This window comes from Engystomops pustulosus, chromosome 2, assembly GCF_040894005.1.
Source record: "Engystomops pustulosus chromosome 2, aEngPut4.maternal, whole genome shotgun sequence".
NCBI classification, from domain to species: domain Eukaryota; kingdom Metazoa; phylum Chordata; class Amphibia; order Anura; family Leptodactylidae; genus Engystomops; species Engystomops pustulosus.
Genome location: NC_092412.1, coordinates 263,727,143 through 263,871,321, shown reverse-complemented (window position 1 = coordinate 263,871,321; position 144,179 = coordinate 263,727,143). Strand labels below are relative to the sequence as shown.

The following is a 144,179-nucleotide window of genomic DNA, read 5'->3' as shown; positions in this document are numbered from 1 at the left end:
GCGCACAATTAGCAAATATAGTAACACCCTGTAACGATAGAAACACTGTAACACCCTGTAACGATAGAAACACTGTAACACCCTGTAACGATAGAAACACTGTAACACCCTGTAACGATAGAAACACTGTAACACCCTGAACTGAGAATAATATGTATGTATGCATGAATTAGTATTATATATATATATATACACACACACACTCATATACTCTGCTCAAAAAAATAAAGGGAGCGCTTAAACAACACAAAATAAAGGAATTAGTATTATTACACAACTCCAAGTAAATTAACCCCTTAAGGACCAGGCCCTTTTTCGTTTTTGCGGTTTTATTTTTCACTCCCCACCTTCAAAATTCTATAACTTTTTTATTTTTCCGTGTACAGAGCTGTGTGACTGCTTATTTTCTGCGTAACACGTAATTGCACTTCATAGTGATGGTATTAAATATTCCATGCCGTGTACTGGGAAGCAGGAAAAAAATTCTAAATGCAGTGAAAATGATGAAAAAACACATTTGCGCCATTTCTTGTGGGCTTGGTTTTTACAGCTTTCACTGTGCGCCCCAAATGACAGGTCTGTTTCATTCATTGGGTCAATACGATCACGGGGATACCAAATTTGTATAGGTTTTATAATGTTTTCATACATTTACAAAAATTAAAACCTCCTGTACAGAAAAAAAATTCTTCATTTTGCCGTGTTCTTGCGCTAATAACTTTTTCGTACTTTGGTGTATGGAGCTGTGGGTGGTGTCATTTTTTGCGACTTCTGATGACGTTTTCAATGCTTCTATTTTTAGGACTGTGTGACATTTTGATCACTTTTTATAGAATTTTTTCTATTTTTCAAAATGGCAAATAAATGCCATTTGCGACTTCGGGCGCTATTTTCCGCTACGGGGTTAAACGCAGTGAAAAACGGTTATTATATTTTGATCGGGCATTTTCGGACGCGGCGATACCTGATGTGTTTATGATTTTTACGGTTTATTTATATTTATATCAGTTCTAGGGAAAGGGGGGGGATTTGAATTTTTATGTTTTTTTAATATAATTTTTTTTTTTTTACTTTTTTTTATTTATTTTTTTTTTACTATTTTTCTGACTCCCTAGGGCACTTTAACCCTAGGTTGTCTGATTGATCCTACCATATACTGCCATACTACAGTATGGCAGTATATGGGGATTTTGCATACCATCTATTATAATGTGCAGATCGCACATTATAATAGATAGCCTCGATCATGACAGCCTCGGATCTTTGTGTGATCCCAGGCTGTCATGGCAACGGATCGCCGCTCCCCGGTGACGTCACGGGGAGTGACGATCGGAGCCAAGATGGCGGCGCCCACGCGCCGCCGGCTCTTTAATGCCGCCTGCAGCTTTGCCGGCGGCGATCAAAGGGTTAACACCCGCGATCGGTGCAAGCACCGATCGCGGGTGTTAGCGACGGGCGTTTTCTTCATTATGAAGCAAATGCCCGGTGAGTATGAAGAGGGCTCAGCCCGTGAGCCCTCTTCATACTCCCCCATGCGCAGTAAGACGTAAGGGTACGTCTTATTGCGCTATGGGGTTAAACCGTCTCCTTAGGAAGACGCACAGCAGGACACTAATACATCTATAAGTCCAGAGCCTCAGTATTCCCTCAACATAGATAGGAGATAGATAGATAGATAGATAGGAGATAGATAGATAGATAGATAGATAGGAGATAGATAGGAGATAGATAGATAGATAGATAGATAGGAGATAGATAGATAGATAGATAGATAGATAGATAGATAGATAGATAGATAGGAGATAGATAGATAGATAGATAGGAGATAGATAGATAGATAGATAGATAGGAGATAGATAGGAGATAGATATGAGATAGATAGATAGATAGATAGATAGGAGATAGATAGATAGATAGATATGAGATAGATAGATAGATAGGAGATAGATAGATAGAGAGATAGATAGGGGATAGATAGATAGATAGATAGATAGATAGATAGATAGATAGATAGATATGAGATAGATAGATAGATAGATAGGAGATAGATAGATAGATGTTAGATAGATAGATAGATAGATAGATAGATAGATAGATAGATAGATAGATAGATAGATAGATAGGAGATAGATAGATAGATGTTAGATAGATAGATAGATAGATAGGAGATAGATAGATAGAGAGATAGATAGGGGATAGATAGATAGATAGATAGATAGATAGATAGATAGATAGATAGATAGATAGATAGATATGAGATAGATAGATAGATAGATGGGAGATAGATAGATGTTAGATAGATAGATAGATAGATAGATAGGAGATAGATAGATGGGAGATAGATAGATATGAGATAGATAGGAGATAGATAGATATGAGATGGATAGATATGAGATAGATAGATAGATAGGAGATAGATAGATATGAGATAGATAGGAGATAGATAGATAGATAGGAGATATATAGATAGATAGATAGATAGATAGATAGGGGATAGATAGATAGATAGATAGATATGAGATAGATAGATAGATAGATAGATAGATAGATAGATAGGAGATATATAGATAGATAGATAGATAGATAGGGGATAGATAGATAGATAGATAGATAGGAGATAGATAGGAGATAGATAGGAGATAGATAGATATGAGATAGATAGATAGATAGATAGGAGATAGATAGGAGATAGATAGGAGATAGATAGATATGAGATAGATAGATAGATAGATAGATAGATAGGAGATAGATAGATAGAGAGATAGATAGGGGATAGATAGATAGATAGATAGATAGATAGATAGATAGATAGGAGATAGATAGATAGATAGATAGATAGGAGATAGATAGGAGATAGATAGGAGATAGATAGATATGAGATAGATAGATAGATAGATAGGAGATAGATAGATAGAGAGATAGATAGGGGATAGATAGATAGATAGATAGATAGATATGAGATAGATAGATAGATAGATGGGAGATAGATAGATAGATGTTAGATAGATAGATAGATAGATAGATAGATAGATAGGAGATAGATAGGAGATAGATAGATAGGAGATAGATAGATAGATACATAGATAGATATGAGATAGAGAGATAGGAGATAGATAGATAGGAGATAGATAGATAGGAGATAGATAGATAGGAGATAGATAGGAGATAGATAGATAGGAGATAGATAGATAGGAGATAGATAGGAGATAGATAGATAGGAGATAGGAGATAGATAGGAGATAGATAGATAGGAGATAGATAGATAGATAGGAGATAGATAGGAGATAGATAGATAGGAGATAGATAGGTAGATAGGAGATAGGAGATAGAGAGATAGGAGATAGAGAGATAGAGAGATAGATAGATAGATAGATAGATAGATAGATAGATAGGAGATAGATAGATAGGAGATAGATAGATAGGAGATAGATAGATAGGAGATAGATAGATAGGAGATAGATAGATAGGAGATAGATAGATAGGAGATAGATAGATAGGGGATAGATAGATAGATAGATAGATAGATAGATAGATAGATAGATAGATAGATAGGGGATAGATAGGGGATAGATAGATAGATAGATAGATAGATAGGGGATAGATAGGAGATAGATAGATAGATAGATAGATAGATAGATAGGAGATAGATAGATAGGAGATAGATAGGAGATAGATAGATAGGTAGATAGGAGATAGATAGGAGATAGATAGGAGATAGATAGATAGGAGATAGATAGATAGGAGATAGATAGATAGATAGATAGATAGAGAGATAGGAGATAGATAGATAGGAGATAGATAGATAGGAGATAGATAGGAGATAGATAGATAGGTAGATAGGAGATAGATAGGAGATAGATAGGAGATAGATAGATAGGAGATAGATAGATAGGAGATAGATAGATAGATAGATAGAGAGATAGGAGATAGATAGATAGGAGATAGATAGATAGGAGATAGATAGGAGATAGATAGATAGGTAGATAGGAGATAGATAGGAGATAGATAGGAGATAGATAGATAGGAGATAGATAGATAGGAGATAGATAGATAGATAGATAGATAGAGAGATAGGAGATAGATAGATAGGAGATAGATAGATAGATAGATAGATAGAGATCCCTGTACACCCACTGTCATCTTATCATCCATCTGAAATCCCCATCACCTGTTGGATGAACACATTGGAGCATGGATCTTGCTTCTACCTGCAGCGCCGGCTCTAGTCTATGCTATTAACTATTAGCACTTTTCTTTACTTCATAGCAACAAGATTCTCATGCGGATATAACAATATCAGGAATATGGAGAGGAGAGGAGGGCACTACAAGAAGTATGGGGGTGACCGCATCCAAAAACTAAATGCCAAGAGATCAAGACGCTGCGTATACATAGACCAGCACATGTCATAACAATGAAATCCGTACAAGGGGCACAACAAATGGCCGTGCGGATCAAAGACCCCGCCTATAAAGTGCAAGCCAATGGAAACGATAGAAAGCCTAACATATGGCGCAAAATAAGCAAAAGGGTTTACCACATAAGAATATAAGCCCAATGTAAGAAGCAATACAGGAGAAGGCAGAAAATAGGAGGGGGAGACACGGACCCCCACACGTATCGCCCCCCCCCCCCCCCCCCGCCGGGTAATACCAATATTATGTATCGATCCAACTGTAAATTCCATGATTCTTGATGTTTTTATGATTATATGACTAATTATTAAATACTCTAAAATACTTGATGACCATAAAAATAGTATTGAGTATTGTTGCTCTGGACTGCACCCATTTCTGTTCCATTGTGGCTCAGGTGCAGCTCATCCAGGATGGCACATGAATGTCAGCTGTGGCCAGAAGGTTTTCTGTGTCTGTCAGCGTTGTGTCCAGAGGCTGGAGGCGCTACCAGGAGACAGGCCAGTACATCACGACACATGGAGGGGGCTGTAGGAGGGCAACAACCCAGCAGCAGGACCACTACCTCCATCTTTGTGCAGGGAAGAACAGGAGGAGAACTGCCAGAGAACTGGGAGGATATCACTCAGGAGACCATCTGCAACCTCATCAGGAGCATGCCCAGGTGTTGTAGGGAGGTCATACAGGCATGTGGAGGCCACACACACAATACTAAGCCTCATCAGGAACATGCCGAGGTGTTGTAGGGAGGACATACAGGCACATGGAGGCCACTCACAATACTGAGCCTCATCAGGAACATGCCGAGGTGTTGTAGGGAGGTCATACACAATACTGAGCCTCATCAGGAGCATGCCGAGGTGTTGTAGGGAGGTCATACAGGCACCTGGAGGCCACACACAATACTGAGCCTCATCAGGAGCATGCCGAGGTGTTGTAGGGAGGTCATACAGGCAGGTGGAGGCTACACACAATACTGAGCCTCATCAGGAGCATGCCGAGGTGTTGTAGGGAGGTCATACAGGCACGTGGAGGCTACACACAATACTGAGCCTCATCAGGAGTATGCCGAGGTGTTGTAGGGAGGTCATACAGGCATGTGGAGGCCACACACAATACTGAGCCTCATCAGGAGCATGCCCAGGTGTTGTAGGGAGGTCATACAGGTACGTGGAGGCTACACACAATACTGAGCCTCATCAGGAGTATGCCGAGGTGTTGTAGGGAGGTCATACAGGCACATAGAAGCCACACACAATACTGAGCCTCACCAGGAGCATGCCGAGGTGTTGTAGGGAGGTCATACAGGCACGTGGAGGCCACACACAATACTGAGCCTCACCAGGAGCATGCCGAGGTGTTGTAGGGAGGTCATACAGGCATGTGGAGGCCACACACAATACTGAGCCTCATCAGGAGCATGCCCAGGTGTTGTAGGGAGGTCATACAGGTACGTGGAGGCTACACACAATACTGAGCCTCATCAGGAGTATGCCGAGGTGTTGTAGGGAGGTCATACAGGCACATGGAGGCCACACACAATACTGAGCCTCATCAGGAGTATGCCGAGGTGTTGTAGGGAGGTCATACAGGCACATGGAGGCCACACACAATACGGAGCCTCATTAGGAGCATGCCCAGGTGTTGTAGGGAGGTCATACAGGTACGTGGAGGCTACACACAATACTGAGCCTCATCAGGAGTATGCCGAGGTGTTGTAGGGAGGTCATACAGGCACATAGAAGCCACACACAATACTGAGCCTCATCAGGAGCATGCCGGGGTGTTGTAGGGAGGTCATACAGGCACGTGGAGGCCACACACAATACTGAGCCTCACCAGGAGCATGCCGAGGTGTTGTAGGGAGGTCATACAGGCACGTGGAGGCCACACACACAATACTGAGCCTCATCAGGAGCATGCCGAGGTGTTGTAGGGAGGTCATACAGGCATGTGGAGGCCACACACAATACTGAGCCTCACCAGGAGCATGCCGAGGTGTTGTAGGGAGGTCATACAGGCATGTGGAGGCCACACACAATACTGAGCCTCACCAGGAGCATGCCGAGGTGTTGTAGGGAGGTCATACAGGCACGTGGAGGCCACACACAATACTGAGCCTCACCAGGAGCATGCTGAATATGTTATTCACTAATATGTAGGATGTGTTGAGAGTTCCCTTTATTTTATAATTCGCACATTCTGAACAGCCACTTATAAGATGTGGACCTGTGTGTGTGCGCGGCTGTGAGGTGATTATAGGGGGAGCGGGGTCCTCACTGATGGGGATTGTGGCATTTGTGCTTTATTCCTGGGTTGGTCCCGGCCCAGACATCTGCTCCGGTGCAAACACATCACTGTTATTCACACCGCTGCTGCAGGGGGCGCTGTACTCTGCTGCTGGTCGTTATATGGCAGTTTTCTGACCTAATGCTTATATAAGTGAAGTTCTGTTACAGTGTATCAGCGCTCTTCACACATAGCCCATACCTCCCACTACTTAATATCTAGCAATTAACAAAAACACGGATACAGCAAGATGAGGGTTAATAGCGCCCCCCACTGGAGCTGTACTGTATATTTCCCCGATCATTTGTAAAGCTACAGAATATGATGGCGCCATATAAAGATTATTATTATTACTGTGCGATCGCCAGGTCCAGAGTCCCCGTCAGGCCAGGACAGGGTTAAGGTCTCTCCGTCTGACACGTGACCACGTGAATTCCTTTGTCCCAGCTCCAGATCTGTGAGGAGGGGGAAGGGTCCGGAGTCTTTGTCTGTCCTTACAGCTGTTCCCCTGCCACAATGTGTGGGACCCCCAGACGTCACGTCCGATCCATCATCATCAGTCAGGAACCCAACAGAACCATCACTGTGGCAAAAAGCCCAACGCCAGCAGAACCAACCGGACCCGGACCAAGGGATCTAATTATACAGTCATCACTAATGTGAACAACGACTACACAGGGAGAAGCTAAACTCCCCCTTTATCCCTGCACATCCCCCCCCCCTATTATCTGCAGCGCCCCCTTATCCCTGCACATCTCCCCCTATTATCTGCAGCGCCCCCTTATCCCTGCACATCCCCCCCCCCTATTATCTGCAGCGCCCCCTTATCCCTGCACATCTCCCCCTATTATCTGCACATCCCCCCCCTATTATCTGCAGCGCCCCCTTATCCCCGCACATCCCCCCCTATTATCTGCAGCGCCCCCTTATCCCCGCACATCTCCCCCTATTATCTGCAGCGCCCCCTTATCCCTGCACATCCCCCCCCCTATTATCTGCAGCGCCCCCTTATCCCTGCACATCTCCCCCTATTATCTGCAGCGCCCCCTTATCCCTGCACATCCCCCCCCTATTATCTGCAGCGCCCCCTTATCCCTGCACATCTCCCCCTATTATCTGCAGCGCCCCCTTATCCCTGCACATCTCCCCCTATTATCTGCACATCTCCCCCCCATTATCTGCAGCGCCCCCTTATCCCTGCACATCTCCCCCTATTATCTGCAGCGCCCCCTTATCCCTGCACATCTCCCACTATTATCTGCAGCGCCCCCTTATCCCTGCACATCTCCCCCTATTATCTGCAGTGCCCCCTTATCCCTGCACATCTCCCCCTATTATCTGCAGCGCCCCCTTATCCCCGCACATCTCCCCCTATTATCTGCAGCACCCCCCCATCCCCGCACATCTCCCCCTATTATCTGCAGCACCCCCCCCTATTATCTGCAGCGCCCCCCTATCCCTGCACATCTCCCCCTATTATCTGCAGCGCCCCCTTATCCCTGCACATCTCCCCCTATTATCTGCAGCGCCCCCTTATCCCTGCACATCTCCCCCTATTATCTGCAGCGCCCCCTTATCCCTGCACATCTCCCCCTATTATCTGCAGCGCCCCCTTATCCCTGCACACCTCCCCCTATTATCTGCAGCGCCCCCTTATCCCTGCACACCTCCCCCTATTATCTGCAGCACCCCCTTATCCCCGCACATCTCCCCCTATTATCTGCAGCACCCCCTTATCCCTGCACACCTCCCCCTATTATCTGCAGCGCCCCCTTATCCCTGCACACCTCCCCCTATTATCTGCAGCACCCCCTTATCCCCGCACATCTCCCCCTATTATCTGCAGCACCCCCCCCTATTATCTGCAGCGCCCCCCTATCCCTGCACATCTCCCCCTATTATCTGCAGCGCCCCCTTATCCCTGCACATCTCCCCCTATTATCTGCAGCGCCCCCTTATCCCTGCACATCTCCCCCTATTATCTGCAGCGCCCCCTTATCCCTGCACATCTCCCCCTATTATCTGCAGCGCCCCCTTATCCCTGCACACCTCCCCCTATTATCTGCAGCGCCCCCTTATCCCTGCACACCTCCCCCTATTATCTGCAGCACCCCCTTATCCCCGCACATCTCCCCCTATTATCTGCAGCGCCCCCTTATCCCTGCACATCTCCCCCTATTATCTGCAGCGCCCCCTTATCCCTGCACATCTCCCCCCTATTATCTGCAGCGCCCCCTTATCCCTGCACATCCCCCCCCCCTATTACCTGCAGCGCCCCCTTATCCCTGCACATCTCCCCCCATTATCTGCAGCACCCCCTTATCCCTGCACATCTCCCCCTATTATCTGCAGCGCCCCCTTATCCCTGCACATCTCCCCCCATTATCTGCAGCGCCCCCTTATCCCTGCACATCTCCCCCCATTATCTGCAGCGCCCCCTTATCCCTGCACATCTCCCCCTATTATCTGCAGCGCCCCCTTATCCCTGCACATCTCCCCCTATTATCTGCAGCGCCCCCTTATCCCTGCACATCTCCCCCTATTATCTGCAGCGCCCCCTTATCCCTGCACATCCCCCCTATTATCTGCAGTGCCCCCTTATCCCTGCACATCTCCCCCCATTATCTGCAGTGCCCCCTTATCCCTGCACATCTCCCCCCATTATCTGCAGTGCCCCCTTATCCCTGCACATCCCCCCCTATTATCTGCAGTGCCCCCTTATCCCTGCACATCTCCCCCTATTATCTGCAGCGCCCCCTTATCCCTGCACATCTCCCCCTATTATCTGCAGTGCCCCCTTATCCCTGCACATCCCCCCTATTATCTGCAGCGCCCCCTTATCCCTGCACATCTCCCCCCCCTATTATCTGCAGCGCCCCCTTATCCCTGCACATCTCCCCCTATTATCTGCAGCGCCCCCTTATCCCTGCACACCTCCCCCTATTATCTTATCCCTGCACATCTCCCCCCATTATCTGCAGCGCCCCCTTATCCCTGCACATCTCCCCCTATTATCTGCAGCGCCCCCTTATCCCTGCACATCTCCCCCTATTATCTGCAGCGCCCCCTTATCCCTGCACATCTCCCCCTATTATCTGCAGCGCCCCCTTATCCCTGCACATCTCCCCCTATTATCTGCAGCGCCCCCTTATCCCTGCACATCTCCCCCTATTATCTGCAGCGCCCCCTTATCCCTGCACATCTCCCCCTATTATCTGCAGCGCCCCCTTATCCCTGCACATCTCCCCCTATTATCTGCAGCGCCCCCTTATCCCTGCACATCTCCCCCTATTATCTGCAGCACCCCCATATCCCTGCACATCTCCCCCCTCCCTATTATCTGCAGCACCCCCTTATCCCTGCACATCTCCCCCTATTATCTGCAGCGCCCCCTTATCCCTGCACATCTCCCCCTATTATCTGCAGCGCCCCCTTATCCCTGCACATCCCCCCCTATTATCTGCAGCGCCCCCTTATCCCTGCACATCCCCCCCCCCTATTATCTGCAGCGCCCCCTTATCCCCGCACATCTCCCCCTATTATCTGCAGCGCCCCCTTATCCCTGCACATCTCCCCCTATTATCTGCAGCGCCCCCTTATCCCTGCACATCTCCCCCCATTATCCCTGCACATCTCCCCCCTATTATCTGCAGCGCCCCCTTATCCCTGCACATCCCCCCCCCCCCATTATCTGCAGCGCCCCCTTATCCCTGCACATCTCCCCCCTATTATCTGCAGCGCCCCCTTATCCCTGCACATCTCCCCCCATTATCTGCAGCGCCCCCTTATCCCTGCACATCTCCCCCCTATTATCTGCAGCGCCCCCTTATCCCTGCACATCTCCCCCTATTATCTGCAGCGCCCCCTTATCCCTGCACATCTCCCCCTATTATCTGCAGCGCCCCCTTATCCCTGCACATCTCCCCCTATTATCTGCAGCGCCCCCTTATCCCTGCACATCTCCCCCCCTATTATCTGCAGCGCCCCCTTATCCCTGCACATCTCCCCCCCTATTATCTGCAGCGCCCCCTTATCCCTGCACATCTCCCCCCTATTATCTGCAGCGCCCCCTTATCCCTGCACATCTCCCCCTATTATCTGCAGCGCCCCCTTATCCCTGCACATCTCCCCCTATTATCTGCAGCGCCCCCTTATCCCTGCACATCTCCCCCCATTATCTGCAGCGCCCCCTTATCCCTGCACATCTCCCCCTATTATCTGCAGCGCCCCCTTATCCCTGCACATCTCCCCCTATTATCTGCAGCGCCCCCTTATCCCTGCACATCTCCCCCTATTATCTGCAGCGCCCCCTTATCCCTGCACATCTCCCCCTATTATCTGCAGCGCCCCCTTATCCCTGCACATCTCCCCCTATTATCTGCAGCACCCCCTTATCCCCGCACATCTCCCCCTATTATCTGCAGCGCCCCCTTATCCCTGCACATCCCCCCCCCTATTATCTGCAGCACCCCCTTATCCCTGCACATCTCCCCCTATTATCTGCAGCACCCCCTTATCCCTGCACATCCCCCCCCCTATTATCTGCAGCACCCCCTTATCCCTGCACATCTCCCCCCATTATCTGCAGCGCCCCCTTATCCCTGCACATCTCCCCCCATTATCTGCAGCGCCCCCTTATCCCTGCACATCTCCCCCTATTACCTGCAGCGCCCCCTTATCCCTGCACATCTCCCCCTATTACCTGCAGCGCCCCCCTACTGTAAAGCTGGCTCCATGATGAAGTGAGCCTGGCCGGCACCAGGGATGCGCCCAGAACCAGAATCACCTGACCCAAACCTACACAGAGTGTAACGCTCATTCAAGTGTCCTACCCCACCCCCAGTACGATGGGCACAATCACCCGATGTCACAGGTCATGAGTCCTGGCACAGAGAAGATACTGCCCCCTGGGACCTATGGATGACCTTGGGGGTCCGAGAAATTCACAAATGTCCCCCCAGCCGCAGGTGATGGGAAGGACCTTACACTGAGCCAGGACCTTCCCTCTGCAGCGCAGCCGGCAGGACCTGGGAAGGGAGGCAAAGCTGAGGAGAGTCTGGACCCATCACAAGAACCTCACAAAGCACACAACAGCGCCAAGCTGCCAGACCACGGGCGTCCCAGACCCACAGGAGCCATTGTCCTGTAACCACAGTGTTCAGCAGCACAGAGCACTTCAGGAGAACACAAGAGGTCCAAAGAACCAGACACTGATAGAAACCCATGGGGAGAACTGTGGACAATTATCTCAACGTCAACTTAAAGGGGATGGTGCAGAGTATAATGACATAAGGGCCGCACCTCGTATCCTCCCATCACAGCGAGTGTCGCCCATGTACATCGGGGGCACATAGGGGAGACCCTGGACCAGCCCCTCCAGCCCTGAACCCCCATCATCACTCGGACCTCACCTTGAACCTCTTGTCCTGCAGAACCTTCTTGATGGCCACCAGTTCTCCGGAGTCGCACAGCTTGGCCTGATAGACCACACCGAACGAGCCATTGCCGATGACCTTGGTGTCTGTGTAGCTGACCTCCTGCTGCCGGTCTGGACCCTGCCCCGGGGTCGCCACCACAGTGGTAACTTTGCTGCCATCTTTGTCTCCTGGGGAAAGAAAAAAAACATCAAAAAGGTCAGAGGCGCGAACACCCGAAAATAAGGACAACACAAACCTAAGGAACAACGCTAAACCAAATGTCATGGCACATACACCACACCCCCACCAGGTCATACTCCCCCCCACCAGGTCATACACAAGAGGCAACCCCCCCCCACCAGGTCATACACAAGAGGCAACCCCCCCCACCAGGTCATACTCCCCCCCACCAGGTCACAACCCTCCCAACACGAGGTCACAAACCCCCCACCAGGTCATACACAAGAGGCAACCCCCCCCCCCCACCAGGTCATACTCCCCCCCACCAGGTCACAACCCTCCCACCACGAGGTCACAAACCCCCCACCAGGTCATACACAAGAGGCACCCCCCCCCCCCCACCAGGTCATACACAAGAGGCACCCCCCCCCCCACCAGGTCATACTCCCCCCCACCAGGTCACAACCCTCCCACCACGAGGTCACAAACCCCCCACCAGGTCATACACAAGAGGCACCCCCCCCCCCCACCAGGTCATACACAAGAGGCACCCCCCCCCCCACCAGGTCATACACAAGAGGCACCCCCCCCCCCACCAGGTCATACACAAGAGGCACCCCCCCCCCACCAGGTCATACACAAGAGGCACCCCCCCCCCCACCAGGTCATACACAAGAGGCACCCCCCCCCCCACCAGGTCATACACAAGAGGCACCCCCCCCCCCACCAGGTCATACACAAGAGGCACCCCCCCCCCACCAGGTCATACACAAGAGGCACCCCCCCCCCCACCAGGTCATACACAAGAGGCACCCCCCCCCCCCCACCAGGTCATACACAAGAGGCACCCCCCCCCCACCAGGTCATACACAAGAGGCACCCCCCCCCCCACCAGGTCATACACAAGAGGCAACCCCCACCCCCCACCCGGTCATACACAAGAGGCAACCCCCACCCCCCACCAGGTCATACTCCCCCCCCACCAGGTCACAAACCCCCCACCAGGTCATACACAAGAGGCAACCCCCCCCCCCACCAGGTCATACTCCCCCCCACCAGGTCATACACAAGAGGCACCCCCCCCCACCAGGTCATACACCCCCCCCCCCACCAGGTCATACACAAGAGGCACCCCCCCCCCCACCAGGTCATACACAAGAGGCACCCCCCCCCCCCACCAGGTCATACACAAGAGGCACCCCCCCCCCCCACCAGGTCATACACAAGAGGCACCCCCCCCCCCACCAGGTCATACACAAGAGGCACCCCCCCCCCCACCAGGTCATACACAAGAGGCCCCCCCCCCCACCAGGTCATACACAAGAGGCACCCCCCCCCCCACCAGGTCATACTCCCCCCCACCAGGTCATACACAAGAGGCACCCCCCCCCCCACCAGGTCATACACAAGAGGCACCCCCACCAGGTCATACACCCCCCCCCACCAGGTCATACACCCCCCCCCCACCAGGTCATACACCCCCCCCCCACCAGGTCATACACCCCCCCCCCACCAGGTCATACACAAGAGGCACCCCCCCCCCACCAGGTCATACACCCCCCCCCCACCAGGTCATACACAAGAGGCACCCCCCCCCCACCAGGTCATACACAAGAGGCACCCCCCCCCACCAGGTCATACACAAGAGGCACCCCCCCCACCAGGTCATACACAAGAGGCACTCCCCCCCACCAGGTCATACTCCCCCCCCACCAGGTCATACACAAGAGGCACTCCCCCCCACCAGGTCATACACAAGAGGCACCCCCCCCACCAGGTCATACACAAGAGGCACCCCCCCCACCAGGTCATACACAAGAGGCACCCCCCCCACACCAGGTCATACTCCCCCCCGCCAGGTCATACACAAGAGGCACCCCCCCCCGCCAGGTCATACACAAGAGGCACCCCCCCCCGCCATGTCATACACCCCCCCCCGCCATGTCATACACCCCCCCACCCCGCCATGTCATACACCCCCCCACCTCGCCATGTCATACACCCCCCCCACCCCGCCATGTCATACACCCCCCCCACCCCGCCATGTCATACACTCCCCCCCCCCACCATGTCATACACTCCCCCCTCCACCATGTCATACACCCCCCCCCCCCGCCATGTCATACACTCCCCCCCCCGCCATGTCATACACTCCCCCCCCCCGCCATGTCATACACTCCCCCCCCCCGCCATGTCATACACCCCCCCCCGCCATGTCATACACCCCCCCACCCCGCCATGTCATACACTCCCCCCCCCCGCCATGTCATACACTCCCCCCCCCCCGCCATGTCATACACTCCCCCCCCCCGCCATGTCATACACTCCCCCCCCCCACCATGTCATACACTCCCCCCCCCCACCATGTCATACACTCCCCCCCCCCACCATGTCATACACTCCCCCCCCCCACCATGTCATACACTCCCCCCCCCCACCATGTCATACACTCCCCCCCCCACCATGTCATACACTCCCCCCCCCACCATGTCATACACTCCCCCCCACCATGTCATACACTCCCCCCCCCACCATGTCATACACTCCCCCCCCCACCATGTCATACACTCCCCCCCCCACCATGTCATACACCCCCTCACCCCGCCATGTCATACACCCCCCCCGCCACGTCATACACCCCCCCCCGCCATGTCATACACTCCCCCCCCCACCATGTCATACACTCCCCCCCCACCATGTCATACACTCCCCCCCCCACCATGTCATACACTCCCCCCCCCACCATGTCATACACTCCCCCCCCCACCATGTCATACACTCCCCCCCCCCACCATGTCATACACTCCCCCCCCCACCATGTCATACACTCCCCCCCCCCACCATGTCATACACCCCCCCCCCCCACCATGTCATACACCCCCCCCCCCGCCAGATCATACACAAGAGGCAACCCCCGTCCTGTCCTGTGCCCTAGAGAGACGCCAAAATCAGGAATATCCAATTGTATCAGAGCCGGATCAGCGCTCACAAGGCTGGACGGCTTCCTGGCAGCACCCAGCTTTCCCAGGATCAGATAATCAGTCCATGAGGATGCAGAGTGGTGGGCAGGGGTGGGCACAGCTCCCCAGCATGCTGCCAATTATCAGATTGTGTCTCCTGCCCGGCACAGCTGGAAAATAGCAGCGCACCGCCGGCCGCCAAGGACACCAGGCAGCTTTATGTAATAGGAGGCCAGCGGGCAGGAAAGGGTTAGTGGGGGGGGGGAGGGCAGGGGCCAGAAACTTCCCCTAATCCAAAGCCCATGTCCAGGAGGAGGGAAACAACCAAGATGGAGGCTGCCACGGCCTGAGCGGGCGCTACACAGATCCAGACAGACCCAAGATCACCTGCATCTAGTCTTACCCCTGAGAACATATAACCCCATATATACCATACAGCGTGACCGCCCCCCCGGCTATATACAGTACAGCCTCCTATATACCATACAGCGTGACCCCACCCCCCGGCTATATACAATACAGCCTCCTATATACCATACAGTGTGACCCCCCAGGTTATATACAGTACAGCCTCCTATATACCATACAGTGTGACCCCCCCCCCCCAGGTTATATACAGTACAGCCTCCTATATACCATACAGTGTGACCCCCCCCCCCAGGTTATATACAGTACAGCCTCCTATATACCATACAGTGTGACCCCCCCCAGGTTATATACAGTACAGCCTCCTATATACCATACAGTGTGACCCCCCAGGTTATATACAGTACAGCCTCCTATATACCATACAGCGTGACCCCCCAGGTTATATACAGTACAGCCTCCTATATACCATACAGTGTGACCCCCCCCCCGGCTATATACAGTACAGCCTCCTATATACCATACATCACATATCACATGTAGCATACTTCCCCTATGTAATATACAGTATGACACGTCTGTGACATGGAGAACACCCATAGCTCATCTGTGGACGCAGCGAGGGTGAAGGCGCTGCATGAAGACTCGGCCATAACTTACAAAACCTCTTCATGTGGCGGCAGGTTATTAATATTTCTGGAGTGTCCTGTACCTACCCACATTATCATGGGCCCAGGACAAGGCACGGGGCTCCCAGGAGCTTCATCCATATTGATGGCAGCCGGCTCTGCAGTGGAAACCATCAGCAGCAATGCTGACAGACTCCACTAGCAGCACATCGGACCTTCAGGAGGGGGCAGCCATGCAGACACTGAACAAGCAGGGGGGATCCTAACAGAGAGCCTGACATTACCCCTGCCCCGGGGCTCTGAGGATGTGACTCGTGGCGGTGAGGAATGCCGACATCATCCCGACATGTAGAGACATCACCTCCGCACAGCAGGAAGACCGCAGTCAGCCTGAGCACAAACCAGCCAATGAGAGCAGAGGTACAGGCTGCCCGTCACCTCCTGCCCCATGACCCCTGCCCTTCCATCCTGAGCCTGGACCCCCGGCAGCCTCCATCCTTGAACCCAGAGCCATCGCTGCAGATTACTGGATAATTTTTAACTGCATTAATGGACTGATTATCAGAAGGTGACCGGGGGGGCGGTACAATACCAGGTCACATGACCGGGCACAGGCTGCAGACATGACGCAGCAGAAACCGCAGTCCTGAGTGTGCAACAATGTATCACAGCAAGAGAAACCTTGTATCTACCCACATCCATGTGCACGACCTCCAGTCACTGACAGTCCTAACACTAGAAGCCCCTCCCTAGGGGGTCACACATCCTCCTGCTCTTCTATCCATGTGCAGGACCTCCAGTCACTGACAGTCCTAACACTAGAAGCCCCTCCCTAGGGGGTCACACATCCTCCTGCTCTTCTATCCATGTGCACGACCTCCAGTCACTGACAGTACTAACACTAGAAGCCCCTCCCTAGGGGTCACACATTCCCCTGCTCTTCTATCCATGTGCAGGACCTCCAGTCACTGACAGTCCTAACACTAGAAGCCCCTCCCTAGGGGGTCACACATCCTCCTGCTCTTCTATCCATGTGCACGACCTCCAGTCACTGACAGTCCTAACACTAGAAGCCCCTCCCTAGGGGTCACACATCCCCCTGCTCTTCTATCCATGTGCAGGACCTCCAGTCACTGACAGTCCTAACACTAGAAGCCCCTCCCTAGGGGTCACACATCCTCCTGCTCTTCTATCCATGTGCACGACCTCCAGTCACTGACAGTACTAACACTAGAAGCCCCTCCCTAGGGGTCACACATCCTCCTGCTCTTCTATCCATGTGCACGACCTCCAGTCACTGACAGTCCTAACACTAGAAGCCCCTCCCTAGGGGTCACACATCCTCCTGCTCTTCTATCCATGTGCACGACCTCCAGTCACTGACAGTCCTAACACTAGAAGCCCCTCCCTAGGGGTCACACATCCCCCTGCTCTTCTATCCATGTGCAGGACCTCCAGTCACTGACAGTCCTAACACTAGAAGCCCCTCCCTAGGGGGTCACACATTCCCCTGCTCTTCTATCCATGTGCAGGACCTCCAGTCACTGACAGTCCTAACACTAGAAGCCCCTCCCTAGGGGGTCACACATCCTCCTGCTCTTCTATCCATGTGCACGACCTCCAGTCACTGACAGTCCTAACACTAGAATCCCCTCCCTAGGGGTCACACATCCCCCTGCTCTTCTATCCATGTGCAGGACCTCCAGTCACTGACAGTACTAACACTAGAAGCCCCTCCCTAGGGGTCACACATCCTCCTGCTCTTCTATCCATGTGCACGACCTCCAGTCACTGACAGTCCTAACACTAGAAGCCCCTCCCTAGGGGTCACACATCCCCCTGCTCTTCTATCCATGTGCACGACCTCCAGTCACTGACAGTCCTAACACTAGAAGCCCCTCCCTAGGGGTCACACATCCCCCTGCTCTTCTATCCATGTGCAGGACCTCCAGTCACTGACAGTCCTAACACTAGAAGCCCCTCCCTAGGGGTCACACATCCCCCTGCTCTTCTATCCATGAGCACGACCTCCAGTCACTGACAGTCCTAACACTAGAAGCCCCTCCCTAGGGGTCACACATCCTCCTGCTCTTCTATCCATGTGCAGGACCTCCAGTCACTGACAGTCCTAACACTAGAAGCCCCTCCCTAGGGGTCACACATCCTCCTGCTCTTCTATCCATGTGCACGACCTCCAGTCACTGACAGTCCTAACACTAGAAGCCCCTCCCTAGGGGTCACACATCCCCCTGCTCTTCTATCCATGTGCAGGACCTCCAGTCACTGACAGTCCTAACACTAGAAGCCCCTCCCTAGGGGTCACACATCCCCCTGCTCTTCTATCCATGTGCACGACCTCCAGTCACTGACAGTACTAACACTAGAAGCCCCTCCCTAGGGGTCACACATCCTCCTGTTCTTCTATCCATGTGCACGACCTCCAGTCACTGACAGTACTAACACTAGAAGCCCCTCCCTAGGGGTCACACATCCTCCTGCTCTTCTATCCATGTGCAGGACCTCCAGTCACTGACAGTCCTAACACTAGAAGCCCCTCCCTAGGGGTCACACATCCCCCTGCTCTTCTATCCATGTGCACGACCTCCAGTCACTGACAGTCCTAACACTAGAAGCCCCTCCCTAGGGGTCACACATCTTCCTGCTCTTCTATCCATGTGCACGACCTCCAGTCACTGACAGTACTAACACTAGAAGCCCCTCCCTAGGGGTCACACATCCTCCTGCTCTTCTATCCATGTGCACGACCTCCAGTCACTGACAGTCCTAACACTAGAAGACCCTCCCTAGGGGTCACACATCCCCCTGCTCTTCTATCCATGTGCAGGACCTCCAGTCACTGACAGTCCTAACACTAGAAGCCCCTCCCTAGGGGGTCACACATCCTCCTGCTCTTCTATCCATGTGCACGACCTCCAGTCACTGACAGTCCTAACACTAGAAGCCCCTCCCTAGGGGTCACACATCCTCCTGCACTTCTATCCATGTGCATGACCTCCAGTCACTGACAGTCCTAACACTAGAAGCCCCTCCCTAGGGGTCACACATCCCCCTGCTCTTCTATCCATGTGCATGACCTCCAGTCACTGACAGTCCTAATACTAGAAGCCCCTCCCTAGGGGTCACACATCCTCCTGCTCTTCTATCCATGTGCACGACCTCCAGTCACTGACAGTCCTAACACTAGAAGCCCCTCCCTAGGGGTCACACATCCTCCTGCTCTTCTATCCATGTGCACGACCTCCAGTCACTGACAGTACTAACACTAGAAGCCCCTCCCTAGGGGTCACACATCCCCCTGCTCTTCTATCCATGTGCAGGACCTCCAGTCACTGACAGTCCTAACACTAGAAGCCCCTCCCTAGGGGTCACACATCCTCCTGCTCTTCTATCCATGTGCACGACCTCCAGTCACTGACAGTCCTAACACTAGAAGCCCCTCCCTAGGGGTCACACATCCTCCTGCTCTTCTATCCATGTGCACGACCTCCAGTCACTGACAGTCCTAACACTAGAAGCCCCTCCCTAGGGGTCACACATCCCCCTGCTCTTCTATCCATGTGCAGGACCTCCAGTCACTGACAGTCCTAACACTAGAAGCCCCTCCCTAGGGGTCACACATCCCCCTGCTCTTCTATCCATGTGCACGACCTCCAGTCACTGACAGTCCTAACACTAGAAGCCCCTCCCTAGGGGTCACACATCCTCCTGCACTTCTATCCATGTGCAGGACCTCCAGTCACTGACAGTCCTAACACTAGAAGCCCCTCCCTAGGGGGTCACACATCCCCCTGCTCTTCTATCCATGTGCACGACCTCCAGTCACTGACAGTCCTAACACTAGAATCCCCTCCCTAGGGGTCACACATCCCCCTGCTCTTCTATCCATGTGCAGGACCTCCAGTCACTGACAGTACTAACACTAGAAGACCCTCCCTAGGGGTCACACATCCCCCTGCTCTTCTATCCATGTGCACGACCTCCAGTCACTGACAGTACTAACACTAGAAGCCCCTCCCTAGGGGTCACACATCCTCCTGCTCTTCTATCCATGTGCACGACCTCCAGTCACTGACAGTCCTAACACTAGAAGCCCCTCCCTAGGGGTCACACATCCCCCTGCTCTTCTATCCATGTGCACGACCTCCAGTCACTGACAGTACTAACACTAGAAGCCCCTCCCTAGGGGTCACACATCCTCCTGCTCTTCTATCCATGTGCAGGACCTCCAGTCACTGACAGTACTAACACTAGAAGCCCCTCCCTAGGGGTCACACATCCCCCTGCTCTTCTATCCATGTGCACGACCTCCAGTCACTGACAGTCCTAACACTAGAAGCCCCTCCCTAGGGGTCACACATCCTCCTGCTCTTCTATCCATGTGCAGGACCTCCAGTCACTGACAGTCCTAACACTAGAAGCCCCTCCCTAGGGGTCACACATCCCCCTGCTCTTCTATCCATGTGCAGGACCTCCAGTCACTGACAGTCCTAACACTAGAAGCCCCTCCCTAGGGGTCACACATCCTCCTGCTCTTCTATCCATGTGCAGGACCTCCAGTCACTGACAGTACTAACACTGGAAGCCCCCTCCCTAGGGGTCACACATCCTCCTGTTCTTCTATCCATGTGCAGGACCTCCAGTCACTGACAGTCCTAACACTAGAAGCCCCTCCCTAGGGGTCACACATCCTCCTGCTCTTCTATCCATGTGCAGGACCTCCAGTCACTGACAGTCCTAACACTAGAAGCCCCTCCCTAGGGGTCACACATCCTCCTGCTCTTCTATCCATGTGCACGACCTCCAGTCACTGACAGTCCTAACACTAGAAGCCCCTCCCTAGGGGTCACACATCCTCCTGCTCTTCTATCCATGTGCAGGACCTCCAGTCACTGACAGTCCTAACACTAGAAGCCCCTCCCTAGGGGGTCACACATCCTCCTGCTCTTCTATCCATGTGCACGACCTCCAGTCACTGACAGTACCAACACTAGAAGCCCCTCCCTAGGGGTCACACATCCTCCTGCACTTCTATCCATGTGCACGACCTCCAGTCACTGACAGTCCTAACACTAGAAGCCCCTCCCTAGGGGTCACACATCCTCCTGCTCTTCTATCCATGTGCACGACCTCCAGTCACTGACAGTCCTAACACTAGAAGCCCCTCCCTAGGGGTCACACATCCTCCTGCTCTTCTATCCATGTGCACGACCTCCAGTCACTGACAGTCCTAACACTAGAAGCCCCTCCCTAGGGGTCACACATCCTCCTGCTCTTCTATCCATGTGCACGACCTCCAGTCACTGACAGTCCTAACACTAGAAGCCCCTCCCTAGGGGTCACACATCCTCCTGCTCTTCTATCCATGTGCACGACCTCCAGTCACCGACAGTCCTAACACTAGAAGCCCCTCCCTAGGGGTCACACATCCCCCTGCTCTTCTATCCATGTGCAGGACCTCCAGTCACTGACAGTCCTAACACTAGAAGCCCCTCCCTAGGGGTCACACATCCTCCTGCTCTTCTATCCATGTGCACGACCTCCAGTCACTGACAGTCCTAACACTAGAAGCCCCTCCCTAGGGGTCACACATCCCGCTGCTCTTCTATCCATGTGCACGACCTCCAGTCACTGACAGTACTAACACTAGAAGCCCCTCCCTAGGGGTCACACATCCTCCTGCTCTTCTATCCATGTGCAGGACCTCCAGTCACTGACAGTCCTAACACTAGAAGCCCCTCCCTAGGGGTCACACATCCTCCTGCTCTTCTATCCATGTGCACGACCTCCAGTCACTGACAGTACTAACACTAGAAGCCCCTCCCTAGGGGTCACACATCCCCCTGCTCTTCTATCCATGTGCACGACCTATAGTCACTGACAGTCCTAACACTAGAAGCCCCTCCCTAGGGGTCACACATCCTCCTGCTCTTCTATCCATGTGCACGACCTCCAGTCACTGACAGTCCTAACACTAGAAGCCCCTCCCTAGGGGTCACACATCCTCCTGCACTTCTATCCATGTGCAGGACCTCCAGTCACTGACAGTCCTAACACTAGAAGCCCCTCCCTAGGGGTCACACATCCTCCTGCTCTTCTATCCATGTGCACGACCTCCAGTCACTGACAGTCCTAACACTAGAAGCCCCTCCCTAGGGGGTCACACATCCTCCTGCTCTTCTATCCATGTGCATGACCTCCAGTCACTGACAGTACTAACACTAGAAGCCCCTCCCTAGGGGTCACACATCCTCCTGCTCTTCTATCCATGTGCATGACCTCCAGTCACTGACAGTACTAACACTAGAAGCCCCTCCCTAGGGGTCACACATCCTCCTGCTCTTCTATCCAGGTCACACAGAACTATGAGATTAGATAAAACTTTATTAATCCCCAAGGGGATATTCTTTGGCTTCAGTCATATACACAAGATAAAACATATAAAACCACCATAAAAGCTGATGGTGTTCACGGATGTTATAAGGTGCAATAGCGGACGGGATACAATATCGCTCACAGCTCATTGTCTTCTGAAGATATCTACACCTCAAGCTTTTCCCAGCGTCCAAGGTCTCAGACAGTGGATGATCCGGGTTATTAAAAATTGCCTTGAGTTTCACTCAAACCCTTCTCTCGGCTACACATGAAATATTTCCGGGCTCAGTCTCATCTACACCGCAGGTCCTTGTGATCACAGCGCACATTCCTGAACTATAAAACATCAGCTAACACTGCGTCATAGAACATCACAAGCACAGGCCGTCCCCTACGTAACAACACCCAACTTACAGACGACCCCTAGTTACAAACGGACCTCTGGCTATTGGTAATTTCCTGTACTTTAGTCCTAGGCATCACCGGCGTCTGTAATGAAGATTTAGTGTTACTCCTGGTCCTTATGACAACCCAACAGTTTTAAAATCCAATAATCACAGAGACCAAAACCATATTGTCTGTGATTACAATTATAAAATACACAGTACAGACTTACATAAAAATTCAACTTAAGATCAAACCTGCAGAACCGATCCTGTACATAACCCGGGGACTGCCTGCAGTGTCCTCAGCCTGCGTGAGAGAAGCGGACAGGACAGGTCCTTCTCATACGACTGATCACCCGTGAGAAATGTAATAATAATAATTCTTTTTGTATATAGCGCACACAGATTCCGCTGCGCTGCACAAAGCATGTCAAATTGGTCCCTGTCCCCATGGGGCTCACCATCTAAACAACCTACCAGTATGTTTTGTAGTGTGGGAGGAAACCGGAGGACCTGGAGGAAACCCACGCAAACACGGAGAGAACATACAAACTCTTTGCAGATGTTGACCTGGGTGGGATTCAAACCCAGGACCCCAGTGCTGTAAGGCTGTAGTGCTAACCACTGAGCCACTGTGCTGCCCCAATTTATCCCGTCCCATCTATTAGTGGGGGCTTTCCTGCCCAATGTCACCACAATCTCTTTAGTTTCATTAACACTTAAACATAAACCATTCTTATGGCTCATCAATAACTTCAGAATACTCAGCCCCACCACAATGTGTCGTCAGAGAAACCCTGCAAGTCACAATACACAGAAAATAAAAGGGCGCCCAATTTACAGACACCCGGCTGCCCATACGGACCATTGGTGGATGTACATCCAATAACTCATCCCATACAGCGGAGCTCTGCGCATTCAGTAATAGGAATGGAGAAATAGAACATCATAATGCACTAATCCACTCCAGGTTTTGGAGAAAGCTCTTACATGTCACACCATTATTTCTCTGTCTGAACACTCCCCAATATCAGTAATTAACCAGCCTGGTTTTGGTGATGCAGAACTACCCAGGTGCCCGAATCCAGACAATGGATCCTTCCTCCTGGCACTTCCCTTCCTCGCCGTCTCCCCACAGCCTGTACATAATGCCGAGAGAATTCCAGGAAAAGGTCCAATCTGTGCGGCTCATACACAACATCTGACAACACATGTGCTGGAGAGGAAGCTGCTGCCCAGGCTCTATCATACAATAGGGGTCCTGGTGCTGCCCAGGCTCTATCATACAATAGGGGTCCAGGTGCTTGTGCTGCCCAGGCTCTATCATACAATAGGGGTCCTGGTGCTGCCCAGGCTCTATCATACAATAGGGGTCCAGGTGCTTGTGCTGCCCAGGCTCTATCAGACAATAGGGGTCCAGGTGCTGGTGCTGCCCGGGCTCCATCATACAATAGGGGTCCTGGTGCTGGTGCTGCCCAGGCTCTATCATACAATAGGGGTCCAGGTGCTGGTGCTGCCCAGGCTCTATCATACAATAGGGGTCCAGGTGCTGGTCCTGCCCAGGCTCTATCATACAATAGGGGTCCAGGTGCTGGTCCTGCCCAGGCTCTATCATACAATAGGGGTCCAGGTGCTGGTCCTGCCCAGGCTCTATCATACAATAGGGGTCCAGGTGCTGGTCCTGCCCAGGCTCTATCATACAATAGGGGTCCAGGTGCTTGTGCTGCCCAGGCTCTATCATACAAGCAGAGGTCCAGGTGCTGGTGCTGCCCGTGCTCCATCATACAATAGGGGTCCTGGTGCTTGTGCTGCCCAGGCTCTATCATACAATAGGGGTCCAGGTGCTGGTGCTGCCTGGGGTCTATCATACAAGCAGAGGTCCAGGTGCTGGTGCTGCCAGGAGTATATCATACAAGCAGAGGTCCAGGTGCTTGTGCTGCCCAGGCTCTATCATACAAGCAGAGGTCCAGGTGCTGGTGCTGCCCGGGCTCCATCATACAATAGGGGTCCTGGTGCTTGTGCTGCCCAGGCTCTATCATACAAGCAGCGGTCCAGGTGCTGGTGCTGCCTGGGGTCTATCATACAAGCAGAGGTCCAGGTGCTGGTGCTGCCAGGAGTATATCATACAAGCAGAGGTCCAGGTGCTGGTGCTGCCTGGGGTCTATCATACAAGCAGAGGTCCTGGTGCTGCCTGGGGACTATCATACAAGCAGCGGTCCAGGTGCTGGTGCTGCCCAGGCTCTATCATACAAGCAGCGGTGCTGGTGCTGCCTGGGGTCTATCATACAAGCAGAGGTCCAGGTGCTGGTGCTGCCTGGGCTCTATCATGCAAGCAGAGGTCCAGGTGCTGGTGCTGCCCGGGCTCTATCATGCAAGCAGAGGTCCAGGTGCTGGTGCTGCCCGGGCTCTATCATGCAAGCAGAGGTCCAGGTGCTGGTGCTGCCCGGGCTCTATCATGCAAGCAGAGGTCCAGGTGCTGGTGCTGCCCGGGCTCTATCATACAAGCAGAGGTCCAGGTGCTGGTGCTGCCTGGGGTCTATCATACAAGCAGAGGTCCAGGTGCTGGTGCTGCCAGGAGTATACCATGCAAGCAGAGGTCCAGGTGCTGGTGCTGCCAGGAGTATATCATACAAGCAACGGTCCAGGTGCTGGTGCTGCCTGGGGTCTATCATACAAGCAGAGGTCCAGGTGCTGGTGCTGCCAGGAGTATATAATACAAGCAGAGGTCCAGGCGCTGGTGCTGCCCAGGCTCTATCATACAAGCAGAGGTCCAGGTGCTGGTGCTGCCTGGGCTCTATCATACAAGCAGAGGTCCAGGTGCTGGTGCTGCCTGGGGTCTATCATACAAGCAGAGGTCCAGGTGCTGGTGCTGCCCGGGGTCTATCATACAAGCAGAGGTCAAGGTGCTGGTGCTGCCAGGAGTATATAATACAAGCAGAGGTCCAGGCGCTGGTGCTGCCCAGGCTCTATCATACAAGCAGAGGTCCAGGTGCTGGTGCTGCCTGGGCTCTATCATACAAGCAGAGGTCCAGGTGCTGGTGCTGCCTGGGGTCTATCATACAAGCAGAGGTCCAGGTGCTGCCTGGGGTCTATCATACAAGCAGAGGTCCAGGTGCTGGTGCTGCCCAGGCTCTATCATACAAGCAGAGGTCCAGGTGCTGGTGCTGCCCAGGCTCTATCATACAAGCAGAGGTCCAGGTGCTGGTGCTGCCTGGGGTCTATCATACAAGTAGAGGTCCAGGTGCTGGTGCTGCCTGGGGTCTATCATACAAGCAGAGGTCCAGGTGCTGGCCATGGCCAGGATATATCCACCATCTCCTGTGAGACAGACTAGTTGCTAGACCCTGCCGGTAACCAGCCTGGTAATAACCGCTCCGGTCTTTATACAACAGGGGCCTATAGCCCTATACATACAGCACAGCCCAGGTATCTCCCCTACAGAGCATCCTTATACATACAGCACAGCCCAGGTATGTCCCCTATAGCACATCCTTATACATACAGCACAGCCCAGGTATCTCCCCTATAGCACATCCTTATACATACAGCACAGCCCAGGTATCTCCCCTATAGCACATCCTTATACATACAGCACAGCCCAGGTATCTCCCCTATAGAGCATCCTTATACATACAGCACAGCCCAGGTATCTCCCCTATAGAGCATCCTTATACATACAGCACAGCCCAGGTATCTCCCCTATAGCACATCCTTATACATACAGCCCGGAGCCCAGGTATCTCCCCTATAGCACGTCCTTATACATACAGCACAGCCCAGGTATCTCCCCTATAGAGCATCCTTATACATACAGCACAGCCCAGGTATCTCCCCTATAGCACATCCTTATACATAGAGCACAGCCGGGTATCTCCCCTATAGCACATCCTTATACATACAGCACAGCCCAGGTATCTCCCCTATAGCACATCCTTATACATACAGCACAGCCCAGGTATCTCCCCTATAGAGCATTCTTATACATACAGCCCGGAGCCCAGGTATCTCCCCTATAGCACGTCCTTATACATACAGCACAGCCCAGGTATCTCCCCTATAGAGCATCCTTATACATACAGCACAGCCCAGGTATCTCCCCTATAGAGCATCCTTATACATACAGCCCGGAGCCCAGGTATCTCCCCTATAGCACATCCTTATACATACAGCACAGCCCAGGTATCTCCCCTATAGAGCATCCTTATACATACAGCACAGCCCAGGTATCTCCCCTATAGAGCATCCTTATACATACAGCACAGCCCAGGTATCTCCCCTACAGCACATCCTTATACATACAGCCCGGAGCCCAGGTATCTCCCCTATAGCACGTCCTTATACATACAGCACAGCCCAGGTATCTCCCCTATAGAGCATTCTTATACATACAGCACAGCCCAGGTATCTCCCCTATAGCACATCCTTATACATATAGCACAGCCCAGGTATCTCCCCTATAGCACATCCTTATACATACAGCCCAGCCCAGGTATCTCCCCTATAGCACATCCTTATACATACAGCCCAGAGCCCGGGTATCTCCCCTATAGCACGTCCTTATACATACAGCCCAGGTATCTCCCCTATAGCACATCCTTATACATACAGCACAGCCCAGGTATCTCCCCTATAGAGCATTCTTATACATACAGCCCGGAGCCCAGGTATCTCCCCTATAGCACGTCCTTATACATACAGCACAGCCCAGGTATCTCCCCTATAGAGCATCCTTATACATACAGCACAGCCCAGGTATCTCCCCTATAGCACATCCTTATACATACAGCCCGGAGCCCAGGTATCTCCCCTATAGCACATCCTTATACACACAGCACAGCCCAGGTATCTCCCCTATAGAGCATCCTTATACATACAGCACAGCCCAGGTATCTCCACTATAGCACATCCTTATACATAGAGCACAGCCCAGGTATCTCCCCTATAGAGCATCCTTATACATACAGCACAGCCCAGGTATCTCCCCTATAGAGCATCCTTATACATACAGCACAGCCCAGGTATCTCCCCTACAGCACATCCTTATACATACAGCCCGGAGCCCAGGTATCTCCCCTATAGCACGTCCTTATACATACAGCACAGCCCAGGTATCTCCCCTATAGAGCATTCTTATACATACAGCACAGCACAGGTATCTCCCCTATAGCACATCCTTATACATATAGCACAGCCCAGGTATCTCCCCTATAGCACATCCTTATACATACAGCCCAGCCCAGGTATCTCCCCTATAGCACATCCTTATACATACAGCCCAGAGCCCGGGTATCTCCCCTATAGCACGTCCTTATACATACAGCCCAGGTATCTCCCCTATAGCACATCCTTATACATACAGCACAGCCCAGGTATCTCCCCTATAGCACATCCTTATACATACAGCACAGCCCAGGTATCTCCCCTATAGCACATCCTTATACATACAGCACAGCCCAGGTATCTCCCCTATAGAGCATCCTTATACATACAGCACAGCCCAGGTATCTCCCCTATAGAGCATCCTTATACATACAGCACAGCCCAGGTATCTCCCCTACAGCACATCCTTATACATACAGCCCGGAGCCCAGGTATCTCCCCTATAGCACGTCCTTATACATACAGCACAGCCCAGGTATCTCCCCTATAGAGCATTCTTATACATACAGCACAGCCCAGGTATCTCCCCTATAGAGCATCCTTATACATACAGCACAGCCCAGGTATCTCCCCTATAGCACATCCTTATACATAGAGCACAGCCCAGGCATCTCCCCTATAGCACATACTTATACATACAGCGCAGCCCAGGCATCTCCCCTATAGCATATCCTTATACATACAGCACAGCCCAGGTATCTCCCCTATAGCACATCCTTATACATACAGCACAGCCCAGGTATCTCCCCTATAGCACATCCTTATACATACAGCACAGCCCAGAGCCCAGGTATCTCCCCTATAGAGCATCCTTATACATACAGCCCAGGTATCTCCCCTATAGCATGTCCTTATACATACAGCACAGCCCAGGTATCTCCCCTATAGCATGTCCTTATACATACAGCACAGCCCAGGTATCTCCCCTATAGAGCATCCTTATACATACAGCCCAGAGCCCAGGTATCTCCCCTATAGCACATCCTTATACATACAGCACAGCCCAGGTATCTCCCCTATAGCACATCCTTATACATACAGCACAGCCCAGGTATCTCCCCTATAGAGCATCCTTATACATACAGCCCAGAGCCCAGGTATCTCCCCTATAGCACATCCTTATACATAGAGCACAGCCCAGGTATCTCCCCTATAGAGCATCCTTATACATACAGCACAGCCCAGGTATCTCCCCTATAGAGCATCCTTATACATACAGCACAGCCCAGGTATCTCCCCTATAGCACGTCCTTATACATACAGCACAGCCCAGGTATCTCCCCTATAGCACATCCTTATACATACAGCACAGCCCAGGCATCTCCCCTATAGCACATACTTATACATACAGCGCAGCCCAGGCATCTCCCCTATAGCATATCCTTATACATACAGCACAGCCCAGGTATCTCCCCTATAGCACATCCTTATACATACAGCACAGCCCAGGTATCTCCCCTATAGCACATCCTTATACATACAGCACAGCCCAGAGCCCAGGTATCTCCCCTATAGAGCATCCTTATACATACAGCCCAGGTATCTCCCCTATAGCATGTCCTTATACATACAGCACAGCCCAGGTATCTCCCCTATAGCATGTCCTTATACATACAGCACAGCCCAGGTATCTCCCCTATAGAGCATCCTTATACATACAGCACAGCCCAGGTATCTCCCCTATAGAGCATCCTTATACATACAGCACAGCCCAGGTATCTCCCCTATAGCACATCCTTATACATACAGCACAGAGCCCAGGTATCTCCCCTATAGCACATCCTTATACATACAGCACAGCCCAGGTATCTCCCCTATAGCACGTCCTTATACATACAGCACAGCCCAGGTATCTCCCCTATAGCACATCCTTATACATACAGCCCGGAGCCCAGGTATCTCCCCTATAGCACATCCTTATACATACAGCCCAGCCCAGGTATCTCCCCTATAGCACATCCTTATACATACAGCACAGCCCAGGTATCTCCCCTATAGCACATCCTTATACATACAGCACAGCCCAGGTATCTCCCCTATAGCACATCCTTATACATACAGCACAGCCCAGGTATCTCCCCTATAGCACATCCTTATACATACAGCACAGCCCAGGTATCTCCACTATAGCACATCCTTATACATGCAGCACAGCCCAGGTATCTCCTCTATAGAGCATCCTTATACATACAGCACAGCCCAGGTATCTCCCCTATAGCGCATCCTTATACATACAGCACAGCCCAGGTATCTCCCCTATAGCGCATCCTTATACATACAGCACAGCCCAGGTATCTCCTCTATAGAGCATCCTTATACATACAGCACAGCCCAGGTATCTCCCCTATAGCGCATCCTTATACATACAGCACAGCCCAGGTATCTCCCCTATAGCACGTCCTTATACATACAGCACAGCCGGGTATCTCCCCTATAGCACATCCTTATACATACAGCACAGCACAGGTATCTCCACTATAGCACATCCTTATACATACAGCACAGCACAGGTATCTCCCCTATAGCGCATCCTTATACATACAGCACAGCCCAGGTATCTCCCCTATAGCACATCCTTATACATACAGCACAGCCCAGGTATCTCCACTATAGCACATCCTTATACATGCAGCACAGCCCAGGTATCTCCTCTATAGAGCATCCTTATACATACAGCACAGCCCAGGTATCTCCCCTATAGCACATCCTTATACATACAGCACAGCCCAGGTATCTCCCCTATAGCACATCCTTATACATGCAGCACAGCCCAGGTATCTCCTCTATAGAGCATCCTTATACATACAGCACAGCCCAGGTATCTCCTCTATAGAGCATCCTTATACATACAGCACAGCCCAGGTATCTCCTCTATAGAGCATCCTTATACATACAGCACAGCCCAGGTATCTCCCCTATAGCGCATCCTTATACATACAGCACAGCCCAGGTATCTCCCCTATAGCACGTCCTTATACATACAGCACAGCCGGGTATCTCCCCTATAGCACATCCTTATACATACAGCACAGCACAGGTATCTCCACTATAGCACATCCTTATACATACAGCACAGCACAGGTATCTCCCCTATAGCGCATCCTTATACATACAGCACAGCCGGGTATCTCCCCTATAGCACATCCTTATACATACAGCACAGCCCAGGTATCTCCCCTATAGCACATCCTTATACATACAGCACAGCCGGGTATCTCCCCTATAGCACATCCTTATACATACAGCACAGCCGGGTATCTCCCCTATAGCACATCCTTATACATACAGCACAGCCCAGGTATCTCCCCTATAGCACGTCCTTATACATACAGCCCGGAGCCCAGGTATCTCCCCTATAGCACATCCTTATACATACAGCCCAGCCCAGGTATCTCCCCTATAGCACATCCTTATACATACAGCACAGCCCAGCTATCTCCACTATAGCACAGGTATCTCCACTATAGCACATCCTTATACATACAGCACAGCCCAGGTATCTCCCCTATAGAGCATCCTTATACATACAGCACAGCCCAGGTATCTCCCCTATAGAGCATCCTTATACATACAGCACAGAGCCCAGGTATCTCCCCTATAGCGCATCCTTATACATACAGCACAGCCGGGTATCTCCCCTATAGCACATCCTTATACATACAGCACAGCACAGGTATCTCCACTATAGCACATCCTTATACATGCAGCACAGCCGGGTATCTCCCCTATAGCACATCCTTATACATACAGCACAGCCGGGTATCTCCCCTATAGCACATCCTTATACATACAGCACAGCCCAGGTATCTCCACTATAGCACATCCTTATACATACAGCACAGCCGGGTATCTCCCCTATAGCACATCCTTATACATACAGCACAGCCCAGGTATCTCCCCTATAGCACATCCTTATACATACAGCCCGGAGCCCAGGTATCTCCCCTATAGCACGTCCTTATACATACAGCACAGCCCAGAGCCCAGGTATCTCCCCTATAGCACATCTTTATACATACAGCACAGCCGGGTATCTCCCCTATAGCACGTCCTTATACATACAGCACAGCACAGGTATCTCCCCTATAGCACATCCTTATACATACAGCACAGCCCAGAGCCCAGGTATCTCCCCTATAGCACATCCTTATACATACAGCACAGCCCAGGTATCTCCCCTATAGCACATCCTTATACATACAGCACAGCCCAGGTATCTCCCCTATAGCACATCCTTATACATACAGCCCGGAGCCCAGGTATCTCCCCTATAGCACGTCCTTATACATACAGCACAGCCCAGGTATCTCCCCTATAGAGCATCCTTATACATACAGCACAGCCCAGGTATCTCCCCTATAGCACATCCTTATACATAGAGCACAGCCCAGGTATCTCCCCTATAGCACATCCTTGTACATACAGCACAGCCCAGGTATCTCCCCTATAGCACATCCTTATACATACAGCCCAGAGCCCAGGTATCTCCCCTATAGCACGTCCTTATACATACAGCCCAGGTATCTCCCCTATAGCACATCCTTATACATACAGCACAGCCCAGGTATCTCCCCTATAGCATGTCCTTATACATACAGCACAGCCCAGGTATCTCCCCTATAGAGCATCCTTATACATACAGCACAGCCCAGGTATCTCCCCTATAGCACATCCTTATACATACAGCCCGGAGCCCAGGTATCTCCCCTATAGCACATCCTTATACACACAGCACAGCCCAGGTATCTCCCCTATAGAGCATCCTTATACATACAGCACAGCCCAGGTATCTCCCCTATAGCACATCCTTATACATAGAGCACAGCCCAGGTATCTCCCCTATAGAGCATCCTTATACATACAGCACAGCCCAGGTATCTCCCCTACAGCACATCCTTATACATACAGCACAGCCCAGGTATCTCCCCTATAGCACATCCTTATACATACAGCACAGCCCAGGTATCTCCCCTATAGAGCATCCTTATACATACAGCACAGCCCAGGTATCTCCCCTATAGAGCATCCTTATACATACAGCCCAGAGCCCAGGTATCTCCCCTATAGCACATCCTTATACATACAGCACAGCCCAGGTATCTCCCCTATAGCACATCCTTATACATACAGCACAGCCCAGGTATCTCCCCTATAGCACGTCCTTATACATACAGCACAGCCCAGGTATCTCCCCTATAGCACATCCTTATACATACAGCCCGGAGCCCAGGTATCTCCCCTATAGCACATCCTTATACATACAGCCCAGGTATCTCCCCTATAGAACATCCTTATACATACAGCCCAGAGCCCAGGTATCTCCCCTATAGCACATCCTTATACATACAGCACAGCCGGGTATCTCCCCTATAGCACATCCTTATACATACAGCACAGCCCAGGTATCTCCCCTATAGCACATCCTTATACATACAGCACAGCCGGGTATCTCCCCTATAGCACATCCTTATACATACAGCACAGCCCAGGTATCTCCACTATAGCACATCCTTATACATACAGCACAGCCGGGTATCTCCCCTATAGCACATCCTTATACATACAGCACAGCCCAGGTATCTCCCCTATAGCACATCCTTATACATACAGCACAGCCCAGAGCCCAGGTATCTCCCCTATAGCACATCCTTATACATACAGCCCGGAGCCCAGGTATCTCCCCTATAGCACGTCCTTATACATACAGCACAGCCCAGAGCCCAGGTATCTCCCCTATAGCACATCTTTATACATACAGCACAGCCGGGTATCTCCCCTATAGCACGTCCTTATACATACAGCACAGCACAGGTATCTCCCCTATAGCACGTCCTTATACATACAGCCTGGAGCCCAGGTATCTCCCCTATAGCACATCCTTATACATACAGCACAGCCCAGAGCCCAGGTATCTCCCCTATAGCACATCCTTATACATACAGCACAGCCCAGGTATCTCTCCTATAGCACATCCTTATACATACAGCACAGCCCAGGTATCTCCCCTATAGCACATCCTTATACATACAGCACAGCCCAGGTATCTCCCCTATAGCACATCCTTATACATACAGCACAGCCCAGGTATCTCCCCTACAGCACATCCTTATACATACAGAGCGGCCCAGGTATCTCCCCTATAGCACATCCTTATACATACAGCACAGCCCAGGTATCTCCCCTATAGAGCATCCTTATACATACAGCACAGCCCAGGTATCTCCCCTATAGCACATCCTTATACATAGAGCACAGCCGGGTATCTCCCCTATAGCACATCCTTATACATACAGCACAGCCCAGGTATCTCTCCTATAGCACATCCTTATACATACAGCACAGCCCAGGTATCTCCCCTATAGAGCATCCTTATACATACAGCACAGCCCAGGTATCTCCCCTATAGCACATCCTTATACATACAGAGCGGCCCAGGTATCTCCCCTATAGCACATCCTTATACATACAGCCCGGAGCCCAGGTATCTCCCCTATAGCACGTCCTTATACATACAGCACAGCCCAGGTATCTCCCCTATAGAGCATCCTTATACATACAGCATAGCCCAGGTATCTCCCCTATAGCACATCCTTATACATAGAGCACAGCCCAGGTATCTCCCCTATAGCACATCCTTGTACATACAGCACAGCCCAGGTATCTCCCCTATAGCACATCCTTATACATACAGCCCAGAGCCCAGGTATCTCCCCTATAGCACGTCCTTATACATACAGCCCAGGTATCTCCCCTATAGCACATCCTTATACATACAGCACAGCCCAGGTATCTCCCCTATAGCATGTCCTTATACATACAGCACAGCCCAGGTATCTCCCCTATAGAGCATCCTTATACATACAGCACAGCCCAGGTATCTCCCCTATAGCACATCCTTATACATACAGCCCGGAGCCCAGGTATCTCCCCTATAGCACGTCCTTATACATACAGCCCAGGTATCTCCCCTATAGCACATCCTTATACATACAGCACAGCCCAGGTATCTCCCCTATAGCATGTCCTTATACATACAGCACAGCCCAGGTATCTCCCCTATAGAGCATCCTTATACATACAGCACAGCCCAGGTATCTCCCCTATAGCACATCCTTATACATAGAGCACAGCCCAGGTATCTCCCCTATAGAGCATCCTTATACATACAGCACAGCCCAGGTATCTCCCCTACAGCACATCCTTATACATACAGCCCGGAGCCCAGGTATCTCCCCTACAGCACATCCTTATACATACAGCACAGCCCAGGTATCTCCCCTATAGCACATCCTTATACATACAGCACAGCCCAGGTATCTCCCCTATAGAGCATCCTTATACATACAGCACAGCCCAGGTATCTCCCCTATAGCACATCCTTATACATACAGCACAGCCCAGGTATCTCCCCTATAGCACATCCTTATACATGCAGAGCGGCCCAGGTATCTCCCCTATAGCACGTCCTTATACATACAGAGCGGCCCAGGTATCTCCCCTATAGCACATCCTTATACATACAGCACAGCCCAGGTATCTCCCCTATAGCACGTCCTTATACATACAGCACAGCACAGGTATCTCCCCTATAGCACATCCTTATACATGCAGAGCGGCCCCTGCTGTATCATTCATTAGCCTCATGTGATTGGAGTCCGGAGAGTCAGACAGGTTCTGGCAGAGGTTCTTGTGACAGGCAGTAAAGCGCTGCCTCATTGTGTAATAAAGAATTTGGCGCACATCACCCCGTCCTCTACCCAGATGCCAAGTGTCACGTATGCTGAGGGTACGAGCGGGTACACAGGATCAGGCTATGCTGCATTCTCCTGGCACGTGTCCTCTGCCCCTGGAGACTACAAAGCCACCAAAAATCCAGGACTGAGGCCTTTAACTAGACCCCCCCCCTCCGGGGAGTCACAGGAGGACTGCACTGCAGGGACCGGCTGGGGCACATGTCACCCTGATGTCTCCAGCCTGACTCATGCCAGTGACCAGGTGTAATGCATCGCACGGGATTCACATGGATCCTCTCCGGTCACACAGGTCACATTCCTCTGAGCCGCTCATGGTGTGCAGACACGTGTTGTATCCTGTAGTGCAGCGTACACACCCCTCAAACACCTCCACCTGGAGGAGGACGACAAGTAGACGCCGTAATATCACAGAAGGATCCTTGAGGCCAATCAATGAGGGAAGGGGGCGCCTCCAGCACTATACCCTATAGCCTACCCTATACATCCCGAGCGGCGGCCTCCTGCCCCCTACGCATCCCGAGCGGCGGCCTCCTGCCCCCTACGCATCCCGAGCGGCGGCCTCCTGCCCCCTACGCATCCCGAGCCGCGGCCTCCTCCCCCCTACGCATCCCGAGCCGCGGCCTCCTCCCCCCTATGCATCCCGAGCCGCGGCCTCCTCCCCCCTATGCATCCCGAGCCGCGGCCTCCTCCCCCCTATGCATCCCGAGCCGCGGCCTCCTCCCCCCTATGCATCCCGAGCCGCGGCCTCCTCCCCCCTACGCATCCCGAGCCGCGGCCTCCTCCCCCCTACGCATCCCGAGCCGCGGCCTCCTCCCCCCTACGCATCCCGAGCCGCGGCCTCCTCCCCCCTACGCATCCCGAGCCGCGGCCTCCTCCCCCCTACGCATCCCGAGCCGCGGCCTCCTCCCCCCTACGCATCCCGAGCCGCGGCCTCCTCCCCCCTACGCATCCCGAGCCGCGGCCTCCTCCCCCCTACGCATCCCGAGCCGCGGCCTCCTCCTGTAATATACAGTGGGAAGCCTCCTCTATACATTCTAAGCGGCGGACTCCGTTCCCTACAGCACAATTGCTCTGGGCAGCACCCTCTTCCGGCACCATGCCCATATACATATATACATACACACACATATATATAAATCCATTAACCCTTTCCTTGATAAGATGCTGGGACCAGGTAGATGAAGGCCCCTGATGGCGTCTAAGCCGTATACATGGAGAGCAGGTGTCAGTAGGCGGCAGACAAGACAATAGACCGGAGGCTTGGAATATGTGCAGATGCCAGTGGTCCAGGGGAAAGCCCAGACGGTTTGTATACCGGAAGAGTCAGAACCATCATCTAAGAAACTGCAAATATAAATGAGGAAAAACCACTTGAGCTGGCGACCCGGGAGCAGGAGAACCAAGCAGAACCCAGTCACCTTATTACATGGTGTGTGCATGGGGGGAGGGTGCAGGGGAACAATACAAGTCACAGCTACAGCCTGAAGTTTGGATGTAAGAACCTGAAGTCTCTGGTGGGGGCTGGGCTCCTTCCCATCTGTAATGTAGTCATGGTCATCTATACAGCAAATGAAAATGTAGAAAAACCTAGTACAGCCAGTGAGGGGGTCCTGTTATATGGGTACAGCCGGCAGCGATGGGGGGCCCCTACTATTTATAGTACAGCCAGTGAGGGGGTCCTGTTATATGGGTACAGCCGGTAGCGATGGGGGGCCCTACTATATATAGTACAGCCAGTGAGGGGTCCTGTTATATGGGTACAGCCGGCAGCGATGGGGGGCCCCTACTATTTATAGTACAGCCAGTGAGGGGGTCCTGTTATATGGGTACAGCCGGCATCGATGGGGGGCCCCTACTATTATAGTACAGCCAGTGAGGGGGTCCTGTTATATGGGTACAGCCGGCAGCGATGGGGGGCCCCTACTATTTATAGTACAGCCAGTGAGGGGGTCCTGTTATATGGGTACAGCCGGCAGCGATGGGGGGCCCCTACTATTTATAGTACAGCCAGTGAGGGGGTCCTGTTATATGGGTACAGCCGGCAGCGATGGGGGGCCCCTACTATTTATAGTACAGCCAGTGAGGGGGTCCTGTTATATGGGTACAGCCGGCAGCGATGGGGGGCCCTACTATTTATAGTACAGCCAGTGAGGGGGTCCCGTTATATGGGTACAGCCGGCAGCGATGGGGGGGCCCCTACTATTTATAGTACAGCCAGTGAGGGGGTCCTGTTATATGGGTACAGCCGGTAGCGATGGGGGGCCCCTACTATTTATAGTACAGCCAGTGAGGGGGTCCCGTTATATGGGTACAGCCGGTAGCGATGGGGGGCCCCTACTATTTATAGTACAGCCAGTGAGGGGGTCCCGTTATATGGGTACAGCCGGCAGCGATGGGGGGCCCCTACTATTTATAGTACAGCCAGTGAGGGGGTCCTGTTATATGGGTACAGCCGGCAGCGATGGGGGGCCCTACTATTTATAGTACAGCCAGTGAGGGGGTCCTGTTATATGGGTACAGCCGGCAGCGATGGGGGGCCCTACTATTTATAGTACAGCCAGTGAGGGGGTCCTGTTATATGGGTACAGCCGGCAGCGATGGGGGGCCCTACTATTTATAGTACAGCCAGTGAGGGGGTCCCGTTATATGGGTACAGCCGGCAGCGATGGGGGGCCCTACTATTTATAGTACAGCCAGTGAGGGGGTCCCGTTATATGGGTACAGCCGGCAGCGATGGGGGGCCCTACTATTTATAGTACAGCCAGTGAGGGGGTCCCGTTATATGGGTACAGCCGGCAGCGATGGGGGGCCCCTACTATTTATAGTACAGCCAGTGAGGGGGTCCCGTTATATGGGTACAGCCGGCAGCGATGGGGGGCCCCTACTATTTATAGTACAGCCAGTGAGGGGGTCCTGTTATATGGGTACAGCCAATGAGGGGGTCCTGTTATATGGGTACAGCCGGCAGCGATGAGGGGCCCCTACTATTTATAGTACAGCCAGTGAGGGGGTCCCGTTATATGGGTACAGCCGGCAGCGATGGGGGGCCTTACTAATTATAGTACAGCCAGTGAGGGGGTCCCGTTATATGGGTACAGCCAATGAGGGGGTCCTGTTATATTGGTACAGCCGGCAGCGATGGGGGGCCCCTACTATTTATAGTACAGCCAGTGAGGGGGTCCTGTTATATGGGTACAGCCGGCAGCGATGGGGGGCCCCTACTATTTATAGTACAGCCAGTGAGGGGGTCCTGTTATATGGGTACAGCCGGTAGCGATGGGGGGCCCTACTATATATAGTACAGCCAGTGAGGGGTCCTGTTATATGGGTACAGCCGGCAGCGATAGGGGGCCCTACTATTTATAGTACAGCCAGTGAGGGGGTCCCGTTATATGGGTACAGCCGGCAGCGATAGGGGGCCCTACTATTTATAGTACAGCCAGTGAGGGGGTCCCGTTATATGGGTACAGCCGGCAGCGATGGGGGGCCCCTACTATTTATAGTACAGCCAGTGAGGGGGTCCCGTTATATGGGTACAGCCGGCAGCGATAGGGGGCCCCTACTATTTATAGTACAGCCAGTGAGGGGGTCCTGTTATATGGGTACAGCCGGTAGCGATGGGGGGCCCTACTATATATAGTACAGCCAGTGAGGGGGTCCCGTTATATGGGTACAGCCGGCAGCGATGGGGGGCCCCTACTATTTATAGTACAGCCAGTGAGGGGGTCCCGTTATATGGGTACAGCCGGCAGCGATGGGGGGCCCCTACTATTTATAGTACAGCCAGTGAGGGGGTCCCGTTATATGGGTACAGCCGGCAGCGATGGGGGGCCCCTACTATTTATAGTACAGCCAGTGAGGGGGTCCCGTTATATGGGTACAGCCGGCAGCGATGGGGGGCCCCTACTATTTATAGTACAGCCAGTGAGGGGGTCCTGTTATATGGGTACAGCCGGCAGCGATGGGGGGGCCCCTACTATTTATAGTACAGCCAGTGAGGGGTCCTGTTATATGGGTACAGCCGGCAGCGATAGGGGGCCCTACTATTTATAGTACAGCCAGTGAGGGGGTCCCGTTATATGGGTACAGCCGGCAGCGATGGGGGGCCCCTACTATTTATAGTACAGCCAGTGAGGGGGTCCCGTTATATGGGTACAGCCGGCAGCGATAGGGGGCCCCTACTATTTATAGTACAGCCAGTGAGGGGGTCCTGTTATATGGGTACAGCCGGTAGCGATGGGGGGCCCTACTATATATAGTACAGCCAGTGAGGGGGTCCCGTTATATGGGTACAGCCGGCAGCGATGGGGGGCCCTACTATTTATAGTACAGCCAGTGAGGGGGTCCTGTTATATGGGTACAGCCAATGAGGGGGTCCTGTTATATGGGTACAGCCGGTAGCGAGGGGGTCCTGTTATATGGGTACAGCCGGCAGCGAGGGGGTCCCATTACATTCCTGAAGGCAAATGCATGCAGATCCCTGCCTCTTCTAGGTAATTTACCTCAAGCTATGGCGCCGCTTCAACACCAGCTCTTCACGGAGATGCCCCTCGTGCCCGGTCTCGTGGGTGCCCATCATGATATATTGCCCCGTCCCGGGGTTTGCATCACAATGTGGCCTTGATCCCTAACCCCAAGAAACCAAGAAGTGTTGCATTATCCCTACACATAAGGAATAACAGGAAATCCATTCAATGGGACTGCAGATTATCAGCCCAGATTACCATTAACCCCCGATGTGACTGGATGGGCTTCAGATGGAGGGCACCGCTTACACCATCTCCAAGGATCTACCAGACCCTGTCACCCCCTCATCCTCATAGACTGTAAGCTCTCGTGTCCCCCGCTCATCCTCATAGACTGTAAGCTCTCGTGTCCCCCGCTCATCCTCATAGACTGTAAGCTCTCGTGTCACCCCGCTCATCCTCATAGACTGTAAGCTCTCGTGTCACCCCCTCATCCTCATAGACTGTAAGCTCTCGTGTCACCCCCTCATCCTCATAGACTGTAAGCTCTCGTGTCACCCCCTCATCCTCATAGACTGTAAGCTCTCGTGTCACCCCCTCATCCTCATAGACTGTAAGCTCTCGTGTCACCCCCTCATCCTCATAGACTGTAAGCTCTCGTGTCACCCCCTCATCCTCATAGACTGTAAGCTCTCGTGTCACCCCCTCATCCTCATAGACTGTAAGCTCTCGTGTCACCCCCTCATCCTCATAGACTGTAAGCTCTCGTGTCACCCCCTCATCCTCATAGACTGTAAGCTCTCGTGTCACCCCCTCATCCTCATAGACTGTAAGCTCTCGTGTCACCCCCTCATCCTCATAGACTGTAAGCTCTCGTGTCACCCCCTCATCCTCATAGACTGTAAGCTCTCGTGTCCCCCCCTCATCCTCATAGACTGTAAGCTCGTGTCCCCCCCTCATCCTCATAGACTGTAAGCTCTCGTGTCACCCCCTCATCCTCATAGACTGTAAGCTCTCGTGTCCCCCCCTCATCCTCATAGACTGTAAGCTCTTGTGTCCCCCCTCATCCTCATAGACTGTAAGCTCTTGTGTCACCCCCTCATCCTCATAGACTGTAAGCTCTTGTGTCACCCCCTCATCCTCATAGACTGTAAGCTCTTGTGTCACCCCCTCATCCTCATAGACTGTAAGCTCTTGTGTCACCCCCTCATCCTCATAGACTGTAAGCTCTTGTGTCACCCCCTCATCCTCATAGACTGTAAGCTCTTGTGTCACCCCCTCATCCTCATAGACTGTAAGCTCTTGTGTCACCCCCTCATCCTCAGACTGTAAGCTCTTGTGTCACCCCCTCATCCTCATAGACTGTAAGCTCTTGTGTCACCCCCCTCATCCTCATAGACTGTAAGCTCCTGTGTCACCCCCCTCATCCTCATAGACTGTAAGCTCTTGTGTCACCTCCTCATCCTCATAGACTGTAAGCTCTTGTGTCACCCCCTCATCCTCATAGACTGTAGGCTCTTGTGTCACCCCCTCATCCTCATAGACTGTAAGCTCTTGTAATCAGGGCGTTCCCTCCTATTGTTCCATATGACTGTTTGTACCGTGATATATTTGTATATGTCCCCTATGATTTGTAAAGCTACAGAATTTGATGGCGCTAAATAAATAAAGATTATTATTATGCTCCAGGGTCACATTAGATGACATCACGCTGGGTGCAGTGACCTCATATGCTCCAGGATGACATCACGCAGGGTGCAGTGACCTCTTGTGCTCCAGGATTACGTTAGATGACATCACGCTGGGTGCAGTGACCTCATATGCTCCAGGATCACATTAGATGATATCACGCTGGGTGCAATGACCTCATATGCTCCAGGATCACGTTAAATGACATCACGCTGGGTGCAGTGACCTCTTGTGCTCCAGGATCACGTTAGATGACATCACGCTGGGTGCAGTGACCTCTTGTGCTCCAGGATCACGTTAGATGACATCACGCTGGGTGCAGTGACCTCTTGTGCTCCAGGATCACGTTAGATGACATCACGCTGGGTGCAGTGACCTCTTGTGCTCCAGGATCACGTTAGATGACATCACGCTGGGTGCAGTGACCTCTTGTGCTCCAGGATCACGTTAGATGACATCACGCTGGGTGCAGTGACCTCTTGTGCTCCAGGATCACGTTAGATGACATCACGCTGGGTGCAGTGACCTCTTGTGCTCCAGGATCACGATAGATGGCATCACGCTGGGTGCAGTGACCTCATATGCTCCAGGATCACATTAGATGACATCACGCTGGGTGCAGTGACCTCTTGTGCTCCAGGATCACGTTAGATGACATCACGCTGGGTGCAGTGACCTCATATGCTCCAGGATCACATTAGATGACATCACGCTGGGTGCAGTGACCTCATATGCTCCAGGATGACATCACGCAGGGTGCAGTGACCTCATATGCTCCAGGATCACATTAGATGATATCACACAGGGTGCAGTGACCTCATATGCTCCAGGGTCACATTAGATGATATCACGCTGGGTGCAGTGACCTCTTGTGCTCCAGGATCACATCAGATGACATCACGCAGGGTGCAGTGACCTCATATGCTCCAGGATGACATCACGCTGAGTGCAGTGACCTCATATGCTCCAGGATGACATTAGATGACATCACGGTGGGTGCAGTGACCTCATATGCTCCAGGATGACATTAGATGACATCACGCTGAGTGCAGTGACCTCATATGCTCCAGGATGACATTAGATGACATCACGGTGGGTGCAGTGACCTCATATGCTCCAGGATGACATTAAATGACATCACGGTGGGTGCAGTGACCTCATATGCTCCAGGATCACATAAGATGATATCACGGTGGGTACAATGACCTCATATGCTCCAGGATCACATTAGATGATATCACGGTGGGTGCAGTGACCTCATATGCTCCAGGATCACGTTAGATGACATCACGCTGGATGCAGTGACCTCATATGCTCCAGGATGACATCACGCAGGGTGCAGTGACCTCTTGTGCTCCAGGATTACGTTAGATGACATCACGCTGGGTGCAGTGACCTCATATGCTCCAGGATGACATTAAATGACATCACGGTGGGTGCAGTGACCTCATATGCTCCAGGATGACATTAGATGACATCACGGTGGGTGCAGTGACCTCATATGCTCCAGGATCACATAAGATGATATCACGGTGGGTACAATGACCTCATATGCTCCAGGATCACATTAGATGATATCACGGTGGGTGCAGTGACCTCATATGCTCCAGGATCACGTTAGATGACATCACGCTGGATGCAGTAACCTCATATGCTCCAGGATCATGTTAGATGACATCACACTGGGTGCAGTGACCTCATATGCTCCAGGATGACATCACGCAGGGTGCAGTGACCTCTTGTGCTCCAGGATTACGTTAGATGACATCACGCTGGATGCAGTAACTTCATATGCTCCAGGATCATGTTAGATGACATCACGCTGGATGCAGTAACCTCATATGCTCCAGGATGACATTAGATGACATCACGCTGGGTGCAGTGACCTCTTGTACTCCAGGATCACGTTAGATGACATCACGCTGGATGCAGTGACCTCATATGCTCCAGGATCACGTTAGATGACATCACACTGGGTGCAGTGACCTCTTGTGCTCAAGAACCACATCAGATGACATCACCACACTGGCGGCTTCAGGCTTGAGCCATCCTCTATGTATTCTATAAATCTGAGGATACAGTCCCCATGTAGATCATAAATTGGTTGAAGTAACGTACCGCTCAGCTGCAACTAAATGAAGACTAAAATAGCTGAGTGGGTGGAGCAGAGTTTATTATATAGATGGCGAGCCTCCAAGACACAGGCGGAAATATGACTCACGGATGACACTCTGGTAATAATCTGATCCAGTCACAGGCTGTGAGTGATCCGTGACCTCAGAGCATCCATCAAACCAGCAGCAATCCTAAATGGCATCACAGTATCCTGGCAGAAGATTCCCCTGAGAACAGGCGAAGGAGAGTAAGACAGGAGCGGACATCAAGCCTCCAGGAGGCCATGAGATATACAAACCACTCACTACCTTGTAATCTATACGACTGCCCCTACAGTGCCCATATAGGGAGGTGTATACTCCCAGTTGCACAGCATTAATATGGTGCCATCAGGGTAAGATGGCAAAAGCTGGTGTCAGGCTGGTACAAGATCCAAAGAGCAATGACCCGGGGAAAAGCTGGATGCCTGGAAGATGCAATAACTGCAACGGCTGCAGTCACATGAAGACCTGGTTTACTGGAGGGATTCCTGATCACTGCAGTCTCACGGATGGCAGAACATCTGCAGCAAGTGGCCACTCAGGCCTCGTACATAAAGGAGAGACAAATAAGGGTCACGCTAATGGGAGGCTGACACCTATCTTCTGCTCCGCACATCACTTTGGGGGGTCATCACAGAGGTTCTGGGGTGGAGCAATGACAACTTTAGAGCTTAGCACTGGAGGTCCTGAGTCTATGGGCTGAGCCTCCCCTTGTGGTGCCTGCAGACATTGCCTTCCAGCCCTTTACTGAATCATTAATAATTTATGGGGAATATGCAGCATAAGAAATGCATCACCCTGGCAAATGATGTCGGCCCCAGAGGAGGTCCCACGGCATTACCCAGAATGCAAGGCAATGCCTCAGGGACCTGCAGCCAGCAATGTGGACTCTAGTAACTCAGGAGAAGATCAGGATGATGGACGCCTTCCTGGTGATCCCCCTGTATATATCACTGCATTATAGCCCCCCACCCCACCGCGGAGCAGAAGCGCAGGCTTGCAGACCATCAAACCGCATCTGCAAAAAATGAATGAGCTGATGCCCAAGCAGTCAGACGTCATGGCAGTGTGCCCGCGCTGTCCCTTTAAGGATGATGCACAGTGTAAAGAGGTTTTTGCAGGGGTCCCCGTCACATGTGTGAGCAGTGAATGAGGGGCGGATTCATGCTAGGCTGTGGGGGGTGGTAGTCCTCCCGCTGCATGGGAAGGGTAAGATCTGCAGCTCAGGGGGTCACTATTCTTTCTGTCTATTGAAGGTGAAAAAGGGTGGGGCGGGTGGGAGGACGGCTGCTGGAAAATAGAGCTCATCTGACACTCCGGCCTCTGATGCTGTGTGCTGCAGCCTGCATTTAAGGTGGGGCCACCCGCACGCCGGAGGAGACAGCTGCACGTCCTGCACAATGAAGACACCGAGCAGTGGCCATAGTATCAACCGTGCAGCTGCAGCAATGGCGGACGCCGGGGGAGGGGGAAGCAGAGGCCATGATATAGGATCTACGCTAATCTGGCAACTGATCAGATTCCCTTATTGGTAAAACACTAAAGCAAAGCTACAGCTCTGCGCTACAATACAGGGGGGGGGAGCTGCTAAATGAAAAACCAAATACATCAGATTGGGAAATGTCCCCCATTTATACGTCAGTTGCAGAGCTGGGTCACACGTTACAATGTATCAGGGCAGCTGACAGGATGCATGCCGTTACATTGTATCGCAGCCCTTCCAGACCAGATCCTATTCCATTGATGAGTGTGAGCCCAGTCACAAGTATACAGGATTATACAGTATAAATAGACACAGAATGTACCAGAGGTCAGAGGCCCCCACCCTATGCCCCACAAACTACGGGATGACAGGGCACAGCCCCCCTCACACAGATTTGGGGTACTCACGGCTGACTTTCATGCTGCCGAATGATGATGGTTGTTGCACAGGTTTGCAGCTCTCTGCAAAGGAAGTGGTTCTCGGCCTCCCCGACATTGCTGTACCTCCTGCGTCTCTCCCTTCGTTATAAAAGCCGGATGGGGGACACACACATGAAGCTCTCGGCGGACAGCCAGAAATCCTCGCACCCCTCTCCGAAAAACGGGGTGTCACAAATCTGTGTGAACAGTCACTGTATCCTGCGCTCTGTTCAGATCACTCCTTATCCTGCATCTCACAGGGTCCGTCCACTGGCAGATCAGGGGTGTCTCAGTGACATGGGGGGACACAGCGTGAAAAAAAGGGGGGCCAATGACACACAGGTGACAAAGATGCAGGCTGAGGCCGACTTCAACTGGGGGGCACTAGCCTACAAGTACAGACACTGAGGGTACAGATACTGGGGTCACTAGCCTAGGAATACGGATACGGGGGCACTGGTCGGGGAGTACAGATATGGATACTGGGGGGCACTAGCCGAGGAATAGATACTGGGGTTACAGATACTGGGGGCAGTAGCCAATGGGTACAGATACGGGGAGAATGGATACTGGGATTACGGATACAGGGGGGCAGTAGCCCAGGACTATGGATACTGGGGGGAACTGGCCTAGGAATAGATACTGGGGGTACGGATACTGGGGTGCAATAGCCTAGGAATAAATACTGGGGGTCGCTAGCCTAGGAGTATGGCCCCTGGGTACAGATACGGGGTGCAGTAGCCTGGGAGTATGGATACTGGGGGGCAATAGCCTAGGAATAAATGCTGGGGGCTGCTAGCCTAGGAGTATGGCCCCTGGTGGTACGGATACTGGGGGGCGCTAGCCTAGGAATAAATACGGGGGGTACGGATACTGGGGGGCGCTAGCCTAGGAGTATAGGTACTGGGGGTACACCGCAGGGGGACAGTAGCCTAGGAATAGATAGGGAGGCAGTAGCCTGGGAGCGGATACTGGGGGGGCAGTAGCCTGGGAGTTTGGCCCCTGGGGTCACTGGTTTATGCCTGTGACAGGGCTTCTGTCATGTGAAGGGTGTCAGTTGTGAGGGAGGAGGTGACAGGGGGCTGTATTATTGGGGTCCTGGATGAGGCCTCGGTGCCTGTGGCGGGTCTGTCAGGGTCTCTTTGGGGCCTCTCACAGCAGAGGCAGCGCAGGGGGCAGTGCACACACTGCGGTCATGGCGGCGGCTTCTTCCCCAGGGCCAGGCCCGGCCTCCGCCTCGTCACTCGGCGCCCGCTGCGGGTGAGGGGCGGCTCCGCAGATAACGGGCGGCTTCCTGTCACTAGAGCGGGCGGTGAGGCGACGTCTCCGGTTTCCTGGGCCGGTCTCCGCCTTCAGCTCGTTCTCTTTCCCTTTGTCACTCTCCGTCCGTCTGACCGCATTTGCCTGTCGGGTTTTTTTCCTGCACTGCTCTCCTCCCTCTTCCCTCGATGACGTAGCACCGCGGGCACACAGCGCAGATACGTTACGCAGACTGCGCAGCGCGCGCTGGAGAATAGGCGTAAGGGAGGGGGAGCGCACAGACAGTTCCCTCATGACGTCCTCCTCTTTCCTCGCCCCGCCCCCATCACTCGCCAGCATTCGGCCACCAATCACGTCGCAAGACAGTGAAAGGGGGGCGGGACCGTGAAGCCGCGTTAACCAGTAACCACCGTCGTCAGGTTCCCCTCTGCGATCTCACCAGGCTCCGCCTCCATAGCTCAGTGCTACAGATAGCCAACGCTAATTGGCCAAAATCTAAGCGTTTGAGGATTCCTGTCCAATAGCTATCCATTATACATAGACCCGCCTCCTAATGTATCAAAGCCAGCAGTTGATTGGTTACATCTCTGCCAGTCTTCATTAACGCCTCAGGCTAAAGGCGCGGCGAGCGTGTAATGAAAGGCGGGCGCTGATTGGACGAGGCGAACAGCTGCCGATGAAAGGAGTAGGCGGATGTAGGAGTGGCCAATGCCTTTTAAGACGCCGGAAGTGTGACCTTTCACTTCTCTTTTGCGGCCTGATAGAAGTTTAGTTGCTATGGGAACTGGAGAGGTGGTTAGTGTGGTGTTACCTCAGGCTTGTGCAGGCCTTAGTGTATGCGGGGGGGGGCCCGACTACGACTACACACAGGTAGCAGGAGAGATATCTGCTGCTGAGACACAAGGGAGCTGCGGCAGGTGCATCTTATATGCTGCTAGGGTTAGAAGGGTCCTGTGTGTGGGACCTCCGGACTGTGCTCAGGAAGGGAGAGCTGTACCTGGGGTTTAATGGGGTAAAGCCTGGTGACGGGTTCCCTTAAACATACTTCCCCACACCCAGTTTATCAGAAAATGATCTGCCCCTCACCTTATTGTGTGCAGAGTTCATACATCGCCCTAGGGCTGCATGCGTGGAGCTTCATGACATTGCTGGATTCAAAAGGGCTTAAAGGGAACCTGTCATCAGAAATCGACCTAATAAACCACTGCCAGTATGTTGTCAAGCAGTTGAACAGCTTCTAGATGATGTTTCTTTCGTGGCCCAGTGCGGTGACATCACCCAGAAAATAGACATTGAAGTGAAATGTATGAAGTCGGGGAGGTGGAGAGTAACACTGAAAGTCCAGCTCTCCGGCCTCTGAGCACCTCTTTCCATGTGCTTGACATCATTCACCGGACTTCAGTAGATTTGATTAATGATGTTCCAATTACAGTAAAGGGGACATTCTGAGGCAGGGAGAGCTTGACTTCAGTGTTTAACTCTCCCCCCCTTAACCTCATAAAACCAATTTACATCTCACTTCAATGTTGATTTACTGGATGATGCCACCACCCTGGACCATGACAGAAACATCATCTAGAAGCTGCTTGGCATCTTACTGGTTTATTAGGCCGATCTGTGATGAGAGGTTCCCTTTAAAGGGGTTGTCCGAGAGTTGTGAAAAAAAAATAAAGGTGGCCGGAGGGGGCTGCTTAAAAAAATAAAGATCTACTTACCTTCCGACGCCCTGTGTGTGTCCCGCTGGCCGGCAGTGGCCGTGCACGCCTATCCGTCCCTATTCACAGCATTGTGTACGGGGGCCGGAAGGTTGTCGGGTCCGGCCGGAAGCTGAATCCAGCACTGCTCCGGCGGCCATGTTTGTTTACATGGCGCCCAGACCGGAGTGAAAGCAGCGCGGGACACCGGAGGGAGCCGAAAGGTAAGTAGATCTTTATTTTTTTAAGCAGCCCCCTCCGGCCACCTTTAGTTTTTTTTCATAACTCTCGGACAACCCCTTTAAACTCCGCATGAAGTGAACCTCTAAGACTTTATTTTCGGAATTTAGACCCCAAAAAACGACTATCCTACCAAAGTCTAACAGTTGAGAAATCCTGCAGTGTGTAAAATACACCCGCATGAAACTTTGCAGCAAATGGTTAGATTAGAAGCAAACATTCTAAACAACTCTGTAAAGATTTGAGGCTTAGATAACAGAAGGGGAAAACTAAGCAATGTAGAGCAGCACCGTGACTGAAGGTTTGGTGGGTGCAGGTCTTCGTAGGGGTTCTGACAGAAACCTCACTTCACTCTTAGCACGTGTGTGCTAAGAAGGTGAAAACTGGTGTAGTGCTGCAGGGCCAAGGAAGGGAACAGAAATCATAAGGAGAGATGGGAAGAAACAAATCAGGGAAACCAAGAAAGGAAGTGTTCTGGGTCACTCCAAATCCACACTGGAGATCCAAGAGCAGGGAACTTCACACCGGTTGGAGACTCTCAAGGAACATAGTACACTCTGGTAAGAATAAAACCATGCTTCGCGCAATGTAAAGAAGTGTCTCAGTCCAGTCAATTTTAAAAATGGTGAGTTTAGAAAAGTACAAAGAGCGGGGGGTGGGTCTGTACAAAGGAGGATGAGGAATATGAAGACGCTCTCAACCAAAAAGTCTGAACCAAAGGGCAATCATGGAGGCAGTGAAATAGGTCTGCGTTAGCAAGGGAGCCTTTACAGCAGGTGGTGGAGGCAAAGAAACACATTCTGCTAAGTAGGTTCAAGTCAGGTGACTAGTCTGCAGCTCTCAGAAAGTAGACAGAAGCAGGAGCTTGTGGCCTGGTCTGGGAAAGATCTGTAGTGTGTATCTCAAAGGACACCTGTCATCAGGTCTCTATCTCTAGTCCTGTCACCTCTACCTGTTGGAGCAACTCACAAGGATCCATCCCAGCCTTTATCTAGTCAATTCATACATTAATCATTGTAAAATAATATTTTTTTATTTATTATGTAAAAGAGTCTGGTCACATGGAGAAAGTGGTGTCACTCCTGTTACCCCTCCCCTCTACCTGCTCATACAATACAATATAACTTTATTGATCCCCTTTGGGAAATTGAGTTACATATCATGTCTGTGTGTAATGTATAGTAAAGCATTGCTACGGTCTGTGATCTATCTGCTGACATGCTCTCTCCTCATATACAGATGTGAGAGACACAGACATCAGCTACACAAGTACCTGACATGTTCTCCTATACACATGTGAGACACACACATCAGCTACACAAGTGCCTGACATGTTCTCCTATACACATGTGAGACACAGACATCAGCTACACAAGTAACTGACATGCTCTCTCCTCTTATACACATGTGAGAGACACAGACATCAGCTACACAAGTAACTGACATGCTCTCTCCTCCTATACACATGTGAGAGACACAGACATCAGCTACACAAGTACCTGACATGTTCTCTTCTATACACATGTGAGACACAGACATCAGCTACACAAGTACCTGACATGTTCTCCTATACACATGTGAGACACAGACATCAGCTACACAAGTACCTGACATGTTCTCCTATACACATGTGAGACACAGACATCAGCTACACAAGTACCTGACATGTTCTCCTATACACATGTGAGACACAGACATCAGCTACACAAGTACCTGACATGTTCTCTTCTATACACATGTGAGAGACACAGACATCAGCTACACAAGTACCTGACATGTTCTCTTCTATACACATGTGAGACACAGACATCAGCTACACAAGTACCTGACATGTTCTCTTCTATACACATGTGAGACACAGACATCAGCTACACAAGTACCTGACATGTTCTCTCCTCCTATACACATGTGAGACACAGACATCCGCTACACAAGTACCTGACATGTTCTCTCCTCCTATACACATGTGAGACACAGACATCAGCAACACAAGTACCTGGCATGTTCTCTCCTCCTATACTCATGTGAGAGACACAGACATCAACTACACAAGTACCTGACATGTTCTCTTCTATACACATGTGAGACACAGACATCAGCTACACAAGTACCTGACATGTTCTCTTCTATACACATGTGAGACACAGACATCAGCTACACAAGTACCTGACATGTTCTCTTCTATTCACATGTGAGACACAGACATCAGCTACACAAGTACCTGACATGTTCTCTCCTCCCATACACATGTGAGAGACACAGAAATCAACTACACAAGTACCTGACATGTTCTCTCCTCCTATACACATGTGAGACACAGACATCCGCTACACAAGTACCTGACATGTTCTCTCCTCCTATACACATGTGAGACACAGACATCAGCTACACAAGTACCTGACATGTTCTCTTCTATACACATGTGAGACACAGACATCAGCTACACAAGTACCTGACATGTTCTCTCCTCCCATACACATGTGAGAGACACAGAAATCAACTACACAAGTACCTGACATGTTCTCTCCTCCTATACACATGTGAGACACAGACATCCGCTACACAAGTACCTGACATGTTCTCTCCTCCTATACACATGTGAGACACAGACATCAGCAACACAAGTACCTGGCATGTTCTCTCCTCCTATACACATGTGAGAGACACAGACATCAACTACACAAGTACCTGACATGTTCTCTCCTCCTATACACATGTGATATATACAGACATCAGCTACACAAGTACCTGACATGTTCTCTCCTCCTATACACATGTTAGAGACACAGACATCAGATCCACAAGTACCTGACATGTTCTCTCCTCCTATACACATGTGAGAGACACAGACATCAGCTACACAAGTACCTGACATGTTCTCTCCTCCTATACATATGTGAGACACAGACATCAGCTACACAAGTACCTGACATGTTCTCTCCTCCGATACACGTGATATATACAGACATCAGCTACACAAGTACCTGACATGTTCTCTCCTCCTATACACATGTGAGAGACAGACATCAGCTACACAAGTACCTGACATGTTCTCTCCTCCTATACACATGTGAGACACAGACATCAGCTACACAAGTACCTGACATGTTTTCTCCTCCTATACACATGTGAGACACAGACATCAGCTACACACGTACCTGACATGTTCTCTCCTCCTATACACATGTTAGAGACACAGACATCAGATCCACAAGTACCTGATATGTTCTCTCCTCCTATACACATGTGAGAGACACAGACATCAGCTACACAAGTAACTGACATGTTCTCTCCTCCTATACATATGTGAGACACAGACATCAGCTACACAAGTACCTGACATGTTCTCTCCTCCGATACACATGTGATATATACAGACATCAGCTACACAAGTACCTGACATGTTCTCTCCTCCTATACACATGTGAGAGACAGACATCAGCTACACAAGTACCTGACATGTTCTCTCCTCCTATACACATGTGAGACACAGACATCAGCTACACAAGTACCTGACATGTTCTCTCCTCCTATACACATGTGAGACACAGACATCAGCTACACAAGTACCTGACATGTTCTCTCCTCCTATACACATGTGAGACACAGACATCAGCTACACAAGTGCCTGACATGTTCTCTCCTCCTATACACATGTGATATATACAGACATCAGCTACACAAGTACCTGACATGTTCTCTCCTCCTATACACATGTGATATACAGACATCAGCTACACAAGTACCTGACATGTTCTCTCCTCCGATACACATGTGATATATACAGACATCAGCTACACAAGTACCTGACATGTTCTCTCCTCCTATACACATGTGAGACACAGACATCAGCTACACAAGTACCTGACATGTTCTCTCCTCCTATACACATGTGAGACACAGACATCAGCTACACAAGTACCTGACATGTTCTCTCCTCCTATACACATGTGAGACACAGACATCAGCTACACAAGTACCTGACATGTTCTCTCCTCCTATACACATGTGAGAGACAGACATCAGCTACACAAGTACCTGACATGTTCTCTCCTCCTATACACATGTGAGACACAGACATCAGCTACACAAGTACCTGACATGTTTTCTCCTCCTATACACATGTGAGACACAGACATCAGCTACACACGTACCTGACATGTTCTCTCCTCCTATACACATGTTAGAGACACAGACATCAGATCCACAAGTACCTGATATGTTCTCTCCTCCTATACACATGTGAGAGACACAGACATCAGCTACACAAGTACCTGACATGTTCTCTCCTCCTATACATATGTGAGACACAGACATCAGCTACACAAGTACCTGACATGTTCTCTCCTCCGATACACATGTGATATATACAGACATCAGCTACACAAGTACCTGACATGTTCTCTCCTCCTATACACATGTGAGACACAGACATCAGCTACACAAGTACCTGACATGTTCTCTCCTCCTATACACATGTGAGACACAGACATCAGCTACACAAGTACCTGACATGTTCTCTCCTCCTATACACATGTGAGAGACAGACATCAGCTACACAAGTACCTGACATGTTCTCTCCTCCTATACACATGTGAGACACAGACATCAGCTACACAAGTACCTGACATGTTTTCTCCTCCTATACACATGTGAGACACAGACATCAGCTACACACGTACCTGACATGTTCTCTCCTCCTATACACATGTTAGAGACACAGACATCAGATCCACAAGTACCTGATATGTTCTCTCCTCCTATACACATGTGAGAGACACAGACATCAGCTACACAAGTACCTGACATGTTCTCTCCTCCTATACATATGTGAGACACAGACATCAGCTACACAAGTACCTGACATGTTCTCTCCTCCGATACACATGTGATATATACAGACATCAGCTACACAAGTACCTGACATGTTCTCTCCTCCTATACACATGTGAGACACAGACATCAGCTACACAAGTACCTGACATGTTCTCTCCTCCTATACACATGTGAGACACAGACATCAGCTACACAAGTACCTGACATGTTCTCTCCTCCTATACACATGTGAGACACAGACATCAGCTACACAAGTGCCTGACATGTTCTCTCCTCCTATACACATGTGATATATACAGACATCAGCTACACAAGTACCTGACATGTTCTCTCCTCCTATACACATGTGATATACAGACATCAGCTACACAAGTACCTGACATGTTCTCTCCTCCTATACACATGTGAGACACAGACATCAGCTACACAAGTACCTGACATGTTCTCTCCTCCTATACACATGTGAGACACAGACATCAGCTACACAAGTACCTGACATGTTCTCTCCTCCTATACACATGTGATATATACAGACATCAGCTACACAAGTACCTGACATGTTCTCTCCTCCTATACACATGTGATATACAGACATCAGCTACACAAGTGCCTGACATGTTCTCTCCTCCTATACACATGTGTGAGACACAGACATCAGCTACACAAGTACCTGACATGTTCTCTCCTCCTATACACATGTGACAGACACAGACATCAGCTACACAAGTACCTGACATGCTCTCTCCTCCTATACACATGTGAGAGACACAGACATCAGCTACACAAGTACCTGACATGTTCTCTCCTCCCATACACATGTGAGAGACACAGAAATCAACTACACAAGTACCTGACATGTTCTCTTCTATACACATGTGAGACACAGACATCAGCTACACAAGTACCTGACATGTTCTCTCCTCCCATACACATGTGAGAGACACAGAAATCAACTACACAAGTACCTGACATGTTCTCTTCTATACACATGTGAGACACAGACATCAGCTACACAAGTACCTGACATGTTCTCTCCTCCTATACACATGTGTGAGACACAGACATCAGCTACACAAGTACCTGACATGTTCTCTCCTCCTATACACATGTGACAGACACAGACATCAGCTACACAAGTACCTGACATGCTCTCTCCTCCTATACACATGTGAGAGACACAGACATCAGCTACACAAGTACCTGACATGTTCTCTCCTCCCATACACATGTGAGAGACACAGAAATCAACTACACAAGTACCTGACATGTTCTCTTCTATACACATGTGAGACACAGACATCAGCTACACAAGTACCTGACATGTTCTCTTCTTTACACATGTGAGACACAGACATCAGATGCACAAGTACCTGATATGTTCTCTCCTTCTATACACATGTGAGAGACACAGACATCAGCTACACAAGTACCTGACATGTTCTGCTATACACATGTGAGATAATTTTTACACCTCACTTTACAATTTTTCACAGTTTTTTTGCTGTTTTAGCTTCTATCACTCCCTATGCTGCTCATTGTAATATCCTAGGAAGTGGGTGGGGCCTCTCTAAGCAGACACATTATGACCCATCTAGTTTTATACCCATATAGATTATCAGGGTACAGGTGTATATGCACTTTCATCTGGCTTCTGACATTGTACTTGCACATAGGGCTTATTTGCTAAGGGTCCCGCGGCCGCATTTCTGTTGGGTTTTCCAACGTTTTTGGGGATTGCGCTGCTGGGACAGGGGTTTAGCAGGCGATTGTTTTGCAAGCAGTCAGATTTTGGCGCATCGGCGCCGGCTTTCATGGGACACAAATTGGGGGCGATCCGACTGATTTGAACTGAGCGCGGGGTTTAACTTTTAAATTGTCACAAGACAATGCACTTACATGCACCGGGAAGAAGGTGAACTCCGGGGACCTGAGTGGGGAAGCGACACATGCAGGAAACCGGGCGCACAATCTAAGTGACTCATGGCACAATGCATGATTGTCGGGCATTCCGGATTGGGGATCGGGACATGTAAATGTGCCCCATAGAGAGAGAGAGATATGAGACAGTTCAGAGATGCATGAGATGATTACACAGACCTTAGATAGACCATTACACTGTGAGCTCTGCTACATCTCACAGACATGTGCCTGCCTCCCCCTTCCCCCAGATCACTTATCTCCTTGTAGTTTGCAGCCTCTCTCTCTCTCTGCTCACCATGTGCTCACAGGATGTGATCAATGAGAGTCTCTGAGCTCCATGCAGTGGGCGGGGCTACAGTAAAGGGAGCAGAGAAAGACCGAAATCTCATCTGCGCGATCTCACACAGAAATCCAAGATGGCTTCCCCAACCCTAAGTCAGAAGTTACAGGGTCCTGTCTAGGGGCAACTAAAATTGTGTCCAGCAGGACGGATAGAGGCAGGTTGGGATTATATCTGTGAAAAGCTGGATTTTTGTTAATATCAGTGAATTAGAGAATGTGATATTTGGTTATCCAGATACATATAAGAAACTTGTCTTTGTGGGAGGAATAACCCTTTACGTTTACAGGCATGTAGAGGGACGATGAAGGGATGGAGGCAATGCTCTCTAATGGCAGTTTATGAAAATATATTTAGTTTTGGGGGATAATTTGTCTGACGGGTTCTCTTTAAGTAGCTTAATAATGTGGTAAAGCAGAGTTTCTCATGATCTGCAGATATTAGGCCTAGTGATATAAGCAGTGAAATAAGGGCTGGGATTAAAATCAAGAAGTCTCTCATGTAGAAAAGCACATGAAAAACATGATCCCTACTGTCAGGACTTACGTTCAGGTAGGGAGACTGTTCGGGCAGTTTTCCATGATTTTAGCTGCCACTACTCATCATATATAAAGCTGACAAGACACCTTGTATAGATTATACCCTAATACAATATTACACTAGCTAATAGATCAATGGATTTCGCTGACCTCTCTTCTGAGTTGTGGAATCCATAGGACACCAGAAGGCTCTTATTAAATTGAAGTTTTAATATAAAAAAGGGCAGTGCTTACACACAAAGAGGTCATCATACAAGACGACAAAATAACAAAAAGAGATATGTACGCAAAAATCACATTACGTGACGTTATAAGTCTGGTGCTTGGGGAAGAAGAAATACACGATCCATCTATCCACTAGGGATCAATATAGAATGACCAATACATAAGTATTACATCCCCCAGTGGCTCTGCCTGTGATAACCTGATGAAGGCTAGGAGTATGCTAATTAAGTTTTATAACTCACGGCTTATTTGGTGATCAGACCCCCTAGGGTTCAAGTACCCTAGCGGCCTAGAAATACAGTAAAAAAAAATTGTAAAAATAGTTTTAAAAAATTCAAAAGATTTTTCCGAAAAATGATAAAGTTCAAATCCGTAGAACGCAAATAAAATTATGTATAGCTTATGTTTCTCCAATAATATTTACAAAAATATAAACAGAGCAAACATGGATACTGATGAAAAATGACTCAATCTATGAAATGCATCATAAAAACAACAACATATACTAAAAATGACCAGGCTGGAAAAATAATGGCAGGTGGTCCGGCTCATAGTGTGTGTGAAGGTCCGGTGTATATATATATACTTACAGCTTGTCTCTATAGTTACCCCTCTGAATAGTCATGTAATATAATAATTGTGATGTCCACAAATCTCCACTGACGGATCTCCAGATTAGTTCTTTGTGTTACCTTCACCTTTGAAGCTGCGGGTAACCTGCGCTGTTCTGGAGCTTCTCCTCGGACAGGTCCTGGTGCTGGTCTACAGCAGGTTCTGATTCCAGATCCCAGTGCTTGTCGCTGTCTTCCAGTCCTGTTTGGTGTAACACAATAATGGCCGATGTACAGCGTGAGGCTTCTCCATCAGTTCATTCTCCATAACGGATGTTTGGGACATATAAACGTCCGCAATTTTGCAGCCAGAATACGGCAGTGTGAAAGGGGCCTTAGGGTGATGCCACACGTGGCGTTTTTGGTCCTTTTTAGAGCATGCATTTTCAGTTTGTTTAACCGTTTAGATGCGTTTGGCTGCTTAGAACCTGTTTATCTATTAAGATAATCCGGAAAAGCGGATGCGTTTTTAAACGGACTGAAAATGCACGCTCTAAAATGGACCAAAAAACGCTGCATATGGCATGAGCCTCATATACTGTCACACAAGTTTAAAGGAAATCTTCCAGCCCTATTTAAAGTAGACTCCTCACATGTAGGTGTTGTGTCCATTCATCTTATAGTTTATAATGCTCCTATTTTTTAAAAAAATTGTGTTTTAAAAATTGAGCCTGGGGGCTTGTACAGTGTTTGATGAGGGTGAGAGGGCTGTGGGAGGACGTGTAGCGCTGATGTTTCTTGCTTAGCGGCCCTTCTGACACCAGAGACTGGAGACTTACAGTCCAGCATGTGAGAAGTTGTGGAGGGTCAGATGTATGGGGTGACCCCTGTGTGAGGGTGTAATGGACAGCGTGGAGGCTCGGCGGGGTGTGACGTTGTCCTGGATGCACACACAGGTGCAATTAACAGGCACTATTAGCGCTGTCAGTCATAGCTAAAAATATCACTATTGGGTCTTGGCAGCGGGGAAAAGGGAAGCGAAAGTAGTGGAAATCGGTTCAGTGTATGAGAACAGGAAATTAAGAGAATTGCTGAAGGATGGACAGCGAGGGCTCCTACCATCGCGTCTTCTTATCCATGGCAAGTGCTTGTACATCGCTGGTGGCTCTGGGAATGCTGCATTGGGGACAAGGGAGCGTGTTGGATGGAAAACCTGTAAAGAAGAGCTCCACTGCGGGGACATGAAGGAGCACTTATCAGAGGCCGCAGTATGGGTGGCCCACTATGTGCCGGGTGGAGGCCTGTCTGCAGCCACTCATGTTGGAAACACTTGTGTGTAAGGGGAGGGCACTGGACGTGCACGCATCAGTGGTGCTGTTCTTGTACTGCTCCTGCCCTTTGGCGGACATGGGTGGAGAGTCCCCCGAATTGACTTGGCTGACGTCAAACACAGAATGGCAAGAGATGACTCTGGTCCAAGCACCTAGGTTCAATGTGGCCACACCAGACGGTCGTGTCCTGAAAGTCACTGATTAAATTTGCATAAAAGGAATTTTAATTTATACCTGTAAAGGAAAGCTGCATCTGGGAAACAAAGTGTATTAAGGTACCAGCACATAAAGACGTCGTCCACTGTGTAATGGAGACACAGGTGAAGACTTTGGGTAGAGCTCCAGCCTCCTGCAGGTAGGAAGGAACCGCTTTTGTTTTTTGTCGATTCGGGGCGAGTTTACTTGGGGCTACCTGGAGACTTCTCCAAGCCTTGTCTTCTGACACTACCCTGGATAAAAGCCACATACAGAACCATCCACATCCCAGAAATAGACATTTTGGTTACATATTTCCTCAGCAGAGAATGAATGATCCAAGAGAGAGACTTGAACCCTGGTATCTGATGTGACCTGTTCCATGTGGGGCCACGACCATCTTGGTTTGATGACCTGTTCGTTCTTTTGAGCCTTTGCCAAAATCTGCCATCTGTACCTAACTTCAAGCAGGAGCCCAGACTGATCCGATACTACAGAACACAGAGATAGGTCATCACACTGCTCCTCTGACAGATCTAATGTGAGTGCTATGAGAACCTACAAATGGCTGACAACTTCCGCCCAGTGGGGTATGGTGGTCCTTGTACCCTACCAGGAGACAGGGGGGGACAGGTCTGCAAAAACCAACATCTGAGAGAGTAAGATATGCAGCGCCCAGACATCATCCAAGGATTACAGGGAGCTCTGGTTGGCTCACAAAGTACTCATTCAAGGGAGTCTCCAGATCCCTAATGGTTTATAAGCTATGGTGGCTTTTGGAGCACCCTGACTGCTTTGCATCATTTTTAGAGCGTCCCAGCAGCACCTTTATCCAGCCGGAGCGGGTGTCACCGCTTATCTCCTCTGCATGCTGTGTACTTCATCATGGTCCTCCTATGTCACACATGAGCGAGTCATGTAGATCAGGAGCTGCTGTGTGGACCTCGTGATGTGTCCTCTGATGGATGAAGCTCCAGTTATCCAGCAGCAGCTCGGTGTCCGAGGTGTCTGGACCTTGGGCAAGTGCTGAGGCCTAGAGCTGCAGGGGGGTGTACATAAGGAATCCATAGGGTGTGAGGGGGCCTTATAAAAAAGAATATTTTAGTTTCTGACATTTTATTGCTGCCACGTGAGTTCACTGCAAAGGGGCCTACTAATGCTCTGCCGCCCAGGGGCCTACTGATACCTGGAGCCGACCGTGATCTTCAGATTTAATTTATTTGTGTTATAAATATCTTTCCCAATCCATATTAGATTAGTGGGGTCACCCCAGTACCTGCCTTATGTACACCCCAGGCTGTTATATCCAGAATATATATTACATATAGAGGGTCTACACCAACATGACTGGGTGTCTACAGTAACCAGAATCACATACCTTATACTGTATATCCTGTGTGAGAGGTAGTCACAGCCCCGCCCCCTGCCTGTTTATCTTGTGTGAGAGGTAGTCACAGCCCCGCCCCCTGCCTGTATATCCTGTGTGAGAGGTAGTCACAGCCCCGCCCCCTGCCTGTTTATCTTGTGTGAGAGGTAGTCACAGCCCCGCCCCCTGCCTGTATATCCTGTGTGAGAGGTAGTCACAGCCCCGCCCCTGCCTGTATATCCTGTGTGAGAGGTAGTCACAGCCCCGCCCCCTGCCTGTTTATCTTGTGTGAGAGGTAGTCACAGCCCCGCCCCCTGCCTGTATATCCTGTGTGAGAGGTAGTCACAGCCCCGCCCCCCGCCTGTATATCCTGTGTGAGAGGTAGTCACAGCCCCGCCCCCTGCCTGTTTATCTTGTGTGAGAGGTAGTCACAGCCCCGCCCCCTGCCTGTATATCCTGTGTGAGAGGTAGTCACAGCCCCGCCCCTGCCTGTATATCCTGTGTGAGAGGTAGTCACAGACCCGCCCCCTGCCTGTATATCTTGTGTGAGAGGTGGTCACAGCCCCGCCTCCTGCCTGTATATCCTGTGTGAGAGGTAGTCACAGCCCCGCCCCCTGCCTGTATATCCTGTGTGAGAGGTAGTCACAGCCCCGCCCCCTGCCTGTATATCCTGTGTGAGAGGTAGTCACAGCCCCGCCCCCTGCCTGTTTATCTTGTGTGAGAGGTAGTCACAGCCCCGCCCCCTGCCTGTATATCCTGTGTGAGAGGTAGTCACAGACCCGCCCCCTGCCTGTATATCTTGTGTGAGAGGTGGTCACAGCCCCGCCCCCTGCCTGTATATCCTGTGTGAGAGGTAGTCACAGCCCCGCCCCCTGCCTGTATATCCTGTGTGAGAGGTAGTCACAGCCCCGTCCCCTGCCTGTATATCCTGTGTGAGGTAGTCACAGCCCCACCCCCTGCCTGTATATCCTGTGTGAGAGGTAGTCACAGCCCTGCCCCCTGCCTGTATATCCTGTGTGAGAGGTAGTCACAGCCCCGCCCCCTGCCTGTATATCCTGTGTGAGAGGTAGTCACAGCCCCGCCCCCTGCCTGTATATCCTGTGTGAGAGGTGGTCACAGCCCCAACCCCTCCCTGTATATCCTGTGTGAGAGGTAGTCACAGCCCCGCCCCCTGCCTGTATATCTGGTGTGAGAGGTAGTCACAGCCCCGCCCCCTGCCTGTATATCCTGTGTGAGAGGTAGTCACAGCCCCGCCCCCTGCCTGTATATCCTGTGTGAGAGGTAGTCACAGCCCCGCCCCCTGCCTGTATATCTGGTGTGAGAGGTAGTCACAGCCCCGCCCCCTGCCTGTATATCCTGTGTGAGAGGTAGTCACAGCCCCGTCCCCTGCCTGTATATCCTGTGTGAGAGGTAGTCACCGCCCCGCCCCCTGCCTGTATATCCTGTGTGAGGTAGTCACAGCCCCACCCCCTGCCTGTATATCCTGTGTGAGAGGTAGTCACAGCCCCGCCCCCTGCCTGTATATCCTGTGTGAGAGGTAGTCACAGCCCCGCCCCCTGCCTGTATATCCAGTGTGAGAGGTAGTCACAGCCCCGCCCCCTGCCTGTATATCCTGTGTGAGAGGTGGTCACAGCCCTGCCCCCTGCCTGTATATCCTGTGTGAGAGGTAGTCACAGCCCTGCCCCCGTCTGTATATCCTGTGTGAGAGGTAGTCACAGCCCCGCCCCCTGCCTGTATATCCTGTGTGAGAGGTAGTCACAGCCCCGCCCCCTGCCTGTATATCCTGTGTGAGAGGTAGTCACAGCCCCGCCCCCTGCCTGTATATCCTGTGTGAGAGGTAGTCACAGCCCTGCCCCCTGCCTGTATATCCTGTGTGAGAGGTAGTCACAGCCCTGCCCCCTGCCTGCATATCTTGCACGCCACACAATTCTGTTCACATCAATACATGTGGCGCATGGTCCGACTCCATGCAGACCCCTTTATATGCAGAATTTGCACCTTATTTTCAGTGGAAAGGCAGAGAGAAATGTGGCACAAAAAGTGTAATAAATGTGCCCCATTGTCTGTATTTGTCACCCATGATCTGTACAGCGCAGCAGAAAATGATGGTGTTAGAACTGTAGATTTATTATTATTATTGTTGAAACCAGGAGCATTTATATGACTCAGCCTCTGATTTAAGATTTTGCTGAGACTTCCTGCTGGGAGAGGGGGGAGAGAGCTGCTGTTTGTGTAGCTTCTGCAGGATAGTTATGGGGCACGTGTATTTTTCTATGAGGTTTGTTCACCTACACCTTATGGTGACAGCCTGTGCAGGGGAGGGTTACGTGGTCTTTCTCCATTTCGTGGTCATTATTATTATGGATATATTTCTAATAAATATGTTCCATCGGTTCTCAATACTCAAGAGGTTCATTTATTCTTCCTAATAAATGGGGACAAACCAATAACCTCACAAAACAAGATGTCGCTGATAAATCTTCACGACCCCAACACAGAACACAACGCACAAAGCCAAAATCGCTCCTATGTGGCCAAAACATGGACGAGGGGGGGGTCCTAGGACAGAAGGGATGACGAGTAGAGGGGAGAATCACAAGAAAGTGCAACTTGTTTCCCTGTCAGACATAAGTTGGAGTAAGGTCCTCTTTAAAGTTTATGACCGCTCGCGTGTGGCTGTAATCCCGGGACCACCCGTGTAGGTGGTCTGCAGTCTCTGTGTCCGTGTTACAGCTGTCACTAGAGTCACACGTAGGTGGGGAACAGATATCACAGTACGGCCTGTGACAGTAACACAGGGTCTCCTCCGAGCTACTGGAGTCTGACTCGTAACTGAAGCTCTGGGCTCTAAGGGTCACTGTCCCGTGTGGAGCTGGGCCCGTGTGGTTCCAATGAACAGCATGGCCTGACCCCTTTGAAGACCCCAGTGGTTCTGACAAGCTGGTTACCCAAAGGCCCCCATTTTCTTGGTCATGTATCTCTGCGTTCTTCATTTGGACAGATGGATGATGATGGCGTTCAGGATTTGCTTCATCCAGCCTTGTGTCACCTGCGTCATCTCTTAGGGGATGTGACCCATTATACATGTCTCTGGTGCCGATAAGACAACGTGGTGGAGGAAATACGGCTCTGGAGTAATGTGCAGGGAGGACACTACGGCGGCCGTATCCTTGCCCTCTTCTTCTCCGTGTTATATAGGGAGATAGGCTGATGCAGACGTTGCTGAAGCCTTCAGTAGGGTGTGGTATGGCCTCACAATGGGCACTGTGGCTCGCACGTCTCTGCCTTCGGGGAGATCCTTGGCCACATCCAGACAGAGTCTCTACACTCAGTTCCTTGAGGATCTCCTGCAGCTTCTCGCTGCTGACGTAGTTCACTTTCCTTGACAATTGCTCCCAAGCATCAGATGGACCATCCACTGTTCTCCCAATGTTTTCCATATGGGATTTGGCAACAGTGTCGGCGAAGATGACACTTTTTGACGTTGCAGACGGGTCATTGTCTGCCTTTGGTTCAGGAGATGGAATGATGATGTCTAGGCAGTCGCCTCTTTCCTCTGTAGGTGGCTTGATGTTTATCACAGCGGCTTGGACAACCATAGTATGGTTAATGTCACCATCTGGATCAGCAGTGGAAGGTCTCCTGCTCACAGAAGTAGCGGTGGTCTCGTCTGTGGTGGTTCTGTGCTGATTGATGGTCAGTGTAGATGTGGATATGGCAGAGACCTTGGTAATCTCCACACTGCACTCGGACTTCAGGAGCTCCACCAGCTTCTCCTTGGCGTTGGTCACCTGCTCTTGGAGACTTTCTATCACTGCATTCTTCTGTAACATAAAACAGAAAGCGATATAGCACGTTACCAGTGTCTTAACGGGCTTAATGATGTCCCCTAATTGGGTCATCAGTATCGTGGGTCAGGATTTACTAAAAAAGAGCCACTTCCAGAATATATGAACCAGCAAATGTAGTACATGGATGGTCAGAACGGAGAAGAACAAAGAGTGTCATGGTAGGTGTCAGGCGTGTCCTCCTGACTGTGCTCGGCTCTTATGTAAGGTGTGATGCTGAGAATGTGTGGGACTCACCTCCGTCAGCAGCCGTCTCATGGAGGTGTTCTCTCCCAGCAGGTGGTAGATTTGCTCCTCGCTGTACATGGACCTCATACTCTTGCAGGGACTGTTGAAGTATTTGGCCATCTGCACGTTGCTCTGACTTGGCTCTTCTTCAAACTGCTTCCACTGCAAAAGCTGAGGAGACAAAGGTCTGTCACACAAATGCAGATGCTTAGTGTAAGAGCAATGGTGCATACCCCTTAAGGCCCAACAGTAGGTGTAGTGTGTAGCCTATTCATTTGGGCTGGAGGATTGCCCTATCCCCTGTGTAACTCTGGTGGTCTGGTGCCTCTGGGGAGTTATCTTGCCATATGGCATGGACCTTGGCTGCATCTCCCTCTGAAACTCCCATGTTTCTGGAAAATCCCTGGTTATAAAAAGACTCTTCCCATACACAAAAAGTCTGATTATTATGCGCACCAACCCTCTGGCTACTCTGTTCCAGTTTGTTGTGCACCTCTGCTCTGTGATCCTGATCTACTGTCTTTGTGTCACAACTCTGAATCCTTGCTGCCTGACCTAACCTTAGCCTGAGCCTGAGCAAGACTTTGCTTTGATCTCCGCCTGCCCTGACCTCGGCCTGGCTGACACTTATTTGCCTTGTCTGGACCTTCTACTGTCAATAGTGACCTTATGGCCCCGTCATAATGAAGTCTAGTGAGAAACCAGACAAGATCACTGGGATATCACCTTGGGAGAAGAGACCCTCACATACAAGCAGTAAAGTGGTCCCAATTCTCTCAAAAAAGTGAGTAGAGAGGTGGCTGCAGGGATCGGCTCTCTCCATAACTATCATGGTTGTATGTAATTTGCACAGGGATCACTCAGAGGCAACATTGGCGCTCTTTGGTGGTCCCGCCCCCTCATGAATACGTCGGACTGCTGTGTGCTTGATCCGGCGTTCGTATTGTACGGCGCTGCAGTGTCTGCTAGCATTATCGGAGGGTTCCCATAAAGCTAGCAGTTTCTCACTGCTAAAAATGGGGTAGTGATAGGAGCTTCTTTCTTTAGTAGTGCGTTTTTTTGGGGTGACAGGTCCTCTTTCACATATCCATTGTCTGTAACCAATGATATGCTGTTTTGTTATTGTAAAGCAAGCTGGAAGCTGACTGGAGAGTGCTGCCACCCTACTAGGGGAGTATATAACCCCTTGTGGGCGGGAGCACTTGGTTGAGTCCTGCATAGTCAGTTTGAGTAAGTAGAGGGGAGTGCAGCACCTGCCTGTGCTGCAGCAGCCAGTGTCACAATACCAGGAAGCAGAGGTGTCTCTTGCCACTGCCTGACACCTTGGGCAAGTCAGGAGACTAAGCCCCAGAGCAGAGGTCCACTGTCTGGACTCCGCTCCATCTACCAGCCCAGGCTGAAGATATTACTGGGCTGTGAGGTACCCTTCCTGTGGACCAGCTATCTCCTACCAGCTTTCAGCCTACTGAACCTCATCCTACAGACCCCTCAGGGGTTGCCCCAGGGAGAACCAATACCTCAGCCTCTCCCTCCATATCATTTCTTGTCAACACCACCTGCTGGAGAGCTGCCAGGCTGTAGGACAGTCCTCCGGTCCCCATACCAAGCACCGTGACCACAGCGTGCCCTAGGCTGCAACCGCCAGCCACTCCGGTATTCTGGGCCACGGCTGCCTTCAGGCCCCCAAGAAAAGGCCCCGTGGGGGATGTTGCACACCCATGTGATGAATGCCCCTTTATTGTCCAGCACCGTTTGTCCATATTTTTTATACTTTCCTGTTCTCTTTTATATTGCAGAGACGTCCGGAAAGCAGCTTCCCTGCGCACTACCCTACGACCACCCGAGGATACAAGGTGGGGGGGGGGGGAATCTGCACTATATCTATGGATATGATTACATTACATATCTCTCCAGAGGGGGGGGGGGGGTGGCTGGTACTGCACGCTGGCCACTTACAGGACATCACACAACACATGGGTCACCCCAGACAGGTCCTGGAAGGGCCCGGGGTCCTCAGTTATGTCCATATTGTATTGATATGGATGAGCTTTTCCTAATATATGTTTATATATTTCCTATCATGGGTTTATATATTAATATATAAACACATGATAGAAAGAATTGTCACATAGTACAATACACGCATTCATAACATCATGGGAGGAATATCAGGTGATACATCAGCAATGATGCCACATAGTATATAAGGGATCCACCTGGTGACCGGACATGATGGAGGCGCCCGTATCCCTCCCTCTATATGTATCGTACCATTTCATGTGTCACATGTGCTCGTCCTAATTAGTGATAATTGTTCCCATCTCCTGCATTATGTAGGTTTATATATCTATGCAGTCAGATACTTTATTATTTACAGGAACTTTCTACTGCTTCTGCTTCTATCCAGCGCTCGCTCCACTGGCAGGAATGTTATTATGGTGACAGATTACTACAGGATATCACAATATGTCTGGAGCTATGAGACGTATGGACCCGGACATCACAGCACCACACATCCCGTACAAGAATATAACTACTATAATACTGCCCCTATGTACAAGAATATAACTACTATAATACTGCCCCTATGTACAAGAATATAACTACTATAATACTGCCCCCTATGTACAAGAATATAACTACTATAATACTGCCTCCCATGTACAAGAATATAACTACTATAATACTGCCCCCTATGTACAGGAATATAACTACTATAATACTGCCTCCTATGTACAGGAATATAACTACTATAATACTGCCCCCTATGTACAAGAATATAACTGCTATAATACTGCCCCCTATGTACAGGAATATAACTACTATAATACTGCCCCCTATGTACAGGAATATAACTACTATAATACTGCTCCCTATGTACAGGAATATAACTACTATAATACTGCTCCCTATGTACAGGAATATAACTACTATAATACTGCACCCTATGTACAAGAATATAGCTACTATAATACTGCCCCCTATGTACAAGAATATAACTACTATAATACTGCCCCCTATGTACAGGAATATAACTACTATAATACTGCCCCCTATGTACAAGAATATAACTACTATAATACTGCCCCTATGTACAAGAATATAACTACTATAATACTGCCCCCTATGTACAGGAATATAACTACTATAATACTGCCCCCTATGTACAAGAATATAACTACTATAATACTGCTCCTATGTACAAGAATATAACTACTATAATACTGCCCCCTATGTACAGGAATATAACGACTATAATAATGTCCCCTATGTACAGGAATATAACTACTATAATACTGCCACCTATGTACAAGAATATAACTACTATAATACTGCCCCCATGTACAGGAATATAACTACTATAATACTGCCCCCTATGTACAGGAATATAACTACTATAATACTGCCCCCTATGTACAAGAATATAACTACTATAATACTGCCCCCTATGTACAGGAATATAACTACTATAATACTGCCCCCTATGTACAGGAATATAACTACTATAATACTGCTCCCTATGTACAGGAATATAACTACTATAATACTGCCCCCTATGTACAGGAATATAACTACTATAATACTGCCTCCTATGTACAGGAATATAACTACTATAATACTGCCCCCTATGTACAGGAATATAACTACTATAATACTGCTCCCTATGTACAGGAATATAACTACTATAATACTGCCCCCTATGTACAGGAATATAACTACTATAATACTGCCCCCTATGTACAGGAATATAACTACTATAATACTGCCCCCTATGTACAAGAATATAACTACTATAATACTGCCCCCTATGTACAAGAATATAACTACTATAATACTGCCTCCTATGTACAAGAATATAACTACTATAATACTGCCCCCTATGTACAGGAATATAACTACTATAATACTGCCCCCTATGTACAGGAATATAACTACTATAATACTGCCCCCTATGTACAGGAATATAACTACTATAATACTGCCCCCTATGTACAGGAATATAACTACTATAATACTGTCCCCTATGTACAAGAATATAACTACTATAATACTGCCCCCTATGTACAGGAATATAACTACTATAATACTGCCCCCTATGTACAGGAATATAACTACTATAATACTGCCCCCTATGTACAGGAATATAACTACTATAATACTGCCCCCTATGTACAAGAATATAACTACTATAATACTGCCTCCTATGTACAGGAATATAACTACTATAATACTGCTCCCTATGTACAGGAATATAACTACTATAATACTGTCTCCTATGTACAAGAATATAACTGCTATAATACTGCCCCCTATGTACAGGAATATAACTACTATAATACTGCCCCCTATGTACAGGAATATAACTGCTATAATACTGCCCCCTATGTACAGGAATATAACTACTATAATACTGCTCCCTATGTACAGGAATATAACTACTATAATACTATCTCCTATGTACAAGAATATAACTGCTATAATACTGCCCCCTATGTACAGGAATATAACTACTATAATACTGCCCCCTATGTACAGGAATATAACTGCTATAATACTGCCCCCTATGTACAGGAATATAACTACTATAATACTGCCCCATATGTACAAGAATATAACTACTATAATACTGCCCCCTATGTACAGGAATATAACTACTATAATACTGCCCCCTATGTACAGGAATATAACTACTATAATACTGCCTCCTATGTACAGGAATATAACTACTATAATACTGCCCCCTATGTACAGGGATATAACTACTATAATACTGCCCCCTATGTACAAGAATATAACTACTATAATACTGCCCCCTATGTACAAGAATATAACTACTATAATACTGCCCCCTATGTACAGGAATATAACTACTATAATACTGCCCCCTATGTACAGGAATATAACTACTATAATACTGCCTCCTATGTACAGGAATATAACTACTATAATACTGCCCCCTATGTACGGGGATATAACTACTATAATACTGCCCCCTATGTACAGGAATATAACTACTATAATACTGCCCCCCTATGTACAGGGATATAACTACTATAATACTGCCCCTATGTACAAGGATATAACTACTATAATACTGCCCCCTATGTACAAGAATATAACTACTATAATACTGCCCCCTATGTACAAGAATATAACTACTATAATACTGCCCCCTATGTACAAGAATATAACTACTATAATACTGCCCCCTATGTACAAGAATATAACTACTATAATACTGCCCTCTATGTACAAGAATATAACTACTATAATACTGCCCCCTATGTACAGGATATAACTACTATAATACTCCCCCCTATGTACAGGAATATAACTACTATAATACTGCCCCCTATGTACAAGAATATAACTACTATAATACTGCCCCCTATGTACAGGAATATAACTACTATAATACTGCCCCCTATGTACAAGAATATAACTACTATAATACTACCCCCTATGTACAATAATATAACTACTATAATACTGCCCCCTATGTACAGGAATATAACTACTATAATACTGCACCCTATGTACAAGAATATAACTACTATAATACTGCTCCTATGTACAAGAATATAACTACTATAATACTGCACCCTATGTACAAGAATATAACTACTATAATACTGCTCCTATGTACAAGAATATAACTACTATAATACTGCCCCCTATGTACAGGAATATAACTACTATAATACTGCCTCCTATGTACAAGAATATAACTACTATAATACTGCCCCCTATGTACAGGAATATAACTACTATAATACTGCCCCCCCTATGTACAAAAATATAACTACTATAATACTGCCCCCTATGTACAATAATATAACTACTATAATACTGCCCCCTATGTACAGGAATATAACTACTATAATACTGCCCCCTATGTACAGGAATATAACTACTATAATACTGCCCCCTATGTACAGGAATATAACTACTATAATACTGCCCCCTATGTACAGGAATATAACTACTATAATACTGACCCCTATGTACAGGAATATAACTACTATAATACTGCTCCCTATGTACAGGAATATAACTACTATAATACTGCCCCCTATGTACAGGAATATAACTACTATAATACTGCCCCCTATGTACAAGAATATAACTACTATAATACTGCCCCCTATGTACAAGAATATAACTACTATAATACTGCTCCCTATGTACAGGAATATAACTACTATAATACTGCCCCCTATGTACAAGAATATAACTACTATAATACTGCCCCCTATGTACAGGAATATAACTACTATTATACTGCCCCCTATGTACAAGAATATAACTACTATAATACTTCCTCCTATGTACAGGAATATAACTACTATAATACTGCCCCCTATGTACAGGAATATAACTACTATAATACTGCCCCCTATGTACAGGAATATAACTACTATAATACTGCCCCCTATGTACAGGAATATAACTCCTATAATACTGCCCCCTATGTACAGGAATATAACTACTATAATACTGCCTCCTATGTACAGGAATATAACTACTATAATACTGCCCCCTATGTACAAGAATATAACTACTATAATACTGCCCCCTATGTACAGGAATATAACTACTATAATACTACCCCCTATGTACAGGAATATAACTACTATAATACTGCCCCCTATGTACAAGAATATAACTACTATAATACTGCCCCCTATGTACAAGAATATAACTACTATAATACTGCCCCCTATGTACAGGAATATAACTACTATAATACTGCCTCCTATGTACAGGAATATAACTACTATAATACTGCCCCCTATGTACAGGAATATAACTACTATAATACTGCCCCCTATGTACAGTGATATAACTACTATAATACTGCCTCCTATGTACAGGGATATAACTACTATAATACTGCCCCCTATGTACAGGAATATAACTACTATAATAGAGAACTGAAGAAAACAAAGTGTGTGGGCTCCAGCAACATGGAAGTGTGCGACTCCGTAGGTAGTATAAAAAATCCAAAAAGGTTTATTTCAACACGGTAAAATGCTTGCACATAGCAAGGGAGACAAACATGGATACACCAAGAAGCGTGACATGTGAACAGAGCTTGCGGTAACGCGTTTCGGACCGTAGCCAACTAGTCCTTACTCATACCTAGCTCAGGTAATCTGTTGCAGGTTTAAATAGCACCATGTGGTGGACCTGGAACAGGTTTCCGGTGATGTCACTGCCAACGCCCCCTGCACAACCATAGGATAGACCTAAGAGGTAAGCAAGGGGAGGAGAAGAAGGGGAGGGGAGAGGGGAAAGGAAAAAAGAAAAGAAAAGGGAAAAAGGGGGAGGGGAAAGAGAAAAGGGGAGGAAAGGGAAGGATATAGCAGTATAGATATAAAGGTGAACTGTACATTAATAAAAATACATGAGATCCTGTTTAGAGTTCAAGCCTTTAGGAATGCGGGTGTCTAGATCCAGAATCCAGAATGCTTCCCTGAGAAAAAGCGCCTTTTTCCAATCACCTCCTCTTTTCGGTTTTGAGACTTGTTCTATGGCTGTTACACGCATACCATGCATGGATCCAGAATGGACTTCCTTATAGTGTTTCGAAATGCCTGATAGGTTTCGAGTACTGGCTATTGTACGGTGGTTCGCTCCTGTAATATGTTCACTTATACGATCTTTAAGTTTTCTGGCAGTACAGCCAACATATTGTAGGGAGCAAAGTGAACAATTTATAAGATAAATGACATTGGTGGTTTCACAGTTCATGTGCGATTGTATGTTGTAGTGTCGACCTGTACTCATGGACGTGAAAGAAGTAGTTTTGTGTATGTATTTGCATAGATTACATCGGCTGCCCCCACAGCAATAGCTGCCTTTGGTTTGAAGCCAATGACGTGGGGAGGGTTTATCTGAAAAGGTGTTAGGGGATAGAAGGTTACCCAAAGTTTGAGCTCTAGTAGATACAAAGGAAACACCATGCTGTAGGATACTTCTCAAAGTGGTTTCGTGTTCCAAAATGGGAAGATGTTTTTTGATAATATCAGTAATTTTGTGAAACTGATTGTTATATTTGGTCCACCACATGGTGCTATTTAAACCTGCAACAGATTACCTGAGCTAGGTATGAGTAAGGACTAGTTGGCTACGGTCCGAAACGCGTTACCGCAAGCTCTGTTCACATGTCACGCTTCTTGGTGTATCCATGTTTGTCTCCCTTGCTATGTGCAAGCATTTTACCGTGTTGAAATAAACCTTTTTGGATTTTTTATACTACCTACGGAGTCGCACACTTCCATGTTGCTGGAGCCCACACACTTTGTTTTCTTCAGTTCTCTATTTCGCCCGAGTGGCGGTCCCAAGTCCGGATTGGATCTAGGCTCCCGTGCAACCTGTCGTTCCTTGGCCACAGAAGGACCACTATAGGGGTGAGCGGATTTTCTAACATTTTCTCTTGTGCGATAACTACTATAATACTGCCCCCTATGTACAGGAATATAACTACTATAATACTGCCTCCTATGTACAGGGATATAACTACTATAATACTGCCCCCTATGTACAGGAATATAACTACTATAATACTGCCCCCTATGTACAAGAATATAACTACTATAATACTGCCCCCTATGTACAGGAATATAACTACTATAATACTGCCCCCTATGTACAGGAATATAACTACTATAATACTGCTCCCTATGTACAAGAATATAACTACTATAATACTGCCCCCTATGTACAAGAATATAACTACTATAATACTGCCCCCTATGTACAGGAATATAACTACTATAATACTGCCCCCTATGTACAGGAATATAACTACTATAATACTGCCCCCTATGTACAAGAATATAACTACTATAATACTGCCCCCTATGTACAGGAATATAACTACTATAATACTGCCCCTATGTACAAGAATATAACTACTATAATACTGCCCCCTATGTACAGGAATATAACTACTATAATACTGCCCCCTATGTACAGGAATATAACTACTATAATACTGCCCCCTATGTACAGGAATATAACTACTATAATACTGCCCCCTATGTACAGGAATATAACTACTATAATACTGCCCCCTATGTACAAGAATATAACTACTATAATACTGCTCCCTATGTACAGGAATATAACTACTATAATACTGCCCCCTATGTACAAGAATATAACTACTATAATACTGCCCCTATGTACAAGAATATAACTACTATAATACTGCCCCCTATGTACAAGAATATAACTACTATAATACTGCCCCCTATGTACAGGAATATAACTACTATAATACTGCCCCCTATGTACAGGAATATAACTACTATAATACTGCCCCCTATGTACAAGAACATAACTACTATAATACTGCCCTCCTATGTACAGGAATATAACTACTATAATACTGCCCCCTATGTACAAGAATATAACTACTATAATACTGCCCCCTATGTACAGGATATAACTACTATAATACTGCCCCCTATGTACAAGAATATAACTACTATAATACTGCCCCCTATGTACAGGAATATAACTACTATAATACTGCCCCCTATGTACAGGAATATAACTACTATAATACTGCCCCCTATGTACAAGAATATAACTACTATAATACTGCCCCCTATGTACAGGAACATAACTACTATAATACTGCCCCCTATGTACAGGAATATAACTACTATAATACTGCCCCCTATGTACAGGAATATAACTACTATAATACTGCCCCCTATGTACAGGAATATAACTACTATAATACTGCCCCCTATGTACAGGAATATAACTACTATAATACTGCCCTCTATGTACAAGAATATAACTACTATAATACTGCCCCCTATGTACAGGAATATAACTACTATAATACTGCCCCCTATGTACAAGAATATAACTACTATAATACTGCCTCCTATGTACAGGAATATAACTACTATAATACTGCTCCCTATGTACAGGAATATAACTACTATAATACTGTCTCCTATGTACAAGAATATAACTGCTATAATACTGCCCCCTATGTACAGGAATATAACTACTATAATACTGACCCCTATGTACAGGAATATAACTACTATAATACTGCCCCTATGTACAGGGATATAACTACTATAATACTGCCCCCTATGTACAGGAATATAACTACTATAATACTGCCCCATATGTACAAGAATATAACTACTATAATACTGCCCCCTATGTACAGGAGTATAACTACTATAATACTGCCCCCTATGTACAGGAATATAACTACTATAATACTGCCCCATATGTACAGGAATATAACTACTATAATACTGCCCCCTATGTACAGGAATATAACTACTATAATACTGCCCCCCTATGTACAGGGATATAACTACTATAATACTGCCCCTATGTACAAGGATATAACTACTATAATACTGCCCCCTATGTACAAGAATATAACTACTATAATACTGCCCCCTATGTACAAGAATATAACTACTATAATACTGCCCCCATGTACAAGGATATAACTACTATAATACTGCCTCCTATGTACAGGAATATGACTACTATAATACTGCCCCCTATGTACAGGAATATAACTACTATAATACTGCCTCCTATGTACAAGAATATAACTGCTATAATACTGCCCCCTATGTACAGGATATAACTACTATAATACTCCCCCCTATGTACAGGAATATAACTACTATAATACTGCCCCCTATGTACAAGAATATAACTACTATAATACTGCCCCTATGTACAAGAATATAACTACTATAATACTGCCTCCTATGTACAGGAATATGACTACTATAATACTGCCCCCTATGTACAAGAATGTACCTACTATAATACTGCCTCCTATGTACAAGAATATAACTACTATAATACTGCCCCCTATGTACAGGAATATAACTACTATAATACTGCCCCCTATGTACAAGAATATAACTACTATAATACTGCCCCCTATGTACAGGAATATAACTACTATAATACTGCCCCCTATGTACAAGAATATAACTACTATAATACTGCCCCCTATGTTCAAGAATATAACTACTATAATACTGCCCCCTATGTACAGGAATATAACTACTATAATACTGCCCCCTATGTACAGGAATATAACTACTATAATACTGCCCCCTATGTACAAGAATATAACTACTATAATACTGCCCCCTATGCACAGGAATATAACTACTATAATACTGCCTCCTATGTACAAGAATATAACTACTATAATACTGCCCCCTATGTACAGGAATATAACTACTATAATACTGCCCCCTATGTACAAGAATATAACTGCTATAATACTGCCCCCTATGTACAAGAATATAACTACAATAATACTGCCCCCTATGTACAGGAATATAACTACTATAATACTGCCCCTATGTACAGGAATATAACTACTATAATACTGCTCCTTATGTACAAGAATATAACTACTATAATACTGCCCCCTATGTACAGGAATATAACTACTATAATACTGCCCTCTATGTACAGGAATATAACTACTATAATACTGCCCCCTATGTACAGGAATATAACTACTATAATACTGCCCCCTATCTACAAGAATATAACTACTATAATACTGCCCCCTATGTACAAGAATATAACTACTATAATACTGGCCCCTATGTACAAGAATATAACTACTATAATACTGCCCCCTATGTACAGGAATATAACTACTATAATACTGCCCCCTATGTACAGGAATATAACTACTATAATACTGCCCCCATGTACAGGAATATAACTACTATAATACTGCCCCCTATGTACAGGAATATAACTACTATAATACTGCCCCCTATGTACAGAAATATAACAACTATAATACTGCCCCCTATGTACAAGAATATAACTTCTATAATTCTGCCCCCTATGTACAGGAATATAACTACTATATTACTGCCCCCTATGTACAGGAATATAACTACTATAATACTGCCCCCTATGTACAGGAATATAACTACTATAATACTGCCCCCTATGTACAAGAATATAACTACTATAATACTGCCCCCTATGTACAAGAATATAACTACTATAATACTGCCCCTATGTACAGGAATATAACTACTATAATACTGCCCCCTATGTACAGGAATATAACTACTATAATACTGCCCCCTATGTACAAAAATATAACTACTATAATACTGCCCCCTATGTACAAGAATATAACTACTATAATACTGCCCCCTATGTACAAGAATATAACTACTATAATACTGCCCCTATGTACAGGAATATAACTACTATAATACTGCCCCCTATGTACAGGAATATAACTACTATAATACTGCCCCCTATGTACAAAAATATAACTACTATAATACTGCCCCCTATGTACAGGAATATAACTACTAAAATACTGCCCCCTATGTACAAGAATATAACTACTATAATATTGCCTCCTATGTACAAGTATATAACTACTATAATACTGCCCCCTATGTACAAGAATATAACTACTATAATACTGCCCCCTATGTACAGGAATATAACTACTATAATACTGCCCCCTATGTACAAGAATATAACTACTATAATACTGCCCCCTATGTACAGGAATATAACTACTATAATACTGCCCCCTATGTACAAGAATATAACTACTATAATACTGCCCCCTATGTACAGGAATATAACTACTATAATACTGCCCCCTATGTACAGGAATATAACTACTATAATACTGCCCCCTATGTACAGGGATATAACTACTATAATACTGCCCCCTATGTACAGGGATATAACTACTATAATACTGCCCCCTAAGTACAGGGATATAACTACTATAATACTGCCCCCTATGTACAAGAATATAACTACTATAATACTGCCCCCTATGTACAGGGATATAACTACTATAATACTGCCCCCTAAGTACAGGGATATAACTACTATAATACTGCCCCCTATGTACAAGAATATAACTACTATAATACTGCCCCCTATGTACAGGAATATAACTACTATAATACTGCCCCCTATGTACAGGAATATAACTACTATAATACTGCCCCCTATGTACAGGAATATAACTACTATAATACTGCCCCCTATGTACAGGAATATAACTACTATAATACTGCCCCCTATGTACAGGAATATAACTACTATAATACTGCCCCCTATGTACAGGGATATAACTACTATAATACTGCCCCCTAAGTACAGGGATATAACTACTATAATACTGCCCCCTATGTACAAGAATATAACTACTATAATACTGCCCCCTATGTACAGGAATATAACTACTATAATACTGCCCCCTATGTACAAGAATATAACTACTATAATACTGCCCCCTATGTACAGGAATATAACTAATATAATACTGCTCCCTATGTACAAGAATATAACTACTATAATACTGCCCCTATGTACAAGAATATAACTACTATAATACTGCCCCTATGTACAGGAATATAACTACTATAATACTGCCCCCTATGTACAGGAATATAACTACTATAATACTGCCCCCTATGTACAAAAATATAACTACTATAATACTGCCCCCTATGTACAAGAATATAACTACTATAATACTGCCCCCTATGTACAAGAATATAACTACTATAATACTGCCCCTATGTACAGGAATATAACTACTATAATACTGCCCCCTATGTACAAGAATATAACTACTATAATATTGCCTCCTATGTACAAGTATATAACTACTATAATACTGCCCCCTATGTACAAGAATATAACTACTATAATACTGCCCCCTATGTACAGGAATATAACTACTATAATACTGCCCCCTATGTACAAGAATATAACTACTATAATACTGCCCCCTATGTACAGGAATATAACTACTATAATACTGCCCCCTATGTACAAGAATATAACTACTATAATACTGCCCCCTATGTACAGGAATATAACTACTATAATACTGCCCCCTATGTACAGGAATATAACTACTATAATACTGCCCCCTATGTACAGGGATATAACTACTATAATACTGCCCCCTATGTACAGGGATATAACTACTATAATACTGCCCCCTAAGTACAGGGATATAACTACTATAATACTGCCCCCTATGTACAAGAATATAACTACTATAATACTGCCCCCTATGTACAGGAATATAACTACTATAATACTGCCCCCTATGTACAGGAATATAACTACTATAATACTGCCCCCTATGTACAGGAATATAACTACTATAATACTGACTCCTATGTACAAGAATATAACTACTATAATACTGCCCCTATGTACAGGAATATAACTACTATAATACTGCCCCCTATGTACAAGAATATAACTACTATAATACTGCCCCCTATGTACAAGAATATAACTACTATAATACTGCCCCCTATGTACAGGAATATAACTACTATAATACTGCCCCCTATGTACAGGAATATAACTACTATAATACTGCCCCCTATGTACAGGAATATAACTACTATAATACTGACTCCTATGTACAAGAATATAACTACTATAATACTGCCCCTATGTACAGGAATATAACTACTATAATACTGCCCCCTATGTACAAGAATATAACTACTATAATACTGCCCCCTATGTACAAGAATATAACTAGTATAATACTGCCCCCTATGTACAGGGATATAACTACTATAATACTGCCCCCTATGTACAGGAATATAACTACTATAATACTGCCCCCTATGTACAAGAATATAACTACTATAATACTGCCCCCTATGTACAGGAATATAACTACTATAATACTGCCCCCTATGTACAGGAATATAACTGCTATAATACTGCTCCCTATGTACAAGAATATAACTACTATAATACTGCCCCCTATGTACAGGAATATAACTACTATAATACTGCCCCCTATGTACAAGAATATAACTACTATAATACTGCCCCCTATGTACAAGAATATAACTACTATAATACCGCCCCCTATGTACAGGAATATAACTACTATAATACTGCTCCCTATGTACAAGAATATAACTACTATAATACTGCCCCTATGTACAAGAATATAACTACTATAATACTGCCCCTATGTACAAGAATATAACTACTATAATACTGCCCCCTATGTACAAGAATATAACTACTATAATACTGCCCCCTATGTACAAGAATATAACTACTATAATACTGCCCCTATGTACAAGAATATAACTACTATAATACTGCCTCCTATGTACAGGAATATGACTACTATAATACTGCCCCCTATGTACAAGAATGTACCTACTATAATACTGCCTCCTATGTACAAGAATATAACTACTATAATACTGCCCCCTATGTACAGGAATATAACTACTATAATACTGCCCCCTATGTACAAGAATATAACTACTATAATACTGCCCCCTATGTACAGGAATATAACTACTATAATACTGCCCCCTATGTACAAGATTATAACTACTATAATACTGCCCCCTATGTACAAGAATATAACTACTATAATACTGCCCCCTATGTACAGGAATATAACTACTATAATACTGCCCCCTATGTACAGGAATATAACTACTATAATACTGCCCCCTATGTACAAGAATATAACTACTATAATACTGCCCCCTATGCACAGGAATATAACTACTATAATACTGCCTCCTATGTACAAGAATATAACTACTATAATACTGCCCCCTATGTACAGGAATATAACTACTATAATACTGCCCCCTATGTACAAGAATATAACTGCTATAATACTGCCCCCTATGTACAAGAATATAACTACAATAATACTGCCCCCTATGTACAGGAATATAACTACTATAATACTGCCCCTATGTACAGGAATATAACTACTATAATACTGCTCCTTATGTACAAGAATATAACTACTATAATACTGCCCCCTATGTACAGGAATATAACTACTATAATACTGCCCTCTATGTACAGGAATATAACTACTATAATACTGCCCCCTATGTACAGGAATATAACTACTATAATACTGCCCCCTATCTACAAGAATATAACTACTATAATACTGCCCCCTATGTACAAGAATATAACTACTATAATACTGGCCCCTATGTACAAGAATATAACTACTATAATACTGCCCCCTATGTACAGGAATATAACTACTATAATACTGCCCCCTATGTACAGGAATATAACTACTATAATACTGCCCCCATGTACAGGAATATAACTACTATAATACTGCCCCCATGTACAGGAATATAACTACTATAATACTGCCCCCTATGTACAGGAATATAACTACTATAATACTGCCCCCTATGTACAAGAATATAACTTCTATAATTCTGCCCCCTATGTACAGGAATATAACTACTATAATACTGCCCCCTATGTACAAGAATATAACTACTATAATACTGCCCCCTATGTACAGGAATATAACTACTATAATACTGCCCCCTATGTACAAGAATATAACTACTATAATACTGCCCCCTATGTACAAGAATATAACTACTATAATACTGCCCCTATGTACAGGAATATAACTACTATAATACTGCCCCCTATGTACAGGAATATAACTACTATAATACTGCCCCCTATGTACAAAAATATAACTACTATAATACTGCCCCCTATGTACAAGAATATAACTACTATAATACTGCCCCCTATGTACAGGAATATAACTACTATAATACTGCCCCCTATGTACAGGAATATAACTACTATAATACTGCCCCCTATGTACAAGAATATAACTACTATAATACTGCCCCCTATGCACAGGAATATAACTACTATAATACTGCCTCCTATGTACAAGAATATAACTACTATAATACTGCCCCCTATGTACAGGAATATAACTACTATAATACTGCCCCCTATGTACAAGAATATAACTGCTATAATACTGCCCCCTATGTACAAGAATATAACTACAATAATACTGCCCCCTATGTACAGGAATATAACTACTATAATACTGCCCCTATGTACAGGAATATAACTACTATAATACTGCTCCTTATGTACAAGAATATAACTACTATAATACTGCCCCCTATGTACAGGAATATAACTACTATAATACTGCCCTCTATGTACAGGAATATAACTACTATAATACTGCCCCCTATGTACAGGAATATAACTACTATAATACTGCCCCCTATCTACAAGAATATAACTACTATAATACTGCCCCCTATGTACAAGAATATAACTACTATAATACTGGCCCCTATGTACAAGAATATAACTACTATAATACTGCCCCCTATGTACAGGAATATAACTACTATAATACTGCCCCCTATGTACAGGAATATAACTACTATAATACTGCCCCCATGTACAGGAATATAACTACTATAATACTGCCCCCTATGTACAGGAATATAACTACTATAATACTGCCCCCTATGTACAGAAATATAACAACTATAATACTGCCCCCTATGTACAAGAATATAACTTCTATAATTCTGCCCCCTATGTACAGGAATATAACTACTATAATACTGCCCCCTATGTACAAGAATATAACTACTATAATACTGCCCCCATGTACAGGAATATAACTACTATAATACTGCCCCCTATGTACAAGAATATAACTACTATAATACTGCCCCCTATGTACAAGAATATAACTACTATAATACTGCCCCTATGTACAGGAATATAACTACTATAATACTGCCCCCTATGTACAGGAATATAACTACTATAATACTGCCCCCTATGTACAAAAATATAACTACTATAATACTGCCCCCTATGTACAAGAATATAACTACTATAATACTGCCCCCTATGTACAAGAATATAACTACTATAATACTGCCCCTATGTACAGGAATATAACTACTATAATACTGCCCCCTATGTACAGGAATATAACTACTATAATACTGCCCCCTATGTACAAAAATATAACTACTATAATACTGCCCCCTATGTACAGGAATATAACTACTAAAATACTGCCCCCTATGTACAAGAATATAACTACTATAATATTGCCTCCTATGTACAAGTATATAACTACTATAATACTGCCCCCTATGTACAAGAATATAACTACTATAATACTGCCCCCTATGTACAGGAATATAACTACTATAATACTGCCCCCTATGTACAAGAATATAACTACTATAATACTGCCCCCTATGTACAGGAATATAACTACTATAATACTGCCCCCTATGTACAAGAATATAACTACTATAATACTGCCCCCTATGTACAGGAATATAACTACTATAATACTGCCCCCTATGTACAGGAATATAACTACTATAATACTGCCCCCTATGTACAGGGATATAACTACTATAATACTGCCCCCTATGTACAGGGATATAACTACTATAATACTGCCCCCTAAGTACAGGGATATAACTACTATAATACTGCCCCCTATGTACAAGAATATAACTACTATAATACTGCCCCCTATGTACAGGAATATAACTACTATAATACTGCCCCCTATTTACAGGAATATAACTACTATAATACTGCCCCCTATGTACAGGAATATAACTACTATAATACTGCCCCCTATGTACAGGAATATAACTACTATAATACTGCCCCCTATGTACAGGAATATAACTACTATAATACTGCCCCCTATGTACAGGGATATAACTACTATAATACTGCCCCCTAAGTACAGGGATATAACTACTATAATACTGCCCCCTATGTACAAGAATATAACTACTATAATACTGCCCCCTATGTACAGGAATATAACTACTATAATACTGCCCCCTATGTACAAGAATATAACTACTATAATACTGCCCCCTATGTACAGGAATATAACTAATATAATACTGCTCCCTATGTACAAGAATATAACTACTATAATACTGCCCCTATGTACAAGAATATAACTACTATAATACTGCCCCTATGTACAAGAATATAACTACTATAATACTGCCCCCTATGTACAGGAATATAACTACTATAATACTGCCCCCTATGTACAAGAATATAACTACTATAATACTGCCCCCTATGTACAGGAATATAACTACTATAATACTGCCCCCTATGTACAAGAATATAACTACTATAATACTGCCCCCTATGTACAAGAATATAACTACTATAATACTGCCCCTATGTACAGGAATATAACTACTATAATACTGCCCCCTATGTACAAGAATATAACTACTATAATACTGCCCCCTATGTACAAGAATATAACTACTATAATACTGCCCAATATGTACAGGAATATAACTACTATAATACTGCCCCCTATGTACAGGAATATAACTACTATAATACTGACTCCTATGTACAAGAATATAACTACTATAATACTGCCCCTATGTACAGGAATATAACTACTATAATACTGCCCCCTATGTACAAGAATATAACTACTATAATACTGCCCCCTATGTACAAGAATATAACTAGTATAATACTGCCCCCTATGTACAGGGATATAACTACTATAATACTGCCCCCTATGTACAGGAATATAACTACTATAATACTGCCCCCTATGTACAAGAATATAACTACTATAATACTGCCCCCTATGTACAGGAATATAACTACTATAATACTGCCCCCTATGTACAGCAGGAATATAACTGCTATAATACTGCTCCCTATGTTCAAGATATAACTACTATAATACTGCTCCCTATGTACAAGAATATAACTACTATAATACTGCCCCCTATGTACAGAATATAACTACTATAATACTGCCCCCTATGTACAAGAATATAACTACTATAATACTGCCCCCTATGTACAAGAATATAACTACTATAATACTGCTCCCTATGTACAAGAATATAACTACTATAATACTGCCCCTATGTACAAGAATATAACTACTATAATACTGCCCCCTATGTACAAGAATATAACTACTATAATACTGCCCCCTATGTACAAGAATATAACTACTATAATACTGCCCCCTATGTACAAGAATATAACTACTATAATACTGCCCCCTATGTACAAGAATATAACTACTATAATACTGCCCCCTATGTACAAGAATATAACTACTATAATACTGCTCCCTATGTACAGGAATATAACTACTATAATACTGCCCCCTATGTACAGGAATATAACTACTATAATACTGCCCCCCTATGTACAAGAATATAACTACTATAATACTGCCCCTATGTACAAGAATATAACTACTATAATACTGCCCCCCCTATGTACAAGAATATAACTACTATAATACTGCCCCCTATGTACAGGAATATAACTACTATAATACTGCCCCCCTATGTACAGGAATATAACTACTATAATACTGCCCCCTATGTACAGGAATATAACTACTATAATACTGCCCCCTATGTACAGGAATATAACTACTATAATACTGCCCCCTATGTACAGGAATATAACTACTATAATACTGCCCCCTATGTACAAGAATATAACTACTATAATACTGCTCCCTATGTACAGGAATATAACTACTATAATACTGCCCCCTATGTACAGGAATATAACTACTATAATACTGCCCCCTATGTACAGGAATATAACTACTATAATACTGCCCCCTATGTACAAGAATATAACTACTATAATACTGCCCCCTATGTACAGGAATATAACTACTATAATACTGCCCCCTATGTACAAGAATATAACTACTATAATACTGCCCCCTATGTACAGGAATATAACTACTATAATACTGCCCCCTATGTACAGGAATATAACTACTATAATACTGCCCCCTATGTACAGGAATATAACTACTATAATACTGCCCCCTATGTACAGGAATATAACTACTATAATACTGCCCCCTATGTACATGAATATAACTACTATAATACTGCCCCCTATGTACAGGAATATAACTACTATAATACTGCCCCCTATGTACAGGAATATAACTACTAAAATACTGCCCCCTATGTACAGGAATATAACTACTATAATTCTGCCCCCTATGTACAGGAATATAACTACTATAATACTGCCCCTATGTACAAGAATATAACTACTATAATACTGTCCCCTATGTACAAGAATATAACTACTATAATACTGCCCCCTATGTACAGGAATATAACTACTATAATACTGCCCCCTATGTACAAGAATATAACTACTATAATACTGCCCCCTATGTACAAGAATATAACTACTATAATACTGCCCCCTATGTACAGGAATATAACTACTATAATACTGCCCCCTATGTACAGGAATATAACTACTATAATACTGCCCCTATGTACAAGAATATAACTACTATAATACTGCCCCCTATGTACAAGAATATAACTACTATAATACTGCCCCCTATGTACAAGAATATAACTACTATAATACTGCCCCTATGTACAAGAATATAACTACTATAATACTGCCCCCTATGTACAGGAATATAACTACAATAATACTGCCCCCTGTGTACAAGAATATAACTACTATAATACTGCCCCCTATGTACAGGAATATAACTACTATAATACTGCCCCCTATGTACAAGAATATAACTACTATAATACTTCCCCCTATGTACAGGAATATAACTACTATAATACTGCCTCCTATGTACAGGAATATAACTACTATAATACTGCCCCCTATGTACAGGAATATAACTACTATAATACTTCCCCCTATGTACAGGAATATAACTACTATAATACTGCCTCCTATGTACAGGAATATAACTACTATAATACTGCCCCCTATGTACAAGAATATAACTACTATAATACTGCCCCTATGTACAGGAATATAACTACTATAATACTGCCCCCTATGTACAGGAATATAACTACTATAATACTGCCCCCTATGTACAGGAATATAACTACTATAATACTGTCCCCTATGTACAGGAATATAACTACTATAATACTGCCCCCTATGTACAGGAATATAACTACTATAATACTGCCCCCTATGTACAAGAATATAACTACTATAATACTGCCCCCTATGTACAAGAATATAACTACTATAATACTGCCCCCTATGTACAAGAATATAACTACTATAATACTGCTTCCTATGTACAGGGATATAACTACTATAATACTGGGTTGGGAGCCACTTACCTGTGGGATGAAGATGAGGCAGGTGATGGTGGTGGTGCAGAGGAGGATGCCCCCGGCTGTGGTCCCGTACACCAGGCTGGGCCAATTGTAGAAGAAACGTGACACTATGAGGACGACCACCGTGGTCACAATCACCAGGCTGCTGCCCACCATGATGACCAGGGACTGGTTGACCGGGGCGGTGCTGATATTCTTGGTCAGTCCGGCCAGGTAAGTGCCATAGAGCAGGAACAGGCCCTGCAGGGGAGAACACAAGGGGGCGCTGTAACTGATGATCAGGTCTCCCTGCATGAAGCTAATGCTAAGGCTGCAGTGGAGACTGACACATGGAGGTCACATGACTGTGCAGGTTCTTCATACCTTGAGCCCCAGCAGGAGGGCGATCCAGAAGTCTGAATACTTGGAGGAGCAGAGATGTGTCCTGGAGAACTCACAGACTGTGCCCTGATCTGCAGCCTGGGGGAAGAAACATCTATGAATGATCCAGTCACCGCCTGAGCTGCTGCAGAACCTCGGGGGCAACTGGACTGGGGCACAACCGGCTGACTGCTGCCTATGGAGATTCTCATGTCACCAGTCAGCGCCCCCTAGTGCTCCTGCCCAGCATCACCCGGAACCCAGACACTGACCCTCCCAATACCTTTATACCGGCGCTGATATTCTGGACACAGATGACCGGGTCAGATAACACCCAGGAGAGGAGCAACAGGGAGTCAATAAAGAGCAGCGCAGCCTCCAGAGCCAACAACGTGATGTCCTTAATAATCTACAGAGGAAGGAGGGTACAACATCATCACCAGATACACAACAGAATAGTGAGCACAGCTCTGGAGGATAATACAGGATGTAACTCAGGATCAGTACAGGATAAGTAATGTCATGTATGTACACAGTGACTGCACCAGCAGCAGAATAGTGAGTGCAGCTCTGCGGTATAATACAGGATGTAACTCAGGATCAGTACAGGATAAGTAATGTCATGTATGTACACAGTGACTGCACCAGCAGCAGAATAGTGAGTGCAGCTCTGGAGTATAATACAGGATGTAACTCAGGATCAGTACAGGATAAGTAATGTCATGTATGTACACAGTGACTGCACCAGCAGCAGAATAGTGAGTGCAGCTCTGGGGTATAATACAGGATGTAACTCAGGATCAGTACAGGATAAGTAATGTCATGTATGTACACAGTGACTGCACCAGCAGCAGAATAGTGAGCGCAGCTCTGGAGGATAATACAGGATGTAACTCAGGATCAGTACAGGATAAGTAATGTCATGTATGTGCACAGTGACTGCACTAGCAGCAGAATAGTGAGTGCAGCTCTGGGGTATAATACAGGATGTAACTCAGGATCAGTACAGGATAAGTAATGTCATGTATGTACACAGTGACTGCACCAGCAGCAGAATAGTGAGTACAGCTCTGGAGTATAATACAGGATGTAACTCAGGGTCAGTACAGGATAAGTAATGTCATGTATGTACACAGTGACTGCACCAGCAGCAGTATAGTGAGTGCAGCTCTGGGGTATAATACAGGATGTAACTCAGGATCAGTACAGGATAAGTAATGTCATGTATGTGCACAGTGACTGCACCAGCAGCAGAATAGTGAGCGCAGCTCTGGAGTATAATACAGGATGTAACTCAGGATCAGTACAGGATAAGTAATGTCATGTATGTACACAGTGACTGCACCAGCAGCAGAATAGTGAGTGCAGCTCTGGGGTATAATACAGGATGTAACTCAGGATCAGTACAGGATAAGTAATGTCATGTATGTACACAGTGACTGCACCAGCAGCAGAATAGTGAGCGCAGCTCTGGAGGATAATACAGGATGTAACTCAGGATCAGTACAGGATAAGTAATGTCATGTATGTGCACAGTGACTGCACTAGCAGCAGAATAGTGAGTGCAGCTCTGGGGTATAATACAGGATGTAACTCAGGATCAGTACAGGATAAGTAATGTCATGTATGTGCACAGTGACTGCACCAGCAGCAGAATAGTGAGTGCAGCTCTGGAGGATAATACAGGATGTAACTCAGGATCAGTACAGGATAAGTAATGTCATGTATGTGCACAGTGACTGCACCAGCAGCAGAATAGTGAGTGCAGCTCTGGGGTATAATACAGGATGTAACTCAGGATCAGTACAGGATAAGTAATGTCATGTATGTGCACAGTGACTGCACCAGCAGCAGAATAGTGAGTGCAGCTCTGGAGTATAATACAGGATGTAACTCAGGATCAGTACAGGATAAGTAATGTCATGTATGTACACAGTGACTGCACCAGCAGCAGAATAGTGAGTGCAGCTCTGGGGTATAATACAGGATGTAACTCAGGATCAGTACAGGATAAGTAATGTCATGTATGTACACAGTGACTGCACCAGCAGAATAGTGAGTGCAGCTCTGGAGTATAATACAGGATGTAACTCAGGATCAGTACAGGATAAGTAATGTCATGTATGTACACAGTGACTGCACCAGTAGCAGAATAGTGAGTGCAGCTCTGGGGTATAATACAGGATGTAACTCAGGATCAGTACAGGATAAGTAATGTCATGTATGTACACAGTGACTGCACCAGCAGAATAGTGAGTGCAGCTCTGGGGTATAATACAGGATGTAACTCAGGATCAGTACAGGATAAGTAATGTCATGTATGTACACAGTGACTGCAGCAGCAGCAGAATAGTGAGTGCAGTTCTGGGGTATAATACAGGATGTAACTCAGGATCAGTACAGGATAAGTAATGTCATGTATGTACACAGTGACTGCACCAGCAGCAGAATAGTGAGTGCAGCTCTGGGGTATAATACAGGATGTAACTCAGGATCAGTACAGGATAAGTAATGTCATGTATGTACACAGTGACTGCACCAGCAGCAGAATAGTGAGTGCAGCTCTGGAGTATAACACAGGATGTAACTCAGGATCAGTACAGGATAAGTAATGTCATGTATGTACACAGTGACTGCACCAGCAGCAGAATAGTGAGTGCAGCTCTGGAGTATAATACAGGATGTAACTCAGGGTCAGTACAGGATAAGTAATGTCATGTATGTACACAGTGACTGCACCAGCAGCAGAATAGTGAGTGCAGCTCTGGGGTATAAAACAGCATGTAACTCAGGATCAGTACAGGATAAGTAATGTCATGTATGTACACAGTGACTGCACCAGCAGCAGAATAGTGAGTGCAGCTCTGGAGTATAATACAGGATGTAACTCAGAATCAGTACAGGATAAGTAATGTCATGTATGTACACAGTGACTGCACCAGCAGCAGAATAGTGAGTGCAGCTCTGGGGTATAATACAGGATGTAACTCAGGATCAGTACAGGATAAGTAATGTCATGTATGTACACAGTGACTGCACCAGCAGAATAGTGAGTGCAGCTCTGGAGTATAATACAGGATGTAACTCAGGATCAGTACAGGATAAGTAATGTCATGTATGTACACAGTGACTGCACCAGTAGCAGAATAGTGAGTGCAGCTCTGGGGTATAATACAGGATGTAACTCAGGATCAGTACAGGATAAGTAATGTCATGTATGTACACAGTGACTGCACCAGCAGAATAGTGAGTGCAGCTCTGGGGTATAATACAGGATGTAACTCAGGATCAGTACAGGATAAGTAATGTCATGTATGTACACAGTGACTGCAGCAGCAGCAGAATAGTGAGTGCAGTTCTGGGGTATAATACAGGATGTAACTCAGGATCAGTACAGGATAAGTAATGTCATGTATGTACACAGTGACTGCACCAGCAGCAGAATAGTGAGTGCAGCTCTGGGGTATAATACAGGATGTAACTCAGGATCAGTACAGGATAAGTAATGTCATGTATGTACACAGTGACTGCACCAGCAGCAGAATAGTGAGTGCAGCTCTGGAGTATAACACAGGATGTAACTCAGGATCAGTACAGGATAAGTAATGTCATGTATGTACACAGTGACTGCACCAGCAGCAGAATAGTGAGTGCAGCTCTGGAGTATAATACAGGATGTAACTCAGGGTCAGTACAGGATAAGTAATGTCATGTATGTACACAGTGACTGCACCAGCAGCAGAATAGTGAGTGCAGCTCTGGGGTATAAAACAGCATGTAACTCAGGATCAGTACAGGATAAGTAATGTCATGTATGTACACAGTGACTGCACCAGCAGCAGAATAGTGAGTGCAGCTCTGGAGTATAATACAGGATGTAACTCAGAATCAGTACAGGATAAGTAATGTCATGTATGTACACAGTGACTGCACCAGCAGCAGAATAGTGAGTGCAGCTCTGGGGTATAATACAGGATGTAACTCAGGATCAGTACAGGATAAGTAATGTCATGTATGTACACAGTGACTGCACCAGCAGCAGAATAGTGAGTGCAGCTCTGGAGTATAACACAGGATGTAACTCAGGATCAGTACAGGATAAGTAATGTCATGTATGTACACAGTGACTGCACCAGCAGCAGAATAGTGAGTGCAGCTCTGGAGTATAATACAGGATGTAACTCAGGGTCAGTACAGGATAAGTAATGTCATGTATGTACACAGTGACTGCACCAGCAGCAGAATAGTGAGTGCAGCTCTGGGGTATAAAACAGCATGTAACTCAGGATCAGTACAGGATAAGTAATGTCATGTATGTACACAGTGACTGCACCAGCAGCAGAATAGTGAGTGCAGCTCTGGAGTATAATACAGGATGTAACTCAGAATCAGTACAGGATAAGTAATGTCATGTATGTACACAGTGACTGCACCAGCAGCAGAATAGTGAGTGCAGCTCTGGGGTATAATACAGGATGTAACTCAGGATCAGTACAGGATAAGTAATGTCATGTATGTACACAGTGACTGCACCAGCAGCAGAATAGCTCGTGCTGGCTCATTCCACTGTGAGCTGCTGACGGGTGTGGTTGTGTGCTGCTGAGCTCCTGCACCACCTGGAGGAAGACCAATCCACCCAGGCCTGCTCTCTCCTCCCCAGGGAGGGAGTGGGTTCTGTGGGATGAATCCAGCAGGAAAATCCCAGGCTTCTGCCTCCCGGACCAGGCCGGCGGGGGGCAGGAGAAGCCAGTTACCGGCCAAAGCGGAGGGGGTAAGAAGATCTGCCCGGAGCCAAGGACGCAGCGATGTGACCTCGGCTGCCACCCCCAAGACCCAGGGAAGCCGCAAGGTCTCCGGAACACAAAAGATCAAGGCAAGTGACATCAGCCTAAGTGCTCCTCCTGGAAAGCTGGATGTATGTGCGGGAAAGCTGGGTGGTTCAGCTGGAAAGCTGGGTGCTCACGGAGGTGTGGAAAAGGCATGGGGAGATCTAAAAACCCGGGAGTCTGCTACCATCTATGGCTCCCGGATTGCTGAGCACCTCCGTGAGTACGAGGAAGCTGGAAAAGCGCTGAGGAGGCTCCAGGAGGAGATAAGGGAGACCTTGGCCCTAGCGGGGGTGGCTACTAAGAAGAAGAAGCCTGATCTTCTTATCACCATCAACAGGCTTAAAGCCGAGGTCACCGCTCTGGAGGAGAAGCGTCGGCTTATCCGTGACAACAGCGGTCCGTTCCGGGAAAAGCTGGAGAACGACATGAGGTTTGAAGAAATGCGCCAGGATAAGCTGAGAAAGCTGAAGGGGCTTGAGATCCAGGCGGATGATGGCGATGATGAGGAGGATGAGGAAGACCTGCCGTGTCCGTCTGGTGGCCTGCACCAACACCAGCAGGCCTCGCACGACAGGCTGCCTGCAGAGCAAGCGCCATTACCATCAGGCTGCGGCTCTGCCAACCTGGAGGAGGAAAGTGATGACAGCGGCCAGGGAGGGGCGCTAATGGCTCAGATCCGTGAGCTTGAGTCCCCAGTTCACCTCCAGAACTTTTCCTTCGGCAATGATATGCCAGATGACGACCTAAAGAGAAAGAAGAGAGCCAAGAAGATCAAGGCGTCTCAGGAGGTGAATCTGGTGTTTCGTCCCCTCCCTGTTTCCTCCGGGCAGGCAGCAGTGTCAGCCTGTCGTGTAGGCCCCGTTGCCCAGCCCAGCACGAATCCTGCAGTGGACTCGGTGCCAGGGTGCGGGGAGAGTGCAAAGCCACGTTCCACCATGGCGCAGAGCACCAGCCTTGTTTGTAGTAGCAAGGATGGTGCAGGGAAGGCATCGGCCGAAAGGCCGGACAGTGAGGGCGATCCAGCAGGTCCTGGTACTGTGCGCTGCCCCCCAGTGGGAGGGGGGGGTGGCCCGGTGCCAGGGACGGTGGCTCCTGTAGCCCCTAGCGCTGTGGCTGCATCTAGCTCCGGTGAGCAGCGGCAATGTGATGGGGCTGCTGGGGCTTGTGGTGCAGCGCCTCCCAATCGTCCTGTGCAGCCTGTGGGAAAGGGCGCAGGAAAGGTTTTATTTTGTATTGGTGCATCTGACCCTGGAGATGACCATAAGAGACTGTCCGGAGTTAATAAAGACAAGAGGCCTCTTGCATCCAGCGAGCAGCGAAAAACTACTGGACAACAAGGGGTTAATGCCAATGAGGCAGAGGGCACAAGTAAGATCGGGGTTGGAGCTGCCTCTTCTCAGGCTGCATCAGCTATGGAGGTGGCTCTACCCCCAGTGCCCAGTGATGCCGAGGCAACCCCAGGTCCTCCTGGCCCAGCTGGTGTGAGTGATGCAAGGAAGCGAGGCAGTGATGCAAGGAAGCGAGGCAGTAATGTACATAGTGTGGTGAATGTGGGGGTGGTGAATGGTGATGGGGGGGATCCTGGTAGGAGTGCTGATCCATCTGCACCCCCAGTGGTGGCCGCTCCCATAAGGAGCTATGCGAGTGTCACCGCTGGGGCAAGTGGGGTTAACTCCTTGTCTCCTGGCTCTGGGAACAGCGTTTTGCAAAGGCGTCTTCTGGAGGCTCTCAGGAGAGGGGAAAAGTCAATCACTGTAGAGGGGAGAGAGGTTGATCTGTCTTTCTGGACAGACAGGCATGGCCTGGCAGCCTTCCAAGAGAAAAGGGGGGGAGAGACTGTATGGTCTTTACCCACAACCGGGCCCGGAGCTTCCCGTAGGAATGTGGTTCGTCTTCGCTGGAGGGGCAGTGACGCATGCCCACCCAGGTCAAGGGTGGTGGAGCTCCTCCTGAAGATGAACTTCAGGGCTAGTGACATCTTTGCCCTGATACATCCTTATGGTACTCCGGATTTCGATGTCAGCTTTGTTCGGCCGGAGGGCTTAGAGCTCTTCTGGTCGAATTATGAGCTGGCAAAGAACGAGCCCGCATGGCGAGACTTTGCTGTGCAAGCAGTGTCTCGCCAAAACACAGTCAAGAAGGTGACCGTTTTGACCCGTAACGAGTCACTTTCTTGCATGGACATCATGACGTGGCTAAGTCGTTATGGCGAAGTAGTTCAGGTACCTCAGAAAAACCGCGATGAATTTGGCATTTGGTCTGGAGCCTGGACCTTCATGATGAAGTTGAAGTGTTCAGGCGGCACAGTCGCCCACATTCCTTCTTCAGCCTTTCTTGGACGAGACAGAATCCTGATTTTCTACCAGGGGCAGCCGAAGGTCTGTCACAGGTGCGGTGACCCCACACACTTTAGCGCCAGCTGCCAAGTGCAGAAGTGCGCTTTGTGTGGTGGGCTAGGTCATCTCGCTGCATCCTGTAAGGACATTAGGTGTAACCTGTGTGGTGAGCTCGGTCACCCTTTCAGCCGTTGTCCTCGCTCCTTTGCCAATGCGGTTGTGACCCCAGTGGAGAAGAGCCATGAGGTTGCTTCTGCTGGGGAAGGTACCAGCAGAGGTGGAGGAGCTGAGGGGCCTGTGAAGAAAAGTAAGAATAAGTCACCTTCTCAGTTGAGGCGGCTTGAGGCCAGACAAAAAGGGAGAGGACTGGGGAAGCCTCAGGTTGCTGGGGTGACCCTTGGTCCTTCCTCAGAGGCTGGTCATGCTACTGAGGCCCTGAGGGATGATGAGTTGGATGAGGAGGTCAGGAGGATGGAGCGCGAGAAAGGTGCCATGTCCTCCACGTCCTCCCATTATGAGAGTATGGATGAGGATAACAGGATTTGGCTAGAAAATAAGCGCAAGCAGAAAAAGAAAAAACGCGGCGTATCTAAGGTACCTAAGGAAGGGAAAACTTCCTCCCCTCTGGTTGAGCTTTCCAACCGGTTCCTCACCCTCGATGAGATCGCCTCCTCGGAAGGAGGGGCTGAGGGTGGGGTTCTGGAGGTGGCGGCGGAGCAGCCTGCAGGGGGCGCCGAGTCTCTATCCTCTGGGGATGCTGGGTCCTCAGAGTGGGAGACTGACTCAGAGTCAGGAGACAAGGACGAAGGAGAGGGTGGTCCGGGTGGGTCCTTGGGGGCCAGTAATAACATGGACACCTCGATTTCGTTAAAAAGAAGTTGCCCCAATTCTGAAGGGAAAAGGGAAAAGGGATCATCCTCAGAGGACAGTAGAGGGAAGGGAGGTAGTAAGAAAAAAGCCGTCTAACTCAATCACTCATGATGGCGGCACCCACTCCGTTGACGCTGGCGTCCATTAATGTCGCCAGCATTAAGTCTGATGCGGCTAGATTTGCGGCCTTTGATTTTCTCGGCCGCGTTGAAGCCGACATTTTATTTTTGCAGGAGACCAGGCTGCCAGATTTGGCGGCCGTGTTTAAAGCTAAGAGGGAATGGAGACACGGGCCTTCCTATTGGTCTCTTGCGGCCGAGCCGTATAGCGGAGTGGCGGTCCTTTTTACCGCACCGGTAGAATGCCGACGAGTTATTGAGTTAGAAATGGGGAGGTGCCTGATCCTGGATGTCCTCATGAGGGGACAAGAACTTCGTCTTATTAACATCTATGGTCCCCAGTCCAAGTGGGACAGGAAGTGTCTCTTTATGAGGATCAAGCCCTACCTTTTTACAAGTCGGCAGGTGGTCTTTGGAGGGGACTTCAATGCTGTCACGAGGTCCCAGGATAGGGGAGGTTCCAGAGACAAGCTGACTTATGATAGCGTCGCTCTTAATAGCATAGCCAGTGAGGCTCGCCTGGTGGATGTCCACATCCGGCACACCCCAGGCCACGCGGGGTTCACCTATTATAGGGGTAGCTGCAGGTCTAGAATAGACAGGTTTTATTTCAAGGAGGAAGCCATTTCTTCAGCAGTGTCCGTTGTTGAGGTGGAGTTCTCCGACCACTGTTTAATTTTGTTTTCTCTGAATGTTACAGAGACCCCCCGGATGGGAAGAGGCTACTGGAAGCTCAATTCGTCTCTCCTGGAAGAAGCGGAGATCAGACAATCCTTTGAGGACTTTCTTCAGAGCCAGGTACCATTGCTGGGCCTTTGTAGCAGTAAGTCAGAGTGGTGGGAGATTCTCAAGAAAAGGGTGGCGAGATTCTTCCGCCAGCTCTCGAGCCTCAGGAGTCTGGACAGGTACCGCCTGTATCAGGGCCTGAGGAGGAAACTCGAGCATCTCGTCTCGACTGGAGGTAGTCGTGAGGACATCTCCAGAGTGAAATCCTTGCTGAAGAGGTGTCAGTACGATAGACACGCATCTTTGGTTTTTGAGAGGGATTACGGGAAATACCGCTCGCCCGACCCTTACAGAAACTGCAAGATGTCAGTGAATGGTAAAGTTGTCACAGGACTGGTTGACAGTACGGGATCCCTGAAAAGGTCCAGATCAGGGATTCTGGAGGTCGTCAGATCCTTCTACTCGCACCTCTTGGGCAGGAAGGATCTTGATCGGGATGTGATGTCGGCTTTCCTGGCTGAAACTGTCCCTGAGCCAGGAGTAGACCCCTCTCTTGATGTTTTGACAGAGATGATCAGGGAAGAGGAAGTCAGCCTGGCGATTGAAGGGCTCGCCCTCAAGAAATCGCCAGGTCCGGATGGCTTAACATCTGAGTTTTATAAAACCTTTAAGGACGCCTTGGTTCCCCTCTTGACTGAGGTATTCAATGAGTGTCTTTCCTCGGGCGCTCTGCCGAAGTCAATGAGGAGGTCTGCCCTGATCATCCTGTCAAAGGGTAAGGACCGATCTCTTGTTGAGAACTGGCGTCCCATAGCGCTTCTCAATACGGACAGAAAGGTTTTGGCAAAGGTGCTGTTTAATCGGCTGGTGCAGTTTGCGCCCCGGCTCCTTTCGGGGACCCAGCACTGCTCTGTTCCAGGCCGCAGTACATTTAGTGCTGTGCTTTGTGTCCGGGAGGCAGTGGAGCAGGGCAGGGCTGGTAACTGGAAGGGGTACTTGCTGTCCTTGGATCAGGCAAAAGCGTTTGATCGGGTTAACCACGAGTACCTCTGGTCTGTCCTTCTGAGGTATGGCCTGCCGGGGGAGTTTGTCAATTGGCTTAAGGTTTTGTACACAGGGGCAGAGAGTTTCCCGCTTGTGAACGGTTGGATTGGCCGCTCTTTTGAGGTTGGGTCTGGTGTTCGCCAGGGTTGTCCTCTGAGCCCACTTTTATACGTGTTCGCGATTGACCCATTCCTTAGGAGGGTTGATCGTGGGCCGTTGGTGGGAGTCGGGATGGACCAGGCGGCACCGGAAGCCACTCTAAGGGTGGTAGCGTATGCCGATGATGTCACCGTTTTTGTGTCCTCGAGAGGGGAGGCGCAATGGGTGATGTCAGAGGTTGACCGCTACTCAGAGGCTTCTGGGTCCAAGATCAACCGGGATAAGTGTGAGAGTCTCTGGCTGGGAGAGGGAGGTCCAGGCTTTGATCTCCCGGACACTCTTCCAGGGCCCCAAGATTCTGCCAAAGTTCTCGGCATCGAATTTGGCCAGGGGGATTACCCCATGCAAAACTGGGATGGCAGGCTTAAGATCGCCGCCCAGAAGGTGGACCAGTGGAAGGGTTGGTCTTTGACCCTCAGGGAAAGGGTGAACTTGATTAAAACTTACCTGCTCCCATTGCTGATATATCTGGGCAGTGTGTGCATGTTGCCAGAACCCCTCTGGACTCGAGTGTACAGTCTGTTCTTCCAGCTGTTATGGGGGAATAGGCTGAACCTAATCAAGAGGGAGGTTACTTACCGCACGAGGAGACAAGGAGGGTTGTGTATGGTCAACCCTGTGGTGTTCCTAGTGAATACCTTTCTTAAGATCAATGTAGCAAACCTCTGGAAAGAGAGGGCTCCTCCGTGGGTATACTCCTGCAGGGGATGGTTTTGGCCTTTCTTCCAGGAATGGGAGACAGGAGGGCGAGTGAAGGATCTTCGTACACCGCATGGGCATCTTCCGGCTTACGCTACCCCGGTTCTGAAGGTGATTCGCCGGTGGGGTCTGGGAATGTGGGAGATCAGGACCATGTCAAGGAAAGTCCTTGACAAAAGGGTTCTGTTGACCCATTTCCAGAAGCCTCTGGCCCTCAGGGATTGCCCAAGTCGGGATCTGGGGGTGGGTTTAGGTCTTTTGAATTCCATCAGGATCCCCTTGAAGTTTTGGGACTTGACTTGGCGCTGCTTCCATGGAAAGCTGTGTGTGAGGGACAATCTGAAGTGTAGGAGCTCTGAGGAAAGGGGTTGTCCCCGGGAGGAGTGCGGTGGCCTGCTGGAGAGCATGGACCACTTCCTGCTTCATTGTCCCTTTAACACAGAGGTGTACAACCGGGTGGGCGCTTCCATCCATTGGCCCGGGTTAGCCGGTCTCTCCTATGCGGAGTGGGCCTATGGAGCATTCAGAGGCCTGGGTGGCCGGGACCGCTGCACGTTATTTCTAGTCAGTCTAGTGGTCAGGTACCACACGTGGAACGCACGGTGCTTAGTATCGACGCAGCGTAAAATCCTCCCGGTGGATGAGGTGGTTAGGAACATTCTGGGTGACCTGGTGAAGGTGCGCTCTCTGGAGCATGAGAGGCTGGGCACGGGGAGGGCCTCTCTCCTTAGTGTCCCTTAGTCTGTCCTCTCCCCTCCTGGTGAAGGTGCGCTCTCTGGAGTATGAGGGGCTGGGCACGGGGAGGGCCTCTCTCCTTAGTGCCCCTTAGTCTGTCCTCTCCCCTCCTGGTGAAGGTGCGCTCTCTGGAGTATGAGAGGCTGGGCACGGGGAGGACCTCTCTCCTTAGTGTCCCTTAGTCTGTCCTCTCTCCTCCTGGTGAAGGTGCGCTCTCTGGAGTATGAGAGGCTGGGCACGGGGAGGACCTCTCTCCTTAGTGTCCCTTAGTCTGTCCTCTCCCCTCCTGGTGAAGGTGCGCTCTCTGGAGTATGAGAGGCTGGGCACGGGGAGGGCCTCTCTCCTTAGTGTCCCTTAGTCTGTCCTCTCCCTCCTGGTGAAGGTGCGCTCTCTGGAGTATGAGAGGCTGGGCACGGGGAGGGCCTCTCTCCTTTGGAGGGGGTTCTCCTTTAGTGTCCCTTAGTCTGTCATCTCCACTCCTGGTGTTGGGCTGAAGCTGACACTGTAGATTTTTGTTTTGTATCTGAGGTTATAGTGAAGTTGAGCTGCAGGCGCCGAACCTGGGCTTTATGTGGTTTGGTTTTGTTATGTTGATTTGTTTAATGTATTTGTATCTTGTGTACAGTGTGTATTTATTTATAGTTATATGTAGTTATAGTTCTTGTGTATATAGGTTGGTTGGTTTTGGGGTGTTGGTGTTAGGGTGTTAGGTTGGGAGGGGGGTGGACGGGATTTGGACTATACGATCCTGGGCACTGGTCTGGACTATATAGCGCAAACTTTGGACGTTAGACCAGTGTCTGGGGGGAGGGTGATGGGCGTGGGATTTAGTTAGTTATATTTAATGTTTTTATTTCCTGTTTTATGTCTTTTTTTTGCTGAGTATTCTTTAGTTATTTATGGGAAAAAAAAAAAAATATATATATATATAAAAAAAAAAAAAAAAAAAAATTAGGTGGTGGGACTGTGTGAGGGTTTTGGTTGTTCTCATGCTGAGTATGTGGTGAATGTGTGTGGCTGGGCCAGGAGGTTTTGTAAGTTTATTTTCGATTATATTTGTTGTAATTATTTTGCCAGAAGTTATGGCTTCCTTTATGTTTATTGTTGTTATGTTTTTCATTTTTATATAAAATAAAAGATTTACAGGATGTAACTCAGGATCAGTGCAGGATAAGTAATGTCATGTATGTACACAGTGACTACACCAGCAGCAGAATAGTGAGTGCAGCTCTGGGGTATAATACAGGATGTAACTCAGGATCAGTACAGGATAAGTAATGTCATGTATGTACACAGTGACTGCACCAGCAGCAGAATAGTGAGTGCAGCTCTGGAGTATAATACAGGATGTAACTCAGGATCAGTACAGGATAAGTAATGTCATGTATGTACACAGTGACTACACCAGCAGCAGAATAGTGAGTGCAGCTCTGGGGTATAATACAGGATGTAACTCAGGATCAGTGCAGGATAAGTAATGTCATGTATGTACACAGTGACTACACCAGCAGCAGAATAGTGAGTGCAGCTCTGGAGTATAATACAGGATGTAACTCAGGAACAGTATAGGATAAGTAATGTCATGTATGTACACAGTGACTGCACCAGCAGCAGAATAGTGAGTGCAGCTCTGGGGTATAATACAGGATGTAACTCAGGATCAGTACAGGATAAGTAATGTCATGTATGTACACAGTGACTACACCAGCAGCAGAATAGTGAGTGCAGCTCTGGGGTATAATACAGGATGTAACTCAGGATCAGTGCAGGATAAGTAATGTCATGTATGTACACAGTGACTACACCAGCAGCAGAATAGTGAGTGCAGCTCTGGAGTATAATACAGGATGTAACTCAGGAACAGTATAGGATAAGTAATGTCATGTATGTACACAGTGACTGCACCAGCAGCAGAATAGTGAGTGCAGCTCTGGGGTATAATACAGGATGTAACTCGGGATCAGTACAGGATAAGTAATGTCATGCATGTACACAGTGACTGCACCAGCAGCAGAATAGTGAGTGCAGCTCTGGGGTATAATACAGGATGTAACTCAGGATCAGTACAGGATAAGTAATGTCATGTATGTACACAGTGACTGCACCAGCAGCAGAATAGTGAGTGCAGCTCTGGAGTATAATACAGGATGTAACTCAGGATCAGTACAGGATAAGTAATGTCATGTATGTACACAGTGACTGCACCAGCAGCAGAATAGTGAGTGCAGCTCCGGTGTATAATACAGGATGTAACTCAGGATCAGTACAGGATAAGTAATGTCATGTATGTACACAGTGACTGCACCAGCAGCAGAATAGTGAGTGCAGCTCTGGGGTATAATACAGGATGTAACTCAGGATCAGTACAGGATAAGTAATGTCATGTATGTACACAGTGACTGCACCAGCAGCAGATAGTGAGTGCAGCTCTGGAGTATAATACAGGATGTAACTCAGGATCAGTACAGGATAAGTAATGTCATGTATGTACACAGTGACTGCACCAGCAGCAGAATAGTGAGTGCAGCTCTGGGGTATAATACAGGATGTAACTCAGGATCAGTACAGGATAAGTGATGTCATGTATGTACACAGTGACTGCACCAGCAGCAGAATAGTGAGTGCAGCTCTGGGGTATAATACAGGATGTAACTCAGGATCAGTACAGGATAAGTAATGTCATGTATGTACACAGTGACTGCACCAGCAGCAGAATAGTGAGTGCAGCTCTAGGGGTATAATACAGGATGTAACTCAGGATCAGTACAGGATAAGTAATGTCATGTATGTACACAGTGACTGCACCAGCAGCAGAATAGTGAGTGCAGCTCTAGGGGTATAATACAGGATGTAACTCAGGATCAGTACAGGATAAGTAATGTCATGTATGTACACAGTGACTGCACCAGCAGCAGAATAGTGAGTGCAGCTCTAGGGGTATAATACAGGATGTAACTCAGGATCAGTACAGGATAAGTAATGTCATGTATGTACACAGTGACTGCACCAGCAGCAGAATAGTGAGTGCAGCTCTAGGGGTATAATACAGGATGTAACTCAGGATCAGTACAGGATAAGTAATGTCATGTATGTACACAGTGACTGCACCAGCAGCAGAATAGTGAGTACAGCTCTGGAGTATAATACAGGATGTAACTCAGGATCAGTACAGGATAAGTAATGTCATGTATGTACACAGTGACTGCACCAGCAGCAGAATAGTGAGTGCAGCTCTAGGGGTATAATACAGGATGTAACTCAGGATCAGTACAGGATAAGTAATGTCATGTATGTACACAGTGACTGCACCAGCAGCAGAATAGTGAGTGCAGCTCTAGGGGTATAATACAGGATGTAACTCAGGATCAGTACAGGATAAGTAATGTCATGTATGTACACAGTGACTGCACCAGCAGCAGAATAGTGAGTGCAGCTCTGGAGTATAATACAGGATGTAACTCAGGATCAGTACAGGATAAGTAATGTCATGTATGTACACAGTGACTGCACCAGCAGCAGAATAGTGAGTGCAGCTCCGGTGTATAATACAGGATGTAACTCAGGATCAGTACAGGATAAGTAATGTCATGTATGTACACAGTGACTGCACCAGCAGCAGAATAGTGAGTGCAGCTCTGGGGTATAATACAGGATGTAACTCAGGATCAGTACAGGATTAGTAATGTCATGTATGTACACAGTGACTGCACCAGCAGCAGTATAGTGAGTGCAGCTCTGGGGTATAGTACAGTATAATATAATGGAGTCTAGCACCCCCGGTATTACTCACCACTCGTTTATCTGGGACTCGATGAGTAAACACTCGGTAGAGTCTCCAGCTCTTCCCCATTAGGGGCCCAAACAGAAGACTGAGCCCAACATACAGGAGACTGACTCGAGCCTGGAAAGAGACACAAGAATCTTTTAGCTGTGGTTTTGTGTTCTGCCACTAGGGGGAGACACCACATCTCCTCAGTACATGCTTCATGCAGAGGTGATGCCAGTCCAGCAGCTCTGGATGTGACTGGAGTAAATGGAAGACATTCATCCGATGCAGGAGAATAACCTGTGACCACAGGGAAGGGTCCGTGCGGTCACCTACCTTAATGACAGTTTCTATGGAGACAGAGGGTCCTTGCGCTGCAAACATGAAGGCGCTGATGTAGGTGAAGGCGCTGCCCACCAGGATGACCAGGTTCAGGTTGGGGCTGGACATCTTCACTATCCTGTTACACAGAGGATAGAAATCAGCAGAACTCTGAGTGCAGCTCTGGATGTGACTGGAGTATAGACACGACAGATCTGGGACCCCAGGAGGAAGGTTTGGGGGGGGTCTGTCCAGTACACTCCGTCCTTCCTTACAACCACTTACCTATTTTTCCGGAAGCGAATGGTGAAGATGAAGAAGAAGATGGACAAGAGAAGTCCACAGGTGAGGAGAGACCCGAGGACGCCCTGCACCGCCGCCAACACGTGCGCAGCGTCTGGAGCCTGCAAGAGGAGCAGCACAATATCAGTATTCAGAGAAGTATTCAGCCCCCGGTGATGAGTATTCAGCCCCCGGTGATAAGTATTCAGCCCCCGGTGATGAGTATTCAGCCCCCGGTGATGAGTATTCAGCCCCCGGTGATAAGTATTCAGCCCCCGGTGATGAGTATTCAGCCTCTGGTGATAAGTATTCAGCCCCCGGTGATAAGTATTCAGCCCCCGGTGATAAGTATTCAGCCCCCGGTGATAAGTATTCAGCCCCCGGTGATAAGTATTCAGCCCCCGGTGATAAGTATTCAGCCCCCGGTGATGAGTATTCAGCCCCCGGTGATAAGTATTCAGCCCCCGGTGATGAGTATTCAGCCCCCGGTGATAAGTATTCAGCCCCCGGTGATAAGTATTCAGCCCCCGGTGATGAGTATTCAGCCCCCGGTGATGAGTATTCAGCCCCCGGTGATGAGTATTCAGCCCCCGGTGATGAGTATTCAGCCCCCGGTGATGAGTATTCAGCCCCCGGTGATAAGTATTCAGCCCCCGGTGATAAGTATTCAGCCCCCGGTGATGAGTATTCAGCCCCCGGTGATAAGTATTCAGCCCCCGGTGATAAGTATTCAGCCCCCGGTGATAAGTATTCAGCCCCCGGTGATGAGTATTCAGCCCCCGGTGATGAGTATTCAGCCCCCGGTGATGAGTATTCGGCCCCCGGTGATGAGTATTCGGCCCCCGGTGATGAGTATTCGGCCCCCGGTGATGAGTATTCGGCCCCCGGTGATGAGTATTCGGCCCCCGGTGATGAGTATTCGGCCCCCGGTGATGAGTATTCGGCCCCCGGTGATGAGTATTCGGCCCCCGGTGATGAGTATTCGGCCCCCGGTGATGAGTATTCGGCCCCCGGTGATGAGTATTCGGCCCCCGGTGATGAGTATTCGGCCCCCGGTGATGAGTATTCGGCCCCCGGCGATGAGTATTCGGCCCCCGGCGATGAGTATTCGGCCCCCGGCGATGAGTATTCGGGCCCCCGGCGATGAGTATTCCGGCCCCCGGCGATGAGTATTCCGGCCCCCGGCGATGAGTATTCGGGCCCCCGGCGGTGAGTATTCGGGCCCCCGGCGATGAGTATTCGGGCCCCCGGTGATGAGTATTCAGCCGCTGGTGATAAGTATTCAGCCCCCGGTGATGAGTATTCAGCCCCCGGTGATGAGTATTCGGGCCCCCGGCGATGAGTATTCGGGCCCCCGGCGATGAGTATTCGGGCCCCCGGTGATGAGTATTCAGCCGCTGGTGATAAGTATTCAGCCCCCGGTGATGAGTATTCAGCCCCCGGTGATAAGTATTCTGCCCCCGGTGATGAGTATTCGCCCCCTTTACTCAGTGTTAAGTAGAAGCTTTGGAGCTGGTGCAGCCCGGAATCTTCTTGGGAAGATGCTACATGTTCCTCCCCCCTGGATTTGGGGATCCTCGGCCTCCTCCTTGCAGATCCTCTCCGGGTCCCTCAGGTTGGATGGTAACGTTGGTGGAGACATTCTCCAGTCTCTCCAGAGATGCTCCATTGGGTTTAGGTCCGGGCTCTGGGTCAGGAATGGTCACAGAGATGTTCTGAAGTCTCTGCTGTGGTATTTTAGCTTGTGCTTAGGGTCCTTGTTTTGTTGGAAGGTCCAGTGTGAGGTCCAGAGGTTCTCATCCAGGATCTCTGTACTTGGCCGTATTCATCTCTCCTTTTATTACACCCAGTGGTCCTGTCCCCCTCCACCCCCCCCCCCCCCATGGCATGATGCTGCCCCCCATGTGTCACTGCTGAGATTGTATTTGGCAGGTGATGAGCGGCGCTGGGTTTTCTTCACCGCTTAGAATTAACAATGAGAAGTCCAATCTTCATCAGAGCAGAGAATCTTATTCCTCCATGTGTTCTGCACACTGTATTCGGCTTTCATATGTCTTACCCTTAGAAGAAGCTTCCAGACTCTCACTTTACCTCTCACCAGGGCTTTTCTCCCACCATTGCTTAGTTTGGCTGGAGGGCCAGGTCCAGGAAGAGTTGTGGTCGTCCCAATCTTCTTCCTTTTAAGGACTATAGAGGTCACTGTGCTTTTAGGAACCTTGAGTGCTGCAGAAATTCTTCTGTAACCTTGGCCAGATCTGTGCCTTGCCACAATTCTGTCTCTGAGCTCCTTGGGCAGTTCCTTAGACCTGATGATTCTCATGTGCTGTGACCTGCACTGTGAGCTGTGACGTCTTATATAGACAGGTGTAGCCTTTCCTAGTGAAGTCCAATCCATTTAATTAAACACAACTGGACTCCAATGAAGGAGTAGAACCATCTCAAGTAGGATCAGAAGGATGTGGACAACAGGTGAGTTACATATGAGAGTCACAGAAAAGGGGCAAAATACTTATCACCGGGTCCAATTACATTATGTTTTTGGTTTAATAAACTAGCAAAAATATTTGCATTTCATCCTATCCTGTGTGATACTGTCTGCTGAGCCGTGTATCTAATCCTGTCTTGTGTGATACGGTGTGCTGAGCCATGTATCTGATCCTGTCCTGTGTGATACTGTCTGCTGAGCCGTGTATCTAATCCTGTCTTGTGTGATACGGTGTGCTGAGCCATGTATCTGATTCTGTCCTGTGTGATACTGTCTGCTGAGCCGTGTATCTAATCCTGTCCTGAGTGATACGGTGTGCTGACCCATGTATCTAATCCTGTCCTGAGTGATACGGTGTGCTGAGCCGTGTATCTGATCCTGTCCTGTGTGATACTGCCTGCTGAGCCATGTATCTGATTCTGTCCTGAGTGATACGGTGTGCTGACCCATGTATCTAATCCTGTCCTGAGTGATACGGTGTGCTGAGCCGTGTATCTAATCCTGTCCTGAGTGATACTGCCTGCTGAGCAATGTATCTGATCCTGTCCTGAGTGATACGTTGTGCTGACCCATGTATCTGATCCTGTCCTGAGTGATACGGTGTGCTGACCCATGTATCTGATCCTGTCCTGAGTGATACGGTGTGCTGAGCCGTGTATCTAAGCCTGTCCTGTGTGATACGGTGTGCTGACCCATGTATCTGATCCTGTCCTGAGTGATACGGTGTGCTGAGCCGTGTATCTGATCCTGTCCTGAGTGATACGGTGTGCTGAGCCATGTATCTGATTCTGTCCTGTGTGATACGGTGTGCTGAGCCGTGTATCTAAGCCTGTCCTGAGTGATACGGTGTGCTGACCCATGTATCTGATCCTGTCCTGAGTGATACGGTGTGCTGAGCCGTGTATCTGATCCTGTCCTGTGTGATACGGTGTGCTGAGCCGTGTATCTGATCCTGTCCTGAGTGATACGGTGTGCTGAGCCGTGTATCTAATCCTGTCCTGTGTGATACGGTGTGCTGAGCTCCTCACCCTGGTTATCCGGCACAGATCCTGCAGTATTCCCAGTGCTTCCGCTCGGTCCAGTGCGGAGTCCAGGTGACACAGGGGCAGTGCGCTGCAGTTCAGGGTGGGCTCCATATCCTGTGCCCGGTGGGGGGCTCACCCCCTGGCATCCACACCCTGGCACAGCCTCTCAGTTATACAAGTGGCAGATCTGTACGCGGTCTCCGGGGTCTTGTTCCCAGCAGGTCAGTGACACCGGTTATAGGGGGTCTATAGGTAAAATCCAGGGTGAGTGTCCATAGGATGGAGGTGCCCTATGTACAACTGATAAGTGCACTGTCCAGACAAACCACCAGGGGCAGCAGAGCTCTGATATCTTCAGCTGCAGTTCTGGAATGAGAAATAGATAAACAGATAAACAGTATATAATGTACACTGCCCGGATATACTGTATATAGTGTATACTGCCCGGATATACTGTATATATAATGTATACTGCCCAGATATATACTGTATATATAATGTATTCTGCCCGGATATACTGTATATATAATGTATACTGCCCGGATATACTGTATATAGTGTATACTGCCCGGATATACTGTATATATAATGTATACTGCCCAGATATATACTGTATATATAATGTATTCTGCCCGGATATACTGTATATATAATGTATACTGCCCAGATATATACTGTATATATAATGTATTCTGCCCGGATATACTGTATATATAATGTACACTGCCCAGATATACTGTATATATAATGTACACTGCCCAGATATATACTGTATATATAATGTATTCTGCCCGGATATACTGTATATATAATGTACACTGCCCGGATATACTGTATATATAATGTACACTGCCCAGATATACTGTATATATAATGTACACTGCCCGGATATACTGTATATATAATGTACACTGCCCGGATATACTGTATATATAATGTATACTGCCCAGATATACTGTATATATAATGTACACTGCTCGGATATACTGTATATATAATGTGTACTGCCCAGATATACTGTATATATAATGTACACTGCCCAGATATACTGTATATATAATGTACACTGCCCGGATATACTGTATATATAATGTATACTGCCCAGATATACTGTATATATAATGTGTACTGCCTGGATATACTGTATATATAATGTACACTGCCCGGATATACTGTATATATAATGTACACTGCCCGGATATACTGTATATAGTGTATACTGCCCGGATATACTGTATATATAATGTACACTGCCCGGATATACTGTATATATAATGTATACTGCCTGGATATACTGTATATAGTGTATACTGCCCGGATATACTGTATATAGTGTATACTGCCCGGATATACTGTATATATAATGTACACTGCCCGGATATACTGTATATATAATGTGTACTGCCTGGATATACTGTATATATAATGTACACTGCCCGGATATATTGTATATATAATGTACACTGCCCAGATATACTGTATATATAATGTATACTGCCCAGATATACTGTATATATAATGTACACTGCCCGGATATACTGTATATATAATGTACACTGCCCGGATATACTGTATATATAATGTACACTGCCCGGATATACTGTATATAGTGTATACTGCCCGGATATACTGTATATATAATGTATACTGCCCGGATATACTGTATATATAATGTACACTGCCCGGATATACTGTATATAGTGTATACTGCCCGGATATACTGTATATAGTGTATACTGCCCGGATATACTGTATATATAATGTATACTGCCCAGATATACTGTATATATAATGTACACTGCCCGGATATACTGTATATATAATGTGTACTGCCCAGATATACTGTATATATAATGTACACTGCCCGGATATACTGTATATAGTGTATACTGCCCGGATATACTGTATATAGTGTATACTGCCCGGATATACTGTATATATAATGTATACTGCCCAGATATACTGTATATATAATGTACACTGCCCGGATATACTGTATATATAATGTGTACTGCCCAGATATACTGTATATATAATGTATACTGCCCGGATATACTGTATATATAATGTACACTGCCCGGATATACTGTATATAGTGTATACTGCCCGGATATACTGTATATATAATGTATACTGCCCAGATATACTGTATATATAATGTACACTGCCCGGATATACTGTATATATAATGTATACTGCCCGGATATACTGTATATATAATGTACACTGCCCGGATATACTGTATATATAATGTACACTGCCCAGATATACTGTATATATAATGTACACTGCCCGGATATACTGTATATAGTGTATACTGCCCGGATATACTGTATATATAATGTATACTGCCCGGATATACTGTATATATAATGTACACTGCCCGGATATACTGTATATATAATGTACACTGCCCGGATATACTGTATATAGTGTATACTGCCCGGATATACTGTATATAGTGTATACTGCCCGGATATACTGTATATATAATGTATACTGCCCAGATATACTGTATATATAATGTACACTGCCCGGATATACTGTATATATAATGTGTACTGCCCGGATATACTGTATATATAATGTACACTGCCCGGATATACTGTATATATAATGTGTACTGCCTGGATATACTGTATATATAATGTACACTGCCCGGATATACTGTATATATAATGTACACTGCCCGGATATACTGTATATATAATGTGTACTGCCTGGATATACTGTATATATAATGTACACTGCCCGGATATACTGTATATAGTGTATACTGCACGGATATACTGTGTATATAGTGTATACTGCCCAAATATACAGTGTATAGTGTATACTGCCCAGATATACAGTGTATAGTGTATACTGCCCGGATATACAGTGTATAGTGTATACTGCCCGGATATACAGTGTATAGTGTATACTGCCCGGATATACTGAGTATATGGTGTATACTGCCCAGATATAATGTATATATAATGTACACTGCCCAGATATACTGTATATATAATGTACACTGCCCGGATATACTGTATATATAATGTATACTGCCCAGATATACTGTATATATAATGTACACTGCCCGGATATACTGTATATATAATGTACACTGCCCGGATATACTGTATATATAATGTGTACTGCCTGGATATACTGTATATAGTGTATACTGCCCGGATATACTGTATATATAATGTACACTGCCCGGATATACTGTATATATAATGTATACTGCCTGGATATACTGTATATATAATGTACACTGCCCGGATATACTGTATATATAATGTGTACTGCCCGGATATACTGTATATATAATGTACACTGCCCAGATATACTGTATATATAATGTATACTGCCCGGATATACTGTATATATAATGTACACTGCCCGGATATACTGTATATATAATGTACACTGCCCGGATATACTGTATATAGTGTATACTGCCCGGATATACTGTATATAGTGTATACTGCCCGGATATACTGTATATATAATGTATACTGCCCAGATATACTGTATATATAATGTACACTGCCCGGATATACTGTATATATAATGGGTACTGCCCGGATATACTGTATATATAATGTACACTGCCCGGATATACTGTATATATAATGTGTACTGCCTGGATATACTGTATATATAATGTACACTGCCCGGATATACTGTATATATAATGTACACTGCCCGGATATACTGTATATATAATGTGTACTGCCTGGATATACTGTATATATAATGTACACTGCCCGGATATACTGTATATATAATGTACACTGCCCGGATATACTGTATATATAATGTGTACTGCCCGGATATACTGTATATAGTGTATACTGCCCAGATATACTGTATATATAATGTATACTGCCCGGATATACTGTATATATAATGTACACTGCCCGGATATACTGTATATAGTGTATACTGCCCGGATATACTGTATATATAATGTATACTGCCCAGATATACTGTATATATAATGTATACTGCCCGGATATACTGTATATATAATGTACACTGCCCAGATATACTGTATATATAATGTACACTGCCCGGATATACTGTATATATAATGTATACTGCCTGGATATACTGTATATATAATGTACACTGCCCGGATATACTGTATATATAATGTGTACTGCCCGGATATACTGTATATATAATGTACACTGCCCAGATATACTGTATATATAATGTATACTGCCCGGATATACTGTATATATAATGTACACTGCCCGGATATACTGTATATATAATGTACACTGCCCGGATATACTGTATATAGTGTATACTGCCCGGATATACTGTATATAGTGTATACTGCCCGGATATACTGTATATATAATGTATACTGCCCAGATATACTGTATATATAATGTACACTGCCCGGATATACTGTATATATAATGGGTACTGCCCGGATATACTGTATATATAATGTACACTGCCCGGATATACTGTATATATAATGTGTACTGCCTGGATATACTGTATATATAATGTACACTGCCCGGATATACTGTATATATAATGTACACTGCCCGGATATACTGTATATATAATGTGTACTGCCCGGATATACTGTATATAGTGTATACTGCCCGGATATACAGTGTATAGTGTATACTGCCCAGATATACAGTGTATAGTGTATACTGCACGGATATACTGTGTATATAGTGTATACTGCCCGGATATACAGTGTATAGTGTATACTGCCCGGATATACAGTGTATAGTGTATACTGCCCGGATATACTGAGTATATGGTGTATACTGCCCAGATATAATGTATATATAATGTACACTGCCCGGATATACTGTATATATAATGTATTCTGCCCGGATATACTGTGTATATAGTGTATACTGCCCGGATATACTGTATATAGTATATACTGCCCGCATATATAGTGTATACTGCCCCAGACATCACTATAGACATGGCCACTTGTAAACATGTATCTCAGTCCTGGCTCCATCCAACTGATTACTGATTTTCCAGATGTTTATGTCTTTCCACTCAGGAGTCTGAGAAAGTTGGGTGATGTCCTACATGTGATGCCAGACATTGTGCCTGTTATCCAGCTTTTCCAGAAACAGATGGGGAGCAGAATGTGTCTGGGCCTCTATCACCTGCTGGGGCCGGCTCTGCCGTCACTGGAGCAACAAGCAAATATTCCCTCCTCCTGATCCCAGAATTATTAAAAGACCCCAACACATGACCCCCCGACCCCAACACATGACCCCCCGACCCCACACCAGATCCCGCTGCTGGGACTTAATCATAGAAAACCTCTATCCCAATGTAACAGAGAAGCTTCTCATTCAGGAGCTTGGGAAAGCTGAGTGATAACCCTGGACATAAGGATTGTCACACAACTTTCCAGAAAACAGATATATAAGCAAAGCCGATACTGATAAATAATACCGTAACCTATAGTGTCCACATCATCCTGACACGTGGGCTCCCTGCTGTATCACCACACATCACACGTTACTGAGGGGACGGGAGGTGTTCAGACCCTTATATGTACCCCCAGTAATGTGCACTCTGCCTCCCCCCAGTAATGTGCCCTCTGCCCCCCCAGTAATGTGCACTCTGCCTCCCCCCAGTAATGTGCCCTCTGCCCCCCCAGTAATGTGCACTCTGCCCCCCCAGTAATGTGCCCTCTGCCCCCCCAGTAATGTGCCCTCTGCCCCCCCAGTAATGTGCCCTCTGCCCCCCCAGTAATGTGCCCTCTGCCCCCCCAGTAATGTGCCCTCTGCCCCCCCAGTAATGTGTTCTCTGCCCCATCCAGTAATGTGCCCTCTGCCCCCCCAGTAATGTGTTCTCTGCCCCATCCAGTAATGTGCCCTCTGCCCCCCCAGTAATGTGCTCTCTGCCCCCCAGTAATGTGCCCTCTGCCCCCCAGTAATGTGCCCTCTGCCCCCCAGTAATGTGCACTCTGCCCCACCAGTAATGTGCCCTCTGCCCCACCAGTAATGTGCCCTCTGCCCCCCAGTAATGTGCCCTCTGCCCCCCCAGTAATGTGCCCTCTGCCCCCCGTAATGTGCCCTCTGCCCCCCCCCCGTAATGTGCCCTCTGCCCCCCCAGTAATGTGCCCTCTGCCCCCCCAGTAATGTGCCCTCTGCCCCCCCCAGTAATGTGCCCTCTGCCCCCCCAGTAATGTGCCCTCTGCCCCCCCCCAGTAATGTGCCCTCTTACCCCCAGTAATGTGCCCTCTGCCCCCCCAGTAATGTGCTCTCTGCCCCCCAGTAATGTGCCCTCTGCCCCCCAGTAATGTGCCCTCTGCCCCCCAGTAATGTGCACTCTGCCCCACCAGTAATGTGCCCTCTGCCCCCCAGTAATGTGCCCTCTGCCCCCCCAGTAATGTGCCCTCTGCCCCCCCAGTAATGTGCCCTCTGCCCCCCCGTAATGTGCCCTCTGCCCCCCCCCCCGTAATGTGCCCTCTGCCCCCCCAGTAATGTGCCCTCTGCCCCCCCCCAGTAATGTGCCCTCTGCCCCCCCCCAGTAATGTGCCCTCTGCCCCCCCAGTAATGTGCCCTCTGCCCCCCCCAGTAATGTGCCCTCTTACCCCCAGTAATGTGCCCTCCCCCCCCCCCAGTAATGTGCACTCTGCCCCCCCCCAGTAATGTGCCCTCTGCCCCCCCCCAGTAATGTGCCCTCTGCCCCCCCCCAGTAATGTGCCCTCTACCCCCCCCAGTAATGTGCCCTCTGCCCCATCCAGTAATGTGCACTCTGCCCCCCCAGTAATGTGCCCTCTGCCCCCCCCAGTAATGTGCCCTCTGCCCCCCCCCCAGTAATGTGCCCTCTGCCCCATCCAGTAATGTGCCCTCTGCCCCATCCAGTAATGTGCCTTCTGCCCCCCCTCCAGTAATGTGCCCTCTGCTCCCCAGTAATGTGCCCTCTGCCCCCCCCCCGTAATGTGCCCTCTGCCCTCCCAGTAATGTGCCCTCTGCCCCCCCAGTAATGTGCCCTCTGCCCCCCCCAGTAATGTGCCCTCTGCCCCCTCCAGTAATGTGCCCTCTGCCCCCCCCCAGTAATGTGCACTCTGCCCCTCCAGTAATGTGCCCTCTGCCCCCTCCAGTAATGTGCCCTCTGCCCCCCCCCAGTAATGTGCCCTCTGCCCCCCCCCAGTAATGTGCACTCTGCCCCTCCAGTAATGTGCCCTCTGCCCCCTCCAGTAATGTGCCCTCTGCCCCCCCCCAGTAATGTGCCCTCTGCCCCCCCCCCAGTAATGTGCCCTCTGCCCCCCCCAGTAATGTGCACTCTGCCCCCCCCCCCAGTAATGTGCACTCTGCCCCTCCAGTAATGTGCCCTCTGCCCCTCCAGTAATGTGCCCTCTGCCACCTCCAGTAGGGGAAGATCACTACATACAGTTTATACACCACCCCTAGGGGGAGATCACTACATACAGATTATACACCACCACTAGGAGGAGATCACTACATACAGATTATACACCACCACTAGGGGGAGATCACTACATACACATTATACACCACCACTAGGGGGAGATCACTACATACACATTATACACCACCACTAGGAGGAGCTCACTACATACACATTATACACCACCACTAGGGAGAGATCACTACATACACATTATACACCACCACTAGGGGGAGCTCACTACATACACATTATACACCACCACTAGGAGGAGCTCACTACATACACATTATACACCACCACTAGGAGGAGATCACTACATACACATTATACACCACCACTAGGAGGAGATCACTACATACACATTATACATCACCACTAGGAGGAGATCACTACATACACATTATACACCACCACTAGGGGGAGATCACTACATACACATTATACACCACCACTAGGAGGAGATCACTACATACACATTATACATCACCACTAGGAGGAGATCACTACATACACATTATACACCACCACTAGGAGGAGATCACTACATACAGATTATACACCACCACTAGGAGGAGATCACTACATACAGATTATACACCACCACTAGGGGGAGATCACTACATACAGATTATACACCACCACTAGGGGGAGATCACTACATACACATTATACATCACCACTAGGAGGAGATCACTACATACACATTATACACCACCACTAGGGGGAGATCACTACATACACATTATACACCACCACTAGGGGGAGATCACTACATACAGATTATACACCACCACAAGGAGGAGATCACTACATACAGATTATACACCACCACTAGGGGAAGCTCACTACATACAGATTATACACCACCACTAGGGAGAGATCACTACATACACATTATACACCACCACTAGGGGGAGATCACTACATACAGATTATACACCACCACTAGGGGGAGATCACTACATACACATTATACACCACCACTAGGAGGAGATCACTACATACACATTATACACCACCACTAGGAGGAGATCACTACATACACATTATACACCACCACTAGGGGGAGATCACTACATACAGATTATACACCACCACTAGGAGGAGATCACTACATACACATTATACACCACCACTAGGAGGAGATCACTACATACAGATTATACACCACCACTAGGAGGAGATCACTACATACAGATTATACACCACCACTAGGAGGAGATCACTACATACACATTATACACCACCACTAGGAGGAGATCACTACATACACATTATACACTACCACTAGGGGGAGCTCACTACATACACATTATACACCACCACTAGGAGGAGATCACTACATACACATTATACACTACCACTAGGGGGAGCTCACTACATACAGATTATACACCACCACTAGGGGGAGATCACTACATACAGATTATACACCACCACTAGGAGGAGATCACTACATACAGATTATACACCACCACTAGGGGGAGATCACTACATACAGATTATACACCATCACTAGGAGGAGATCCCTACATACAGATTATACACCACCACTAGGGGGAGATCACTACATACAGATTATACACCATCACTAGGAGGAGATCACTACATACACATTATACACTACCACTAGGGGGAGCTCACTACATACAGATTATACACCACCACTAGGGGGAGATCACTACATACAGATTATACACCACCACTAGGAGGAGATCACTACATGCAGATTATACACCACCACTAGGAGGAGATCACTAGATACACATTATACACCACCACTAGGAGGAGATCACTACATACACATTATACACCACCACTAGGAGGAGATCACTACATACAGATTATACACCACCACTAGGAGGAGATCACTACATACAGATTATACACCACCAGTAGGAGGAGATCACTACATACACATTATACACCACCACTAGGGGGAGATCACTACATACACATTATACACCACCACTAGGGGGAGATCACTACATACACATTATACACCACCACTAGGGGAAGATCACTACATACAGATTATATACCACCACTAGGAGGAGATCACTACATACACATTATACACCACCACTAGGGGGAGATCACTACATACATATTATACACCACCACTAGGAGGAGATCACTACATACAGATTATACACCACCTCTAGGAGGAGCTCACTACATACACATTATACACCACCACTAGGAGGAGATCACTACATACAGATTATACACCACCACTAGGAGGAGATCACTACATACACATTATACACCACCACTAGGGGGAGATCACTACATACACATTATACACCACCACTAGGAGGAGATCACTACATACAGATTATACACCACCACTAGGAGGAGATCACTACATACACATTATACACCACCACTAGGGGGAGATCACTACATACAGATTATACACCACCACTAGGGGGAGCTCACTACATACACATTATACACCACCACTAGGAGGAGATCATTACATACACATTATGCACCACCACTAGGAGGAGATCACTACATACAGATTATACACCACCACTAGGAGGAGATCACTACATACAGATTATACACCACCACTAGGGGGAGATCACTACATACACATTATACACCACCACTAGGGGGAGATCACTACATACAGATTATACACCACCACTAGGAGGAACTCACTACATACAGATTATACACCACCACTAGGAGGTGGTCACTACATACACATTATACACCACCACTAGGGGGAGATCACTACATACAGATTATACACCAGCACTAGGGGGAGATCACTACACACAGATTATACACCACCACTAGGAGGAGATCACTACATACACATTATACACCACCACTAGGGGGAGATCACTACATACAGATTATACACCACCACTAGGGGGAGATCACTACATACAGATTATACACCACCACTAGGGGGAGATCACTACATACAGATTATACACCACCACTAGGGCGAGATCACTACATACAGATTATACACCACCACTAGGGGGAGATCACTACATACAGATTATACACCACCACTAGGAGGAGATCACTACATACAGATTATACACCACCACTAGGAGGAGATCACTACATACAGATTATACACCACCACTAGGAGGAGATCACTACATACACATTCTACACTACCACTAGGGGGAGCTCACTACATACAGATTATACACCACCACTAGGGGGAGATCACTACATACAGATTATACACCACCACTAGGAGGAGATCACTACATACAGATTATACACCACCACTAGGGGGAGATCACTACATACAGATTATACACCATCACTAGGAGGAGATCACTACATACACATTATACACTACCACTAGGGGGAGCTCACTACATACAGATTATACACCACCACTAGGGGGAGATCACTACATACAGATTATACACCACCACTAGGAGGAGATCACTACATGCAGATTATACACCACCACTAGGAGGAGATCACTAGATACACATTATACACCACCACTAGGAGGAGATCACTACATACAGATTATACACCACCACTAGGGGGAGATCACTAAATAAAGATTATACACCACCACTAGGGGGAGATCACTACATACACATTATACACCACCACTAGGGGGAGATCACTATACACAGATTATACACCACCACTAGGAGGAGATCACTACATACAGATTATACACCACCACTAGGAGGAGATCACTACATACAGATTATACACCACCACTCGGAGGAGATCACTACATACAGATTATACACCACCACTAGGAGGAGATCACTACATACATATTATACACCACCACTAGGGGGAGATCACTACATACACATTATACACCACCACTAGGAGGAGATCACTACATACAGATTATACACCACCACTAGGGGGAGATCACTACATACACATTATACACCACCACTAGGGGGAGATCACTACATACACATTATACACCACCACTAGGAGGAGCTCACTACATACACATTATACACCACCACTAGGGAGAGATCACTACATACACATTATACACCACCACTAGGGGGAGATCACTACATACAGATTATACACCACCACTAGGAGGAGCTCAATACATACACATTATACACCACCACTAGGGGGAGATCACTACATACACATTATACACCACCACTAGGGGGAGATCACTACATACACATTATACACCACCACTAGGGGGAGATCACTACATACAGATTATACACCACCACTAGGGGGAGATCACTACATACAGATTATACACCACCACTAGGGGGAGATCACTACATACAGATTATACACCACCACTAGGAGGAGATCACTACATACAGATTATACACCACCACTAGGGGGAGATCACTATATACAGATTATACACCACCACTAGGGGGAGATCACTACATACAGATTATACCCCACCACTAGGAGGAGATCACTACATACAGATTATACACCACCACTAGGAGGAGATCACTACATACACATTATACACCACCACTAGGAGGAGATCACTACATACAGATTATACACCACCACTAGGGGGAGATCACTACATACAGATTATACACCACCACTAGGGGGAGATCACTACATACAGATTATACACCACCACTAGGAGGAGATCACTACATACAGATTATACACCACCACTAGGGGGAGATCACTATATACAGATTATACACCACCACTAGGAGGAGATCACTACATACATATTATACACCACCACTAGGAGGAGATCACTACATACACATTATACACCACCACTAGGGGGAGATCACTACACACAGATTATACACCACCACTAGGAGGAGATCACTACATACACATTATACACCACCACTAGGGGGAGATCACTACATACACATTATACACCACCACTAGGGGTAGATCACTACATAAAGATTATACACCACCACTAGGAGGAGATCACTACATACACATTATACACCACCACTAGGGGGAGATCACTACATACAGATTATACACCACCACTAGGAGGAGATCACTACATACACATTATACACCACCACTAGGAGGAGATCACTACATACAGATTATACACCACCACTAGGAGGAGATCACTACATACAGATTATACACCACCAGTAGGAGGAGATCACTACATACACATTATACACCACCACTAGGGGGAGATCACTACATACACATTATACACCACCACTAGGGGGAGATCACTACATACACATTATACACCACCACTAGGGGACGATCACTACATACAGATTATATACCACCACTAGGAGGAGATCACTACATACACATTATACACCACCACTAGGGGGAGATCACTACATACATATTATACACCACCACTAGGAGGAGATCACTACATACACATTATACACCACCTCTAGGAGGAGATCACTACATACAGATTATACACCACCACTAGGAGGAGATCACTACATACACATTATACACCACCACTAGGAGGAGATCACTACATACACATTATACACCACCACTAGGGGGAGATCACTACATACACATTATACACTACCACTAGGGGGAGCTCACTACATACAGATTATACACCACCACTAGGGGGAGATCACTACATACAGATTATACACCACCACTAGGAGGAGATCACTACATGCAGATTATACACCACCACTAGGAGGAGATCACTAGATACACATTATACACCACCACTAGGAGGAGATCACTACATACAGATTATACACCACCACTAGGGGGAGATCACTAAATAAAGATTATACACCACCACTAGGGGGAGATCACTACATACACATTATACACCACCACTAGGGGGAGATCACTATACACAGATTATACACCACCACTAGGAGGAGATCACTACATACAGATTATACACCACCACTAGGAGGAGATCACTACATACAGATTATACACCACCACTCGGAGGAGATCACTACATACAGATTATACACCATCACTAGGAGGAGATCACTACATACACATTATACACTACCACTAGGGGGAGCTCACTACATACAGATTATACACCACCACTAGGGGGAGATCACTACATACAGATTATACACCACCACTAGGAGGAGATCACTACATGCAGATTATACACCACCACTAGGAGGAGATCACTACATACACATTATACACCACCACTAGGAGGAGATCACTACATACAGATTATACACCACCACTAGGAGGAGATCACTACATACACATTATACACCACCACTAGGAGGAGATCACTACATACACATTATACACCACCACTAGGGGGAGATCACTAAATACACATTATACACTACCACTAGGGGGAGCTCACTACATACAGATTATACACCACCACTAGGGGGAGATCACTACATACAGATTATACACCACCACTAGGAGGAGATCACTACATGCAGATTATACACCACCACTAGGAGGAGATCACTACATACAGATTATACACCACCACTAGGGGGAGATCACTACATACAGATTATACACCACCACTAGGGGGAGATCACTACATACACATTATACACCACCACTAGGAGGAGATCACTACATACAGATTATACACCACCACTAGGGGGAGATCACTAAATAAAGATTATACACCACCACTAGGGGGAGATCACTACATACACATTATACACCACCACTAGGGGGAGATCACTATACACAGATTATACACCACCACTAGGAGGAGATCACAACATACAGATTATACACCACCACTAGGAGGAGATCACTACATACAGATTATACACCACCACTCGGAGGAGATCACTACATACAGATTATACACCATCACTAGGAGGAGATCACTACATACACATTATACACTACCACTAGGGGGAGCTCACTACATACAGATTATACACCACCACTAGGGGGAGATCACTACATACAGATTATACACCACCACTAGGAGGAGATCACTACATGCAGATTATACACCACCACTAGGAGGTGATCACTAGATACACATTATACACCACCACTAGGAGGAGATCACTACATACAGATTATACACCACCACTAGGGGGAGATCACTAAATAAAGATTATACACCACCACTAGGGGGAGATCACTACATACACATTATACACCACCACTAGGGGGAGATCACTATACACAGATTATACACCACCACTAGGAGGAGATCACTACATACAGATTATACACCACCACTAGGAGGAGATCACTACATACAGATTATACACCACCACTCGGAAGAGATCACTACATACAGATTATACACCACCACTAGGGGGAGATCACTACATACACATTATACACCACTACTAGAGGGAGATCACTACATACAGATTATACACCACCACTAGGGGGAGCCCACTACATACACATTATACACCACCACTAGGAGGAGATCACTACATACAGATTATACGCCACCACTAGGAGGAGATCACTACATACAGATTATACACCACCACTAGGGGGAGATCACTACATACAGATTATACACCACCACTAGGGGAAGATCACTACATACACATTATACACCACCACTAGGAGGAGATCACTACATACACATTATACACCACCACTAGGAGGAGATCACTACATACAGATTATACACCACCACTAGGAGGAGATCACTACATACACATTATACACCACCACTAGGAGGAGATCACTACATACACATTATACACCACCACTAGGGGGAGATCACTACATACACATTATACACCACCACTAGGAGGAGGTCACTACATACAGATTATACACCACCACTAGGGGGAGGTCACTACATACAGATTATACACCACCACTAGGGGAAGATCACTACATACACATTATACACCACCACTAGGAGGAGATCACAACATACAGATTATACACCACCACTAGGGGGAGATCACTACATACAGATTATACACCACCACTAGGGGGAGATCACTACATACAGATTATACACCACCACTAGGAGGAGATCACTACATACACATTATACACCACCACTAGGAGGAGATCACTACATACACATTATACACCACCACTAGGGGGAGATCACTACATACACATTATACACCACCACTAGGAGGAGATCACTACATACACATTATACACCACCACTAGGAGGAGATCACTACATACACATTATACACCACCACTAGGAGGAGATCACTACATACAGATTATACACCACCACTAGGGGGAGGTCACTACATACACATTATACACCACCACTAGGAGGAGATCACTACATACACATTATACACCACCACTAGGAGGAGATCACTACATACAGATTATACACCACCACAAGGGGGAGCTCACTACATACAGATTATACACCACTAGGGGGAGATCACTACATACACATTATACACCACCACTAGGAGGAGATCACTACATACAGATTATACACCACTAGGGGGAGATCACTACATACACATTATACACCACCACTAGGAGGAGATCACTACATACACATTATACACCACCACTAGGGGGAGATCACTACATACAGATTATACACCACCACTAGGGGGAGATCACTACATACAAATTATACACCACCACTAGGAGGAGATCACTACATACACATTATACACCACCACTAGGAGGAGATCACTACATACACATTATACACCACCACTAGGAGGAGATCACTACATACACATTATACACCACCACTAGGGGGAGATCACTACATACACATTATACACCACCACTAGGGGGAGATCACTACATACACATTATACACCACCACTAGGGGGAGATCACTACATACACATTATACACCACCACTAGGGGGAGATCACTACATACACATTATACACCACCACTAGGGGGAGCTCACTACATACAGATTATACACCACCACTAGGGGAAGATCACTACATACACATTATACACCACCACTAGGAAGAGATCACTACTTACAGATTATACACCACCACTAGGGAGAGATCACTATATACAGATTATACACCACCACTAGGGGGAGATCACTATATACAGATTATACACCACCACTAGGGGGAGATCACTACATACACATTATACACCACTACTAGGGGGAGATCACTACATACACATTATACACCACCACTAGGAGGAGATCACTACATACAGATTATACACCACCTCTAGGAGGAGATCACTACATACACATTATACACCACCACTAGAAGGAGATCACTACATACACATTATACACCACCACTAGGGAGAGCTCACTACATACAGATTATACACCACCACTAGGGGGAGATCACTACATACAGATTATACACCACCACTAGGAGGAGATCACTACATACACATTATACACCACCACTAGGGGGAGATCACTACATACACATTATACACCACCACTAGGAGGAGATCACTACATACACATTATACACCACCACTAGGAGGAGATCACTACATACACATTATACACCACCACTAGGGGGAGATCACTACATACACATTATACACCACCACTAGGGGGAGATCACTACATACACATTATACACCACCACTAGGGGGAGATCACTACATACACATTATACACCACCACTAGGGGGAGGTCACTACATACACATTATACACCACCACTAGGAGGAGATCACTACATACACATTATACACCACCACTAGGAGGAGATCACTACATACAGATTATACACCACCACAAGGGGGAGCTCACTACATACAGATTATACACCACTAGGGGGAGATCACTACATACACATTATACACCACCACTAGGAGGAGATCACTACATACAGATTATACACCACTAGGGGGAGATCACTACATACACATTATACACCACCACTAGGAGGAGATCACTACATACACATTATACACCACCACTAGGGGGAGATCACTACATACAGATTATACACCACCACTAGGGGGAGATCACTACATACAAATTATACACCACCACTAGGAGGAGATCACTACATACACATTATACACCACCACTAGGAGGAGATCACTACATACACATTATACACCACCACTAGGAGGAGATCACTACATACACATTATACACCACCACTAGGGGGAGATCACTACATACACATTATACACCACCACTAGGGGGAGATCACTACATACACATTATACACCACCACTAGGGGGAGATCACTACATACACATTATACACCACCACTAGGGGGAGATCACTACATACACATTATACACCACCACTAGGGGGAGCTCACTACATACAGATTATACACCACCACTAGGGGAAGATCACTACATACACATTATACACCACCACTAGGAAGAGATCACTACTTACAGATTATACACCACCACTAGGGAGAGATCACTATATACAGATTATACACCACCACTAGGGGGAGATCACTATATACAGATTATACACCACCACTAGGGGGAGATCACTACATACACATTATACACCACTACTAGGGGGAGATCACTACATACACATTATACACCACCACTAGGAGGAGATCACTACATACAGATTATACACCACCTCTAGGAGGAGATCACTACATACACATTATACACCACCACTAGAAGGAGATCACTACATACACATTATACACCACCACTAGGGAGAGCTCACTACATACAGATTATACACCACCACTAGGGGGAGATCACTACATACAGATTATACACCACCACTAGGAGGAGATCACTACATACACATTATACACCACCACTAGGGGGAGATCACTACATACACATTATACACCACCACTAGGAGGAGATCACTACATACACATTATACACCACCACTAGGAGGAGATCACTACATACACATTATACACCACCACTAGGGGGAGATCACTACATACACATTATACACCACCACTAGGGGGAGATCACTACATACACATTATACACCACCACTAGGGGGAGATCACTACATACACATTATACACCACCACTAGGGGGAGATCACTACATACACATTATACACCACCACTAGGGGGAGCTCACTACATACAGATTATACACCACCACTAGGGGAAGATCACTACATACACATTATACACCACCACTAGGAAGAGATCACTACTTACAGATTATACACCACCACTAGGGGGAGATCACTATATACAGATTATACACCACCACTAGGGGGAGATCACTATATACAGATTATACACCACCACTAGGGGGAGATCACTACATACACATTATACACCACCACTAGGGGGAGATCACTACATACACATTATACACCACCACTAGGAGGAGATCACTACATACAGATTATACACCACCTCTAGGAGGAGATCACTACATACACATTATACACCACCACTAGAAGGAGATCACTACATACACATTATACACCACCACTAGGGAGAGCTCACTACATACAGATTATACACCACCACTAGGGGGAGATCACTACATACAGATTATACACCACCACTAGGAGGAGATCACTACATACACATTATACACCACCACTAGGGGGAGATCACTACATACACATTATACACCACCACTAGGAGGAGATCACTACATACACATTATACACCACCACTAGGGGGAGATCACTACATACACATTATACACCACCACTAGGGGGAGCTCACTACATACACATTATACACCACCACTAGGAGGAGATCACTACATACAGATTATACACCACCACTAGGGGGAGATCACTACATACAGATTATACACCACCACTAGGAGGAGATCACTACATACAGATTATACACCACCACTAGGGGGAGATCACTACATACAGATTATACACCACCACTAGGAGGAGATCACTACATACAGATTATACACCACCACTAGGGGGAGATCACTACATACAGATTATACACCACCACTAGGAGGAGATCACTACATACAGATTATACACCACCACTAGGGGGAGATCACTACATACAGATTATACACCACCACTAGGGGGAGATCACTACATACACATTATACACCACCACTAGGAGGAGATCACTACATACAGATTATACACCACCACTAGGAGGAGATCACTACATACACATTATACACCACCACTAGGGGGAGGTCACTACATACACATTATACACCACCACTAGGGGGGGAACACTACATACAGATTATACACCACCACTAGGAGGAGATCACTACATACACATTATACACCACCACTAGGAGGAGATCACTACATACAGATTATACACCACCACTAGGGGGAGATCACTACATACAGATTATACACCACCACTAGGGGGAGATCACTACATACACATTATACACCACCACTAGGAGGAGATCACTACATACACATTATACACCACCACTAGGAGGAGATCACTACATACACATTATACACCACCACTAGGAGTAGATCACTGCATACACATTATACACCACCACTAGGAGGAGATCACTACATACACATTATACACCACCACTAGGGGGAGATCACTACATACACATTATACACCACCACTAGGAGGAGATCACTACATACACATTATACACCACCACTAGGAGGAGATCACTACATACAGATTATACACCACCACTAGGGGGAGGTCACTACATACACATTATACACCACCACTAGGGGGGGAACACTACATACAGATTATACACCACCACTAGGAGGAGATCACTACATACAGATTATACACCACCACTAGGAGGAGATCACTACATACAGATTATACACCACCACTAGGGGGAGATCACTACTTACAGATTATACACCACCACTAGGGGGAGATCACTACATACACATTATACACCACCACTAGAGGGAGATCACTACATACAGATTATACACCACCACTAGGGGGAGTTCTGGAGCTTTAGATGCTGATGAGTTGTATATATTAACAAGCCCCTCACATCTAGCAAGTGTTGCTGGAGCTTTGTTACATTATTGTGTCTTCATATACCCCCCCCCCCCCTCCCCTCTGACCAATATAGAACATTTCTCTACATTTCAAAATGCAACTCCTCCCACAAAATAAACAAGTCCAGTACTGCAAAGTTTATAGGGTTAATGAAAACAGACACACCCATAAGTTATCCTGGTGCTCCCCAATCTTTCCATGTGGCCCCCATCACCCGCTTTCACTTACGTTCTCCCATCGCAGGGTGCAGACCCCATTGTCAGGTCCGTAGCAGCAGTGAGTGTCCTCCAGCCAAAGCCGCACTCACAGGACTGGGCTGGAGTCAGGGGGCAGCGGCTCTGAGGGTCCCAGGGGTTCCCGTGCTGATATAATCCCCACATGTCAGGACACTGACCACCCTGCATGGACGCGGCTCCGTTATATAATCCGCTCAATGGGGGGCGACATATATGAAACTGTCACCATCCATGACATGTGGCAGGAGCCTCGTTACAGTGTAACAGTCACTGAGTGACACATCCATCCTGCCCCTGATCCAGGCTGAAATGTTCCCTGCGCTGATACATTGTAACAAACAATGAGGACAGCTGATAGATTTATGCTGCTCATGTTTAGGTCTCACAGAGGATTTTCTAGACTTGATGCAAATGAGAGAAGTATTATATATATATATTTGTGGGGTGGCTCTGGGGCCCCCCTGGCTCAGCCGTGTGGTGACCGGGGGCCGTCTGTCGCCCTCTAGATGGTTTCCTGAGCAACACAGATGAGAGTGGATTCCAGCCTCCACAACAATGGCCCGTGCCACAGAGGATCTCATTACCAGGCGTCACTCACTGCAGCCTCATAGCTAGAGGGGAAACTGCCCCATTCAGGGTAATTACAGCCTGCGTCTCCAGCACAACACTGATACACAGGGCAGCACTACAGTAATGTCAGAGGGCGACCTGTGACCCCGGGGCAGGAGAAACAGATAGTCACAATACATCCAGGGAATACTCATCACACAGTCACTGAACAAGCAGGGAATAATAATAATAATGGAGTATAATACAGGATGTAACTCAGGATCAGTACAGGATAAGTAATGTCATGTATGTACACAGTGACTGCACCAGCAGCAGAATAGTGAGTGCAGCTCTGGGGTATAATACAGGATGTAACTCAGGATCAGTACAGGATAAGTAATGTCATGTATGTACACAGTGACTGCACCAGCAGCAGAATAGTGAGTGCAGCTCTGGGGTATAATACAGGATGTAACTCAGGATCAGTACAGGATAAGTAATGTCATGTATGTACACAGTGACTGCACCAGCAGCAGAATAGTGAGTGCAGCTCTGGAGTATAATACAGGATGTAACTCAGGATCAGTACAGGATAAGTAATGTCATGTATGTACACAGTGACTGCACCGGCAGCAGAATAGTGAGTGCAGCTCTGGAGTATAATACAGGATGTAACTCAGGATCAGTACAGGATAAGTAATGTCATGTATGTACACAGTGACTGCACCAGCAGAATAGTGAGTGCAGCTCTGGAGTATAATACAGGATGTAACTCAGGATCAGTACAGGATAAGTAATGTCATGTATGTACACAGTGACTGCACCAGCAGCAGAATAGTGAGTGCAGCTCTGGAGTATAATACAGGATGTAACTCAGGATCAGTACAGGATAAGTAATGTCATGTATGTACACAGTGACTGCACCAGCAGCAGAATAGTGAGTGCAGCTCTGGAGTATAATACAGGATGTAACTCAGGATCAGTACAGGATAAGTAATGTCATGTATGTACACAGTGACTGCACCAGCAGCAGAATAGTGAAAGCAGCTCAGGGGTATAATACAGGATGTAACTCAGGATCAGTACAGGATAAGTAATGTCATGTATGTACACAGTGACTGCACCAGCAGCAGAATAGTGAGTGCAGCTCTGGGGTATAATACAGGATGTAACTCAGGATCAGTACAGGATAAGTAATGTCATGTATGTACACAGTGACTGCACCAGCAACAGAATAGTGAGTGCAGCTCTGGAGTATAATACAGGATGTAACTCAGGATCAGTACAGGATAAGTAATGTCATGTATGTACACAGTGACTGCACCAGCAACAGAATAGTGAGTGCAGCTCTGGGGTATAATACAGGATGTAACTCAGGATCAGTACAGGATAAGTAATGTCATGTATGTACACAGTGACTGCACCAGCAGCAGAATAGTGAGTGTAGCTCTGGGGTATAATACAGGATGTAACTCAGGATCAGTACAGGATAAGTAATGTCATGTATGTACACAGTGACTGCACCAGCAGCAGAATAGTGAGTGCAGCTCTGGAGTATAATACAGGATGTAACTCAGGATCAGTACAGGATAAGTAATGTCATGTATGTACAGTGACTGCACCAGCAGCAGAATAGTGAGTGCAGCTCTGGGGTATAATACAGGATGTAACTCAGAATCAGTACAGGATAAGTAATGTCATGTATGTACACAGTGACTGCACCAGCAGCAAAATAGTGAGTGCAGCTCTGGAGTATAATACAGGATGTAACTCAGGATCAGTACAGGAGAAGTAATGTCATGTATGTACACAGTGACTGCACCAGCAGCAGAATAGTGAGTGTAGCTCTGGGGTATAATACAGGATGTAACTCAGGATCAGTACAGGATAAGTAATGTCATGTATGTACACAGTGACTGCACCAGCAGCAGAATAGTGAGTGCAGCTCTGGAGTATAATACAGGATGTAACTCAGGATCAGTACAGGATAAGTAATGTCATGTATGTACAGTGACTGCACCAGCAGCAGAATAGTGAGTGCAGCTCTGGGGTATAATACAGGATGTAACTCAGAATCAGTACAGGATAAGTAATGTCATGTATGTACACAGTGACTGCACCAGCAGCAAAATAGTGAGTGCAGCTCTGGAGTATAATACAGGATGTAACTCAGGATCAGTACAGGAGAAGTAATGTCATGTATGTACACAGTGACTGCACCAGCAGCAGAATAGTGAGTGCAGCTCTGGGGTATAATACAGGATGTAACTCAGGATCAGTACAGGATAAGTAATGTCATGTATGTACACAGTGACTGCACCAGCAGCAGAATAGTGAGTGCAGCTCTGGGGTATAATACAGGATGTAACTCAGGATCAGTACAGGATAAGTAATGTCATGTATGTACACAGTGACTGCACCAGCAGCAGAATAGTGAGTGCAGCTCTGGAGTATAATACAGGATGTAACTCAGGATCAGTACAGGATAAGTAATGTCATGTATGTACACAGTGACTGCACCAGCAGCAGAATAGTGAGTAGAGCTCTGGGGTATATACAGGATGTAACTCAGGATCAGTACAGGATAAGTAATGTCATGTATGTACAGTGACTGCACCAGCAGCAGAATAGTGAGTGCAGCTCTGGAGTATAATACAGGATGTAACTCAGGATCAGTACAGGATAAGTAATGTCATGTCTGTACACAGTGACTGCACCAGCAGCAGAATAGTGAGTGCAGCTCTGGGGTATAATACAGGATGTAACTCAGGATCAGTACAGGATAAGTAATGTCATGTATGTACACAGTGACTGCACCAGCAGCAGAATAGTGAGTAGAGCTCTGGGGTATAATACAGGATGTAACTCAGGATCAGTACAGGATAAGTAATGTCATGTATGTACAGTGACTGCACCAGCAGCAGAATAGTGAGTGCAGCTCTGGAGTATAATACAGGATGTAACTCAGGATCAGTACAGGATAAGTAATGTCATGTATGTACACAGTGACTGCACCAGCAGCAGAATAGTGAGTGCAGCTCTGGGGTGTAATACAGGATGTAACTCAGGATCAGTACAGGATAAGTAATGTCATGTATGTACACAGTGACTGCACCAGCAGCAGAATAGTGAGTGCAGCTCTGGAGTATAATACAGGATGTAACTCAGGATCAGTACAGGATAAGTAATGTCATGTATGTACACAGTGACTGCACCAGCAGCAGAATAGTGAGTGCAGCTCTGGGGTATAATACAGGATGTAACTCAGGATCAGTACAGGATAAGTAATGTCATGTATGTACACAGTGACTGCACAAGCAGCAGAATAGTGAGTGCAGCTCTGGGGTATAATACAGGATGTAACTCAGGATCAGTACAGGATAAGTAATGTCATGTATGTACAGTGACTGCACCAGCAGCAGAATAGTGAGTGCAGCTCTGGAGTATAATACAGGATGTAACTCAGGATCAGTACAGGATACGTAATGTCATGTATGTACACAGTGACTGCACCAGCAGCAGAATAGTGAGTGCAGCTCTGGAGTATAATACAGGATGTAACTCAGGATCAGTACAGGATAAGTAATGTCATGTATGTACACAGTGACTGCACTAGAAGCAGAATAGTGAGTGCAGCTCTGGGGTATAATACAGGATGTAACTCAGGATCAGTACAGGATAAGTAATGTCATGTATGTACACAGTGACTGCACCAGCAGCAGAATAGTGAGTGCAGCTCTGGGGTATAATACGGGATGTAACTCAGGATCAGTACAGGATAAGTAATGTCATGTATGTACAGTGACTGCACCAGCAGCAGAATAGTGAGTGCAGCTCTGGGGTATAATACAGGATGTAACTCAGGATCAGTACAGGATAAGTAATGTCATGTATGTACACAGTGACTGCACCAGCAGCAGAATAGTGAGTGCAGCTCTGGGGTATAATACAGGATGTAACTCAGGATCAGTACAGGATAAGTAATGTCATGTATGTACAGTGACTGCACCAGCAGCAGAATAGTGAGTGCAGCTCTGGAGTATAATACAGGATGTAACTCAGGATCAGTACAGGATAAGTAATGTCATGTATGTACACAGTGACTGCACCAGCAGCAGAATAGTGAGTGCAGCTCTGGGGTATAATACAGGATGTAACTCAGGATCAGTACAGGATAAGTAATGTCATGTATGTACACAGTGACTGCACCAGCAGCAGAATAGTGAGTGCAGCTCTGGGGTATAATACAGGATGTAACTCAGGATCAGTACAGGATAAGTAATGTCATGTATGTACAGTGACTGCACCAGCAGCAGAATAGTGAGTGCAGCTCTGGAGTATAATACAGGATGTAACTCAGGATCAGTACAGGATAAGTAATGTCATGTATGTACAGTGACTGCACCAGCAGCAGAATAGTGAGTGCAGCTCTGGGTATAATACAGGGTGTAACTCAGGATCAGTACAGGATAAGTAATGTCATGTATGTACACAGTGACTGCACCAGCAGCAGAATAGTGAGTGCAGCTCTGGGGTATAATACAGGATGTAACTCAGGATCAGTACAGGATAAGTAATGTCATGTATGTACACAGTGACTGCACCAGCAGCAGAATAGTGAGTGCAGCTCTGGGGTATAATACAGGATGTAACTCCGGATCAGTACATTGTCTCCAGTATGGAAGGATTTGGTTGGGGAAGCTCGGGGGGACATATGATATGTGGACTTAGTGCATTTTTAAGGAGATGTCGCTCTCCAGATGTGACACAGGTAACTCTACACTATGAAGCTCAGCTCTGAGGATTATGGGTACTGAGTGGTTCTCTTTGTATAGTAGAAAGTCATTTGGTACCTACCTCACAGATACATTGATACAAACCTGCTCCTGTCCAATCATCTAGTCTTATTTTATGATTTGTCAGTAAATTATTTCATAGATCTCTTCTTGCTTTTTGTATCTAAAACCTAGAAAGTCTCTCTGGATGTTATGCTTCTCACAGCTGAGGTTTTGTTGCTCCTCTCAAAGCCCCACATTTATTCCTTCTCCCTTCACTGACACATTGTAACAAACCATCAGAACAGACAGCAGCTGCTGATGTCTGAACACATTCACTGATAGCAAGCGGAGAGCAGGGACCCCACCAGGATGACATCAGGGGGCCACTATGGAGGAGGGGGCTTTTCCTTCATCCAATATTAGAGTATAAACACACGGAGGAGACTGATGGGGATAATGGTGAGGATGATGGAGATATACTTCCCGCCTCACTCCGATCTTCTGCCAGACACATGGAGGATAAACCTCATGGAAACTTCTGCATCCTGCCACTGTAAGATCTCTGCTTGCTGTCATTGTATAGAAGTGTTCCACACATGGCCAGTGTCGGGATCGGGGGACACAATACTGGGCTTCTCTGAAAATAACTCTGGATCCTACAATCTTTTTTGTTGGCATTTAACATAGGAGAATTTCCACTTTAATATTACATAAGGATTGTGTTTCTGGGTGCTACAGACCTGGAGATCCACTGGTACAGTCAGGAATGGGAGCTGCTACAGACCTGGAGATCCACTGGTACAGTCAGGAATGGGAGCTGCTACAGACCTGGGGATCCACTGGTACAGTCAGGAATGGGAGCTGCTACAGACCTGGGGATCCACTGGTACAGTCAGGAATGGGAGCTGCTACAGACCTGGGGATCCACTGGTACAGTCAGGAATGGGAGCTGCTACAGACCTGGGGATCCACTGGTACAGTCAGGAATGGGAGCTGCTACAGACCTGGGGATCCACTGGTACAGTCAGGAATGGGAGCTGCTACAGAACTGGGGATCCACTGGTACAGTCAGGAATGGGAGCTGCTACAGACCTGGGGATCCACTGGTACAGTCAGGAATGGGAGCTGCTACAGACCTGGGGATCCACTGGTACAGTCAGGAATGGGAGCTGCTACAGACCTGGAGATCCACTGGTACAGTCAGGAATGGGAGCTGCTACAGACCTGGGGATCCGATGGTACAGTCAGGAATGGGAGCTGCTACAGACCTGGAGATCCGATGGTACAGTCAGGAATGGGAGCTGCTACAGACCTGGAGATCCGATGGTACAGTCAGGAATGGGAGCTGCTACAGACCTGGGGATCCACTGGTACAGTCAGGAATGGGAGCTGCTACAGACCTGGAGATCCGATGGTACAGTCAGGAATGGGAGCTGCTACAGACCTGGAGATCCACTGGTACAGTCAGGAATGGGAGCTGCTACAGACCTGGAGATCCGATGGTACAGTCAGGAATGGGAGCTGCTACAGACCTGGAGATCCACTGGTACAGTCAGGAATGGGAGCTGCTACAGACCTGGAGATCCGATGGTACAGTCAGGAATGGGAGCTGCTACAGACCTGGGGATCCACTGGTACAGTCAGGAATGGGAGCTGCTACAGACCTGGGGATCCACTGGTACAGTCAGGAATGGGAGCTGCTACAGACCTGGGGATCCACTGGTACAGTCAGGAATGGGAGCTGCTACAGACCTGGAGATCCGATGGTACAGTCAGGAATGGGAGCTGCTACAGACCTGGAGATCCGATGGTACAGTCAGGAATGGGAGCTGCTACAGACCTGGAGATCCGATGGTACAGTCAGGAATGGGAGCTGCTACAGACCTGGAGATCCGATGGTACAGTCAGGAATGGGAGCTGCTACAGACCTGGGGATCCACTGGTACAGTCAGGAATGGGAGCTGCTACAGACCTGGAGATCCACTGGTACAGTCAGGAATGGGAGCTGCTACAGACCTGGAGATCCGATGGTACAGTCAGGAATGGGAGCTGCTACAGACCTGGGGATCCGATGGTACAGTCAGGAATGGGAGCTGCTACAGACCTGGGGATCCACTGGTACAGTCAGGAATGGGAGCTGCTACAGACCTGGGGATCCACTGGTACAGTCAGGAATGGGAGCTGCTACAGACCTGGGGATCCACTGGTACAGTCAGGAAAGGGAGCTGCTACAGACCTGGAGATCCGATGGTACAGTCAGGAATGGGAGCTGCTACAGACCTGGGGATCCACTGGTACAGTCAGGAATGGGAGCTGCTACAGACCTGGAGATCCACTGGTACAGTCAGGAATGGGAGCTGCTACAGACCTGGGGATCCACTGGTACAGTCAGGAATGGGAGCTGCTACAGACCTGGGGATCCACTGGTACAGTCAGGAATGGGAGCTGCTACAGACCTGGAGATCCGATGGTACAGTCAGGAATGGGAGCTGCTACAGACCTGGGGATCCACTGGTACAGTCAGGAATGGGAGCTGCTACAGACCTGGGGATCCACTGGTACAGTCAGGAATGGGAGCTGCTACAGACCTGGAGATCCGATGGTACAGTCAGGAATGGGAGCTGCTACAGACCTGGGGATCCACTGGTACAGTCAGGAATGGGAGCTGCTACAGACCTGGGGATCCACTGGTACAGTCAGGAATGGGAGCTGCTACAGACCTGGAGATCCACTGGTACAGTCAGGAATGGGAGCTGCTACAGACCTGGGGATCCACTGCTACAGTCAGGAATGGGAGCTGCTACAGACCTGGAGATCCGATGGTACAGTCAGGAATGGGAGCTGCTACAGACCTGGAGATCCACTGGTACAGTCAGGAATGGGAGCTGCTACAGACCTGGAGATCCGATGGTACAGTCAGGAATAGGAGCTGCTACAGACCTGAAGATCCACTGGTACAGTCAGGAATGGGAGCTGCTACAGACCTGGGGATCCACTGGTACAGTCAGGAATGGGAGCTGCTACAGACCTGGGGATCCGATGGTACAGTCAGGAATGGGAGCTGCTACAGACCTGGGGATCCACTGGTACAGTCAGGAATGGGAGCTGCTACAGACCTGGGGATCCACTGGTACAGTCAGGAATGGGAGCTGCTACAGACCTGGGGATCCGATGGTACAGTCAGGAATGGGAGCTGCTACAGACCTGGAGATCCACTGGTACAGTCAGGAATGGGAGCTGCTACAGACCTGGAGATCCGATGGTACAGTCAGGAATGGGAGCTGCTACAGACCTGGAGATCCGATGGTACAGTCAGGAATGGGAGCTGCTACAGACCTGGAGATCCGATGGTACAGTCAGGAATGGGAGCTGCTACAGACCTGGGGATCCACTGGTACAGTCAGGAATGGGAGCTGCTACAGACCTGGAGATCCGATGGTACAGTCAGGAATGGGAGCTGCTACAGACCTGGAGATCCGATGGTACAGTCAGGAATGGGAGCTGCTACAGACCTGGGGATCCACTGGTACAGTCAGGAATGGGAGCTGCTACAGACCTGGAGATCCACTGGTACAGTCAGGAATGGGAGCTGCTACAGACCTGGGGATCCACTGGTACAGTCAGGAATGGGAGCTGCTACAGACCTGGGGATCCACTGGTACAGTCAGGAATGGGAGCTGCTACAGACCTGGGGATCCGATGGTACAGTCAGGAATGGGAGCTGCTACAGACCTGGGGATCCACTGGTACAGTCAGGAATGGGAGCTGCTACAGACCTGGAGATCCACTGGTACAGTCAGGAATGGGAGCTGCTACAGACCTGGAGATCCGATGGTACAGTCAGGAATGGGAGCTGCTACAGACCTGGAGATCCACTGGTACAGTCAGGAATGAGAGCTGCTACAGACCTGGAGATCCACTGGTACAGTCAGGAATGGGAGCTGCTACAGACCTGGAGATCCGATGGTACAGTCAGGAATGGGAGCTGCTACAGACCTGGGGATCCGATGGTACAGTCAGGAATGGGAGCTGCTACAGACCTGGGGATCCGATGGTACAGTCAGGAATGGGAGCTGCTACAGACCTGGGGATCCACTGGTACAGTCAGGAATGGGAGCTGCTACAGACCTGGGGATCCGATGGTACAGTCAGGAATGGGAGCTGCTACAGACCTGGGGATCCGATGGTACAGTCAGGAATGGGAGCTGCTACAGACCTGGAGATCCACTGGTACAGTCAGGAATGGGAGCTGCTACAGACCTGGAGATCCACTGGTACAGTCAGGAATGGGAGCTGCTACAGACCTGGGGATCCACTGGTACAGTCAGGAATGGGAGCTGCTACAGACCTGGGGATCCACTGGTACAGTCAGGAATGGGAGCTGCTACAGACCTGGGGATCCACTGGTACAGTCAGGAATGGGAGCTGCTACAGACCTGGGGATCCACTGGTACAGTCAGGAATGGGAGCTGCTACAGACCTGGGGATCCACTGGTACAGTCAGGAATGGGAGCTGCTACAGACCTGGGGATCCGATGGTACAGTCAGGAATGGGAGCTGCTACAGACCTGGAGATCCACTGGTACAGTCAGGAATGGGAGCTGCTACAGACCTGGAGATCCACTGGTACAGTCAGGAATGGGAGCTGCTACAGACCTGGGGATCCACTGGTACAGTCAGGAATGGGAGCTGCTACAGACCTGGGGATCCGATGGTACAGTCAGGAATGGGAGCTGCTACAGACCTGGAGATCCGATGGTACAGTCAGGAATGGGAGCTGCTACAGACCTGGGGATCCACTGGTACAGTCAGGAATGGGAGCTGCTACAGACCTGGAGATCCGATGGTACAGTCAGGAATGGGAGCTGCTACAGACCTGGAGATCCACTGGTACAGTCAGGAATGGGAGCTGCTACAGACCTGGGGATCCACTGGTACAGTCAGGAATGGGAGCTGCTACAGACCTGGAGATCCACTGGTACAGTCAGGAATGGGAGCTGCTACAGACCTGGGGATCCACTGGTACAGTCAGGAATGGGAGCTGCTACAGACCTGGGGATCCGATGGTACAGTCAGGAATGGGAGCTGCTACAGACCTGGGGATCCACTGGTACAGTCAGGAATGGGAGCTGCTACAGACCTGGAGATCCGATGGTACAGTCAGGAATGGGAGCTGCTACAGACCTGGGGATCCGATGGTACAGTCAGGAATGGGAGCTGCTACAGACCTGGGGATCCACTGGTACAGTCAGGAATGGGAGCTGCTACAGACCTGGGGATCCACTGGTACAGTCAGGAATGGGAGCTGCTACAGACCTGGGGATCCACTGGTACAGTCAGGAATGGGAGCTGTATATGAAAATGAAACTCCTGCCTGTAACGTTAACATATATCTCTGGTTCCGTGTGATATTCAAGTGAAGAGTTTCCTCTTTAAAATGTCACCTGAACTTTCTAGGTGTCAAAGTTCAAAAGATAACTAGGGCATATTGTAACTAGCGTTTATTTTCAGAGCCACAACCCCCATGACAATCATAGATCCCAATGATTATATAACGCTCGTGAATTTCATTATCTGCGTCATTTCCATACAATCCTATAGAAGTGATGGAGCAGCGGAGCAGGATTCCCATGGTAGATGGAAGGGGCTTTGTCAGCGGCAGCTCAGTACGGTGTGTACAGTGATACATTGTATAGTTACAGACACATCGGGGGACATTGTACACGTCCTGAAATAATTGCAGCGCTTTATGACGCTCCAGGCATTGCCAATTATTAAGCCCTTAGTGCTGCCAGCGCCAAGAGGGTAGTGAGGGGGCACAGCCCGGGCGCAGCCACCTATATAGTCACATTCATACTGATACATTTACGTACATTCCCACGGGAGTTCACTGAAAGTGATCAGTCGGAGTGTCTGACAGCACGCCGCCAATCTGTGTCGCATGGAAGCAGCGCGGCTGCACCAAAAAATGATCACGTGCAGCACAATCCCAGCACAGACACCTGTTATATACCTGTCCAAGCCGAGCAATCCGCAAATTCGGGGCACAATCCCATGAAAGTGCAATCCGCGACCCTTAGTAAATGAGCCCCATTATTACAGTCATACAGATATTTTGTTGCATTTACAGTGATATTCAGTCTTCCAGAAACATATTTATGTCACTCACTTTGATACTTTGTCACATTGTCACATTGTTGCAGTCACAGTGTAGCAGTCACATTGTCACAGTGTAGCAGTCACATTGTAGCAGTCACATTGTAGCAGTCACATTGTTGCAGTCACATTGCCACAGTGTAGCAGTCACATTGTAGCAGTTACATTGTTGCACTCACATTGTCACAGTGTAGCAGTCACATTGTTGCAGTCACATTGTCACAGTGTAGCAGTCACATTGTTGCACTCACATTGTCACAGTGTAGCAGTCACATTGTTGCAGTCACATTGCCACAGTGTAGCAGTCACATTGTAGCAGTTACATTGTTGCAGTCACATTGTCACAGTGTAGCAGTCACATTGTTGCAGTCACATTGTCACAGTGTAGCAGTCACATTGTTGCAGTCACATTGTCACAGTGTAGCAGTCACATTGTCATAGTGTAGCAGTCACATTGTTGCACTCACATTGTTGCACTCACATTGTCACAGTGTAGCAGTCACATTGTCACAGTGTAGCAGTCACATTGTCACAGTGTTGCACTCACATTGTCACAGTGTAGCACTCACATTGTTGGGGTCACAGTGTAGCAGTCACATTGTCACAGTGTAGCACTCACATTGTTGGGGTCACAGTGTAGCAGTCACATTGTCACAGTGTTGCACTCACATTGCGGTCACATCGCAGCAGCCCCTTTCTCTCCTGATCCTCGCAGCTCGATGCCGGTGTTGTTGTCATATAATGTTACGTTTTCTGTGGCGGGTAACCAGACACCCACATCACCCTCTTCCATCCCTTGAATCCAGCGCTCATCAGCACCTCTCTAATCCCAATCCTCCAGCCTGGGTCACACCCTGTTACCTGCTGGGAGGGAGCAGCCCAGGTGTTGATGTCGTCGTAGAAACCTGGGCTGTCACTCACCTGTCATCAGACCAGTGACAGCCACAATCCAACCCAGCAGGTCCAGGTTACCAGGTGACCCCTCCGGCATCAAACTCTGCCCCGCCGCCTATACACCATGTACATGGGGAGAGCTGGGGTAGTGCGGGTACCAGGATTAGGGAGGGGGCACTTATTAGACAGCAGGTATTTATAAACACATCATGGGGGGCATTTACATCCTTTATCACATGTACACACCACTCCAATGTGAAGATGGAGGTCACCGGGGGACACGTATCTCTCCTATCACTTTCTTTTTCTTCTTTTTTGTGAGACTTTTCGCAGTTTGTGACTTTTTAGCGTTCGCCGCCTCCGGGATGTGATGCAGGGGCCGCATTTATCTTTGTAGCCCAGATGTTTGTTCAGCTTTTGGGCATCTGTCTATCCCGTGCTGCTCCTCTGTGTCAGTCTACACTGCAGCTCTCGCTTTCTGTTCATGAACCAGAATCAGGTCCAGGACACACAATGCAGGTAATAGGAACTGAATAAACTGAGCATAAAGAAAGCAAAATCAAAAGAATAGAGATACTGTGGCCAGAAGTAGCACAATACAAGAACAATCCTACATATAAATGCGGAAATAGTATAAGAAGTGTATGGATGCTGCCCACAGATATAGGCCCGGAGTCACAGAAGGGCAAAACAACGCCTAAAGGTGGACAAGATAGCGCTGAGGAGAGGACAAACTATTACACGGCGTGCCCGGCATGCTCGCTCTGTGATGCTCCTATTATAAATATATGTTTTATTATCTCCTTGTAATAAGGATTACTAGTTTTCACCAGTTCTTTTTGTAGCCTTGTCTTCTTTTTCCTCTTTTTTTGTATTTCTTGGGTATTTAATGTCATCTTTTAAGAGGCTCTTTTTGGCTTTTCTATACATTACTGTCACATGACTTATATGTATTAATGTATGGCTCGCTCTTATTTGGTTTACAGAATCAGGTCCAGTTTAGCCCATACATTAACAGCTCCAGGACAGAAACCCAAATCTGTCTCAGATCTATTGGTAGAGGGGCTGGGGGGGGTGATTGCATTTATAGGGGGGTCGTTACTAATCCATTTTCAGTCTGGAGGGAGACACAACTGTTCATCCTGAGCTTCCAGGTTCATACATACACTGCTCAAAAAATAACACTCAAGTAACACATCCTAGATCTGAATGAATGAAATACTCTCGGTGAATACTTTGTTTTGTAGAAAGTTGAATGTGCTGACAACAAAATCATCGATGGAAATCAAATTTAATAACCAATAGAGGCCTGGATTTGGAGTCACCCATATAAATGAATTGGAAAAACTCACCACAGGCTGATCCAACTTTGATGTAATGTCTGTAAAACAAGACAAAATTATGCTCAGTATTGTGTGCGGCCTCCATGTGCCTGTATGACCTCCCTACAACACCTCGGCATGCTCCTGATGAGGCTCAGTATTGTGTGTGGCCTCCACGTGCCTGTATGACCTCCCTACAACACCTCAGCATGCTCCTGATGAGGCTCAGTATTGTGTGTGTAGCCTCCACGTGCCTGTATGACCTCCCTACAACACCTCGGCATGCTCCTGATGAGGCTCAGTATTGTGTGTGGCCTCCACGTGCCTGTATGACCTCCCTACAACACCTCAGCATGCTCCTGATGAGGCTCAGTATTGTGTGTGTAGCCTCCACGTGCCAGTATGTCCTCCCTACAACACCTCGGCATACTCCTGATGAGGCTTAGTATTGTGTGCGGCCTCCACGTGACTGTATGACCTCCCTACAACACCTCAGCATGCTCCTGATGAGGCTCAGTATTGTGTGTGGCCTCCACGTGCCTGTATGACCTCCCTACAACACCTCGGCATGCTCCTGATGAGGCTCAGTATTGTGTATGGCCTCCACGTGCCTGTATGACATCCCTACAACACCTCGGCATGCTCCTGATGAGGCTCAGTATTGTGTGCAGCCTCCACGTGCCTGTATGACATCCCTACAACACCTGGGCATGCTCCTGATGAGGCTCAGTATTGTGTGCAGCCTCCACGTGCCTGTATGACCTCCCTACAACACCTCGGCATGCTCCTGATGAGACTCAGTATTGTGTGCAGCCTCCACGTGCCTGTATGACATCCCTACAACACCTCGGCATGCTCCTGATGAGGCTCAGTATTGTGTGCAGCCTCCACGTGCCTGTATGACATCCCTACAACACCTCGGCATGCTCCTGATGAGGCTCAGTATTGTGTTCCCTCTACGTGCCTGTATGACCTCCCTACAACACCACGGCAACTCCTGATGAGGCTCAGTATTGTGTGTGGCCTCCACGTGCCTGTATGACCTCCCTACAACACCGCGGCAGCTCCTGATGAAGCTCAGTACTGTGTGTGGCCTCCACCTGCCTGTATGACCTCCCTACAACACCTCGGCAGCTCCTGATGAGGCTCAGTATTGTGTGTGGCCTCCACGTGCCTGTATGACCCCCCCCCTACAACACCTCGACAGCTCCTGATGAGGCTCAGTAGTGTGTGTGGGCTCCATGTGCCTGTATGACTTCCCTACAACACCTCGGCATGCTCCTGAAGAGGCTCAGTATAGTGTGTGGCCTCCACATGCCTGTATGACCTCCCTACAACACCTCGGCATGCTCCTGATGAGGCTCAGTATTGTGTGTGACCTCCACATGCCTGTATGACCTCCCTACAACACCTCGGCATGCTCCTGATGAGGCTCAGTATTGTGTGCAGCCTCCACATGCCTGTATGACCTCCCTACAACACCTCGGCATCTCCTGATGAGGCTCAGTAGTGTGTGTGGGCTCCATGTGCCTGTATGACCTCCCTACAACACCTCGGCAGCTCCTGATGAGGCTCAGTAGTGTGTGTGGGCTCCATGTGCCTGTATGACTTCCCTACAACACCTCGGCATGCTCCTGATGAGGCTCAGTAGTGTGTGTGGCCTCCACGTGCCTGTATGACCTCCCTACAACACCTCGGCATGCTCCTGATGAGGCTCAGTACTGTGTGTAGCCTCCATGTGCCTGTATGACCTCCCTACAACACCTCGGCATGCTCCTGATGAGGCTCAGTATTGTGTGTGGCCTCCACGTGCCTCTATGACCTCCCTACAACACCTCGGCATGCTCCTGATGAGGCTCAGTATTTTGTGTGGCCTCCACATGCCTGTATGACCTTCCTACAACTCCTCGGCATGCTCCTGATGAGGCGTTTGAAAACGCAGACAAAGCCAGGTAGGCGTGGTGCGTGTGGCACCAGCCTTAGTATCGTGTGTGGCCTCCATGTACCTGTATGACCTCCCTACAACACCTCGGCATGCTCCTGATGAGGCTCAGTAATGTGTGTAGCTTCCACGTGCCTGTATGACCTCCCTACAACACCTCGCCATGCTCCTGATGAGGTTAGTATTGTGTATGACCTCTCTACAATGCCACGGCATAGGGAGGTCATACAGTTACGTGGAGGCCACACACTATACTGAGCCTCATCAGGAGCATGCCCAGGTGTTGTAGGGAGGTCATACAGGCACGTGGAGGCCACACACACTACTGAGCCTCATCAGGAGCATGCCCGGGTGTTGTAGGGTGGTCATACAGGCATGTGGAGGCCACACAAAATACTGAGCCTCATCAGGAGCATGCCAAGGTGTTGTAGGGAGGTCATACAGGCATGTGGAGGCCACACACAATACTGAGCCTCATCAGGAGCATGCCCAGGTGTTGTAGGGAGGTCATACAGGCACGTGGAGGCCACACACACCACTGAGCCTCATCAGGAGCATGCCCAGGTGTTGTAGGGTGGTCATACAGGCATGTGGAGGCCACACAAAATACTGAGCCTCATCAGGAGAATGCCCAGGTGTTGTAGGGAGGTCATACAGGCATGTGGTGGCCGCACACAATACTGAGCCTCATCAGGAGCATGCCGAGGTGTTGTAGGGAGGTCATACAGGCACGTGGAGGCCGCACACAATACTGAGCCTCTTCAGGAGCTGCCGAGGAGTTGTAGGGAAGTCATACAGGCACATGGAGGCCACACACCTAACCTAACCTCCGGGGATGAGATGAGCGAGTGTCATGATTCGTTGGTTTTATTTGTGTTAATTATGTTGTGCCTCCCCCAGAAATGGATAGAACTACCTTATAAAGATGTCACTTCTCCAGCCAATGCCTCAGGGTGACTGGTTAGAGGGATACAAAGCCCAGCCCAAACCCCAAAAAAATATACATATACATAACTTTGCCTTTTATTCACCACCGCGTCAAGACCTCTGCTTGATGTCAGTGACCTGACACATCTCCAGGTTTGTTACGTATAGGAAATGGGTGTGATACAATGTAACACTTTATTACCATGTTTCCATCATAGGATGGTCCAGATTGGATACACTGTAACAAACCCTCAGCACGATGTGTCATTCATGACTTGTACAGGAAGGTTTCTGTCTTCCCCTTTGATTCATTGTTACATGAAATCCGGGAGATGATGTTTCTGTCATCGGTTCAGGATAATAATGGGACGCGGCTCCTGTGCGGGGGAGGGATCATCCTATACAATGTGTATATAACTCCATATTCTCCTTCACTGTCATTGATTATGTCCACTTGACACAACTGCAGTGCTGTTACAGTGTGTCAGTATTCAATCCCTGTGACATTGTCTCCTGGACATATGAGGAGGAAAGACCAATCACTGTCAGCAAGCAGGGTTCCTGAAAATGAGCTGGACCTCTAAAACCTCACAGCAGAGATCTCAGCAAATACAGAGAAGATTCACCAACCA

At 47.4% G+C, this 144,179-nt stretch overlaps 2 protein-coding genes across 4 annotated transcripts in view; both read right to left on the bottom strand.

Moving 5' to 3' along the window:
- Positions 1 to 47,863, bottom strand: part of GSK3B (glycogen synthase kinase 3 beta) — a 71,676-nt gene extending 23,813 nt beyond the window's left edge. Inside the window, exons 1-2 of one of the 2 annotated variants that reach the window (XM_072139045.1) lie at positions 46,151 to 47,863; positions 12,116 to 12,309 (exon numbers count right to left, since the gene is read on the bottom strand). In XM_072139045.1, the coding sequence (XP_071995146.1) occupies positions 12,116 to 12,309; positions 46,151 to 46,238 (282 nt within the window). In that variant the 5' untranslated portion in view covers positions 46,239 to 47,863. The remainder of the gene's footprint in view (positions 1 to 12,115; positions 12,310 to 46,150) is intronic. The other variant, XM_072139046.1, reaches the window with a different exon arrangement.
- Positions 47,864 to 63,085: 15,222 nt separating this feature from the next.
- On the bottom strand, positions 63,086 to 139,371 carry GPR156 (G protein-coupled receptor 156). 2 transcript variants are annotated; one of them, XM_072133283.1, is made up of 10 exons: positions 139,324 to 139,371; positions 106,550 to 106,912; positions 103,040 to 103,158; positions 102,770 to 102,893; positions 102,458 to 102,568; positions 87,434 to 87,559; positions 87,154 to 87,249; positions 86,794 to 87,030; positions 64,745 to 64,906; positions 63,086 to 64,483 (listed from the first exon to the last, which is right to left on the bottom strand). In XM_072133283.1, exons 2-10 carry the CDS (start codon positions 106,655 to 106,657, stop codon positions 63,281 to 63,283), a joined length of 2,286 nt encoding a protein of 761 aa, XP_071989384.1. In that variant the 5' UTR covers positions 106,658 to 106,912; positions 139,324 to 139,371; the 3' UTR covers positions 63,086 to 63,280. The 2 variants fall into 2 exon arrangements, with proteins under 2 accessions (XP_071989384.1, XP_071989383.1); XM_072133282.1 differs by having other exon boundaries at positions 139,132 to 139,354.
- Between the last annotated feature and the right edge of the window lie 4,808 nt (positions 139,372 to 144,179).

Excerpts from the sequence above, each read along its gene's own strand:
- GPR156 (XM_072133283.1), bottom strand. The coding sequence starts at position 106,657 with ATGGAGCCCACCCTGAACTGCAGCGCACTGCCCCTGTGTCACCTGGAC. Across the intron at positions 102,894-103,039 it reads ATTCGCTTCCGGAAAAATAG|GATAGTGAAGATGTCCAGCC; the intron begins GTAAGTGGTTGT and ends TCTGTGTAACAG. Across the intron at positions 64,907-86,793 it reads GCCTCATCTTCATCCCACAG|CTTTTGCAGTGGAAGCAGTT; the intron begins GTAAGTGGCTCC and ends TTGTCTCCTCAG.